Raw genomic sequence first — 144,179 nt, 5'->3', positions numbered from 1 at the left:
TAATGTTATTTTTAGTACTTTAATATGCGTTTTAGTATTTTTGGTCAGATTTTGTCTTTAAATATTACTAGTATTAGGTTTTATTTATATTATATTATATTATTAATATATATTAATTGTTATTATTATTTCAGTTTAGTTATTTATTTATTTATTTACGGTAATTTTAGTGCTTCAATTTGCAAAGGCAAATTTTAAGTTTTGTTAAAGTTTATCCTGTAATATATATATTTTTTTTTTCAGCTTCATTTTATTTAACAAAAATGTTTTGAATAGTATTATTTTTAGTTTAGTTAACTACATTGACCCTGTTCATGTCAAAACTCAAAAAATTTTGCATTTTGCACGGTACGTTTTACTAAAATGGAGAAATGTTGTACAAAATGTAGAAAAATTATTTATAGCTATACGGCTTTTCAATGTTGTGGTAAAACACCCATGTTTTTAAAACTAAGTTTTAACATATTTACCTTATTGCACTTCATCAATGACTGTCAAAATGATGGCTCTTCTAACTTTAACATTTTTTTTAAATAAATAAATTTTTAAGCCATTTAAAACCAAATATAATAAAATTCAGATGTAGAATAGCATCTTGAATAGCTGAAAAATGTTAAATTAGATATATTTTCTGCTATAATCGCCTAACCCTAGTTCTAACTTAAATGCACTAACCGATGAATTTGCATTTGTAGGTACTGCCCCTCCCCACACTTCTTGTTCTCTGGCATCAGCTGCTTCCTCCTCTGCCTCAGGGGCGGAGCCTTGCAGGCCACTCCCTCCCTCAGTTGCGTCGGTGAGCACAGTGCTAACTGGGACCAAGTGACGCCAGGTTCTGCGGGGAGAGAGCTGGGAGGCCACCGCCCTGTGAGCCCCACCCCTCAGCTCACTCCCCGCCCTGCTGTCCAATAAGGCAGAGGACTGACCCATCGCCATAGCAACCACCGAGAGGCTCACAACACTGCGCACACCTAACGCACTCCTGCCATTTAACCTCCAGGCCACTAGAGGGTGCAATGCATGCAGCGGCAGGAGACGGATATTTCCAGCAGAAGGCTTCCATTTTGAGAAGTGAATTTGTGTGGCTGGACATAACTGTGATGTCTTTTCTATGAATGTGCTACGAACCTCGCCAGCCATGAAAAAAACGAACGAAGAGCGCAGAGGTTTAGGTGCGAAAGCGTGTGCATGATCGTGTCCGCCCTTATAGGAGGACGGCGCCAATGTCAAATGATCCTTCTTACTATATCGTAACATGTCTAGCTCTTCCCTCTTTCCCCCTTTTCCCTGTTTACTTTCTCTATCTACTCACGATTTATTGTATTTCTTGTTAGCTACCATTTTGATCTTTCGGGGTTTTCCGCTGATGTGTCACACTGACCTGCAGAAGTGCTTTTAATAATCACGTTAGACTGTTTTGTGATATTTTTCGAGTCGAGACTTCTGTTTGCACATTTATACGCGAGAATAGGTAGCGCAATTGCTAGCGTTTTACGAGATGGGAGATTACCGATTTGCGACCTCGCCGTTGGGTTTTAGCGTCGCGAAGTTCACGATATCTGTTAAAACATGCAATATGTTTGATTGTTATCTTAATTAACTGGACTTTTTTTGTTTAAAAGCAGAGAGAAAAACAGCTTGATCCTGTTACTCTCTGCTTCAAATGTGACTTTAAATACACACAGACAGTCAGTGTTAATTATTGAATATAGTATAACTGTTAATACGCAACACAAATCTCCCGAAAAGCCATGGCAGCATCTTTCTACGCCCAGTGTACGAGTTCTCAGGGAATTCCGCAGCTGCACTGGGCAACATAGTGATAGTATCTTTAGTAACGCCTCCATGGTTTGAGATTGTCTCATCCAGCTGGAATAATGTCAAAAATGTCGATTAGGATGATGGACAGCTGTTTAACTCTCACAACGATTGTATGACAATTTGACCATGCGGGAAAACTGATATGTTATGCTATGTTCACGCCATTTCGGAATTAGCCTACCATGATTACAAACTCCGGATAGAGAGCAAAAGTCGGGTTCTGGAAGTAAATCCCATCAGTTTTCTCCATTGGAGATTTGATTTTTAACCATAACTTATAAGCCTTTAATCACCTACTGTTAGCTATGAGGTTGTTTATCGATGGTAAATTATTTTTTTACGTTTATCGAAAGCATTATTTAATAATTTTTTTAATAATAATGTTTAACAGTGGGAATCCTAGTGAAAAACTACATTGCCCATGATTCTGAAAAAGAACTACACTCCCACGAACCACTAATGCTAATGACTGATGTAATCTCCCTACAATTTCAAACTACTTAAATATTTGTATGTATATATATATATATATATATATATATATATATATATGCACACACACACATACACATCTTTAAATTAATAGTTTTATATTTATTTGATATTTTTATTTTGATTGTTGTTTGCAGTGCTTCATGGGATCGTAGTTCTTTCCCACATTAGATTGTTCTCCATTTTCAAATAATTTTTGCTTCAAATCAATGTTTATGATGTTGTGAGTCGCCTTGTCTCTGGTTGGTTTGGTTAATGGCTTATAACACTTAAACGGGGGAAATGAATGGAAAGAATACTTTCGGATCCAAGGCTGCTGATAAGGTGGGCAGCCACTATTGCACTCTATGACATGTTGGAAACAAGTTAAGGGCAGGACTTACCGTTTTATTCGTCCAATGGCAGATAGAGTAGAGTTTATGAAAACTGTTACTATTTCTGCAACATTTTGTGATGCTAGTGGCATAGAAACGTCACTTTAAAGGCTGTTTTGTATATATACTGCTAAATATTTCTATTTGATATGTCATTTTATTATAGCCAGCATATCATGGTGTGCTTTCTTCGCTCTTCCTGATTTTGCAAAAAAAGACTCTACGCGAACGCAGCATAACTTTCAGTTACTGTAAACATCTTTCCAGTATGACTCAAAGTTTCTGAATTTCTAGCATTGGTTTAAGGGCTAAGTAAAGGTTTTTACACTTCCTTATTGATGGGTGACTGGTCTTCTGTCCCCGAACGGCTCTGCTTATTATGTCCTGTCGGTTTTTTAAAGTGACGGATGTCTTCTTTGCCCTTTATGGTTTGTTAATATCACAGGAGGGAACCTCGTCTACGGACAAGATTTAGGAGTGTGTGACATTTTCCAAAGTGCCATCGAATATCTTCATGCATTTCCCATTAGTTTCATCCTGAATGTTTGTTTCGGTCAGGGTGGTGCTTTACCGTGAGGGGTTTGAGCTAATGGGTTTATTTTTCAGTCAGGTCATGCATACACCATTTTATCATCATATTTTCACACTCGAGAGGAGTTCGTAATCTCACAACGGAGATGCGCTGCAAAGCTTTTCACGAAACTGGGGCGACGTTATGATTTTGTATGTCACGAAAGCTGTTTTCTTTGAGAGTGAACCACACTGCACATTTCTGTTTCATTCAGAGCCGTTTACGCTGTAAGCATGAGGTGTTTGATAGGTAACAGTTGTTTAAATGAATGTTGAGCTCTTTTGATAGTATCTGTGGCATAATGTTGATTACCACTGGAAATCATTTCAATTTGTCTCTTAGTTTGTAAGAATAAAAGTCAACTGTCCAGAAAGGCATATAAAGGGTTTAATTTTTCTGTACAAATATGTTATTTGAGCTAGTTAATCACGGGACGACTGTCCTAGACTTGTAGTTTGTCATGTAAACAGTACCTTTGTGCATATTGTATGAAATTTACCATATTTTTTATTTTTGAAATTGAATGTAACTTTTCAAACAAGGTTAGTAAGAAATTTTTCCAACTAGTCTCATTCTTCGAAAACTGCATGAAAACTCAGAAAAATTACTAGTAAATTTCACAATAAATTGTAAAAAAATGGCATTGAATAAAAAAAATTGAAGTAGAAAGTGTGAAATTATTATTTTCTCTTTTTTGTAAAATTCCAGTAATCTTGAAAAAATAAAATAAAATGACAGTGTTAACATTTATTTAATTGCCGTTTCTTGCCCCTGTAGTCTTTCATGGTAAGTGCATTACTATAAATGTCATTTTTGCTTGTTTTTATAAACTTAGGGACAACTAGAAATGATTTTCTGTGGTAGCAGGGCATTACATTTTTGGCTTCAGTGTTCATGTAGTCTGTGCTTGTAAGTGTCACTTTCTTCTATGTGTATTTGTGGATGTAAAATGCAGGAAATTTGTCCGATATGCTGGTTTAGAATTTTTTTAAACCCTCATTAGGATGTGCAGAAAAAGTATAAACCAAAATGTGGGGGTGTTTTGAACGAAGATAAATAAACCTATAAATAGTTACTGCCACTGCAAGCCAAACATAAATGTATTTTAAATCTTACAATTAAATCTATGAACTCATTTGAACTTACTACAGTAATGAAATTCAGTACATACATGCACACACTCGTGCCATGGCTCACACACAAACACAAACACACCCTGATCAATCAGTGAGCGCAATGAAGGTCAGAGAGGAGCGATGTTTCAGTTCACTTCGATTACAGCTTCACTGTGGTCTGTCTGCGTCCAGAGCAAATCACTCCGTGTGTCCAAAGGCTTTGTAAATAGACTGTGATTGTCACGTGTTTATCATGTTGTCCCTGAGGAGATGTTAGTGTGTCCGTTGTGTGTCTCATCTCGTTCTCTAAACACTGCCTTTCTCTGCAGTTATTGGCCACACTTGACTGTAATACACACAGATGTATATGTCTCTCTCTCAGTGTCGTACGTTCCGAGAAAATCACGTTTCTAGTGTACAAACTTCACACGTGCAACATGGCGAATACTTAACGATGATCGGTTGTGATGCACCTTCTCCGGACGAATCGTTTCCTGACGTTTTTTCTTTTTTTTCTACAACTCAGGCGTCACTTTTGCCTCTTACGATGAAAAAGCTGTGACTGACAAGTGTCTGTGCTACCCAGTGACTGTGCAGTTTTAAACTTGTCCCTTGAATGTCGACTTCTTCGCAAATTAAGAAAGAAAAAACCTTGCAACCGCATCGAATGATTTTATAAAGAACTGCGAGCATGTTAAATGCGCTTTCCGATTCAACCGATTGTTTGCGTATTTTCAAAAGTCCTCACCATGTAACTATATGTATGAAGAAATATGTCTATATCTATATGAATATATATAAAAAAAAAATGCAACTCTGATAATGCAGGCCTTGTGATCTCTGCATCTCTGACACAACCTGTCCGAAATAAAAGTTGCCCAGTGAAATGTGAATTATATACTCATATGCATGTGACAATGATGATCATATTTTGGGAGTGGCATACGAATACTAACTTTACTGTGACGTGATCTTCTGTTGATATGGGGCTTGTATATCCAATGCCTTTGACAATCATCTGCACATATCAGAGTTTATATTCCATGCTGTAAAGCAATGGGGAATGAATGATTGTTTTTCTTTCCTTTCTTTTTCTTTCCTTTTTCCTTAAATAAATCCTGAATGATCATGATTTGTCTTTTATGGCTTGATAATGATCTCAGTATCTCTCTGACCCCTATTTAACTTTTGAACACTGTGTTTTCTGTTGTTCGTTTGGTTTGGATCCAGTGTATGTGGTCTTTCATTAGTGGTCAGTGGAGCTGGACGTTGCCGGTCTCCCACCAGCTCAGAGCTTCAGGCGATGCCTGCTGTTATGGACTCAAAACAGACTGGAAAGAGAGCATGTGAAAACCATCCAGCCATGCGTGACCGCGTACGACCCCGGGCATCTGTGCATGTGTCTGGCCAACATGTTAGACATTAGCCATTTCAAGGAGGCGACAGTGAAACTGCAGCTTGCTTGCCAAGTTACTCGATATTCAAAAAGTACAGGTTGTCTGCCGGCTTAGCAGACATTACACACACACACTTGTTTCACAATCCTTGTGGGGACTCGCATAGGCATAATGGTTTTTCTACTTCCACCGTGATACAAGTCCCCATGAGTCTTCAGGTTTAAGTCCCCACCGGTATATAAAAACACACACACACACGCGTCTGGTTTGCTATCCTTGTGGGGACTCTCCATAGGCGTAATGCTTTTTCTACTGTACAGACCATATTTTCTATCGCACTACACCAAACCTACCCCTTACAGGAAACTTTCTGCATTTTTACGTTCAAAAAACGACATTCTGTGTGATACACATACATACATATCTATATATATGCCTTGCCTGAGTAAACTAGCTTTTCCAGCAGAGAGAGAGGGAAAAATATGTGTATAGTACAAATGCAACATTTAAACTACCATATGCATGCCACATAAACTTCACTGTGTTTAGAATATTGAAAAAATAAAAAACACTCACCTTTGCAGTTTCCCTTACAATTGATTCACAGTTACAACTGGACCTTATGATAAACAATGACCAATAGGCTATACTGTATACATATTCTTGCCCAAGATATTTTTCTTGTTTTGATGTTCAACTGTCTTCTCCAAACTTTTACAACTGTACTTCAACATGGAATGATGTGAAAAGCTAAATTATTGTTACATTTAAGTTTATGCATTTAGCAGACGCTTTTATTCTCTCTCTGTCGAAGAGCCAACAATAGTCATAATATACAATGCCATATATATTAGACAACTAGATTAGGAAGCAAGCATATAGAAAATAAATCTCTTTCATATGTTTGTTCATATTTTTCTCTCTGCTCACCCTCACCAGATGCAGTCAAACCTTTAATGCTGCACTATAGGTTCTTCTGCAGACCTGACCGTGCAGAAACCCACTTTCATTTTACACGCCGACATCCGAAACATCTTAAAATAGATGCTGAGATTTCCCTGGAGGACAGCACACATTGTTTTCCCCTCATGTTGCCGCAGGGAGCAGCAGAGTTTCCCTGTCATTATCCTCTAAAGTAAATGACTTCTAACTGCATCGCCTCGAGAGCCAGTGTCAGCGTGCTCTGCATCATGTGACCCGCTCTCTATCCAACCTAACAGTGGGAAATTATGTCTATGCTAATGTTATAGTTTGCTAAGCCACAAAAATCTTCATCTTTTTGTTTGAATCATGCTGAAGGGCATTTCAGCGGATGCTGGGGTACAAATGAAGAGCTTTTCCAGAATAGTGGCACACATAACAGAAAACAGAGCATCACATACACACACCAGGCTATTAAGACATCTCAGAAATCCAGCAGGTCATAGAAATGAAAACCTGAGCCTTTAGATGGCATCTCTGGCTCTTTGTTTGACCCACATGAGTGCACAAACAAACCTACCTGGTCTTTCCATTTGATCTCAAATAGCTCACATTAACAGAACAACCAAACTAATCAACCAAAATGTTGGAAAATGACAATATTATGTGGTCAAAATCAAATCATCAACACCTCAAACAAACACAATATCTTACCGTTCAATTAGTATGAAAGCATCTTGACTTGAAATCAAGAGATGCTCGACAAGCTTTCTTTGTGCAAACTTAGGCCGGTTATTTTTCTTCTGAAATCTGCCAGTCTATGAATGAATTCATTTTCAATGAAAGCATGACAAGGGTGTTTAAAAGAACTCACTTGGCGGCCATCTTGGCAACACCCCCAATGCTCATTATTTTCTAGTACAACTGCTACCTGCTAGCTGTCTGAAATATCCAAAACTGTTGGCCTGGCATGTACCAAGCCAGAAATAAAAAGTATAAAGCATTTATTTTTTAGCATTTATACATGCACATGCATGATGTCCTCCACTTCAACCTTGATTTACACACAAATTTGAAAAGTTAATTTTTCTTGAATACAATTTTGCAAAAACAACAGAAAACACACACACACAAAAAATACAAGCCCAGGTAACAGAAATATGTTCTAAAACAATTCTATTAAGTTATGAAAACTGTATGCTCTCTAAATGTTCAAATCATCCTTTTTAAGTCATTTTAAAAATGTTTATTCTTGGGTAAACGTTAAATGATTTGAATGATTAAAACTCATGAAGTGAGTTCAGGATTAAAAATAAATAACTATCTGCCAATGGGCTTCAAAAAATCAAAAGGGTTTTCCATACTTTCCCACTTTTCATACAAGACCAAAATACTGAGGATGATTGCTCTGATTTAAGGCCTTTTTAAGGTGATTTGTAGAAGGGCAAATTAAGACTTTTAAAGACCTTCAGAAACCCTGCAAACATTGCTGGAACATTACTTCTGAATGTTCTCGGAACATTCTAAAACATGTTATAACATTTAAAAATGTTAAAAGAATGTCAGACTAAACTGTTTCAGAAAAAAATCCATGAATGGCGTATAAATAATGTATTTTTAATGATTTTTCAGATCACTTTGAATTAATATTTTGTTAACATTAATGGTTCATAACTTAGAATGTTAGCCACAGTTTTAAGAATGTTCCCTGTTTATTATTTTCTTAAAATCGAATTGATGTTGCCTTTATGCGACAGAATGTGATCTAACATAGAGATGCTCCCAGCCATTATCAAGTGACCAAAACCTTAAAATTGCATTTTTTTTTTGTCTATTTCTGTGGTTCTTAACTTCAGAGTCAGCGTCTATCATCAGCTCCTATCAGCCTCCAGCCTCTTAGTTCCTGCTGTTTGATCACATCTGCAGCTCAAAGACATTGATAACAGACTCAGACTGTGTTGAAAGTGGACAAACGTCAGTCTGGTATGCTTTTTTGTGGGATCAGCTGAGGTTAATGTTTATGAGAGGACTGGATAATGTTTGCTTGGGTTAAAGTGAGATTGAACAGTCTTAGATCTATACGCTCTGCATTGTCAACATGCTGATATGCCGTTGTGGTAATGTTTTGTGTGGAGCAGCGGTCCTGCAAAGTTCAATATTAGCTCACAGTGAGTCATTTTGGTTGCTTTAGAAAGCCTAGCTAACTGGTGAAATCAAAGCTACTGTCTCCATAAAAGAGAAGATGCAGACGCTCTAACATCACACATGTGATATGATTCTGCAGGGTCTCTGTCATATGGAATAAGAGAAATATTTGGGATGTTTTAACATTTCTTTCTGCTGCACGATGCCTGCAAAGTTTCATTACCAGAAGAACTGGGGGTGTGCAGATGAAAACTCCTGATGTTCCTCTGTGTGTTTGTACTTAGTAAGAAATCATGATCAAATCTTCACAAGAGCAGCTATTTATACACCTAATGGGAAATATTTTTGTCTCCTCTCATATGTGAAATATGACTGTTTTTGTTCATTAATAATCATACTGTCATTTTTTCAGATCATCTGTCGGTTTGACTTACCAGATGCTGCTGGATTGCTCAGCATCCTCATAACCTGAACTCCTAAAAACATTTGGGAAGATGAGTGAGGCCATCATTTCTCAGAACTTGACTGAGACACATATTAAACACATCCTCTCTCCCCTTCCTGCGCTCTTTATCGCGATCTGCTCAGCAGATGAAAGGAGACAACGAGTGAGGATTTGCTGAAAAAGCATCACTGGATTGTCTGCTTGATAAGTGAACCTATGATGCATTACTATCAGCTACACCAGAAAGGAAGAATCAGCTATCATGTAATTCAGTGTAATCATAGTACCTGAATGTATGTGTGTGTGTGTGTGTGTGTGTGTGTGTGTCCTTGCACTTACCTGATGTAACTGTGTGTGGCGTAATGTATATGTAAGTCCTTTATATTGGCTTTTAGTAGTTTTACATCTGAATATCATCTTTATATATAAAAATCAGGTTTATAAGTAATCTGATTTTGACTTGAAGACAAATTATTTTTTTTAAAGTTTACTTTAATCATTGTAAAAGCATCAAATTCTCTTTATAATTGAGCTCTGTCCCTTCTAAATACATTTGTATTGTTCTTTCACTCATAATATTATTCTGTTTACTCACTTCTTCCATCCGTCTGCACAAACTACTATCAGGTGTCGCAACATTTGCAGAAGTATGAGCTAATAGCATGTGTTCTGCCTAAACTTTGAATTTTGTATGAGTTTGACAATGTACAGTGGAACTAAAGACCAACTAAAATACTTTACAGACCAATCACAGTTCAGTATGCAAATATTACAATGACATCACTGCTTCCTGGTACATTATGATCCCTGATTATTGTAACACTTTTCAAACTTCCATCTTAATTTACTTTTGGAACCATAATTCGATTAATGCTTATATGACATTATCACTATCAGTTGATTTACGCATTTTGAATGCGTAAACAATCCATCAGTGTATGTCAAAGAGATACACTGATTTAAAAATTTAAAAGGACAGTACACCCAAAAATGCATGACTTTTTGCTTTGGTGGAACACAAAAGCAAAATGTTGGTAACTAAATAGTTTCTGTTCCCTTAGTATAGGGGGTGGGGGGGAACGGTTTGGCAATCAATATTCTTCAAAATATCTTCTTTTGTGTTCAGCAGAAGATAGAAATGATTTGGATCCTGATTATGGTGCGTAAACGTTGCCAGAATTTTAGGTGGACTATCCCTTTAAAAATTCAAAGTAATACACTTTAATGCAGGGGTGTCAAACTCAGTTCCTGGAGGGCCGCAACCCTGCAGAGTTTTGTTCCAACCCTGCTCCAGCACACAATCCATGTAGTTTTCAAATAAGCCTGAAGGACTTGATTAGCTGGATCAGGTGTGTTTAATAAGGGTTACATCTAAACTCTGCAGAGCTCCCGCCCTCCAGGAACTGAGTTTGACACCCCTGCTTCAATGTCTGAAAAATGCACTTCATGTGGTAACATCAAAATTAGTTTAATTCAAACTAAAAGTACGACATCAGCTTACACTAACAAGTCTTTTTTTAAGGGTCAAATTAGAAATAGCTCCATAAGTATTCACTTTACACTATAATCTTTTTAAGTTTAAGCTTACCTTATCAATATCAACATTAAAAGTATGTACAAAACAAGTTTACATCAAGCATTTGGAGCCTAATTAATGGCTAAAAACTATGGAAAGAACAAAAAAAAAGCAAATATATGGGATTTGAAGACTGCCCTGCAGTCTGTATGAGTCCATGTGAAGGTGTGAGTGTGTGTGTGTTGGAGCTCACAGTCCGTGTGTGTATCTGTGGCGGGGAGGGCTGTGTTGGGGTGAAATGGCATTGAGGTGATGTCCCACATGTCTCTCTGCCGTCTTCAGACGCTCTTGCAGCTCCAGTCGCTCCCGTTCTGCACGGCGGGACACTTTGCGGGCCTTCCTCAGAGAATGCCTCAGTTTCCCCACTCGTTCTTTTAACTGTTCGTTCTTCCTCTCCAGCTCGGCCACGCGCTCCTCAAGCTGTCCAACTCGCTCCTCCTCCTCAAACAACACCTTCTGCACGGAGGAACACAGCAGCTGAAAGATAAAATGAGAGAGATGGTCATTTATATACATTATAATCTGCATACACTGACAACCCAATCCTGTGGAATGAAGGTCAACATACAACAAGACATCATTTCCAGCCTCTGTCAGCCTTATTATTTCCTGTTGAGCGCTGCCTTTCTCTGGGCCCCTACATATGCCAGTGTGTGTGTGATGGAGGCAGTTCAAAAGTGACCCGCTGTCATGCCCAAGGTAGAGACAAGCTGAGGCAAGCTGTGTGTGTGTGCACATGTGGAGAGTGTGTGATCGCATGGCCGTGTTGGTGTGTATTTGAGCAACGGGAGGCCGCATGTTCTCCCTGAACAGCAAAAAGGTCTAAATCCCTCTTGTAAAGGGCCAAATCTGAGTGTTACATAAAGTCAAAGGTCGCCACATGAGCTAATTGCACAAAAAGTGAAACGCAAACATCATGAAAATGAATGGAGACAGTTTCTGTGGAGTTCAGTCATTTTTAGTCAATAATGATTAAAATGCCAGTCTATTTAAGCTGTAGCAGAAATGTAGCATAGGGACTAAATAAAATATTTGTTTATATTATGTATTATACTACATTACCATTCAAAAGTTTGGCGTTTGAAGGGTTTTTCAATGTTTTTTTTAAAGAAGTCTCTTATATTCACCAAGCCTGCATTTATTTGATAAAAATACAGCAAAAACAGCAATATTGTGAAATATTATTACAATTTAAAATAACACTTTATAATATGTTTTAAAATGTAATTTATTCCTGTGATGCAAAGCTGAATTTTCAGCATCATTACTCCAGTCTTCAGTGTCACACGATCCTTCAGAAATCTGTCAAATATGCTAGTCAAGAAACATTTATTAATAATATCAATCAGTATTTTTGTGGAAACTGTGATACATTTTTTAGGATTATTTGATAAATGGAAAGTTCAAAATAACTGCATTTTTGTTAAACTATCAATTTAATGCATAATTGCTGAATAAAATTATTAATTTCTTAAAATAATAAAAACATACAGACTCCAAATTTTTGAACAATGGTGCATAAGTTCATATATGTTTGCACAGCTTTTTAAACACTATCCTTGGACAGAAAACCACGCGTACTGTAGAATAATGACTGTTGTTGTATCCTACTGTCCAAACAAAACACCCACTGCTGTAACAACAACAGCACTCTCCAAACGACAGCTTCTCCAAACTACACGACACCCAGAGCAGACAGACAGGTGGACACAACACACCTAAAACAACACACACATGCTGGAATAAACATCTCTGCTCCTTAACTAGACCTTATAGTCATTCTTTTGCTTCTAAAAACATGTAAACAGCTATTTAGCAATGCTATTCAATATAATAAGATTTCCTCTTAATGTGGGTGTTGTGTATTTAAAACCACAAGAGCCAAACATAGCCTGCTTTGCTTTCAAACCCAAACCAGAACCAGACCCAGATGTGGTGGTACGTGAGTCATCCATAACAATAGATGCGAGTTTTTGAGAAAAGAAAGACAAGAATGCACAATGAGAGAAAGAATGAAGAAATGGAGAGAATTTGGGCACACATTTGGGTTTGGATGGATGGAGTTGAGCAAGTTTTGCCCAAGCTCTTCAGGATCCTACATGATATCTGATGAAAATGCATTATGCATCGAGACTGTGTAGCAAATGCAATGGTGTTTTTGCATTTGTGTGACTCTGATTAGAGTTCAATAAAGCATAATGGGTGTTTAAGGTGGATGGTATGGGAAGCAGGGGGCTACATAACTAACATACAGTCACAAGAACACAGAGTCCCTCAGGCGGCCTCAAACAATTATTTTCCCACAGGAAAGCTTCTGTGTAAAACAGCTCTCATTATCTCTCTGAGGTTCCCGGGCCTGATAATCACACCCACCTGTTCCTACAGCGCACACACCATCATTATCTTTATCTTCTCTCACAGCATCTGTCTGTCTTTCTGTGCAGATGTAATACTTGAATGATACTTGAATGATACTGTAATACTTGAATGAATTTAATAGTGTTGTTAAAGAAATGTTCAGGATTCAAAAAAGATGCTTTTAATAGGGCTTTAATTGTTTCGAAACCAGATAAAGCTTGTTTGCATCTAGACAGACCCACTGTCACATCTGTTTAGCGGAGTGGACACCTGTTAGAGGAATCCTGCACCTCCTCAGGTCACTGTGTCTAATCTCAACATGAATGGACACACACAAAAACACTTCTGGCAGCTTTTGATGCATACCGTTTTCTATAATTGCTTCTATAACTGAACCTCACATTCTCAGCGCATTTCTTTCCTTAATTACATCTACATTTCTGTTAAAAAATTTGGGGTCAGTAAAATTTTATTTGAATGAATGAAATGTATTTTTGAAATTAATACTTGTACCCAGCAAGAATGCATTAAGTTGATCAAAGTCAATCTGACAGTGTTGTAAAAGTATTGTGACATAAAAGACTGGAGTAATGGTTGCTAAAAATTCAGCTTTGCAATCACAGGAATACATTTTTAAATATGTTCAAATAGTTTGAATATATTAAGTAAAAAAAAAAGAAAAAAGAAGAATATTTAACAAAATTACTGTTTTTACTCTATTTGTGGTTGACATAAAAGCTTTTAATTTAAACATATCAAGATAAGATCTGACTTATTAAATACAATACTATTTCAATATAATAAAATGTAATAAAAAGTAAATATAATATAATTCAATATAATAAAAAAGTATCTGGACATTTAAATAACTCCGTATGAATGTAACTCTGTTAACAAAATACCAAACCATGTGGCATCTGCAAAAAAAAGAAAAAGAAAATTTCCTTGACTTTCCTTTGCAACTTTTACAATTGTTTTTACTACGTTTACTACTTTTTACTATACTATTTGTTTTTATTTTAGTGGATGAAGTCAGTTTTGTTCAAATTTGATAACCTGAAAGTATCCAATTTGAACAGTATATCTATTGTTTTATCACTTAAAGACAAAATATAATTAGTTTTGATATTTTTTATTTTCTAATGATTTTTTTTTACTGCAATTCTACTTCCTTGCCTTCCAGACAAACGTATGCAGTCAAACAAAAAAGCATTTGGCATTTGATGTTTGTCTGGAAGACAAGGGTGACTCCCACTGCTTCACACCCTGAACTTTTCTCTGTTGGTATATTACGCTCAATAAATCTGAAACTGTATCGCCCAAGCTGATGACTGTTTTCAGTTAACTGAAGTGGCTATTAGTCTGCACGTTCAGGCATCTCATTGTGTTTGTCTTCAAATAACCCCCCCCCCCCCCTCCGACAGCAGACCACAGTCCGACTAATGAGCGGCTCTGTGTTTGATGTGTGTGAATGTACAGCGGGCTAATCTCATCAAGGCAAACATATCTGCCTCCACTGTGTGTGTGTGTTACAACCACACATCCTTCAAAGCCCCTGCTATAACCTCTGAGGACCCCTGACATTCCTCCCATTCTGCCTCGAACCGTCCACATCAAACACATGATTTATTTTCCTTTCAAAACCCACCGCCATTTCCCCGAGAGGATGTCCACATGTCCAGCTGACATCTCCCTCACTCCTTCTCCATGTTCTTTCTCTCTCAGCTTTATTTTCAGTGGCAGATGTGTGTGTTTAGGTGGGACAGGCTGTCCATGAGAGTGTGTGTGTGTGTGTGTGTAAGGTAGAGCAGCTCTAGCTGGGAGGTCTTTAATCCGGCCTCTATCGAGCCGAATTAACTCTTGAATTACCTCAGCCTCCTACCGTGATGAACAGTCACAGTCGTCAGTACAAAGACCACCAAAGAAAGGGACTTGTGTGTCTAAGTATGTGCTGTATGACGGAGCTCCATTTGCCCATGAGAACCTGAACATGTTACTTTCGTATTATTCTCACTTTCTGTGTTACTTGCACCTTTTTGGCCATAGCCAATCAGATTTCTTGATTCTTTAGATGTTTTTCTCCAGACGCTGGTGCAGCACTAGTGGTTTGAAAATTGGCTGCTGTTTTACTGTTGAAGCACAGGTAAAAATAATGCATTTGTGCAAGCAGACACTCCTGTCTTCATAAAAAGCCATTTACGAGACTTTTGAATTTACAACAGAGTAAAACACTGAACGCGCTCTGAACGTCTGCCTGTAACGATGCAAACAAGCTTGCACAAACACGTACACATACTGATGTTCACCTTTCACAGATTTATGTCTTTCAATTTTCTTGTCTTGACAAAGATATATCGTTTTCATTTATGTCTGCCACTCTATAGTGCTTACTGAGCCCATCTGTGTGTGTGTTTATTGGTGTCGTACCCTGCTGTCTTCCTGGCTCTCCCAATCACTATTAAAGTTGTGAATCGTCTGTCCTCCAGAGCAGTTTGAGAACTGGAAGAGGCTGGAAAACAGTCGTCTGTTCTCCAGGGTGTCAGGGAATATGGCATCCTGGAAGTTGACTCCATGAGGGAGGATGTTGTAGTTTTCATCCATCCTGTAAGAGACACGTACATGTTTGTTTGCATATACTTCTGAGGATGTTTGACTTTATGACTTAAATTTATTTCAAATAAACTAGATTAAAAAAAAAAGTTATTTAAATAGTAAAAAATACCCAACTATTGTTTATTAAAGAATATTCAGTTCTTGAAAATCTATCAGACTGTATTGCCTTCAAAATATTATATTAAAACTACTTTAAAATTCGAACCATTTCAGAATGAAAGCTGTCAAACTTTTTCAACTTTTAAAAAATTGAAAAAAAAAACTTTTTGGCCAGGCTTTCTCAAGTTTGTCTTGATCTAATGATCTTGGTCTTTACATAGACGTGAACCCACCTGAGGAAGAATATGTAGGAGTTGTTTTCCATCACCGTGTGTGACTGACAGCTAAAGTACCCCAGTCCCGTGAGGTTGAGGCGCGACCCTGCAGGCACCTCCAGCATGCTGCCCCACGCCTGATCGCACAGCAGCTCCACCTCCGCCGCGTACAGCAGCGCGTCCTCCGCGCGCTCGTGCTTCAGGGACGGCAGGTAATTGTAAAGGCTGGATGCGTACGGCTCCTCGTGGATGGCCAGCACCTTGGCGTACACGATAATCTCGGCGAGTTGAGCTCGACAGCCCTCGCTCAGGGGTCGCCACTCGCTGGGCAGCTGACACGCAAACGCGAACCCGACACCCAGCGTCAGCAGAAGCGCAAGGTGCATGCTTCCCGTGCCAGTAAATAAACCCACGCGTAAAAGTACTCGTTCACGGGTTCAGTGGATAGGCGATGCAAGTGAAAGCACACATGCAGCGGCCCAGGGTCAGTTCACATATTCCCATCCTGCTCCTCCTCGATCCATCATCACTCCTGAAGTTCGTCTCAGGCCAATCGGCGCGCTGGAGTTTAAACAGCCAATAGACGCGCTGCGTCCTGCGGCAGTCCAGCAGCCTCACTGCTGCATTCCAGGACGGCATTTGGACTCATTTGTGGACTCATTCTTTATTGATTATACAGGCAGAAAACAGATCGCTGTTCATGGGAATTCACTTTCAACAAAAGTGCTTTTAGGGAAAATACATTAAATAGAATGTATGGACCCTTTACTTTTCAGTCATCCAAAAGTGTGTAAAGTTTAACAAGTTTAACAAGAACACAACAACCAATTAATCATATAAATAATAAGACAAAGAATATTATCCTTTTGTTTCATGCTGGTGATATATGTATTAAAACTAGTATTTTTAAATTTGAAAAGTACAGTTCAGAACTTCAGTCTCACCTTAATTTTTAGGTTACCAGGCAGAAAACTCACTTTCTACAAAAGCACTTGTAGGGAAAATACATTTATATAACGTATTTTATTTTATTTTATTTATTAAATAATATGAAGTAGCTTGTCTCTGTATTGTGCTGCCCATTTAAACTTATTTAAATTTAAAGACAGGTGCCTAAAAAAATTGTCTTCTTTAACTAGGATACCACATCTATAATATTTAGATGTGATTTATTTACTTTTTACTCTTTTTTTTATTTACGTGACGATTAGTAACAAGTCTGCAAAATGCAGAACAAAATAATCAATTAATCATATTAATAATACAACCAAAAAAAATTCCTTTAATTTCATCCTGATGATATAAGTGTTAAAAGTAATATTTTAAATGTACAAAAGTTGTATTCAATGGACTGTATCTTTTTTTCTGGGAAATTATTGATAGAAATGACAATTAGCTTCAGTCTCCCTTTAATTATTAGATCACCAGATGATACTTTCTCTTAGAACTATCTTTGAAACTAAAAATCTTGTTTGAAATTCTGTTTTAAGGTTTTGCAAGTAAAATCAAACACTCCTCAAGTTTTGAAAGCATGGATACAGTGTCTCAATGGCTCCATCTAGTGCATCAACAAAGTCCTTACATTAGAGGTAACCACTTTTTATTACACCGATATAGATCTATCGTTATTGTTGTTGTTGTTATAGCTTTATTGAAGCGTTTTATGACCCATAATAAAATCTAAATGTACCATATGGAAGGAAAGCGCAAAGCTGATTCTTCGCCCACTAGTGCTTGTCATCATATAAATAGGAAAGTATGACTGTCTGTTACACACTAAAATCATAAAGGGGGCAGAAAAGCCCCTCCGATTGCACCAGTTCTGGGTGCGTAACGCGGAAAGACGCAGGGAAACCCCGGCCGCGTCGTGATGTCTCCGTCAGCTGGTTCAGCGCTGGTCATGGAAACAGCTTCAGAGACTAGAGCCTTATGACATCGGATAGACATTTACTTGCATAACGCTTGCTGTAAATAGACCAATCCTTCTGGATCCCAGATCTGTGCGTTCTGCACGCTGCACTGACGTCTGGATCAGGAAACGCAGCATTTCCCAAAACAAGTTGGTGCACACAAGAAGTCAACGCTTGGTGAGTATCGCAGTGCTCTTAAATGTAGCTGAGTTATATCTTTAAAAAGTGTCTCCAGGTGTATTAACATGTTGCGCACTTATAAAACGAGTGTTGGTTAATTTCTACCGCAGATGTCCTTGTTAACTTTCGTTTTCTCGTGATTTGTATCGTGAAACGTCCTAGGTGGGATTTTAACAGTCACACGAGATCACTAAAGTAATTCACACTAATGTCATTCAATAGTCATTTCAAGCCATAAGATAGGTTTGCGTAAAGATACAGAACGAAAGTCATTATTACTTACCTACAATCTTCCAAACCATTGAATCACCAATCAGACAGAGTCTGGGTTTAACTCGATAACCTTATCAGAATGACTCAGATTTAGTGATTTGGATCAAATGAATAACTGATACTATTCTAACTGTGTTTTTTGATTGCATTTTGAACAAACTACTACTAGCACATACATTTTTTAGTTCATCCTAAGTTTCACTTTTCATTCTGTGCTGAAAATTGCATATTTGAGCGTAAACCATTCTTGAACTAAGAGTCATGTTGTGGTATTTCATAACTCCAGAAACATGGCATCTGGTTCATCGATGATGAATGGGGACATCAATCACCCACGCGGGTCCGGCTCGGGGAATCTGGGCAGTTTAGAAGAGACCCTTCAGCAAATGAACACCCTGATCAAAGAGAACAGAGAACTGAAGGGTGAGACTTCATTTCTATTTCAGTCATAATCACGGTACATAAACATGCTCCGTCACATACAACAACTCCATGTCCTTATGTGTATCCCACAGAGGCCCTGAAACAAACCAACTTATCCATGAAGGAGCGATTTGAGGGTCTGTCTGCATGGAAGGAGGAGCAAAAGGAGGAGAGAGGCTTCCTGGAGCAGCGATTAGAGGAGGCCAAAACCAGACTGAACGCTATGGATTCAGAGAACGAGGCGCTGAAGAAACGAGTAGAAGAGCTGGAGAAAAGTGGAGCTGAGGTGAGACAAGATAGAAACTGTGAAAAATCATGCCACTCAAAAATATCTAATCATAAAAAGACTAAAATGAAGTTAAATATCTGTCATAGTGTTTACACACCGAACTGGAGACGCTGAAGGGTCAGATTGCTCGTCTTCAGGCCGAGAAGAATGATCTGGTAGCATTAAACTCTGAACTCCAGCTCAAAATGGGTCAAGGTTCACCTAGAGATTCCTTCATTGAGATTAGAATAGCTGTAAGTATACACAAGTACACACACAAACACAATAAAGCGACACTGTGTTGCTCAATTTGTCACTCTCTGTGCTTCTTCCACAGGAAGATGAATTAAAAGTGACCAGAGATTTGCCCAATATGCCAAAGGACTCTTGTGCTTTCATCATGTAAGCACTGCAGAATTAGGCATGCAGTTTAGCAGATTTCCAATGAAATGCTTCTGATTCAGTAAATTTAACAGTCTTTGACCCCTTGCTTGTTTGTTTTATTTATTTGCTGTATGTAGCAATAGTTTGTGAGCTAGAAATGGCACTAGATCTGACAAAAACTCTTTATGTGTGTCTTAAGTTGGAAAACGTATTGAAATAGTTTCTAAAACATGCAAAATTTTCTTTATGTGTTAAAGTTAAGATGTGGGCCACGGTTAGTCCATAGTAACTGTAGAAACACAATAGGTCCTCAATTTGATAACTAAGCAAATATGTGTGTGTACGCAGGCCAAAGGCTGAGTCGGAGGAGCAGACGGTGAGGCAGCTGCTTCACTCCCTCAGAGCAGAGACTGATGAGAAGGAGAGACTGCAGCTAGCGCTCCAGGAGGCACGTGGGAGGTAGGACACAATTTCGCATACCCTCTCAGAGACAGAACTTAAGGTGTTTGAGCTTCTTTTATTGTATGCGCATATTGGGTATTTGCAGAATTGCTGAGTTGGAGAACAGACTGGAACACGCTGACAGCAGTGCACAGACATCTCTCCCCTGTACAACTGAAATCAATGTAGGATAATCAGACTTTTATAGCTATCCATGTAGCATTTTTTAACTAGTTATTTGATCAAAACATCCATGTGACTGTGGTCTTTGAGGACAGTCTTGTCTGACAGAAAATTGTTGGGAGTGCGGCAACAACTTTGAATTTACATTCACTATGAGGAAGCGACATTGCTTTCTATGTTTGTTTTCACCAGGCAAGCGCCGATATGAAGAATCTGGAGGATCAGTTGCTGAAGCTCTGTAATGAATTGAAACAGGCTCAGATCAAACTGGATGAGGCTGAGAACATGAAAAGAAACCTGCAGGACAGGTCAGAAACACCTGGCAACAGTTTTTTTTTTAGTATTAAAACAAATCCATATTTTTTAAATAATAAAAATACATTTATTTTTATGTTTATCATTATGTTTTACCTATAATATGTATTTTTCTAAATATTAAACTTATCATACACTGCTTTCAAACTAGATTTTGTTTCTTCTGGAAATGCAAATCTAGTTTCAATATATAAGGTCACCTAAAGTTTAATAGTCTGTTGTTATATGCAACAACACAATGGCACCACACCACCCATAGTCATTTAACCTAGAATTTTCGAGCACATTTTATAAGTAATAAATGTAGAAATCCAGTTCTTCTTTTTGGGTGTACATTTTCTTTTCTTTGGCAGGAAGGTCTACAAAGTCTGCAAAGTATCCTTTCTCTCCCATCTAATGTTCTCTCTGCAGGTGTAAAGATCTGGAGCAGGATCTAGGTACTCTGAAAACTCAGCTCGGAGAGAAACAGAAGGTTCAGGCTGAGAATGACATTCTGAGGGTTCAGATGGAAAGCCTTCAGGCTGCTGTTAAACTGGAACAGAAGAAAACTCAGGATGAGAAGTGAGTGCAACTTGTTACCCCCATCTGATGCCTACAAAAATGCACATTTTTAATTGCGTTGCATGGGGGAAATATAGACGTACGTTGTGTTTATGATGTTTTCATGATAATCCCATCTTCTCTTATCTTTCTCTGCCAGGAACAACCTGAATCAGCTGAAAGATGCCTATACCAAGCTGTTTGAAGACTACAATGAGCTCCAAGAGGACAATAAGAAGAACAGAGAGGTACAAATTCCCATTTACTTTAGAAAACTTCAGGCTTACATTTATTTCTTATTTTTTTGTATTCGGCCAGACGCTATTATTTAGGTACATCTGTGAACTACAAATATTCTCTTAATTTTTGAAGGAGAATTTAGCTTGCAGCAAAACATTTCTATAATTAAAAACAGTTTAAGGCAGTTAATTTTGTATTCGGAGTGTGTTGGTGGTTCATCCTTCATATGTACCTCATTGTGCATGATCAGGGTTGTGTATCACGGGAAAACTATGATGACCTCCAAACCAAGTTTGATATGGCTGAAAAGGCGCTGGCAGACAAACAGAAGAAGATCGATGAGATGAAGATGGAAATCTTCCAGAAGGAAAAGGAACTAGAAACCATCTCTGTTTTCCAGGCTCAGGTACGAACGATTGTGCGGTGGCATGGCTTGCCTGGGCATCTTCCCACTTTTTTAAGGTCCTTGCATCATCATTTTTTTATTCTGTGTTTTTCGTATATACATACAGGCAGAGATCTATTCCTCGGATTTCTACGCAGAACGAGCAGCTCGGGAGAAGATTCACGAGGAGAAAGAGCGTTTGGCTACTCAGCTGGAGTATGTGAAGAAACAGCACACCCAGCTTCAGGAAGAGATGGAGTCACTTGGAAGGTACGTCATAAACTTCAAACACTTACCCGCTCACATGTGACCTCTGTGATTTGAAAAGTGAATTTTTTTATGCTACAGGCATTCCATGAGTGAGATGCAAAGGAGACATGTGTCACGTGGGGCCAATCCACAAGGGCCAGCATCTCCACATCACCCGCAAGGAGGTAGAGGTCCTTACCATAAAGAGTCCATGTTGTGAACTTTTGTGCTACTGTACTTGTAACTGCATATCAGGATTACAAAGACCTCTTTATTCCACAGGTGATTGGCAGCAGCAGAATATTCCAGACCATGCTTGTCCCAAATGTGGGGAAGTCCTACCTGACCTGGACTCCCTGCAGATCCACATCATGGATTGCATCATCTGAGCCTGTTGCCAATTAACCATACCAGATCCCCCCTTATATGTGAACTAGTGGTTTGATAGCTTTACCTTCAAGCAGCCTGAAACATAATGCTTCAATAGCACAGCTCTATAAACCCTGCATCCAAACAATACTGTATATGATCAGTGTGGACAGTTTTGGTCGAGGGTGAGAATCAGGATTTAATGTGTAGCATTGGTTCTGGTTTTACTCTAAATATACCCTATAAAACAGCAACATTATTTAACTGCTTTAAGACAATTTATAACTGTCAACTATTAAGAAAAAAAAAATGTTGCAGGTGGGCAATCAGTGTGGCATACATTATCGATTAATCAGTTGTGGGTGAATTATGTTATTGGTAGCAAAAATGTTTTTGTTTAAAATTAATGTTTCTGAGAGAATTATATATTTGAAAGATTTGAAATCTCAGTTAGTTATATTTTCATTATACTTTCAATGCCCCACATTATACAGAAAAAGATCAACAGAATGTTTTTCTTGCTTTTGTTTATTGGATCTGTTAACTGTTAAAGCACTTTATTCTGTTTAATACAAGGTTAGTAAATTAGATTTGGGGCAAGTTACTCTGAATATATAACCGTGTCTGTAATACCTGCCTAGATCTTATAAATACTTTCCTGAAGTTCATATTGTTTTCGAAACATGGGCTCTATCATTAATGTGCTCTTGAGGTTATGGGTAATTACCCTGCAGCATGTAGCATTAAAATGCATTTTAAAGGACTTGTTCACCCCCAAAAAATGAAACTTTGTTGTCAAAGCATGTTGAAATCATTATGCCTTTCTCAGTGGAAGACTAAATTAAAGATTTAAAGCACTTTAAAATCATCTTAATCACGTGAATTTAAAGAAGTGAATGATGACTGGGTGCCGTCATGCTCCACAATGACAAAAATTCAACACAAAAGTATTAAAAAAGTGATCCAATACAACTCGTCCGTTGTCTTCCTATTATTAATAAGTTATATGATAGATATATGCAAAGAACAAAGTGAATTTAAAGTTTTTATTCATTGATAAAGTGTCACCTCCCGACAGCTGTTAACCGTTGAAGTCTGAATCGTGAGTGGTTCGCTTAAACCAGGGGTGTCCAAACTCGGTCCTGGAGGGCCGGTGTCCTGCAGAGTTTAGCTCCAACCTTAATTAAACACACCTGAAGCAGCTAATCAATCTCTTACTAGGCGTACTAGAAACTTCCACGCAGGTGTGTTTGATTAGGGTTGGAGCTAAACTCTGCAGGACACCGGCCCTCCAGGACCGAGTTTGGACAGCCCTGGCTTAAACAGATTCTGTGAACTAAAAACAATTCACTACATCATCGCGGGTCTCATGAACGCACCAAGGAGAGCTAAATTTCAGTTTTTCCTCACAAAGAAATAACCACCATATAACTACCGTACAATTGACTTGGCATAAGACTTGGCGTAATATATTAATACCGACTAAGCTTTTTCCCTCTACTTCTCAATTCACACTGAATCTGGTTTAAATAGGCTATTTGATTCATGACTAAGTATGGTAAGTGCACTTTTTTAAACTAAAAATCAAAGTTTCATAACTTTTGAACATACAAAACATACAGAGTGTGCAATGAAAACCATCCAACTTTATTGTTACTGATATTACAAAGGAGGTTTGTCTCAAAGCATCTTTACAAAGTGATGTTTTGGAACAGATTTATTTAGCATCAAACCTGTAAAACACAGTTCCTTTTTTCAGATAACAAGTAACGGTGAAAGACCCATATTGAACCTGTTTGCTACACGTGCCCAAGTGATCATCAAAATTCAGGTCTTTGTCCCACACCTCCAGCTTCAGGGTTTCATTTGCTTTGCAATTTGGGAAGTTGAACTCTGCAGACCATGTAGGGTGAGCAGTGTCCTTGTGAAATTCTGTCTGCCCCCCAAAAGTAGAGCCACACCAGACCTTGAGGTACGGATCAGGTTTGTTTCCAGCAGGATCACCGGTGAGGTCCCTGGCGTGCAAGCCAAACACCCGAACAGCAGCACTGGCAAAGTCCAGCTGAGACGCCAGCATCAACACGGCAAGAGACACCAGCCGAAGATGATCAAACAATGCCATGTCTGTCAGAAAGAATGCATGTTCAGTTATAGGGTGAAGTCAGCTAAATTGGGCTATCAGGTAAAATGGGCCAAATAAGTTTGTAGCGTCATATCTTTTTAAATTCTGATCTTGCATTGTTACTAAAACACTTGTTGACATGAAACAATAATTTAGATTGGTCTGAGATTTTCAAGGCAGGCAGTTACAAGGCACAGTGTTACATGAAGCTTGTCAGAGAAATTGTAAGGTGAGCCTGACTGTAAATTTCATTCATCATCACTAATAAGGGTACTAAAGCAATTTGAAGTAAGCTTACCAACGAAGCAAATGTTTATGAACAATGTTTTGACATGCTCTTTCAAATAATAATAATAAAAAAAAGTTTAATTTAAAAAAGAAATGTAATTTATGTGGAAAAAAAGGTAATTTTGGGTAGAAATGGCTGGTTAAGCTAAAATGGGCTACATACACACACACACTTTTACACAGAAATTGAGGGTGAAATTAGGTTTTTAGGCCTAGATATGGATCCATACAAAATCTTAACCGTCTTTCAAAAATAATTGCATTGCAACAGTATGGCAGGAGGACAAGCAAAGAAAGGAAACAGAGAGACAAGAAGAGAGAAGAGAAAGGAAAAGAAAGGAAGATGTCAGTAAAATGGGCTGCATACACACTTTTACACAGAAATGGAGGGTGAAAATTAGGTTTATAGGCCTAGATATGTATACATACAAAATCCCAACTGTCTTGTAAAAAAAAAAAAAAAAAAAAATATATATATATATATATATATATATATATATATATATATATATATATATATATATATATATATATATATATATATATATATAATACATAAATTATATCTGCAAAGACTTTGAAGGGAATGCAGCAAAAGATCTAATTGGCCTGATTAGGTACAATGTTAAGACCTAGAGTAGGAAATGTTAAAGTGTTTTTGTGTTTTGTTTGTTTTGTCAAAGATGTCCTAACCTTTAAAAAAATGTTTGACATGTATTTGACAAGCATACACGCATGCATGCACACAGAAGACACCAATGCACAGAAACACACACCTATACAACATGATCAGTACATTTTTAATTGCATCGTTCAATAAAATATTCGTTCAACTTTCTATTTAATTAAATACATTTATGGTGTTGTTGCAATGGCACAATAATGTCAATTTACTGTTAAAAATAAAATGATTTTTATCTGGTTAAATGATTACCTGGCCCATTTTACCTGAATGTTGTGCCGTGGCTCAAGAAGGTACCTGCTGATAGTCTCATAATTTTAAAACAATTATACTTTTTCACATTTAAAAAATACAAAAATTGTGGCCGATATGTATTAGAGATAAATATTTATTTCATAATGATATTTCCCCCCATTTTAAATTCTTATTATCCAATGAAAGGTTAGATTTTTGTAAATTTGTTAAATAAAAGATCAAAAGGATTAACAATGCAGATTAATTTTCACAGCCTTCTTTGATCATATTTACCAAGGGTGCCGATATTTTTGGCCATGACTATATACATATATATTTAAGAGAACGAGACCCATGCTGATTTACAAAATATCATTAGATTTTATGCATAGCTTATTTGATGGTATAAGTCATTTACCAAAATGTGGCCCATTTTAGTTGACTTCACCCTAATGAAGATTTAAAACACAAATACTGAAATAATATCTGAAGCTGAGGTGTGATGTAGTGTTAGAGATGACTTACCTTGCTTGTATTTAGGTGTTGTGTGCATGTTTTTTGATCCTAGCTCCCTTTATAATGCAACCGCCAATGGAAAATTATTCGTCAATCAACAGGTGGTTAGATCCCATGCATATGTTATCAGATTTGCTTAACTTTTTACTTACAACAAAGTTCAAAATTTAACATTCTTTTCAATTACAGAAAAATTCAAATATTAAAGATGGTCAGACGTGTCTGAAACAGATGTATGTCTTTAAGCACACCCCAGTGCTTTAGCGGACTAATTTTAATATCATGACATTTGTCTGCTTTTATGCCTTTTTTATGTGCTTTATTTAGGATCTTATTTACAACAACTGGACAGTCTTTCATATATTTTTTATAAAAAAAAAAAAAAAAAACCTAGACTGTCATATTTAGTTTAATTTGCTTGGTCAGTGCATTTGTCTTTTTCTGTTGCTGAGCTGTGAAGATTTGGAAAAGCACATGACAAACTGATATGGAATTGGTCCAATACAAAGTCCAATGTCTCCGATATGGTCTTGCTCAAGAACAGGACAAAGAGTACCTGTGCAGAAGCAGATTCTTTCTATAAAGTATTAGCTTTAAATACAACTGTGTCTGTATGGTAATTTACTTACTTAATAATACCTACTTTTCTGAATTTCATTAAAATATTTAAACCGTCTTTGACACAAGACTGTAGGGAGTCGGTGTCTTCTTGTGGTGCACTTTATGAATAACGATAATTAATTATAATTGAAAATTATTTGAAAAATTGCCCCAAAAATGATGCTCTGATTCCAGTGACATTAAACTAAATTATTATTATTTGTATTTGATGAATGTTGAATGAATGTAAGATAAATATAATCTCTCCAAAGCACGTTACTGTCCAAATTCGCTCACTGCGTTTTTAGCACCACCAAGCAGAGTTAAACTGAGTTGCTTGAGCACCTGCCCCTTTTCCCCTTGATGCCCAAAGTGCCCTTTTGTCAAGGCAATTTTTTATTTTTATGTGCCCTTTTGTGAAGGCCTGCCCAATCTAACTATTAGTAAAATTAATTAATAATAGTTTAGCCGTAAATTAAATTATCCACACGATGACCTTTCACCTGACGATCTCATCCCTCAATCATATGTCAATCAGTACTGCATTTTCCATATAGTTTATTACCTGAAGATAACTTGACAAACACACATAAACCATATATTTTCGCAATCGTGTGTTTATCGTCTTCACGTTTCATCAGTAAAAATGTTTCTGCTTTTTATTCAGCTCAGCTACAGCCATAGCTGTGTGAGTTTGTCCATATTAGGGATTTCCTGCACGTCTTAAGTTTCTGCGCGAGAGCGCCCTCTGACTTCGAGTATGAATGAAACATGCACTGCACGAGAGTGTTCAGCCCTCCTGATATTCACATCTCCTCATTTTGGATACGAATAAAACGTCAGGTCATGTCTCTTTTAATTTAAATCTAGATTTAAATCTAGAAACCTCTATGTAAAAACACCAGCTCGAATAAAGTGCGGGGGACAAATTTACATTTTATTAAAATGAATATTAAATATAAAAAATGCAGCTAACATAGTTCTACACACCGCAATAAGAGTTGAGTTTTCGCAACTTGTTGTTTTAAGTTTATACAACAAAACGTTGAGAATCTCCTACAAAAATAAGTGAAGAGAACTCAAAAATCTGCAAAAAGCTGGTTGCTTTAAAATTTTAAGTTTTTTTTTTTTTACAGTGAATGTCTGTTTGTGACAATGAGACAATCCATGGCAAAATAATATGGAACTGCAATGGCTTCATTTAATTAGTTACTGGTCCAATATGAAGTCCCTGTGTGACATCACATATTAATTTTGTTTGTATCCTAGTTTTGTTATCAGCAGTGCACATTGGGGTATTTTGTGTTGTATTTAGTTTTTGCATCATTTTAGTACCTGATAGTGTTTTGTCTTCGTGTGCATGACCTTGTGTACTGTCTTGTACCTTTGATACAGGGGTAGCTCTTTATCTTGTTTCGTAAGTATTATTTTAAAAACTAGATTTGGGGATGTGATATTGTGAATTGACCCGATAGGACTCGCCCACTATAGTCCAAGCCTTATGAAGTATATAATAACTTTATGTGACAGACAGACCTAAATAAAATTCGTTATTCACCAATGATCTTCAAGTCATGAGAGCTGTTAACCGTTGCGGTCCGGATATTGAATGGATCATTCAGAATCAAACTGATATGTGTGAGCTGGATCAGTCGATTCATTGAAAAGATTTGTGAGTGATTATAATTTGGGGGAAAAACACGAAATGAATATTATTTATTGGGTTATTAATAACTAAATGGTTATATATATTCATTGCATAAATAGTTATATAATATTGCATAAAATCATTTTGACTATTTCTTTTGTGTTTTTGGTTTTGAAGCTTGACGATTGCAGACATCATTCACTTCACCTTTAGTTTTCCGAGGATGAAAGTCATCTGTATTTTCCTCTTTTGGTGCAGAAGGCACCTACCTGTTCTAGCTGACTTATAATTTAGTATTTAAATGTACACAACCCTTTCTATAGCATATAGAAACTAGTGTAAAATGCATGTTTCCTATGGGTATCAGACGTGCTATATGGTGTTCAATGGGGAATTTATCACTTGCTGCAAGTGTGAAATACATTTGTCTGCAGAAAGAGGAGAAACAGATATGGCATAAATATTTGAGAATGAGAGATGATTGTGAGACTATACTTTGATTTGATTTTTATTGGTAGGATTACATTGTGATTACACATTCTTTGCTAACTAGAAGCATTTTGATGAACATCAATCAACAGTTATTACTCTTGAGCATTTTATGATGGAGGTTTGTCTCAAAGCAGCTTAACAAAGTGCTAAGAGATTTACTGAACAGTATAAGTGAAATACAGATTTCCTGCATTCAGAGGACAAATAGCATTGAAATCTCCTTTGGACAGCTTTTTGGTACACTTGCCCAAGTAATCATCATATATCAGGTCTTTGTCCCATACCTCTAGCTTCAGGTTTGCACCGACTGTGCAGTTTGGGAAGCTGAACACTGCAGACCACGAAGGATTAGCGTTATCCCTGTGAAATTCTGTCATCCCCCCAGAAATGGAGTCACACCAGACCTTGACGTATGGATCAGGTTCGTTTCCAGCAGGATCACCGGTGAGGCCCCTGGCATATAAGCCATACACCCGCACAGCAGCACTGGCAAAGTCCAGCTGAGACACCAGCATTAACATGGTCAGAGACACCAGCCCAAGCTTATAAAAGACTGCCATGGCTGTCAGAAAGAACATGTTCAGTTATAAAGATGTAAAACACAAATATTGAAATGTAAAACATAATATTGTGTCTTAAGTGTCAGTGTGATTCAGCGTTAAAGATACCTTACCTCGCTTGTATTAGATTGCGTATGAATGCCTGGTCATCCCCACCCCCTCTATAAAGCCAGTACCATCTTCCAGTAAGTGATCAGGTTGTGAAATATCTGTATTAACATTCTGTGTTTTCCCAGTTTACATGTCAAGCTGCCAACAGTGTATAAAATGTTATCACAAGAAATCACAGAAGCAGTGCATTAAAATAATCTTAGTAATTATATCCAGAGGCAACAAAAGCAAAAAATACTGGGGCATATAAGAGTGTATGTTAGAATGACAAACAAAATTGAGCTTTTAAATATCTAGTTTAAAACACATGCCAAATTCCTAGAAATGTAGTATTTATATGTTCACATCGGTTTCAGATTATTATTATTATTTTTAAACCTTTATGCCATTTTCAAGATGAGTGTAAGAATCATGAGGGGCAACGATCTAAAATAAAAAAAAGAAGAAGGGTGTTTTAGGAGACATATTGCATGTTCATTGGACCACATAATAAGCCTTTCGGATATTAATAAGCAGTGAAGAAGCTTTGTTAAGAGAATTGCTCATATAGTAAAAATAATACTACTACTAATAATTTACTTGGCCTTGAGGGTTTGCTTGTGTTTGTAAAAGCACGTCAAAAGAATATGGAAATGGGATGTTCTCAGTTGACTCATTGCTGGTCTGAATCAGAATCACCAATGTGAAAAATGGTTAAGACACATAATATACGTACACATTTAGGAGGACAGGGCAGAGTGCATGTGCACACGTAGAAGGACAGAGTGCGTGTCACTCACCTCCAAAATAGGATCACTGCCAGATAAAGATTTAGTGCCACAACCCATTCAACCAAAACTCCTCATTCTCTTTCTACATTGCATGCAGGTTGGCTAGTATGAACACAAATAATTATTGGACATACAGTATATGACACAAGGTGGGCACACATATCAAAGTGCAGTAGTAGAGACATAATGTATTGATATTAAATGCACTTAAGTATCATTCAGTCTCATCAACTCTATTGCTCTGAACTGCATTATAATGAATCCAGCATCCACTGTGAATTGAGAAGCGGAGGCAAGCTTAATTTATTTAAATGACTTTATTAAGTTTACAAATAGGGTAACAAATGCTGTTTTATTGGAGCGCAAAGCGCAGTTTTATATGAAGCTTGAACATCCTATACTTAGTGCAAAACATACAGTTAAACATTGCCGATGATTCCCTACATGTTTTTGTTTGGTTTTCATTTTAAGTAACTCCATTTTGTACAATGTTAAATATCATACGGAGAAAAACAAAACACTGAATGAAAGTCGCCAGAGGAAATCTAGAGACTCAAAAGAGCAAAACAAGCGGATCAGATAGTAGTACAAAACAAAATAACTTAATGACAGGTCAGTAGCATTAAGTAAACATTGTTCTGTTGTATTTCTTTCAACATGAGAGCGACTAGTAAGGAGGGATTCATTCAATAAGATAGTTTTGAGTGAGTCTGTGTGCATTTTTTCTGTGTAACTAAAGTCTCATGCAAAAAGAAAGAAAAAATACATTTTATTGTTTTTTTTTTCACCATAAACCGAATGTTTAGCGATACTCAGCACGCTACAACCATATTTTTTTGTTCAAAGCAAAGAAAAAAGACGTTTTATTTTTTTTTCATTTTCCAAGGTGCTGTATCATTTACATCAGAGGTCAGAGGTGAATCTTGTTTAATGTTGTACTTCCTGCACTGCAGTTACATTAGCGACCTGTTTCTTATAGCTAGAGCAAATGAACACTTGCGTCATATCTGGAACAGGGACATGGCACTCAGAAGGTAGCATTTCATTAGTCTGAACACTGAGCAGGTTGGACCTCTTTGTTAGACCTTTTGATGTGTTCACAGTTTGAACAAACCGAGCGACAAAGTGGGTAAAAACGAGCTGTCTACAGGTAAAGCGTTGTGTACAAAGCAAGAGATAAAGGTAAAACGATCAGATTTTGAATATAGAGAGCCAGTTGAGAATCTAAACTGTACAGCTGACGTAAAGTGAAGTTCCTGTACCAGACGTTTCACGCAGACGGCACACTAAGCAGTATGTAACGAGATGTAATCTAAGTCCTTTCAGTAGTTAAGGTGATGAGAGCATCTCCACTATGTTTTTGTACCCCAAATAAAATGCTCTAAGGATCTGTACATTTGTTTCTGGTGGATCAGGACTGTTCTCTATTCATCTGCACAGTCGAATGTGCTAAAAGGTAGTTTGACACTGCAGGTCTAGTATTTTGATTAAACCAAAGCATTTACAAGAGTGATTTGACTGATTACTACAAAAAGAGAGAGAGTGAGATCCTCCAAAAGAAGCTACTGATCTGCCATAAAACCGAAGGCCGTTGTCAGTACGGTGATGTGAGAACTTACACGGGCAGTGAGAGTTAAAAAGAAGCGAATTGCAGAGAAACCAGCGAGAAATAGTCTTCAACAGTGCTGTTTTGGCAGAGAGTGGCGTTTTTGTGTCGGTGAGGGTTGCTAACTGTCTTTTCCCACCTTCCTGGTCCTTTTCTCGACTTGCTGTCACATCTGTTGCTAAATGAGTCAAACGGGTCTCCCTATGCACACCGGAGAGGATTCGACACTGGATGGCGTCAAAACCGATTAAGCAGTGCTGGAAAAACATCTAAGCTATTGGTGGTTTTGAAATACTTACAACATACTGTCCCCATGCGTACTAACTTTCCTCGTCCTACGTTTCTATCTGAGCCGATCCCTCACCTTCACAAGAACCGTTCCCGCCGTTTAAGAATCCATCGGGAAAACAAAGACGCCGTGGTTTTCGAAAGAAGTTTAAATGACTCATCTATGTGCTGATGATAGGCACACTTCCACTTGCATACTAAGGTAGATTGATCAAAGCATCTAACTCAACCCTCAAGCACTTTCACAGCCTTTGAATGTGATATAATGGCTGGATTGTGTGTTTGCGCACCTTATATATGAAGCTTTTTGCGACTAGGACTGTGCCATCAAATGGTTTCAGTCGTAGCCAATTCAAAACAACACCTCGTTCCTGCAATATTTTAATAATCACCCTCTGTGAAGTCCAGCACTACAACCAGAGACTCTCCGCTGCCTTATATATCAAATCCCGAAGCAAAAAACGTAACACAAAAATAAAGCAAGGCACTAGAATCTTCAGAAAGCTCACCGGGCTTAGGGAAAGAGGGAAAGATTTGTTTCTTCAAGTATGTTAATTGAATCCATTTACATTCACATTTATCTAATAATATAAAGAAAGTACAAAGGGGAAAAAAGGGTTAAAGTGTCTCCAATAAGATGTGAATAATGAAATAGCTAGCCTTACAGCTCATGAACACTAATATCCAAACTCTCCAAAATTTCATGTTTTTTTTTGTTTTTTTGTCTATTTTCTTTTCATCTAATGTTGTCCAACAACATTTATAATAATCACAGTGTTTCAACATCAAAAACTGATGAGTAAATACAGGTCCATACAGAACACGACTCCTTATTTGAATGTCTCGATCAAACTATTGTAAGAGGCCCCTAATGCTGCCATGATTAGAAAAAGCTGATAATTAGCCATAGATCTAAAGCTTCTCGGGCCTCCAAGGCAACCAATCCTGTATCCAAACCTCAATCCAACTGATTTTATCCACTATTTTACAAGTCACCTTGTGGTGTGGCCCGAAGAGATAACCAGAAGAGGATGATAAGAGTGTGAATGTGCATGCTGGGATGCATGTAGGAACTTTGTAGTACAAATCTCGGGGGGCAGCTGAAAGGCCTCTGAACATGTGACAAAAAAAAAAAAAAAAAAAAGTACTGTCCCTAACATTCTGCTACACAAGGCCGGCTTGAAGGGCATAGGGAAGATAAACCAACCAACCACATGAATGAAATCAAACCCTCGTATCCCAATTTAAAAACAAAGGATATCTGTACATGGATTTTGTCATTTTATCTAATGAAGGCCACTTCCTGTGTTTTAAAATGGGCTTTTTTCTACCATTGTAATTATTGCATTGTTCCATGGCATTGCAGCAGAGGGTTTAGGGCAAGAGGGGAACTAGGTTCGTCTCTTCGCTGCTCACCGTCACCCACCCGACCTCTGTTTTTGTTGACATGCTTCATGTATGAATTTATCAGGAGGATATACAGATGGATGCCGGTGGCATTCATTCCATTTTAGGTCAGCAAACCTCTAATCGAACCCCTTGACAAATGTTTGGGGGCTGGGAGGTGAAGGATGCCATCACTACACACCTTAACAATGAAAATGGTCACACCTTCTTTGGCCACGTAACATTGCACACCATTGTCTGTTGTTTTATTTGCATCTTCTCTTATCCTTTGCACTGTTGTACATCATCCCCATGACGTATCTGTAAGCATGCATGCATGCAGATTCTGGCATCTTCTTTCTCAACCATCAAGTCGTGTGACAGAATCTCTACAATGCACTCAAAGCTTGCCCAGTCCGCCCCCCTTTCTTCCCCTCAACTCGAGAGTTATTTAGGCCTGGCGCGGCTAGGCCCTGCCCTACGTGGTCTTCAGGTTGGGTCCACCTGGGTGGCTGACTGACTTTTGCAAAGTGCTGATGTGGAAGGTCTGTAAAGGGGTGGGAACCTGGGGATACTGTCCCAGGGGTTGCGAGGTGGCCAGCAGACCGGCCTGGGTATGCGCGACCGAACCAGCCCACTGGGTGCTGTAAGGTGCAGAGGGGTAGCCATACTGCGGCGTGGGACACAAGGAGCCCTTCCGGGCTCCCAGAGAGGTAGCGGGAGTGTTGGGCATGGGCGGGTGGCCGCTCAGAGTTGAAGCGATGCTTGGGCACAGCTGGCCAGGAGCCGAGTACTTACGGCCCATGTTGGTAGGAGGAACCATCTGAGAAGAGGAGAAAGAAAAAACTTTTATCTAGAGCACAGATTCTCAACTCTGGCCCTCAAGGCTAGCTTTTCTTTAGCTCCAACCTTGATCAAAATCACCTGCCTGTAACATTCTAGAAGACCTTGATTAGCTTGTTCAGATGTATTTGATTAGGATCGGAGCTAAACTCTGCAGGAAAGTGGACTTTGAGGGCCTAAAAGTTGAGAAGTTGAGAAAGGTTGAGAACTGTGAAGGACAAAGTCTTACTTCGTAGCAATGGGCCTGAGGAGCCACTTGTTGTTGGTGCTTGGAGCCTCTCTTGCCCTGCGACAGGTTCATAGCGTCCCTGGCCCAGTTGTCCACTAATTTGTGCAGCTCGTCTGTGAACATGCCCTTGCAGCTCTGGGACTGAGAGATGGACGGCTGGTTTTGATTCTGAACGGTTCCCGCTACTGTGTTGGTGCTGCTCGTCCCTGAGTGGAGAAAAAGACAGGAAAAGAGAATACGATCGTAAAAAGGAAGTCAGTGCAACACACATCATATTGAAACAGCTGATACAATCTGAAGCCCCACAGACTATATTAATGTGTGTATATTTTTATATACAGTTCCTCACATTAGATTACATACACATTATATAATCTGAAAAATGTTTGATTTAAAAACTTTAATTTTTTTTATTTAGTTCTGCCCTAATTCAGATTTTTTGACAAAACAGATTTTACTTGACAAGTGAGAATCAAAAGCATGATATTTAAAATGCTGCATTCAAAATGACATTTTAACCTGGAAATAAAGAAATCTTTAGTTAAACCACTAAAAGCTTGATTCAAATAAATAGAGCTGCTGTCAGTAAAAGGAAGACATTTAAAATAAAGAGAATAGAGCAATATATTGATAACTAAAGGGTTTGAAAATGCTAACAATTATTAAATTTAAACTGTTATTTTGACTTATGATTTTATTAAAATATCTGTTATGCAGGTTCTTCAGGACAACACACAAAAAAATGCAATTTCTTCTAATTTAAATAAAAGCAAAACATACGGCAGATTATATAAAGGGTATGTAAACTTAAGAGCACAACTGTATAATATAATGTCATCATGTGTATACAAAAAGTCATGGCAGTGAGGCCCTATCGAGCACCTGGGCATCCGCTCTGAGGCTAAAGTGACACTTTTATCACTTTGACTCCAGCCTGCAAAACAGGTCACGAAGACAATATTAAAACACCATCTCTGCATCGGTGCATAAACCTAGTGCTTCGCATTACCATTACCATGCTCGCCATGGTTGTTTTTATTGCAAAACAAGAGGGAGCAAAAGGGTGGTGGAATGGAAATGGATTCACCATGAGCTCCAGTATTAGATTAAACTGAACTGCAATGTCTCAAAATTCATGGAGGCTAACAATATAAAACTTTCAACAGCTATTATTCAGAAGCATAATAAGATTGTTGATTAGTACCATTAGCTAAACTAGGACAAAAAACGGGTCTTAATCTTGTTAGCACATTAAAATTAGCAGTATGAGTAAATAAGCCTCTTTATGAAAAACAAAGCATTGCCGTGATTGTGGTACATTTTGTTTTTTTTTTACAAAAAAGCTCTGTTTACTGAGCAATTAATGTGAAGCAAGATGACAAATTGGCAAAATGAGTGGAAATGCCTCAGCTCCTTCGTAAGACTCATCACTGTCATGACTAAGAAACAACGGTCCTTCAACATGCACTGGTATAAGCTGATTGGTCCATTTATCTACACATATCTGTCGAGGAACAAAGAGCTGATGCATTTGAAGAATAGTTTGTAAGTCAAAAATAAAGCTGATGGGGAATTTTTTTTTTCTAAAATCAAATCTTGCACAGTTAAATAGAAACAGCACAAATATCTAGCTATCCAGACAGCCACCCGGTGACACAGATAAGACCTGTTAGGATGGCAAACACAGCCCCTCCAGAGTGCAGCAACAAAAAGACGACACATTGTGCCAAGACCGAAGCACCAAAAGGAATTCTGGGCGATGTAGTCCAGAGCAAGCCATGCTTTGATATATATAGCTACTCCTTTTCCACCATGCTGGTGCTGGCGCCAAAGCCAGTATCCAATCTGGCCCAATTTCATACATTTCCACTGAAGGAAAAGTGTTTTATACTGGCCTTTAAAATTTAATGAATATAAAAAAAAAAAAAGGGTATAGTTTGTGTATAGTTTATAAATTTATATTTTATATATAAATTAAAATGTATATACTTTATTAATTTATAATAAACATATTAATAGATTGCTATTTTTACACAAACACATTTTATTAATATATATATTTTTTTGCAACGGCATTATTTTAATATATCATAGTCAATATTGTGTAAAAACTATTCTGAATTATATTAATTCATATGATATTGATTTAAATAAAGAATTTATGCATCATGGTAGTATTTAATATATTTAATGAATTTAAGTTAAATTTGATTAATTATACATTTAATTAGAAATCTAAAGGATTATTTACATTTAATATTTTAATTTTATTTATTTATCTTTTTAAAAGAAATATTACTATTTTATTTGGCACAAAAGAGATAGTAAATACTTTGATAATGTTACAAAACATTTATACGGTATTTCAAATAAATTACATTCTTTTGAACTATTCATCAAATAATCCTGAAAAATATCAGGGGTTGCACAAGAATATTAATTAAGCAGCACAAAGGTTTTCAACATTGATAAGAATAAATGTTTCTTGAGTAGCAAATTAGCATATCAGAATGATTTCTAAAGGATCGTGTGACACTGAACAGTGGAGTAATGTTGCAGAAAATTCAGCTTTGATCATAGAAATAAATTCTATTTCAAATATACAAAATTAGAAAACAGTCATTTTAAAGTGTAATAATATTTCACAATAATATTTTATTTCTGATCAAATACATGTATCCACATAAAATATTGTGGATGTTACAATATTCATAAAACCTGAATATAGATTTGGCCAAAAAAAAAAAAGGTTTCAATAGCCAAGCACTAGCACCCCCTGGTGGAAAAGGGGTTAGGGAGAGGTGGAGGCTCCACACACAGCTTGACTTCAGCATTTACTGGATGACTTCCATTCACTTTGTTCATTACTGTAGGATCCCGGAATCCTCTTTGTAAAAACCTACCTTTCTGTGTGCAAAATGTGAGTTGTATTCCCTCAATAAGGTGGCTTGTGCACTGGATAGCGATTAAGCCTTGTGCACAGTGAGGGGGAAAACAGCCAGGCCACATTAGACCCTTGTAATGGGTGAGAAACGCCATCCAAACAGGATGAGGTCGATGTGCAGTAAGCGGGATGAGTCTTAAGGGGCTAAAGGAAGAGCGCAGAAGGGAGTCTGGGGCTTTAAACTGGCTTGTGCGTAAAGGGATGAGTGCTCAGACGGGTCCATTTAGAGTGCATTAGTCAGTCTGCTGCTGAGAGTGGCATCATTGCGTGGCGAGGCGTTTATCGAGAGTGATTTCCAGTTCGGTTTCAAATTTAGGGCAGTGCGACTTTAATTTGAGAGTGAAAACACACGTGGCATGCCACACTTATAAACACATGAATGGGTCATCACAGGAAAGAAATGCTCAAGTCAGCCTGAGAGCTTAGCGGGAATACCAGCTTCAACAGGCCACAGGACATGAAGCAAGAGGTGACGACAGGAAAGAGAGGGAAGGAGGAGTGGGAGGATGTAAAAAAAGAGAGATAATTACTACAGAGTTGGTTGCAGGGGCACACTTTTTTCACCATCTTCCCTGAAGCATGGAGAGAACGGTGGGATTGGAGAGAATCAGTGTTACAGTAACTCCACATCCGACACAGTGCATTATGGGAGTGTATCAGAACATGCTAGTCTAAAACCTGAAATCAAGCCCTGATGGCTGTTACGCTCATGCTCAGTGAAGGTGGGGTGAGCGAAGGAAGGTTCACGTGTGGTTGTGACTAAACTTTGTGAGGGCAGCTAAAAAAAGATAAGCTTGCAAAGAAAGACTGTGCTGATGTGAGAGGATGTGTGAAAGTACCTGCTCTGAGGGACTTGAATTTTTTTTTTTTTAAATAAAAGAAAAGAGACTAAGGAAAATTCATCAGATTGTAAGACATATGCACTGACTTGCCTAGTTTGGAGAAATATTAGTCACCGTTTCAGCTGTTTTCAGTTCACTCCTTTCAAGAGATTTAATTATAAAAATGTGTGTGAATTATTACATAAATAATATGAGGAAATGAGAGTAGTAAGTTGCAGATTCACACTGCATGTGTCAGAAAAGGAAGAGCCAAACAATACTGAAGAACATGAGCCATATAATTATATTATACCAACATATCATTATATGATAATACTATATGGCTAACAATTTACAATAGAGTACCGTTAGTACTTGCATTACAGTAGGTATCATGAACTAACAATCTTACTGTAAAATAAAACTATTAAAAATCATAAATTTTTGGTAATTGAAAGAAAAAAAAAAAAAACCCAAACAAAAAAAAAAGTTAAAATAAAATATCAAATTTAAATTAATATAAAAATATTACACTTAAAAAACAAACAGAATTTAGAAATGCCTTGGCAATTAACTGAACTTGAAGTAGAAAGATAAAGAAAAAATTATAGTAGTATATAAAATAACTAAAATAGAAATAAGAATAAATATTAAATATAATTGTATACCACAATATTGAAATATATTATATATTATAACTGTAAATTAAATGTTAAATATGTATAAATGAAAGTGACAAGTAAATACAATTAGTAAAACAAAACAAAAACTAATTCAAAATATTAATACATATTTTAATAGTATATCAATAATACTATAATAACACTAACAATAAACTACTATACACAATTTATTAATCTAGGTTTATTAGGCCCTTAATCTAGGCTTGTTCATTTTTTTGTTCATAATATATAAACTTTACTGATTTATACACCTTGAAATTATTATTTAGCATATGTAGAAATGAATATTTACCTACATTAATAAATGATGTTTATTATTAGTTCATGATACCTTTTTATTATTAATAATGATACGAAGTACCAGTATATGGACACGGCACATTTAAATTATTAGCTATAATGACAACAATTGGACAAAGTTGTTTATGGCATCCAGCAGTGATTTTTGGTGAAACTGATAAGTATTTTCCCGCTTTCAGTATAAATTTCTTAAACTACTTGGGAACTGTTAAAGTACAAGCCGTACTGTTTTGGGACACTGTCAAATGCAGCATGTTATTCATCTTTTAAATGATTAGTAATTATCTTTAGCAATTTGGACATTTTGTTATGATGTTAAACCAAAGCATAAATGAAGGAAAATATTAAAACTTGTAAGATGAACTACAAATGTCCAAGTGTCCATTGTGAACACAGCTGAATTAGAAATAATTAATCGGACCTCATAGGTTACACTAGTGCATTATGGGATATGAACGATAACTGTTAAGCAATGAGCACAAGTTGTTTTTAAGATTCATGACACAATGTCTGAGATGATCGGCCAACCAGAAGGCTTGGCAGAATCAAGAACTAATCACATGACATTGTAGGAAAGAGACAAAAGAAAAAGCGTTACACACAAAGAGCCAAGCAGGGCGTACTCAGAAAACGCGTCCTCCTGCCACCTGGTTTGAAGGTCACTCTCTCCGACCCACAGCTGAACTTTACACAGCCTGTGGTACAAAAAGAGGGAAAGAGAAAGGTGGAAAAGAGGAAGAGACAGTGAGAGAGAGAGAGAGAAAGAGATGGAGCAGATAGCAGAGAGAGAGAGAGAGAGAGAGAGAAAGGAAACGTACACAAATACACAGTGAGAATGGTAACAGAGGTCAGTAAGCCATGAATTCCTGACAGATAGAGAGAGTGAAGGAGGTGAAGGAGGGGAGGAGTGGCCCTGGGTGGGTGAGCGTCTAGCTGTATGGAAAAGAAGGGGAGGAAAAGCACCCCCTGGAGGCACAAGCATCAGCCCTGCAGATTCATCCAAACCAAAGCGTGCGCTTTCTCAGATAGGCAAAGCAAGTATTCCTAGGTTTAGAGTTGATTCACCTGCACTACCACAAATAGGGCCGATATATGATCCACCACAAAAATCATAGGAACATTAGAGGGGAAAATAACATTTTAATGACTGCTGGACAAGTTTCTTCCAACTGTGTCATCCTGAAGTTTTCTCCTCAAATTTGGAGGTCTCACAGGAAATAGGCCAAAGCTGCTTAATGTGACTAAAACATCCAAAAATGACAAAACCGAAATAGTAAACTAAGTTATTTAGGAGTGGGCGATATACAGAAATTAGTCATAAATACCATCATTTTGGCATAAATTTGCAAGGAAGAAGGTGAAGCACGAACAGTTGTCCCTTATTTTGAAATCAAAGCAATGCTTACCATTTTAAAATAAGAAGAGAGAAATCTAGACTTTTTAATACAAATAATTTAAGATTTTTTTTAATTAAATTTAAGATTGATTTATAAAAATATTTAAATGTTTAGAAATGCATTTAATTGTAATGACAACAGATGCATTTAATTTCAATGGTTCAAATATGATTTAAACGTTTTACTTTGCAATTCACATAACAAATTTGCACACTATTATGCACAATGTTTTTTCTGCTTTCTGCCCACCCCTACTGTCAATTTATCTTTGTTACTTTGTGTGTAGTAAAAAATAAAAAGCACAGGGTCAAGCTTAGGGCTGTGATGTGTTAGGTTTCTTTATTTTTACCTTGCGAGGTGACACACAAACTGGGCGCAGAGAGTGTGGCGTCACTGGTGTAAGCAGAGCACAGGTTCTCATTAGAAGGGGAGGGTTTGAAGGACTGGAGCAGAGGGCTGCTCCTCCCATCTATCATCCCACCAGGGGCCAGGAAGGCCTGCTGAGGCGGGTACACAGAGGGAGCGCTCTGTGCAGATAAAGTGCTCGTTGCTGTAAGACCACCAACAAAAACACACATACATATAGAAGCACTGATCAGAGCCAGGACAAAAACACAGATTTGAAGTTTCTGGGGCTGAATTCATACAAATCGTCTAATAAAAGTTGTTAAGAAATTTTGTTAATGCAGTTTTTGAAAAATTGTTGAAGGAAAAGTATACCCCAAGTTGAAAATTTGTTTACATCTTGCCATCCAAGATTTTTTTTTTAATCATCAGAACAAATTTGGAGAAATTTAGTACTGCATCATTTGCATATCAACGGATCCCTCTGTAGTGAATGGGTGCCGTCAGAATGAGAGTCCAAACAGCTGATAAAAACATCACAATAATCCACACTCCATTTTCTTACAAACATGCTGATTTTCACTTCGCAAGACATTAATCAATGTACTGGAGTGGTGTGGATTATTGTGATGTTTTATCAGCTGTTTGGACTCATTCTGACGGCACCCATTCACTGCAGAGGAACCACTGGAAAGCAAGTGATGTAATGCCAAATATTTACAAATCTTGGATGGACTGAGGGTACTATTTTTTTTTGCAAATTTTGTGGTGTACTATTTCTTTAAGACTTTATTAAATATTTTAAAATTTTTCCTTAAAAAAAAATTAAGATTTAAGACACACTAGTTTATATACAATGCTTTTAAACTAAATAATTTTTCAACATTTCCCTAAGTTTCGTCAATAGAACCAACTTGAGAAAAAAAGATGAGAACCTTCTTAAGAAATATTTTGTATCACAAAAAAACATTTCTTAACTTTACTCTATAGTTAGAAAATAAGACGACAAAACCAGTTAAGAATAATTAAATTCTTAAAAATGTTTTGTGAATTCAACCCCTGATTTGCACAAAAAGGCAAAGCAGAACAAGTGAATACCTGGCTGTACAGGACTCTTGCTGCCCTGTGAGCTACTGCGGCTGGATTTGCTGCTTTTGCTCTTGGTGGGACGTCGTCTGCGGCCAGCTGGGTTCACAACGGGAGGGTTAACCATGGTGGGAGGTGCTTTGCCCAAGCGAGCAAAAAGGGTGTCAATCTCTGCCTTCTGCCGGGTGTAAAGCGCCTGACTCTCCATCATGTGCCTAGGAGGACAATAAGGAAGTCACAATCATACTGCATATCTTTAAACTACGTTACACTTTCCTGTTACAGCATATTAAATCAAAACCAAACATACTTCTCCCTCAGCTTGCTGACTTCTCTCTTAAAGTCCTCGTCTTCAAACTCGGAGTCATTGTCGCTACTGAAGTAGGAGCTGACGGAGTTGTTGAGGCTCCCGGGGCTCTGAGCTGGACCGTTGCCTACAGCTGGATGGGCCTGGAGTGCCAGCTGGGGTTCTGGGGGTTGCAAGCTCACCACAGGAGCCTCGTCCTGTGCTCTGCTCACTGAGAAACGGCCCACCGTTGTGTCCGTCTTGGTGGTCACCTGGAAACGGCCAATGGTGGTGGGCTGGGTTGTTGTCCAGTTGGGGAGAGCAGGGAGGCCGTCTACCACATCTGCTTTCGTGTCTCTAAGGGGAGAGGAGGTTCGGTGCAGCGTGTTCTCGGGGCTAGAGAGAGTGGAGGAGGATGATGAAGAGGAGATGGTGGTGGTGGAGGAAGAAGATGTGGAGGATGAGTCATGGGAGGTGGTGGGAGCCTGTGAGGCGTTCTCATCAGGAGCCGCTGACACCTGAAACGAGAGTGAGAACAAGAGTGCCACCTGCTGTCATACTCAAACACTATGAACATACCGTTTCTTTTATCACATTGTGAATTCAAGGTACCTGGAAGCGTCCCAGTTTGTATCCTCCAGCTGCAGCTGCTGTCTCATCATCCAGAGAAAACGGAACTGAAAGAGAATCATCATTAATAAGCAGAGCTGATAATGAGCTCATGTAATATGAGAACAGGCTTAACCTTTTTTTTTTTTTTTTTTTTTAAGTAAAATGGCAGCACATACCTGGCTGTCCTCCAGGTGGCATCCCAGTGATAGATGACTACAGGAATGAAAAAGAATGAGAAACAGATTACAGACATTTATACATAAAGTGCAAAAAAAAAAATATATATATATAAAAATAGTAAAAATACAGATTTAAAAAAAAATGATAGATAGATAGATTTTTTGAACTGCATTAAATCAAATAAGACGGATCCTGCACTCAATCCACGTGTGCTGGTGTTTTCTGCCAGACCCCTGTCGGTGTTGCGTGTACCTGGTGCGTGACACTGTTGATTGGGACGGTCTCTGGACTCAGCGCCCGTCTCAGCTGGGCATCCAGATCCTCTAGGGGCTGCTGGGACTAAATAATCCATTTCGGCAATTAGTCAAGTTCACTTAGCGTCAAGAAACACACACATGCAGACTCGTACACTTATTACTCATGGCAAGTGCACACAAATACAGCAGGGGAACCGTGTATCTAATTAACTTCTGCATGAGATGATCTCTTACAGTAAGTACAGGGTCAGATGACCACTGCCTGGAAGAACTAAATGCTTTTAATCCAAGCTGAGGCTTCCTTTCATGTTCCACTACATATCTGTGAAATGGAGAGTAAATACTTTAATTGGTCCACGCACGGCAGTTCCTGAAATGTTTTGTATGGGTTGGCTTGCGGCTGAGTGCTATCACAGTAAGTTTTCTATTCACAAGTGATGGATGAAAAATATCAGATCAAATCTACAGGATTAGAGAAAGTCTCTTGCATTTGGTACAAATCGCCTTAAGCAGAAGGGAAGGATTTTCTCTGAGTATGACGTGAATGCAAGCAGGGTTCAATTTGGAGCAAGGAAGATTATATAATGTCTGAATGACTTTGATTAACTGAGAATTGAATGAAATCAAACTTCATCCACAACATGCTAAAAGATAACGACAAATCACTGATGTTTTACGGGTGAAAAATTACACTCAATAAGGGGAAGTCAAAGAGTCAGAGCAGAAGCAAAGCTCAAAACATAAAGCATATCAACACACTTAAAAATAAGAAAAATAAAATAAAGAAACAATGAAAAGGAAATGTAAACTATCTTGGCAAACTAGAATTATGGCTTTTGTAAAACAACTCTTAAATCAATTTAACAAGGGGACAGAAAAACACATTTATTCTTCCTTTTAACTATCATAAAATAATTATTAACAAATGAGTTTGAGGTTTTATTATAGTCCCAATAAGACCAGAACTTGAGACAAAACACTGCTTTATGTGTGATGTTGTTTTCTGAAATCACAACCTTCCTGTTCTCCACTCGTCAACGGCAGAGAAAAAGAGAAAGAGCAGCGAGTCTGAGTTAATGAGGGTCACAGGTCATGCTCCTAACCGGCCTCAAAGGAAAGCTACGCCATGCAGAGGTTTGATTCTTATGCGATTAAAAATCTTTACTCATGCTCTGCGTGTTTTACAGGAATGCAACTATATAAAAATAGAGTGAGACAGAGTGAGAAAGAAAAGGGCACCTGAGTTAAACAAGGTCCTGGGAAGGGTGGTAGGTGCTCTGTGGGCGGCGTGCCAGCCTGATCTGGGCCAACAGGCAACACCTAATGAATGAAGACGGAAGAGAAACTAAAGCAATGTAAAGATCGAGAGCTGGCAGAGGTGCCAATGAACCGCCACAAGCTACATGCAGCATAAGACTGAGCATTATGGTCAAAGCTGTACTCAAAATGAGACTAGAGCTTTCTTATACTAAGTGTCAGTTGAGTTATATGGCATTCATGTAGGATTACAATGCCATGCATTTTGTCAGTCATGACTCATGATTCTCAACAGCCATGCAGAAATTGGGCTTAAAAATAAGATTAAAATCAAACAGGTTTCAATACTGTTAGTGGTTTGAGAGAGGGAAGATAAAATGAGATGTTAAAGACAAGAACAGTGTTTACTTTAAGTGGCACCATGATGTCTAACTTATTTGCATTGTGACATTGTTTTCATGACAACTACGCCCCAAATGCGCATTACTGTATGTATACACACACTACACTGAATACTTGCTACCATTCAAAAGTTAGTTTTTTGTTTTTGTTTTGTTTTTTAGGAATCTTTGATGAATAGAAACTTCATTTATTTAACATTTTAAAATGTAACATTACATTTAAGTTTAAAATAGAAAGCAACAATACAGCTATATATATATATATATATATATATATATATATATATATATATATATATATATATATATATATATATATATATATATATATATATATATATATATATATATATATATACATACACACACACAGTGGTGTGAAAAAGTGTTGGCCCCCTTCCTGATTTTTTTTTTTTGCATGTTTGTCACACTTTAATGTTTCAAATCAAACAAATTTAAATATTAAATCAAAGATAACAAGTAAACACAACATGCAGTTTTTAAATGAAGGGTTTTTTTATGAAGGGAAAAACAAAAAACAAACCCACATGGCCCTGTGTGAAAAAGTGTTTTCAAAACCGCTGCTGAGCAAAAAGAACATAAAGGATCGTCTCAGTTTTGCCAGAAAACATCTTGATGATCCCCAAGACTTTTGGGAAAATACTCTGTGGGCTGACGAGACAAAAGTTGAACTTTTTGGAAGGTGTGTGTCCCATTACATCTGGCGTAAAAGTAACACTGCATTTCAGAAAAAGAACATCATACCAACAGTAAAATATGGTGGTGGTAGTGTGATGGTCTGAGGCTGTTTTGCTGCTTCAGGACCTGGAAGACTTGCTGTGATAAATGGAACCATGAATTCAGCTGTCTACCAAAAAATCCTGAAGGACTATGTCCGGCCATCTGTTCGTGACCTCAAGCTGAAGCAAACTTGGGTTCTGCAGCAGGACAATGATCCAAAACACACCAGCAAATCCACCTCTGAATGGCTGAAGAAAAACAAAATGAAGACTTTGGAGTGGCCTAGTCAAAGTCCTGACCTGAATCCTATTGAGATGATGTGGCATGACCTTAAAAAGGCGGTTCATGTTCGAAATCCCTCCAATGTGGCTGAATTATAGCGATTCTGCCAAGATGAGTGGGTCTAAATTCCTCCACAGCGCTGTAACAGACTCATTGCAAGTTATTGCAAACGCTTGATTGCAGTTGTTGCTGCTAAGGGTGGCCCAACCAGTTATTAGCTTTAGGGGGCAAGCACTTTTTCACACAGGGTCATGTGGGTTTGGATTTTGTTTTCCCTTCATAATAAAAAAACTTCATTCAAAAACTGCATGTTGTGTTTACTTGTGTTATCTTTGATTAATATTTAAATTTGTTTCATGTTCTGAAACATTAAAGTGTGACAAACATGCAAAATAAAAAAAAAAGAAAATCAGGAAGGGGGCCAACACTTTTTCACACCACTGTGTACATACATATACACACACACACACACACACACAAATTATAGTACTTGAGAATTTGTTTAGTTTTTTTGCATTATAGCACTTACATTTAAGGGACAGTTTACTTTTAATTTAAATGAAATTAAAAACTGTGCTAAAAATAGGCTTTATTTGCTTTGTAAAAATATAAAAAAAACATTTCTTTGATTTTGTAGTATGACCTATACATGTTGATAGGTTTCTTGAGAAACTTTAAATCAGCCTTCTGAATTTTTGAGAAATAGGTCACTCACTGGTAATCTTGATAATGGTGCTTTGGATGGAGTCGTCTGAGTGTAGCTGACCGGTGTGGAGGCATTACCCATGGATGTCATGGGAGAGCCTGTGGGCTGACCAGAGGAGTTAAGGGGTAAACTAGAGGGAGGAAGAGGGGTGCCGCTAGGGGTGGCGCAGGCAGTTGGAGAGGAGGTGCCAGGGACGCTTGCGGCCGCCATGGGGTCAGATGTGACATCAGACTGGGCAGAGAGCGGACCAGAGCCCAGGTCCATGAAGAGCGAGCGCAGCTTTTTATCCAGAGCCTGAATGTCATCAACACCCTTTCCCTGTGGGTCGCTGTCACATTCTACACAATGTGCATGGCTCTGATTGGGCACGGTGGAGGTTTGAGGTTGGCTGTGCATGGGTGTGGGTTGCACGTTGGGTATGTTGGTGGTAACCGGCTGGAGGGTGGGCACTTGTGACTGAGCAGACGAAGTGGAAATAATCGTGGTGGTGGATGGTGCGAGCGGCGGCATCTGGATGGCTGTGGTGGGGATGACCGGTGGTGTGAGCTGACCTGAAGTGGAGGGGATGGGCGGCTGTTCACTACTGCCACCAGAAACAGATCCCATAGGAGTCATGGGATGAGTGAGCGGGGCAGCAGTACAGGCAGGTGCGGGCATGGGGACTGAGGTTTGGGGGAAGGATGTAGTGGCAGGCACAGCTGGCACTGGCAGAGAGGAAGGAGTGGAAATAACACTGATGACGGCAGGTACAGCTTCACTTTGAGGCAGAGTGAGTTGTGAATGGGCTGGAGGGGAGGTCACGGAGGAGGCAGGAAAGGTAGGAGGAGGAGACGATGACCCTGGAGGGTTTATGGAGACAGAGGGTAGAGATGGTGAAGAGGTCCCTTCAGAAGTCACTAGGGGAGGGACCACCGGGGCGGCGCTAGAGGGCAAGGGTGCTGTGGCGGGAACCAGAGGGGGCATGGAGACATGGAGCATAGGCGGCGCAGTGCTGGGACCCGGGTCAAAATGTCCTTGACGCATTTCAGAGAACGCCTGCTGTAGACTAACTGCAGACGCAGACATAGAAAGCCCCAAGGCAGGCAGTGCAACTGACACAGCTGATAAAGAAGAAAAATTCAAGACAGAAATAAATATGCGTTTGCATAAGTTGTCTAACATTTTCTAGTCTAGGCTATTTGTACTAGGAGTGAGGATGGACATTAAAGTAAGAGACAAATACATTGGGTCCAAACTAGTTTAATGATGAATTCTTAATTCTTAGGAATTCAATGCATTTACACTCCCTCCAAAAAATATATATCTTAAAATGTATTTTTTGCATTTCTACTTCCTAATCTAGTTGCCAAACAAACCATGCATTGTATATTACAAATACTGTTGTCTCTGACTAATTGCTTTTGTACCGTCTGCTAAATGCATAAATCTATTATCGAACCCAAAACATTATTTCCCATAGTACACTCACAGGATGAAGGCTCTTCGATTGTGGGTTGGGGTGAGCTAAAGAACTGTTCCCTCAGTCTGGACTCAGGCACTGGACTCACGATAAACCTTCGGCCTGCAGAATGGACCACCTGGGCAGCTGAACTAGGCAGCACACCTGGGAGGGAATAAGACTTCAGTGCTGATGCATCATTACAAGGGGACATTAACTTGTTTTACATTGTGGGACTGTAAGATCTACCTTGTTCAAGAGGTGTAGATGAGGTGGGAATATGCTGCTCGTGAGCACTAACCATCTGGAATCATTGGTGAAACATTGTTAAATGTGATGTTCACAAGAATCATTTCAACACAAAGAGTACAAGAAGGCACGTACCTGGCTGCGCTCTCTCTCCACACCTTTCTCATCTGCTGTTTCTATGACCTCTCGAATCTGTTCGATGAAGTACTCGCGCTCGTTCTCTAGAATGAATTCACTTTGTACCTAAAACATGACATAATGCCTCTTCTTAATGAGTTTTGGCAGCTCAAAGTGTATTTTGGAAACAGAGATGTAATTTTATTCGACATCAGCTTTTTGTCACAGATCAAGATCAAAAGAAATCACAGGTTAATTGAGCATATCTGTTCAGTATTAAAAATGCGGGTGGTGTTTCAAGTTACCATTATCTGTGCAATTTCTTCTGGGTTATCGCCGTCGAGATCAAACTTGAAAGTCACCATTTTTCTGTTGTGTGTTTCTAACTGACACTCCGCAACTCTATCGCCCATTCTGGATATCTGAAACACACATCATGTTCTATTTAACATCTCGTGTTTTTTCACCACCATCAAAAACTACAAAAACTATAAAAATAAAAGGCCAATGTGTTGGACGTACATTCAGAACATTGAGCTTGGCCTTGGAGGTTTTTTCATGGCGTGAACGGCTGCGTACTGATCTGCGCTGGTGCCGTTTGGTAGAACGACCCTCATGCCTGCCACCCGTTATGCCCTCATTACCGTCGCTGAGCCCAGATGCCACATCAGAATGACAACTAATGGAAAAAAAGAAGTGAAAACACCATTACGACTTCAGTAGTACATCACATTGCATCTGCGTCCATTGTGTATGTTTTTGTATTGTTTTTCACTTACTGATAAACACATTGTGAATCTGCTAAATGGTGATTCTTACCTCTCCACAGCAGGAGTTTGGAGTTGTGACAGCTCTGTCGTCAAAATCTGAGAGACGCTATGAGATGTCTGGAAGAGCAAAGAACAAAAACAAAGGAATTGTAATAGAAAGAGATGCAAACTATCAGATCAAAGACGACAAAATAATGCATGTCTAAATAGAAAGTACAACTGCTTCAGGCAAAGCCTTAGTGCTTTCAAAAAAAAAAAAAAACTGATCTTATTTCACAGCTGAGAAAAGAAAGGACGCTGCGTAAGGACAGCTAAGCAGCTATGCTTCCCAGACAAACACATAAAAATAAGCATGACGTCAATACAATAGCTTTGCCCTATAAAGCAAACAAAAACTGTCTGCACTGATGCGTTTGGGGCCAGTTTGGTCCGTTCCAGGTACCTGCGCTGGGGTGTCTGCCGGCAAACATGGATGTTCGGTGGGGGAAGGGACTGTGGCCACATGGATGGTTGGCATAGGTGTCATTAGAGGCGGCACCAATTGGGGCAGATGGGGCAGAAGCGCTGATGGGGACGTGGCTGGAGCAGGCACAGCGTCAAGCCCTGTGTCAGCGCTTCAGGCACTAGCTGCTGCGGAAACGGGGCAACTGCTCTAGTTGACCAGATCAGTGTGGTTGGGAAGATGGAGGAGGAGGGAAATGTGTCTGCAAGCACCGACCAGGGGGGATGGAGACGGCAAGGCCAGTTTATGTGCAAAAGGAGCGATGTCTTAATAAACCGAAGGCAAAACAATCACGAGATCAGACCACATGACAGAGATAGCATGCCGTGGTGAACGGTGGATCACAACGACCGCAAGGAAAAAAAAAAACATATGTGAAAAACAAACTCCAATTTAAGTGCCAAATGCTTATTAGATTAAGTTAGGAGGAGCACCTTTCTCTAAGTGCCAATAAACGTTGTCACGGTCAACAACACACAAAATATAATCCAAATCCAACACCACATCAAACACAAATAACACAATTTATTTATTTGTGACAGAACCCACATCTGATAAATCACAAGTAAACAACTTTTCTGTGCCACTACCATCTACCTGTGCTTTCAGCTGAAGAGAAAACAATAGCTCTGCACTAAACATTGGAAACTGAACAGACAGGCTGATCTCATTACCACACAACTGACAACCATGCAACATACAGGCAGAAACATGCCAGAAAACACCAATCAAACAAGCACAGCCGAGGCACGTCAGAGAGACGGCCACAGATACACTGTACATTGTTTGAAACAGAAAAAGAGGGAAAGAAAAACATACAAAAAGAAGACAAAACTTCTACAAAGTAATTTACCAAGTTTACATGAAACTGCATTCACAACCTAATTTATTTCTATAATGTGTCTTCATAATCTTTCAAAGTACGATAAAAGTACCATATAAATTTATTATTTTTTTCAGCATTTTTGCTTTTAGCTTGATTTGCTTACATCACATTTGATATTTGTACCTGTGTGGGCTGGGGGCCGGGCTGGACCTGCATCTGGGAGCTGCTCTGAACCACAGTGCTGGGAGGCTGTTGGGGAGCTTGCTGTTGGGGTAACGAGACAGCTGCTTGGGAAGTTGGCCCCAGAGAAGCTTGTTGCGGAACAGCAGCCTAAAAAGAGAATAAGCATTTTGGCATGAAATACTCTCTTTATCCCAATGTCCAAGCCTTAGAAAATGACGACGTTTTAGGATCATATGCAGTTTGCACTCAACCACTTATCCTATTAGGCCTATGCAATAATAAAAAATAAAAAAAAGACTCTTCCTTTAGTTTGTAAAAACTAACAAAACATTTTCATTTACAGTAATGCCCTTAACGCGCAAGTCTATGGGGCAAGGCATTGCACAAGAGCATAATACCGTAACCCATAACAAGGAGTTTAACCGGACAGTGCTCCCACCACTAAAATAAGCATAAAATACTAGCTTCACTTTCTTGCTTTGAAACCCATTTGAATGTCTTGTCCCATAGACCTTCATTGTAAGTGCATTACTGCAAATCTGATTTTTGTTTTTACAAACCGAAGGACAAAACTATGGTGTGTGGTAATCATCAACAGCACGTCAGAGACGCTGTTCATGGTGCTAAACCTGGAACATTCCTTTATTAACAATTTAAATAACTTACCTTTGAAGAACAACTCAACATAGACATACTAAAACTTAATTTAATTTCTAATTTCTTCTTGATCTCGGTCTTCAAGACATTGTCAAGCTTTTCAAGCCTCATTCAAACAGAGCAACATTTTGTCACCTACAGTACCTCATTATGCAATAATGAAATGACAAAACTTAAGTTGGCAAGGCAAAGAGCTTCAAAGTAAAGGGCAGGTAAATGAGAAAAAGAGGAAGAGAGCGAAAGAGAGCAATGGGGTTTTTCTCTACCTGCGAAGGGAGTGCTTGGACGTAGTAACCTCCATACTATAAGAAACAAATACAACACAATGTAAGAGAAAGCCACCTCTGATGTCCACAGCTTTCACACGCAGGAGAGAATCCAGAGAGATTTAAACAAAAATAAAACTTAAAAAGTTCTTGGAGTGTTTGGAAAATGAGTGGTTTATTTGCCTTGGCCAATATTGGATATCCATTTATGCTAATGAATGGGGGAAAAGATGATTCTGGATGGTCAGACATATTGATCTTACCTGTTGAGAAGCAGAAGCGGCTAATGGGGTGCTGCAGGAAACCAGAGACACAGCACTTGTGGACTGAGGGATTGGAACCTGCACCTGTAACGAATATGAAGAGGAATATGGGGGCAGGCGAGAAAGAGAGAGAAAAAGAGAGAGAGAAAGAGATATGGCAGTGGTGGAGAGATGAAAAGAAAAAAAGACAAGTCAAAATATGTTGGTGGCTCCAGCGAAAAACAACAATGACTTTCAAATACTGATTATTCATACACAAAGTGTGAACACTGAGCAATGGACTCAGGTCACCATTCACGTTTTGTGTATGCCTCTCACATCTCACGATTAAACGACAAACAAACATCAGGTGTTAGCCGGGGAGTGAGTAGGCTTCATGCATGTGACTCTACATGATTCTGTAATTCGGGTGAACGTTATTAACAAATAAATAAAATAAAAAAAAAGCTCAGGGAAGCATGTGGATTTGTTTGTATAACCAAGAAAGTGTCTCCTAAAATAGACTCAACCACTAACATTGCTCAATTTGACCACTTTCCCCCGATATGGAGGGTTTCGACAATAGCAACCCTTAGAAAGCTACAAGTATACTTGTCCTTTAACTTCTTTTCTGCAAGGTACAGACAAGTATAGTTGCTCCAGATGCAGATCACCTTACCTTGGCATTATACTGAAGAATTTATTCATTATTAGCAAGAGGTTTAAGGAGCAGCAGGAAATAAAGTAGACTTGGCAGATAAGAGGATGAAAATAACAGTGGAACAAAAGATAAAGAGAGGCAGAAAATAGGAGCGGAGAATGAGACAGCAGGATGACATCGATAATGCCAGCCTTCTAAGGGTTAAAAGATGACTTCTCAGTTAATGAAGTTAACATCCTAAAAGTAGCCAACAAATGTTTCTCGTGCTGGCAGGCTGTTTCTCAACTGGTGTCCTCGACAAAGACAAAATTGAAAACTGAAAGTCAGTGAAAACCGTTTTAACCATTTCCAGCCAACTATGATGTAGCAGCAGATCTAAAAAGCAGCTGTTAAGGTAGAATACAACAAAAAAAACATGATTTTTTTGTAAGGAAGATTAGAGGAACCTTAAGAGACAAGCAAACCTGTCTAAACCCCCTCTTTGTGTTGTATGTGTCTGTGTGTTTGGTCATTCAAATCCTGCATTCAAGCCTCTTTTCAAGTCTCTTCAAATCCTTTAAAAACAGATATTTCGATTTTTGAACATTGGCCTTTATCGTTATAATAATTTGAAAGAGGCAATCTAAACTTCAGATTTGTATGCCATCTACAGATATGTAGCGTTACACAATATCTGTGCAAACACACAAGTCTCATATACACCATATGAACATACACACAAAATAATACTTACAAAGTCTGAAATTAAAAATCAAATGGAAATTAAACAAATCACACCGTCCGATGGAAGACACAGAAATGTCTTTGCACTAGGGGATTTAAAAAGCAGGTTTATGCATTAAGCTCAATGCACCTTGTGAACCTTTCTGAGCCCTAAATTATGGCTGGAGAGGGTTAAAACCACGACCACGGGACAAAAAAAAAACAAAAAATCGGGTAACTGAGATAGAGACAGGGAGTGTTGGGGAAAGGTGGACGATAACGAGTATTTCTAGGTACCAAGGTAGCGCCCTGATGGGACAAAGCAGGGTCGTGGTATGTGAGGTCCGGTGGAAGGGATGGTTGACGGGTCCAAGTACTGTGCAGAGCAGTGATGTGCGAGGATGAAACGGAGGACGATTCAGAAGGTGGAACGAACAGAAATGTCGTCTGACTGGGAGGATGCCCTTTGCTGATGTTACTCCGTCCGTCTGTTTTGTAGTAAGATGTTTGTGGGATGGATTGAGCAGCGGAACAGTCTTGAGGTTGGTACAACTGATGAGGTGGAGGCGAATGAAACTCCCCAGCATCGGAGGAGGTCATAGAGTCACTTGAAGGTTCAGGACTGAGTTCTTTAGGTCCATGGAGAAGCAGGCTGCCTGGGGGAAGTGGCAGCTCTGGGCTCACATAGCTGTATAGTTCTTCGGTGACGGGCTGTAGTCGACCACACACGCCCTGGTTGCCAGTCGGTTCCTCCAGGTTAAGGTCCATGGAGCCCCGGCGGGCTCGGTAGAGTCTGGATGCCAGCATGGCTGGGTCCGCCTGGAGGTTGTGCAAGTGGAATTCAAAGGTAGTGCTTGGCTCGGATGTATGAGCCAACACGGGTGGTGCGGAATGGGGAAACGAGTGGGGCAGATACCCTGGATCTGCAGCTGTGGTTTGCTGCGGTGCAGAAGCAGAGCTAGACACACTCATGGGAGGCAGTTGCGGGATCGGGCTGTGGGTCAAGCGCATGTGGCTCTGGACATGAGGGTGTAGGTAAGCTGGCCCAGGCTGTGATTGAGTCTCATAGGCCAAGCTAGCGGCAGCGGCGACCTGCATTTGCTGATGGAAGTTGATGTGGCTTAGCTGATGCGCAGTCATAGGGTAGCCACTATAGGCCATGGCTTCCAGATGGTCCATTAATGCAGCCTGGTTGAGGCTGAGTCTGCGTACAGTCTCCTCTTGCTCAGCCCTCACGTCCTTATATCCGTACAATGACTCCGCTGGGGGCTGTAGGTGCAGTGGTTCGGCCAATCTCTGAGGCACCATACCAGGCATCATGAACATGGAGGGTTCGACACCGGGGCCCAGAGCTTCCATGCCAGAAAACGGGTGCAGGCTGCTGCCGTAGCTACGATGGTAGGCGGGTTGGAAGTGACGCGTGTGGGCCTCCAGGATGGAGGTGCTCTTGCGGCGCTGCACGTTGAAAGCTTTAGGTGGGCAAGATGGCGGGGGGGAGAACGAGACGGGCCGTTCCGGGATGGTTGGGAAAAAGAGCGGGGGCTCGACCAGACCTGAGCCTCCTCCACCGTACGGCTGACTCACTGATTGGGGCTGCAGTGACAATAACATACAGCATCTTTGTGAGGAAGTAGAAAAAGCAGCATCACAAAATTCACAAAGCAAGAAAGAGAGAGAAAATAAAAATATGACATGAAAACACAGCAGATAATATTCATCCAATCAGGCAAAGATTACATAAGGAATAAGTTAAGAGATGTTTAACTGCTAAATGAGATGTAGAAACATGACAGTGACAAATTTGCAATTAAATACAGATGCTTCACAGGCAGTGGGGCCAAGGAAGCATTTTTAATGATTGCAGTTCATGCCAATCTGTATTTAATGTGAGCACAGGGTTCCAGCCGCATGGGCCAGGGTAACATGGGTATCTGAAAAGTATTATAATATGTCTTTATATTCTCAAAACTGACCTGTGGTCAAACCCCTCATATTCTCAAGATTTATAACCCACCAGAGCAATGATATAATCAGATTATTGGCTCAAGTGAAGGGGGGAAAAAGCAACTATGAACTTTTGACATACAAGAAAAGATATAAACGAGCTATTTATACTTGATATATTACAAACCGGCTAATTTGTGAAACTGCATTATTCATAACACGCCACTTTTTGCTAGCTTAACGCTAACATTCCTAAGAGACTAACATTAGCTGGGTATTAGACAGACTTAAAAAGAAATTACCACAAAGAAAGTCCAATAATGGTTTTAATGTTAACACTAAACACTTAGAGATTGTTAGGCTTAAATTTTATGTTTTTGGATTCTGAATAGCTCACTTTGACTTAATAATGTAGAAGGATGCCATTTCATTGTCAGATCACACCTTTGGCGTTTTACAGATATAAATATTGGACCTGAATACAATTAAATTTTATTGCATACATTTGGATTATATTTGTACTCCCAAAACTCTTTAAGTTTGTTTTATCTTCTGATTTTAATAAAAGTATTCTTCACAGATACCCATGTTGTACCCAAGTCCAGCACAGCAGGAGAACCCTGGTTCACTGGGTGACACTAACATACAGGACTGGCAAAGATTGCTGGGAGACTGGCACGACGACGGGGCGGGGCTGAGTGAAGGGGCAGGACACTCTCCAGTGCTTTGGACAGTCGGCCCGCAAACGTCTCCCCATCTGGCCTCCCCAGCCGGGGTGAGAGTGGGGCTGATACGACTGGAGGAGGGGTGGAAGGTGGCTTGGGAGGACACAACAGAGCAGTGGTGGTAGAAAAGCAGGGCACGCAAACAGACATGCTACGACGACGGGGAAGAGGTGGAGGAGGCTGCAGGTGAAGGAGGGGAATTGACTATTAACCACAATGGAACACAAATGACACAAAAAGCCAAATAACCAAAATAAAACTGCAAGAAACATTTGACACAAGATTAAATATCAACATTGCATTCTAACCTGCTACACAGAAAGAGAAAAGACATTGATCTACAATAAACTTTGACCTACAAACAAAGGTTACATTGTTGATTAAATCTAACATCGGCTGTCGAAAGAATGAGCCTGTTTCAATTGACGATTCACGATGTTTCAAAAGGAAAAAATAGTTTTACAATGACCAACATGTGTTATCAGTGACAGAAACATTTATGCTATGATATGATTGCATGTGACAATATCAATTCCTGATTCATGAATTGTGAGCAGATTTTGAGATTAAATTAATACTTGTCTAACCTGATCTGAGACTGATCAGGCTAAATGTTGTTACACAGAAATGTGGTGTGTTAATCACTGGAAAACATATGGCTAACAACTAAAGAAATTACACTAAAAATGACATTGTCACTGCTTAGGCAGCATCTAGACTCCAAGAAATCTATAGCACAGACAGTCTACAATGTAGACAAACGGATACAAATTGAGGTTAGCAAAGTCCATGAAAACATTGCAGAAAATCGCTCCTCTGAGATGTTTTATGATATAGAACAGCATAAAAAGTAGTATGTACAGAATATGGACAGCAAAAACAAAGACCATATACAGCACATTGGGTATAAAAACAGAAGAACAAAAATAAATGCACAATAACAGTCATCAGTGCCATGCAGACTTTGAGTTGGAACTAACCAGCCAGTCAGGTGAGACCGTATTTTTTAATAATAAAAGTAAATCATTAGAAGTCACACCTACAGACAATTGGAGTAATAGAGTATTTGACATCAATGTGTGTGCTTATGTCTAAAGTGTTTCAGGCTCTATGGAAAATGATGCAAAGTAATTCAAAACTAATAGGTAAGAAGAGATAAGAAACTTTTAAGATCCAGTCGATGCCCTCTATGAATGAAGTGACTCTGATGTACTGAAATGATCATGATGTAAGTGTCCAGGATGGTGAAAACAACCATCCAGGAAGTGATAAATGCCCACCAGTCTGCACAGCATGATACACTGCTACACGGCACAGCCTTTTTGGGAGGAATCAAAAATACTGACATGAAAAAAAATTTAAATATCAAGTTAAAGTAACCCAAAGAATGTATTAAAATGCAAAGAGGATGAAGAGGGAGCGGCAGCTCAAGTGCACGTGGGAAGTGGAAATTTACTTGGCAGTCAGAAAATTAAAAAAAAAGCGAGACAAAGAGAGAGAGAGAGAACTGAGAGCAGACTGTATGAAAAGAATCAAACCCATTTACAGTGTAGACGTTATGGCTTTGCTTTCCGTTCTCATGCATCATTCATTTAGTGTCTGATAATAACAAACCATCATCAAACTCCAAAGATAAATACATGCAACCACAAAGAGATCATATTCAAAAGTCAAACAACAATTGAACATTGATTCATTTGTTACTCAATCAAGGCTACACTAATTCTCTAAAGATCATATCTGTGTTGCTTCATTGGGTTCTTACCTTTACACAACATGAACTATTATGGGAACAGATGGATAATTTCAACTAAATAGATTCTAACTGAAGATAAACATGTGGCTACATGAATTTGTTGAATGTCAATAATACGGCCAAGCATACACTACCATATAGAAACATGTTTTCCTGAGTGCATTTAACAACTTGTGTGGAATTCGTCAATAGGCATCAGTTGCAAAAAAACTAAACAGATAAAGGATGCAACTATGTGATTGTTACACTGAACCTGCAATTAGGTGTTGAGTTCTTGACTTTGACCCTTCTTCTTCTGTGACTTACCATGGGCTGCTGGGGGTATGCTGTGTGCTGTTGGGGAGCTTGAGAGCTGGGAGGGTAGGCGGCTTGTCCAGGCACCTGCTGGGGTTGCGATGCGGCAGGAGAACTATACGACATGCTGAGCTGGATGAGGTGAGGTTCTGAGAACACGGATGAACCCTGACCACTATCAAGCGTGCCGTCAGCCACTTGGAAAAGATATGACATTCAGAATTAAATGGGAAATGACAGGTAGGTTGATGGACTGATAGGTTGTGTCTAACACTTACAGGTCATTCCACTTTGCATGTACTGAAGCTGCTGGTCTACATCAGGCTCCTCACACTCGGGCTGGACGAGGCCAGGAGTCGGAGGCTGGGAACCACACTGGCTCGGTGCAGAACCTTGAGAGCCGGGTACGTTCTTCAAAGACTCGCTGGACAACTGCTTCTGCTCCTCCTCCTGCTTGGCTCGCACCTGCTGTCTTTGCTCTCGTTTGCGGCAGATCAGGGACACACGGTCTCTGATGGCCTTGGCCATGGTTTTGTGGTCACCCTCGCAAACATAGCCCGACTCAACCTGTATTTAAACATAGCATATGTTACCATCTACATGTGCTATATCTGATTCAAAGAATCATTGATAAACCCACCATTTCTTGAGCCACATCTTCTGGCACGTCCCGATGGAGGTCGAAGGAAAACTCGATGGCTTCGTTGTCTTTGTATTTGCCTTTCAATTTTTTGACATCTTCAATGCGCAACCAGAGCTTGATGGCGATCATCTCCCCATCGTCCTCCTCAGCCAACTCCACCCGCACCCCAGTCTCCTCCTGGAAGAAGGCATGGTTCACAAGGTCCTTGATGGCATATCTGTTAAGAAAGAGGCAAAATGATAAGCAAACAAGGCAAAAGATGTTAAATAAGGATAGCCGATCAATAAAATAAATTTAGAAGCACGTGGCTGACAGAGATCAACCAAATCACATTTATTATTTAATTTGGAGGCACAAGGTGGAACAATGGGGTTGTCCAGGATGAATTAATAAAAGAGTCACTGAATGATTCAAGATAGGCGAAGCCAAGCAAAATAAACTAAAAATATCGAGGACCTGACTTGAATTTGAATGTCTCATGATCAAATTTATGTTTATTAGGTTTCAGATCTCTCCAGACATGAAGTTTGATAACTTGGCGCCATTCTGTGGTGATGTCGCATGAATGTCATGAAACAAACTTCATCATCCCTGCTTGTGTAGCGATAAATATTCTATCCAACATTCTATCCTGTTGCATTTGATTCCACGGAACAAACTCATTCTCTATTCACAACCCAACAAGAGGAGACATAAAAGGAAATCTATGAATATTTAACTTGAACTCCAAATAAAATGTGCATATATTAAATGAAACCACACAGGATGTACATACAGGGATTGACTAATTACAACACATTTAAAAAGAGCTGATCCATGACACCTGCATGGAATGATGGATATTAGGGTAAAAGATAAGACTGCACAATTTTTTTACCAAGTCAGACCTCAGGAAAAAAAAAATCTCAAGTGGGCTCTGTTGATTTGCTGGATATAGTAGTCATCAGCTTTTCCAATGCTTCATCAGCGGAACATCAGATGTCGTCTCACCTTACGCTCGACACGCTCTTTGCGATTTTCCATTCAATTTTTTTATGCATTGAAGCAAAACAGAGCATCAGCTTTATGACTTTCCACAAATTATTAGGAAAAATACTTCAGATGGTGATCAAAATCATTAAAAAACATAGCTAAAATTCAATATGCATGCAAAATACGAAATCAAGGTTTTTTTGGCTTGGGCATTTAGGTAGTTGGACTTGAACAGGAGACAGTTTGGTCAAGGCTTATGTTTTTTTCTGTGGCGTGAGGACAGATTTCACAGAGTGGCTTGTTACTGGAATTCCAAAGCAGCGTGTGGGAAACCACTTTTCTACTATTCACATTCCACATGGAGGACCATAAGCCTAAAGATTGCGATATACACTCACGAGTTCAGCGCATCTGTGGGCAGGCTCATGGCACACGTCGCTGAGAACTGAGGTATGACGACAGCATGGGTAGTAGGCACAGCCTTACCTTTCATCTTTGTTTTGGCGAATACATCCCTCGATGATCTCTTTCACCTCTGGAATGGCTACCTTGTCGAAACTGCCAGGTTTAACTCCCTGCGGGGTAAAAACACAAAGGAACATTAAATCAACATGTCTTTTGTGCTGTGAAAGAAATCTCTTTAGAGCTCCACAGGGTCTCAACAAGACTACATATGGTGCATGCTTTACGCGATTTAGTGCCTGCCAGGTGAAAATCATCTGATCAATTTTTCAACAAACTACACAATTTGAGATAGCAGAAGACGAGCCAAAGTTTAATACTTAGGGTTGAGAGTTTATTCAGATTCCTAACCGCAAGCATGAGCAATAGTGATGTCTGCCATTGTAAGCATTAATAATAAGTGTTTTTTGAAGGTATAAGTATAAATGTGGCTTGCATTATAGTGAAACCCGTGACCTTCCAGAGATAGCTGTTTATTTGACAGATTAATTCATTTTACTGAACAAAGTTACATTCTCAGTCATCAGGAAAGCTTACATCTATTAAGCCAGGAGTTTGGGGGGGGGGGGGGGGGGGGGGGGGGGGTTAGTTTTCTTTTCTTTTTTTAATTGCTAATATTATTTCCAAAAATATTTTAAAGATTCATTTTGGCTTTAGTACAATGACTACTAATTTATCCAATTATTTACATACATTAATTAATTATTTATTAAATTAATTATTCATTTTTTTATTAAAAAACATGAAGATACACAAAACACTAAAACAAAATTGCTTTATAGATTATAATTAAATTTAATATCTAACGGAAGATGAGGGTGCACAGAGTACTAGTACAAATTCTGCTCTAAAACAAATATTAAAATTAAATATTGTAAATTTATCATTTACTTCACTCTTAAAAATACAGGCAAAACTTTGGTCATCTCAGGGGTAAATGTTTAATTCATATTATTAAATTTCACTTCATCTCTACAAATCTAGCAACACAATCGCATTACCAGCCATCAGATTTAGCACTGGAAAACAACAAATTCCACCATGAGATAGAATCAACATTACAAATCAATCTTACGCAACAAAAAACTTCTGCTACTTTTCCTGCTTTGTATGTAATTTGTTTTTAAATTCTGAAATGACTCCTTTAAAATCATTACATTATCAAACATTAGCAAAGCCTACATAGAGCTAGAGCTGGCAAAACCACCCAAGACAAAAAGAGTGTAAGAAACTTACAAGTGAAATCCAGGAACACTGTGTAGCTTTACAGAGTGGTCTGCCTGAACTATTACTCCCCCCGTCTCAGCATTACCTCCTTATATAAGTCTGTAACCCCCCTCAAATTCCAGTGCCAAACAAAGTTAAGGATGACGGAGTATCTAACAGAATTAAGGCAGAACGGCAAAGTTTTTCGATAACAAGGTGATTTAAAAAGCTTGTTACGGACGCTGTGAATGGGTCCCCTAAAGCCAGATACATGCTGTTCCTCAGCTCTCCTACCGGTTAACAAAGGCGGAAAATTAGAAGCAATCATTTTGTATTTAACAAAGCAGAGAGAGAGGAAGGCTCCTGGAACAGCTGGGGGTGGATGCAGAAAAGGAACAAAAGCAATCTTCAACTTCTACATCTGTCCATCATTATATCCAAACTAGACTTTTGCACATTTTTTCATGCTCACCTCAAGTGTCTATGATATTCTGGTATGAAATGCAATCAAGGGCTTATTTTGGACAGCTTTATCATCTGGTAAGCATAAATTGTGAATGTTAAATTACATTCTGAAGTGTAATACTTGGCAAGAGCACATGTACACACAATACTCACATGACTTTACACCACAACTCTGATGCCATTGTTGCCGACAAACCAATTTTCCAGTGAATAAATACTCTGAACAGTGCTATTCATTTCAGCTCCACCTCTAAAGCCTTTGCTTTAATCACTATGAAAATAAAAGGGAAGATCTGCATTGCAGTCAAACCTGTGTGGCTCTAATTCCATGAACACTTCAGTAAAACGGTCAGACTGAAACCACTCCATGCTCACCGCTTTGAGATTACAGGCAGCGTTTGCAGATGTTTCGACAGAAAGAACAAATCTAAACCATTTCATTGTAATGAAAGCATTTACTCTAGGCCTAGATGGGACAAGTCCCACATCTGTCTGTGAGGGTAACCTCGGGTCCGCTGAGCTTAAAATGCTTTCTGATTGCGTAAAGCTTAAATTGCTTCTCTCAGTGAACTGTTGTGCCTGTGCGATTGGATTTCATGAGATTAAAAAGCCTTCGGGCAGGGTGGACGCCAGTTTTCCAGACAGGCGGATAGAACTGGTGAAATCTAGGATGTGCTCTGAACTTTCCAAAGCTAAGAGGTGGAAAAGGTAACACCTCTACACCTGACTCAAGAGTGAGGATGAAAAGAAACAGACAACCTTTTCTGTACCACAATGTTGACTCAACAAATGCACTCTAGAACCTTCTACAATCACTTTTTCAATGATTAGTTACAAAAATATTCAGTAAAATGGAAAGGACTGGTAAGCCCCTCATTGGCTTCTCACAGTCCCAGTTGTTTTCTGCCTCTGCTCATCATATTTTCAATTTCCAGCATCATATGATCGACCCTATTGACCTGAACGAGAATAAAAAAGCTCATGACTGCCTTATACCCCCCCCCCCCCCCCCCCCCCCCCCCCACTTCTCTGCCAATGATATTAAAGGACATCGATGAAGGGAAAGGCTGATTCAATTTGTAAACTGCAGCAACATGACTGGTCTTTTCCAGCCTTCTAACAATGGTCTTGGACTCATATATAGCCATACTCTCAGGGACATTCACCTCGATTGTTCTCAACGACAACATTGTATGTTCATAAATAGATGGACACTTTCAAGCACCTTCAATGACGATTACATCACAATGGCTTAAAGGAGATCTGAAATAAATAAATCCAAGAAAAACTGAAAAAAAAAGATTGCGTAATTTTTTGAGTTCAAATGAGACCAAGTCAGTCAAATACGAAACTACATTAAACTACATTGTTCGAGCCAGAGACTGACTTTATGGAAAGTCAACATGACGCACTACAAGCTGATATCAGTGACTGCTGTAAAGCTGATTTAATCAAAGCAAAATTGTTACTGGCAGGAAAAAAAGAACCTTACACATCCAGATATCCAAGTTTTAATTTTGGACAATTACTTCTTACTGGGTGGGTCTGGGATAAGGTTGGGCTTTATGAGGACCAGTAAACTGGTCAAAATGAGGAATCTTAAGGAGTTTTTTTTTCCCAATAGCTTTGAACGTGGCTCATCCAGTCAGAATTTAGTCACAACAATCAGTTTTATAATGTTAGCTGTACAGTTTTGAGTCTTTTGTTTTGTTTTGTACTGATGCCAGATGTTTTCAGTTGTTTCTGTTGCAAATAATTATATTTAATTCAATTAAATTCCATTTCAACAATTATAATAAGAAGGAATGTTTCTTGAGCAGCAAATCAGCATATTAGAAAGATTTCTGAAGGATCATGTGACACAGAAGACTGGAGTAATGATGCAGAAAATTAAGCTTATATATATTTATATTTATATTAATACACACACATACAAACACATGCATGTATATAGTTAAGAAATACAAATATGTTATGTTTATATATTAAATATATTTATATATAACATAAAATATAATAATATAAATATATAAATGTAATATATGTATGTATGTATGTATGTATGTATGTATGTATGTATATATATATATATATATATATATATATAAATATACACAGTACACACGCATATATTATGTAAACAAAACCTTTTATTTTGGATGTGATTAATTGCGATTAATCGTTTGACAGCACTAGTTAAAATATATTACAATAATAAAAAAAATAGTTTTTTATTTTTTTTTAATTGCAGTCATGTTTCACAACATTACAGTTTTTATTTTATTTTTGATCAAATAAACGCAGCATTGGTGAGCAAACCTTGAACATTAATGTATATTGTAACATATATACTGTTAAGATTACATAAAAGTAAAATTTTGGTCATACCAGCTACTCCTCGTCGCACAAAACCATTCATTTGAATGACACAGTTGTATGTTGCTTACATAATCTCATGTATAGTGTGATGCCTCCAGCTATGGGCAGGTTCCAGTGAGCGCATAACAAGCTTTTTTTATTGAATTATTTCATAAGCAGAATCCTGAGGAATGTGTGGGTGTAATACCAGAGCTGGCAAAGATTATAGCAGAAGGAGAGAGAACGAGGCGCCCAAAGTGAATGAAGATAAGAGAGCGAGCAGAGGTGTGTGAGGGTACTCACGCTGGTGACTCGGCGATAGATTTGAGCGGGGTTCTGACACTCGGAGTACGGGTACTCCGAGGTAGCCATCTCCAGCATGCACATTCCGAAGGCGTACACATCCACCGACTCGTCGTATTTTTCCTCGTACATCTCAGGTGCCATGAACTCAGGGGTACCTTAAATCAAAAGAACCATTCAGAACTCTCAGTGCCTGAGATCTCTACTCACCCCAGCAGGGCCGGGGAGAGGAAGGGAGAGAGGAGGAGGAGGACAACTGCACTGTTGCTCCGTACGGCCCTGAGAGGAGAGAAAGAGGGGGAGCAAAAGATATGGAGAAAAGGAAAAATAAAAATAAAAAAAAAGAGGAAGGGGGAAAACCGGCCTCAGTTATTTAGCAGTGAAAGAATCCAGTTTTTCTCTGCAAGGCCTTTAGATCTTAGAGATCTTAGATTTTTCTATTGCAGTACTTTAGACTAGTGCACAAAGCAGCCAAGCATCATCTCGCAAACAGGAAGTTGATTTAAGCCAGACGCACATGCGTTGGTGCAGGTTACTTTTAGAGCTGATTGATGGTCTTCAAAACCGTGTTTATCTTTACAACACGGCCGTGCCGCCAACACATTAAATGACGTACCGGACAGCGGTGGGCGACTAGCTATGGAACTTGATCTATGTCAACAACACAGTTATGGAAAACGCATGACCGACTCACCTTTCTACTACCCTGTAACGAGAGAAGGTTAAGCAGGTTAAAGCACAGAGCAAGCCCATAGCTAGTGAGCGAAGACTCTCGTGCACTAGCGCGTGTTAAAAGGCCTCGCACAGGAAAACGATCTAACATATAGATTCATATTTGAAATATTTCCGTTTTTGGATTAGGTTGCTTTGTTGACTTACCACTTACTCGCCATTTTTTTTAGAATACTTACTGTATGAACTGCAGGACATTAAATAACCCATACAGTGGAGTGAGACCAGCTGAGATTATAGCCCTACAGTTTAAAGGAAAAAATTCTCAAAAACCAGGAAAGAAACGAAAAAAATAAATGGAAACAAGTAAATTTTAGAGGAGACAGAGAAAAGGGATCCAGAAAGAAATGTATCACAATATCTAAACCATCTGAAAAGGAAGAGGGGGAAAAACCTCATGAGGCAATCAGGAAAACCTATGGAAAAAGATGTTAGACATTACTGGCAGCAAGAGAATTTCTAGGATTTTAATCATTATAGACCACAGGTTCCAAACCAAAGTGTTTATTCTGTTAATAATGATGCGAAAAATTCCCATAGCACACTTACCAACAAAGCGTTATCCACCATGCGGCTTTTGTTGCTATTCTTAAGGCATATATATTACCCGAAATACCCCAAAGTTTATGGAAATTTAGAGTGTTTTCATCTGTTGCATTTACAGGCCAATTAGTTTCAGGTGGGAAACAGCAGAATCTAAAAGGTGTTCCCCCAGTTTATAAGACGTTCTCCTCTGGTTTTCCCTCGTCTCCACCCCAAATTAAAACTTGTACCCTTGGCTGCCTGGAAAACTGTGGTCTAAGGTGAACAGTGTAGCTCCGAGCTACAGCATGCCTTACATATCTGAGCGTAACTGACAGCAAATGCCCCACCTTCCCAATTTCACCTTATCATAGAGAAGACAAGCAGTGACAGGATACATATTTTGGATTGTATACGCCATGGTGAACTGACTTGGGAGGTGGGGAAAGCAAGAAAGTTCTAGCACTGGGTCGTACCTATGACACTCTTAGCGAATGATGAGCGCTTGAGGGTGGCCAAGCCCAGATCACCAATCTTAACGGATCCAGTGGGACCGGTAATGAAGATGTTGTCGCACTTAAGGTCCCGGTGAATGATGGGAGGAGCCCTGGTGTGGAGGAAGTGCAGGCCCTTCAAGATTTGTCGGCACCAGCTCCGCAACACCTTTATCTTCATCACCTTGAAGCGCTTCAGATACCTGAGGAACAAAGAGTTGAGAATTATCACTATGTTCTTTTTAACTAGACCTTGACAGAGTAAAAACAAACAGCAGATGTATCAATACAAGATTATACAAGTTTCCAGATTTGGCCATCATGTCTTGGATTTCAACCAATGAAATGAAAATCAATGAGAAAACTCTACTCAACAGCTCAATAAGATCTCATTTCAGTCCATATGAGGATCAGGGAGAATTAAATGATTACATGATGATGGGTTTGGGTATTTGAAGCAGCCATATGGACTGTTGCATTCTCTTCTGAGTCCCACATAGAGAGGACAACAGCGTGTGAAGAAGGCGGTACAGCACTTTTGTTAGATTAGCTTGGCCTAATCAAATCTTGGAGCCAAGCCATAGCCAGGATTTGGCCTTGTAATCCTCATTACAACAATCTACTCAGTTCAGGCACCAATACAGGGGGAGCTGGGTACCCTTTATCTCATAATGCCCTAGGCGAAGACGGGCACAAGCTCACAAGCAAAACAGAACATATACAATAGCACAATAGACTCATTTGTTATGCGACGTGACTTTATTTTAATCTGACACACCGTTTCCGCTCCAACCTGTTTGTCTTGAGAAGAATCAGATAACTGTCTGAAGAAACATCGGTTTATGGATAACTGTAATTGTGATTCAGAAATCGAATCCTGTCCTCTTCCTTTTCCTCTTCTCATAGTAAAATAAAAATGGTTGAATAACATCGGATTAGATGAAACTGGTTTTGCAAGGCAGCGCGAGAAGAGATATTAGAAGAGCGTTTTTGTGTAAACAGATTATCTCTGTAATTTGCTTAGTAAGACTGAAGCGAGCAATAAGTAGTGCTTCGCCCAATGGCAGTAGATGGGTGGTGGTGCAGGGCGGCTTTGATGGAGTATGGCGGTTGACTGACAGGTGGGAACGGAGCCAAGGGTAAGTCCTGAGGCGATACTGGAGAGAGCAACAAAGCCTGATTCAAAACTGTCTCATCACTCAACACACCCAGCGGCTCCCAGAGGGCCCCAACAGGCTGTTTTCCAGCTACACCAACAACTCTCTCCGCACTTCTCGAAACATTAAATTACTTTAAAACATTCCGTCCTCAACTATATAAACCGTCAAAGGCCTGAAACCTTCAAGAAAATATTATGAATTTTGATTGTCAGATCTTAACTTACCGATCAACTACTGTCACAGAGCAGTAGTCTGAATAATCTGTTTATGTACAGTATGTTTCAATCCAAAATGTTGAACTAGAAAGCTTTAAAAGGTCTTTTATGTGAGCATACAGGAACAGGGTGAGGGACAAACCACCCCCTGAGCAGTTATGTCTCATTTTCTCCTTGTTCAGTAAAAATGAGAACAAAGATTAGTTTAGGCAAGGCCGTGTCTGTAGGACGCTCCGTTTCTACCTGACCTCTTGATCACAGTTTATCTTTGCGGTGGAGGAGCAGCCATGCAGAACGCCACACATTGCCGAGATGCCAGGGCTGATGAATACAAAGCAAGCCTGACATTGTTTCTAATTTTTCGCTCATCTCCCCATGTCTCCTCCTGGCAATAATAGTGGCGTTCCTGTTGTTGTGAGCTATGTGACATAACTAATTGTGCGTGACTGAGGCTCTGAGGATGACGGATCTTTGTGGAACTCCTTTTTATGTGTCCTGGAAACTCATAACAAATGATTACAATCAAAATTTTTAATCTGTTCCTATGTTAAAGGGCCAACCCAGTTCAATATGCCTGCATCATTTATTGATTTTCTTGGTGAGTCACCAGTTACCTTTTTATTTTTTTTCATTTCACGAAAGTCTAATAAGTCTCTATGCCACATTTCTATGAACTGGTGGGAAAAGCAAGAATGGTATCATAGTCAGGTACTTGTATTTAAGTGGGTGTATATGACTCTGTTTGTGTCTGAGCCCATACATCCACAGGAGGGGGCTGCTGGTCCAGTTTGTGGTTCGTCTCACTACAGCTCCAGCATCTGTTCAGTACCCACAATGCCTGTCTCACATGAAGGTGACATGCCACTCTTCGAGTGCGATCACTCTGGTAACAGTTCTAACTCAATTGCTCTATTGTGATTGTGTTTTGTAACAGAAAATCACAGCCTCTGTGGACGGTCCGCTAAGAGGCTGGTGAAAAGCATGTTTGAAAGGCCATCCTGTTGTTGCATTTGAATGCTGTACCACAATACAATATTAACTGCTGCGGACGCTGTGAATTGGAAAAGAAAAAAAAGTGACAGATGAAAAACCTTGGTAACACACTTTATGTAAGTGTTAACCATCACTTGCATAACACCATAATCCTAACAAATCAAAAGACACACTTTTGCATTTGATCATTCATTAAGCAATTTTATGTTGGACAGACAATATAATATATAAGTGACCAGACGCTTTTAACTCACGTTTTTAGGGTTCCTGATGTCATGAGCTCCGTCACCAGCACGATACACTTGCGGCCTTTGGAGGGCAACTCCCATGAATCGTAAAAACGCACGATGTTTGGGTGCTGCAGGCCTTTCAACATGCCGGCCTCTTCCTTGAAGCGCTGGCGCTCTGATTTCGACAGCTTCCGATCCTGCAAGGACAAGAACAGAAGACATATAAACCTTTTAGCCACTTGTTTTACTTAAATGTGATGGAAACCATACTTAACCATTTATTGTATGTTAATTATTTCTCACTGAGCGGAGAGTATTACAGATGTACTTTAAATCAAATGCCATGGCTTTATGTTAAACCACTATAGCTCACAGGGGGACTAGAAGGGGTCCACTCAACCTTAAATAACGTAACCCGACCCCAGATTCCTGCCAGAACTCCAAAAGAGCCTCTATAGACAAAGCATAAAGCACAGGAGGGGACAAGACTCAACCAGTTTAAACACAAAGTGGTCCTCTTATCCTGTGCTTAATCCCTGTACGGACCACACACAAAACGCACCTATAAGATAAAGAAACTACAAAAGCTCAGTGCAACTGGTTCAATGTGACCAGACACTACATCATCTCCCTTGACTCTCTAACCTACCCACTAAACATCTCTGAAATTCTATCCAGGGTAGCCTGACCTGCCCAACCACAACAGTGTCAGGGATTTTGGATGGAACGCACCTTCCTGCGCATGTGGGTATCCAAGCGTTGACATCAAAGTTCCTTTCCGGCCAAGCTGAGCTCTTATCAGCAGTTTAAACAGTGTGCACAAGCCTGATCATTAATCATTATTATGATTGCTCCAGCAACCGCCAGTGATGAATTAATCCAGTGGCACTTTGAGGAAAAAAGGGCCACTTTTCTGTGGCCTACTTTCACACAACCCCAGCGCTTAAATCATATGCATTACGTGATCACTAATTCCATTCTGCTAAAGACTTGCCCTGCATATCTGGTGGGAAAATTGCAACGTGCATCTTACAAAAGCTATACGTAAGAGTTCAGTGAGGACACCTATAGATTCTCCGGCTATCTGCAACCAGTCTATTCGGTGTCATTGATGTGCTGCCATTCCAGAATGCTGACAGTGGCATTCTTTCTCCACATTAATGCAGACAGAGTCATTCATTTCCCAAATGCACTGAACAATCGTACAAGCAGCAGGCATCTGCAACCCATTAAGTACCACTAATCCCAAAGGACAGTAGAGGGAGAGAGAGAAATAAAAGGGATTCAGCCTTAGATGGGGGAATGAAAGTGTAAACACTATTGACTAGGGTTCAGTGCAATGAGTGCAGAAAAAAAACGTGATGGAGAATGAGAAAATGCTGAAAATACATTCTTGTATGCAAACGCTTGGCCAGTGCATTGCAAACATGTACTCCTGTTGTGTATACATGCATACTGTGATGGTATTCAGGTAGTTGGGTATGAATATGCTGACATTTCAAATAACTTGCTCAGCAAGGTTCTTTTCAAACTCTTGCTCCAACAGCAGTTGATCTGAAAAAAAAAGCAACTGTAGAAGAAGATAGTTCATGTTAATGCCCCTTTTGATGCAAAATTGAGATTGAAAGCATTCATGTACAAAATACAGTTTGATTTTGGGTCCCTGGACCACATTTGGAGGCCAAACATTAAGGAAGGCAGTGCTCTGAGTCTCCCCTCTGCAAACAGAGGCCATCTTATTTCCCATCTCACTGCGTCTGTAGATAATCTAATCAATGGCTGATAACGCAGGACAAAGGAAGAGATCTTCTGCAGAATGCTGGGGGTTGTAGCTCTGCTAGTCTCTCTTCAGGTCTGGGGCAAAAAGACCTCATTGATTGCGACAAATGGAAATTCTTCACTCTTGCTGATAAGACACAGATAAACAAGTGTGAGTGAGTGAGTGGGCGAGCGCGCAAGAGAGAGTAAGGGAAGTGAACTCATGCAAACTTGTCTTGGCAAACCGCAAGTGTCACTTTTAGCACCCCACTTCTCAAAATAAAAACAGGTGCTTGTGCACTTCTCAATCATGTGATGCAAATAATTGAGGGTTTGGTTACAGGAGTAACTAAACACAGCTTTAACAGACAATACACTGTAAGTTAAACTACACAAAACAGACAAATTAGACAAGGAAACCCTTGCAAGTGGAGGCAACTACTGTAAAGAGAGAGAGAGAGAAATATATTTAAAATACCCAAGATACCAGTGTTTACTAGGGCTGTCGAAATTAATCGTTGCATCGATGCGGACGTGGACGATTCTGCATCGATGCAGTAATAGACTATACTCGATTATAGCCTATAACGTCATTCGCATACGCGCTATTTTAAAATCTGAGCTTGTCTTTGGCCAGCGTATGTCGCGTCCTGTGTGAACGCGGCGGGCTCCATTGCACAGAATATGCGCTGTGAGATGCGTGCGCATTGCTTGACAGTGCTTCCACTCGCTGTCATTTTTTATTTTTTTTTTCTTTAGATGCGTTTTAATTTCTGCCGTTTGGAATGGCGTAGATGCACGAAACTCACATACTACTGACAGACTTTCACGTGCGCTTTGTTTTTTTGTCCTGAAGCTCGCGGCTGTGGTTAAATGCCTTTGTATCTACTTTTATGATACTAAATTGATGTAAACAGTTATTTTTCAGAACAGGACAAAACATCTTAGGCTATGTGGAAATAGATCTGTGCATTAGTGTGAATGCAGTCTATTAAAGCTGCCAGTGTCTATGATCTCATCAGTAATAATCAAATAGCAATAATGCTGTAAACTTTCAATAAAAGCACTCCCAGATACTGAAAGTGCTTTTTCTCTATCACTTGTAATTGCCCCCCCCTTTATTACTTTATATTTGCTTGTATGGTTTGAAGCTATATTTATTTTGAATTCTTAACAATAATTAATTATATATTAATTAATTAGGTAACATAAATATTTAAAAAGTAGCCTGCTTATATAATTTAATAATGCACAAAATAAATTTGAAATAATCGTGATGCATCGTGATATCGAATTGAACCGAATCGTTGACATGATAATTGTAATCGAATTGAATCGTGAAACCAGTGCCGATTCACACCCCTAGTGTTTACAGATATTATTTCTTAGCAGACAGAATCAGAATTCTCGGCAGCTGAAAATGGGGCTTCAAAAGGTAAAACACTGAATTATTAAACGGCAATTTCAATAATTAGTAGGGTTTCTGACTCTTTCTATTGAGTAAATTCTGCCTTTGTGAAAATAACCATTAATTTGGTCCAAAACATTTGTAAACTTTTGAAGGTAGGGTGTGTGGGTGTAAAATAGCCCTTTTTATCTATTAACTAACTAACAGGCAAACAGATCAGCTTTTATCTCTAGTTCTGCTTAGCCAGTCACGTGAGCTTGTGCAGTTCAGCGAACAATCAGCTGTTTACTCGACTGTCGCACACAAAATATCTTTTCGTCTACACCTCTGGCTTGGCATGGAGATATAAACGCAGATGTGGTGCCCTCCTGTCTGTAAACAAGCCAAAAAATACCGCAGTAACCAGATACAACAGCGAGCCTTTCTAGAAAACTCACCCCTGCTCTTTTCTGAGAAAATAAGCCACATGATAATACAATAATGATAATGGATACGATGCCAACTCCTGAAATTGAATTAACACAGAGCTGCTCTGTTTTCCTCAAAAGGCTGAGTCTTTGTACTGCAGTGCTATTTCTACAGTGTAATGGGGCCGATAGTTTTCGGCCCGCCGAGCGGCATCAATGCAGGTGGGAGACTCTCACCTGATAGCATTTTGCAGAAGTTGTGTGGGTGCACAATAAGATTCAACAAGACGCTCGTGGATGTGCCGGGAACTGGATCAAAGCAGCTTCGACCACATCACAGAGCTGGACTAAATATGTAGTAAGAGCAAACCGAACGTCATTTCAATCAGTGGATCAAATCTGCAGAGCAGGCTGAGAAAGAGGCAGCTGTGAGAGCCGCCTCTGAATAACAGCGCACTTGAATAACCCCTGAGATTTGCATTTGTAAAAAGGCAAATAAAATGGATTGGCATGACTCATGCTAGCGGGTTGCATAGCATTCTCGTAGGCAATGCCAGTGGGGAATGGAGCAAACGTTAGATCAAAGCTCTGAGAGATAAGAGCTGGCTTCAGTAAACGGTGAACCTCAACAGTCATAGATAAAGCTAGAGGCTCCTGAACTCTGGGATGGTTACCATGTGCGCAACGGGTCAGGCGATGCTTGAGTTCAAACAGAGGTTGCGTGAACCAAACAAATTCTATCGTTTACCAAATTTCAAAACATTTACATTTAATTCAAATGCTTTCTGTCATTTTGACAAATATAAAGTATCTGGTCTTCTGCAAGAGAGAGAGACAGAGAGAGAGATTTTTTTTTTTTTTAAAGTTTAGCGAATTAATAAATATCTAAAAATACATAAATGTTTTAATTAGTCAAATAAGTCTATTTAAATAAAGAAATTTACATTAAATATTAATAAAAAAATACAATAAAAAAACATTAAAACAAAATTGTGTTTATAACATGAAGAAATTACTATAAGTAAATATTTTATACAAAGTATTTTATACAAGATTATTGGAGTATATTTTACAAAAAAAAATAATATTTAGCAATTTCTGTGTTATATAAATTTACTAGCAATTTCACCACCTTTTTTAGTTTGAGAGAATGAAAAAAAAGTATAACCCAATCTGTCAAAGTGACATGGCCAACTCGCTAACTAAATTATGCTAGGTAGACAACAAATGTATTAAAAGACCTTTTTTGGCAGAATACTTCATATCTACGCAGAATTAATTTGCAGTCCAGCTGGAACAAACTACTTGAGTTAAGAAAAGTTGTAGCTAAGAAAATAACTGTAGAGCTATTATCATTGAGGATTTTCTTAACAGAAGGGGTTTGTTGTAACCGGCTACAGGGCTCTGGCAAAACATACAGCCCTCCATAAGCTCATTTTCTCTGCCATAGGAGGAAGTGTTAGTCCTCCAAGTGCAGACAGCTGCTGAGTTCTCTGTGTCTGCCAGGCTACAGATGTAATGATTTGCATCAGGACGTGAACACATCTTTTAAAACCTGGCCTGACGGCCCATGCTAAAGTTCACTTCAGCAGGGAAACTTCCCAAACAGTTTACAGAACAAACAGCTGTTTTTCATATGCAGCTCATTCATTTCTCTATTTTATGTTCGTATAAAACAGTTGATCCTTATTCAGAGTATGCTAAACACCATCGTGGAGTGAAGACCACATCCTCGGTTACGCTTGCAATGTAATGCGTCACATCTGTCCAATCTCACGCCAAAAAAACAACGAAGGGGGGGGGGGGGGGGGGGGGACTGGCACCGGGCCCTGGTTTCTAAGAACACAAATCCATATCTGTGACAGTACGTTTCCACAATAATGGGATCCAAACTGCAGAACCTTGTTTTGGGCCTCTTGTTTTGCAGTTGGGCCAGATGCAGTGCAAAGCGAACAAGTGTGTGTGCTTTTGCATTGATGTGCGAAAGTTTAAGGTGGTAGAAAAGTGGTACTGTGAACAATAAAGAACAAAACATACTCTAGGGAAGTAGATTAAAGCTCAATTTCAATACAATACAACTTTAAGTATGGAGTTAAACATGTCCGTTCATCAGTAATGATTATTTTCACAGCTTTGATGCTATGCATATGTTATTATGAGACATTTTTATGTGTAACAAAATCCAAGCTCAATTTCTCCAACCAAGGGGTCAGTGGCCTGAAACAGGTAGAAGACCCCTGGTTTAACAAGATTGTCGGTGAGCAAGTTATTTAAACAGTTAGGAAATTGTGATTTAATGACATGATGTTTGAAATCTAACACTTCCCTTTGGGTTTTCTTACCACCGCAGGAATGCAAGAATTCATGTTAAGTATGTATGTGCACATGCATATGTTGGCCAAGCATCTGCATACTTCCATAGAGTATTTTTGTGGCCTTACTCTAGCAATCACAGAGTCATCAAGCTTCATTATTCACCGGTGTACTTCCTGAAGTGATTGTGGGCATGCAGAGCACTTAGTCTGAGTTAATGGAAAGACAAAGATTCTGTCCTCCAGGGGGACCTCATTCCCTCTGATCTTCTCCAGGATTCATATTTCACAAACACGGGCGCCAGTCAAACAGTGATTCTAAAAATACCTTCCACCACCCCTCCCCTGCTCGACCGTAGTGCGCTGGGCATCTAGTAGACAGTGGATATAAAATACCAAACCGAATCTATTCCCAAAATACACTAAGAAAGTCAGATGAGAGGAAACGACAACTATATACTCTCAAAGAGGTTAAAAATCTGAGTCCATTAATTGTGCACAGACTGAGTGAAGGAATAATCAGCTTAGCTGCTGTGATGTGCTTGATAACTGTATGAGCAACCCAGCTGATGGACAGACTCGATCACATGACTGCCTGAAAGCCTGTGCTCCATTTCCCAGCAGCACTTAGTAATGGCCATGACAGGAGTTTAATACATCAAAACAAGCATGAACCACATCCACTAGGCACATATGCAACATCTTTGTTTTGCATGTTGCCTTGATAAAGTGGTAAAAGGGAAGCGGTTCAACATGGAGCCTTTTGGGTGTTTCGGAGCCAAATGGATGACCGATCATAAGTAAAAAAAAAATCCCCACAGTTACAGAGGCTCAGCCAATGACTGCTGCACTCTTGCTGTTGCAAACCATTGTAAACATCATAAGACTTTCATTTGACATCTAAACGGTCCGAATCAGTGCATGCCCTGTTTTCTGTCTGCAGGTTGAAAGACACATAAAAAGCAGAAATCACAGTTCTATTCAATTCAACTCTTTATTTGTTTATTTGTACAGCGCTTTTCACAATACAAATTGTTGCAAAGCAGCTTTACAGAAAATTAAAGTTTCTACATTATATTTAGTAGTAGCTTATCAGTTCTGTGTGTTGCAGCTATTTAAGGAAAAGATCTAATAATATAAACGTTTCTGAAGGTGACAATCCAATAATAAAGTATTGTTTGTGTTGCAAATATGAAATTTTTTCAAACTCCCTTATTCAAAAAAAAGAGTGACCCAGTTTGTAAGATGTTGGCGATTTGTTTACGAGATGATAATGTTTACTGGATCTCTCACTCCGGTCACATGAAGTCCGGGCCATCGGTTCAAATTTCCCAACTGACGCAGCTCATGCCTTCTCATTAACCAAAGACAAGCATTTAGGACTGCTATGCGCCTTCCCTAATTTTTGTAAAAAAAAAAAAAAAATTGGCTTTATACATCAAAATGTATTGCAAAAAATGTTTTAGCTCTTGACCAACAAACTGAGAAACACTACATGGTGTTAAAAGTGAAAAAACAGGATTTTCTTGCTCTTAAGCCGCCTTTCCACTATCTCTGACGAACGACAAGCGACAGACCGGAAGTCATTCATTTCGAATGGAGGGTAGTGCGGGAGCTTCATGGAGTTCCGATCACATGTGTATGCGGGAAATTCGGATCCGATTTGAGCTGCGGATGCGTTAAAATATTTAAACTTCTGCGGCTAGAAAATGATTCATTTCACCATTGGTGAATACGCCAAGGTGACGGTTGCTGCACGACCAGTCTGAAAGTTCTGTGCGACTGCCACTAGGGGGAGAAATGCGACAGTCATGTCCGAATGTCGTGTGCAGTGGAAAGGCGGCTTTATGATATAAAAGTCATGTAATACTGTGTGTGGAAATGCATTAACAATCACAACTTTCCAATGCAAAAATTGGTTATTCATTAAAAAAATCATGAACACATTAGCATATGACTCCTTATATCTAACTATCAATAGCCATTCAGTATTCAGCATGAACATGAACTGGAGGTAAGCCAATCAGAGTCACGGTTATTTACATATTGAAGCCTAAAGCCCGGTAAACACCAAGCCGACAGTCGGCCGTCGGGCAGTTTTTGTTCTTCGGCCGACTAAGTTTTCTCAGTGTGTTTCGTGCCGTCGGCTGAAGTTGGTCCTCGTCAGCTTTTTTTAGGCCGATTCGACAGAATCGGCGTCGGAGCTCATCGGTCAGTTGGGCCATCTGATCATTCTGACTGGCTGTTCAGTTGGCGAAGCAGTGTTCGAGAAAGGTGCAGAACGGACGTGCTACTTGGCCGTAGGGTGTCGAGAGTTGGCTTGATGTGTCAGGGCAAATTTGGACCCAGACGATGCCGGCAACCTCACAGTCTGCTTTCGTCGCAGCTAGTTCGTCGGCATCGGCTTGGTGTGTACCGGGCTTTAAAGGTGCAGTAGAATAAAAAAAAAAAAGATGTTTCATTCTAAAGGTAACAAAGGATCGCACAAAAGTAAATCACAACCTTGACTAACATCAAAAGTGGACTTGAAGGGGGAAAATTAAATGTTAGAAGTAAAATATGGGTTCTTTAAGCAGAAAGTCCAGTCGATTGGGTAAAAACTGCTTGTGCACAACAGTGATTGCTTTGCCCTGCGAGCAGCATTTATGATAACCTCCTATAGAGTCTCAGTGCGAATCGAGTCGTCAAGCCGTAGAGGTCCTGAGGGGTTTACACAGAAGAGAAATGACAGAGGAAATGAAAAAGGGAAAAGTGCAAGTCAGGCATCTGCTTTGAATAAGACTGAACGGTTGTTCCTTCAAACAGCACTGAACTAGCTGCAAAAACCATGACAGCTTCATCTAGATCTGAAACAGGCAGAGAATGTTGGACTCCAATTAGGGAAGGAAAACTAAAACTTGATTTTCTTTTTCTCAAACCCAAAGATATGCCATCAATCAGCACTTAACAGACTGCTCAGAACCAGGGCCATGTGTTCAGTGTGGCCTACTTTTTGGAAACTGCAGTTCACCCCCCAGGGTGATTTGGTGGAGAGCATAATTCGGTTATCTTCTAATGAACATTTCAGTTGTCACTGTTAAGAGTAATGTTTGCTGGGAGGTAAACTGAGGTCAAGGTGTAGGTCTTGTGGGGAATTCCAGCTGTTATACCTCTGACAAATGTGCTTCTCTGGACAACTAGTTGACTAGAAAGACCTTTTTAATGAGGCTGTTTTAGGTTCACATGTGTATAGCTACTCAATGCAATTCTTCTATAAGTTTACTGACAAAAAGTGAACAACTATAACCCCCTATTGCATAAAACAAAGTCCTTGAAAAAGTGAATAATGTATTATAAAACGGGAACACTGCTCACAGAAGGCGATTTGAAATCTGACAGTAATTGTATTGAAACTGAATGTTCAATGCAGTGAATTTGTAAAAAGGCAGAAGGCACATGGCCTTTTCCAATTTCACCCATATACAGCATTTTGTGACAGACTAAGGTTTACATATGTATACAATGCTTCAATAGACATTAACCCTGAATCAAAGTGATGTAGATAATTATAACGGTTATTATAAAACGCAGTCTTAAGGATTAAAGCTACAATAAACAGCAGTGTTATTTTCATATTAATATACTATTAAGGTTTTTATTATATTTTGAATCAGTTTTTATTAGTATATATGCTTTTTATATTTTCAATTAAAGTTGCAGTACTTTTTTCATTTTTATTATTTTTTGTATTTAAGTATGTCAATATAGTTTTCATGCATTTTTATTTCAGTTGTAGCTTCATTTTTGTAAGTTGAACATGAAATGAAAATGAGAAATGTTGCCTTGGAAACTCGCCCAAATAAAATAAGTTAAGTTTTTCCTTGAAAGTTTATTTCATTTCAAGTAATGACTTTTTATGGTTTTAGTTTTGGTTAACTATATCAACCAAGGTTTACAGTTCTCAATGCTTCTCGGTTTGAAACCTTAAGGACTCAACTAACTCTATCTAAGAAGTCCTAGAAACATTCAAATCAATCATTTTCCCAATGAATCATTTATTAGGCTCATAGTCTGGGAAAATGGATTGGTTCCATGATGCCATTCACCTTTTAAGCACTTCTATTATCTAAATTCATTTGCATCGGGCGCTGTCCGAGTCAATAACAGCTTTCCTCCATGCTACAATTCAAACACAAATTGTCATCAGCATTAGAGAGAGCAACTTTATATACACAGAGCATTTACATTCTGACTCTTAAGGTGGAAACTTGCCCAATTCGATGCAGGATGGATTACCACATTCAGTACAACCTTGGGCTCATACAACACACCAAAAAGTAAGACTAAACTAGATCAGTACATAACTGGAGCTATAAATAAACTGAGAACAATACAGGAGGAAAAAGGAATGCTACTGAGAAAAAAAGACAGCAAGACAGATCAAGATGAGGAGAGCAGCAGTGCAAGCTAAAATAAGGCCCTTTCATGGTCTCACTTTGAACTAGATCCATGTGTTTCTGAGTGTTGTGTGTCAGAACGACAAGGCACATCTTCAGTACATCTCGCTGCCTGTCACAGGCTTTGGGCTGTGAGGTCAGGAGGTGATGAGCTCTCCGTCAGAGCCAAACACACAGCAGTCTAGTGTCACCCAGAGACAGGCACCATTGTTCTGCAGGCAGACCAGACGTTTACTGAAAACCTGCATGTCGTCTGCTGCAACAACAGCCCTTCTTGATTTCTGGACTCATTCCCCTCCCATTCCCCATGGCCCAATCCATCTTCCATTGAAATAAAACCAGGCTTTAGGCAGGAGTGCACGGTGTGAATGTCGGAGGGAGTTTGGAGTGACAGCCTCAAGGTCTGCACCCTCAATGTTTCCCTCGGTTGAAATGTTTGGTGTGACACCGCTAATAAATCACAACACAAGAAGCTGGGCGATAGGGCGGATCACGCCGCAGCTAGACCACAAGCATTAAAATCTACATTGTTAATAAGTCAAAAAAGTTGGGAACACTGAGATCTTAGGTCACACTTCTGCATTTCTACCATAATAAGATATCACAAATTAGACATTTCCGGAACTTTAGAGACATTTTAAATCCCATAATCCTATGATCGCAAGGGGAATGCGTTGGCTTATCTGCATATTGAACTCTAGCCTCTCTGATCCACAATAAAGCTCCTTTTAATCAATATAATGGCTTATTTTTTTATTTGTCACAAACTGAGCAGAGGCAAACAATCTCTGAATGTGACAATGGTCCACTTGTTGTAGCAATGAAACAAATCACCTTATGAAATGTAGCAAAGTTAAGGAAAGGTGTTCCTAAACAGGCTGGTATGTTGAAATAATGACTGTTGCTTAATAAATCCCTGAAATAAGTAATTTAGAGTAATCCAAGGCTAGACAGAATAATATGCAGGTTATGGTGACATTCACAACTGTCCTGCAAAGCACTATCAATCGTGCTATGAATTGAAATTTTGAAGTGTCATCACATTTAAAGATAGTTAGCCAAAAATGATCGCTGACTTTCATTGTATTGACACAAATGGTTAAAACGTCAAAATATCTATATAATAGAGAAAGTCATAGTCATACAGTTTTGGAACAATGTGAATGTGTGTACATTTTTAGAGATTTTAATTTCTGCATTTTCTCCAACTTAACCCCTTTAAAGGAAACAGAACAACCTAAAAGTACCAAATGCAACTGGTTATCGAGTATCAGATATCACAACCATACCCATAAAAACTGGCAAATACTGCCTCTTTATAAACAGTCAAATTCCAAATAAATCAAGGCCCACTCACATTTAACGCTCACAACCTAAAATGGTCCACAGAGCCAGTCATAATCCCCACCAACCCTGAGGGAGATATAAAAGGATAACGTAGGTCCTGGCTTTGTACCTCGCTCTGTACACCTCCACACTCTCAAAGCCTCTCTACAGCACAGCACACGCGCCCCCTCAATTATACAGGGATTAGATGCACTGCAAAATGGGAAAAAATGCTTTAGTGCATCGCATCCTCTGCACTTTAAATGCTGCAGCCTTGAGGAGCATACACATTTAATACAGACCAAGCAAATGAGGTCTTGAGTCACAAAGAGAGGGTGTAGTAACATGCAACTCGGAACAATAATGTCTTTCTCTGGAGTTTTATGAGGAGCTACATTTTGCACAGTTTAAATGACAGTCACCAAATTAAGGAGTAAAGCTAATTTGATGTTTAATGAAGCAAACCGATACCCATATTTACAATGGGTCAGTCTCTAACGTATAACACCATCGGACAATGTCTAATAAGCAGCAGCAGGCCCAAATTTGAAGATCTTTAGCAGAAGATTTGGTTTGGACCATGGTAACATGCTTCTGTTATATTCTGGCTACGGTTAAACTATTCCATATGAGCGTTCCTCAACGCCAAGTGGCTGTTCATGCAACACACTAACCCAGTTTCCACAGTGGCCCCTGATCCTAGAGTGGAAGGTTACGGCCAACAACAAAAATAAATGTATCATTGTCTCATGGCAAACATTAGAGCTGAGCAAATACACTAGGACTCATAGCACAAGTTGGCCATGTTCACCTCACCCGATGACAGCAAGCCATTGAGCAACAGCTTGTGTACATAGGAGCTTGAAAAATACCCTGCAATAACTCATCTCTCACCCTCATTCTTTCCACCTAATGTCCCATTGTCAAAGGCAGGGCAGGTACTTTGTCAAGGGCACACCACGGTGTTCTAATCTAAATGGCCCTTAAATAAAAGGGTGCGAGCTTAGCGTGCAACACTCTGTAAAACATGGAGATAGAAATCATATCCCATTTAGGGGCAGGTGTTAATGTGTGCCAACTTGCAAACAGCCGAAAGCTTTGGAACACCATGCCACACAGTTGTTGGAAACTTAGGATCAGTGTATATAGTTAATTTAGCCTATATATGGGTGTGTTTGCAAAATCTTGTTGACCCTATGCACTCAACTTGATTGACCTCATCCCATTGGGAGATGGAGTATCAAGGCACACAATCTAAAAAAAGTTATACTGTGTATTAAAATAGCTTGAATCATGGTTGGACAAGCTAAAACATGCGTAATAGAACGCCATCCATCCTTTCATGTTGGGAAAATCTGAAAACTCACTGTGAGAACTGTCAAATAGAAAGCAGGTTTGTATATAGGGGTCTTAAGTGGATTCATCTTCTGCCACAGGGGTATACAATAGGGTGAGAATGCCTATGGGACCGTCATTGCTGCATTCTGCAGGATTCATTCACATGCTGACTCTCCAGTCATATGAAAATGTAGGTCAAAGTGGAATAAAGCTTAATCACAATGAGAAATATGCTCAGTCAGAGATTTTAAACAGATTTGTTATCTGGCTGGCCAGTTAGTAAAATGAGTTCATAATGACTGTGATTCAGAATTATTACTAGTTCGGAAACCAGCAACCCTTATCTGGCTTTCAGATAATGAAAACACAAATTATTCCACATTTCTTCCAAAGCACTGAGAACTCAACAAATTATACACAAAGAAAACATCCAAGAGGAAACAACAGAAAATTACATAACATTTGGGTTTACTTCCCATTAAAAAGGGATTTAAATGGCAGAAGTCATGGTGAAAGGAGACCATGAGAATGGAAATGAGAGGCCAGCCTTTCAGAACAATGACACAAAGTCAGTATAGAGGAAATGACACGTCAGTCACTGACAAACGGGAAGGTCTGAATTCATCCATTTGAATAGTATACAAATGTTTTAGCATATATTAAATAGTAATAGGAATGCTAAAACTTACTGGCTAATTATATACTACATGAAAAGTTGAAAAGATGACCTACACTGAGCATGACTGATGCTTTTGAATAATCCCTCATGGCAACGCACGAGTCTTTTACATTCTCCTAGAAAGAAAGGTCTGCAATACATAGTCATTTTATGACAGCAACATTTATGAATAGCACCGTACAGTCATAAAACTTGGGTGTGAATTCCTAGGGAGGAGGAATGCTCGGGACCATACATCAGGAGACCCACACATATGTATGACTACATCAATAACAGATTTTACTTGTCTCCAAGTTATCATTGTGGCATGACGTGGTTCAAGAGAACGGAACAAGAATGCAGCTTTTTGCCAGGAGTAACATAACAGCCATGTTGGGATGACTCTTGTGGCGTAAATCAAATCCTGTGGAAAATTGTGCAATAGTCATCTAAACGGGCCATGTCAACACCATGCTGCTTTACATATGATTTTTTAAAACAAGGGTGCTTGTCACACTTCTGTCACTTCTGACTTCAGCTAATGAGGATGTTTCACTTCTGAGGAATATCTACTTACAACTAATAAAGTCTCAATGCCACAGTTGCCTCCTCCTGAAGCCATTAACAAGAGCAAGAGGCTGCGAAATGACAGTTAAGATAGAGATATGAATGCCTCATATACCCTCATCCAAAGCCTTGGGCATTATGATTATTATATAACCAAGATCTCACAACCTTTCCCAGCTTGAACCGGTCTCAATATCACAAATCTTCGCAGTCACCTCAGAATGAACTTCATTCAGTCTGTTTCAAATCAGCCACCTTAGATATGAAAACGATGTAGGGTTCAAAGGACTTGAGTTTTAAGCTGTGGGAGGTGGCGGACAATGTTAATAGGATGTGTGGTGAGGAACTTTTATGAGGAACGGGCTATTTGTAGATGAAAGGGAGAAAGGACGAGTACAGGCACAATTGTCTTGTCTGCCTGTGGCATTGACGCTAATATACACCTTTACTCTCTATAACAATGTGCCTGAATGAGGCAGGCTCACCTGTATGCTTTAATGGACAGTGCTAATCCTATTTTAATGGAGCAAATCACGAGCAATTAGCTTTACGAGGGCCTGTGCGAGGAGCATCAGCGATTAGAGACAAGTAAAATAAAGATTCTTTCATTAGCTCCAACTGTGGTTAATTCTGTAGCTCTATTAGAGGTAACGAAAATATTCAGGGTTCATAGGACAAGTGGTTTAAAGATACTTTCAATAGTGGTGGCTTGTGGTATAGGACATGATGGGCTGTCAGTGGCAACTGGCCACACTTAAAAAAGGAGCAACAAGTGGCGCAACAAGCCTCTTTTAAATTACCAACTGGTTCCAATGAGTGGAACTTGCCATGTAATGCAATGACATATATATTTAAATGTGGCTAAGTTTCCAAATACTTCTTAGGGCCACTGAAGTATGTGAATGTGAAGTACGTGAAGAAAAAAAAAGAAAAAAGTTGTCAGGTGACTCTTTAAATAAATCCAGGTGGTTTGTGCAGTTTGTGCTATGAATGACAGTGTGCATAGCTGAATTCAGAAGTGTTTGACATGCGTTGCCTTCTAGAAGCATGAGCAAACATTGCGCACGTAAGAAGGCGCATGAAAGACGTGCTCTGTGATATTCTGCTGAAGCACGCATTGTGAAGAGTTCTTTGGAATGCGTGTATGCTGTGGAATATTCAATGGAACTAATGGATATCATGAGCGGTGGTTTGATTTGTAGATTCACCTGCAGCAGGAATTAAGCAATTTTCAAATAATGAAAACCCCACTCCTTCAGGCTTCCATAACACAATGATTACATCAGTGGCAAGAGTTTACGAGGGGTCACAAAAACAAAAGACCTGAAAAACAAGCGAAAACAGGAGTGCACAAATAGAGCCTTATTTTACTGAGGCCTCTGGATCAGTAAAACAAAAATGGTATTTTGAGTTGAAGCCAGGTGAAACAAATAATATTTATAGCCACTCATCGAAAGGCAAATAAGCCAAATTTATCAGTGTAGACAACTTGAGGTCAAATGTACAGACAGCTCCTACAAAAAGCAAGGCTGTTTCTTGAGGGTGTTTCCTTCTAAAGCTACTGATAAACTATTGCTGCATGTCGACACTTTGTTGAGCCATATGTGTGGTGTGTGAACATCCTTGAATGAGGAATGGTGTGACGTAAAGATCATTCAGAAGTGCAAGATAGTGTGATAAACACTTCCATGAAAATAGTGACTCATTAAAAAGACCTTAATGTTCAGGCACAATTTCTTACAATGAGCTACACAGATACAATCAAAATGACTGAAACAATGATAAAGACATTTATGCCTTGTTAGAATTTTATCATTCTAAATGTAACATCAGTTTTCAAACAGCCCAAGGCGTGTGAGTCAACTGATGAGTGATCTGAGCCAATCCCACGTTTTCGTCAGGCTTGTTGCCACACGATTGGCGATGTGACACTGGCATGTTGTCGTTTTTGCAAACCCTCATGACACATAATAAACTTCCGATTTTACAAAAAGCCTGATCTGAATGTCAGTGCATTTAAAGTATGTGACGAGGCCATTTTCCTCACAGAAAAAAAGGGTTTTACAGCTTTCATAAGATTTTCCATGCATCTGGATTGTGCCCGATTACACCTGCTGTGCGGATAGTGAGCTTTACCTGAACAGGAAGCCCTTAAGAGATCCGCTGCCATGGTAACAAAGTCACCAGGTGATTAACAGCAATGATGATCATTCATCAGTGCTACTAAAGGTACCATAGTTCATTACCAGCTGTTAACTCGAATGATACAGCAGAATATTTTCCTCAGTGTAGCTTTCTCAGTGCGGCGCTCCCAAACTTAAGTGAGTCAAACCCAGCATGACCTTACCAACCAGTGGCAAGGCCAGATTCACATGGCAAAACTTGAGGATATGCGATTAGGCAAACACTCTCTGTCTTTGTGCAGCATACTAGCTGAACTTAATTGCAGAAGTGGAGCAAGCGGTCAGCTTGGACTGAATCAGCTCGTGTGCTGACAGTCAGAGGGAAGTTTGAGGCTCATAACGTGGTTGATCTGATAGTATAAAGCTTGCTTCCTACAGGATGTGACTCATGATTGTGAGAATGTTTGAGGTGCAGTTACAGATTCACATCCGGCAGTATGAGCAAATAACATTCTCACACAACAATGCAAAAAATGTGCAATTACTCCAAGAATCTCGGGTATACAGATTTTGTTTAATTAGCTGACAATAAAACTCCGTTGGTATCCAAATCAATCAAGTAAAAATGCAATTGATCATGAGTGTACTCACTAGGGCTGCAGCGATACGTCGATGTCATTGATTACGAAAATACATCAATTAGCATGGAATGCGGCGACGAGCCTCACCTTTATCCCATTGCGCAAGCCTGCAGTTATCCCTACTTAAGACCGTTTTTCTGCCATGTTTAAAGCAAAACAAGACTCTAGAGCAGAAGGTAAAGGCTAGTATGGCAATATCACTTCATAGAGTTGTGTTCATACTGCATATATATAGTTGAACTGATGCCTTTACATTGTCATTGCGCTGAATGAACAGAACAGCACGGGACATCAAGTTTGAAACTGTTGTGCTGCTTAATTTTTTGGAACCTGTGTTTCTTTTTTCTTTGATTCTTTGATTAATAAAAAGTTTAAAAGAACAGCATTTATTCAAAATAGAAATATTTTCTAACAATAGAAGTCTTTACCATCAATTTTATCCATTTAACACATCCTTGCTGAATAAAGCTTATTTAACTTTCTTTAAACTTAAAGTATTTTTAAAAAAAGAAAGAAAAAAACATTCTGACCCCAAACTTTTGAATACAAAAAAACTATTTTGACTAAACACTGTTCTTTTTAACTTTTTATTTTTAAAAAATATCACAGGTCCCAAAAGATACAGTATAATAAAAAAAAAAAAAAAAGCAGTACAACGGTTTCCAACATTGATTAAAAATCTGCATATTAGAATGACTTCTAAAGGATCATGTGACACTGAAAATACTGCTTTGCTTCACAGGAATTAATTACATTTTAAAGTATATTAAGATAGAAAACAATTATTTTAAATTGCAATAATATTTCACAATATTATTTTGTAAAATAATATTCAGTATTTTTTATCAAATAGATACAGCCTTGATGAGCATAAGAAACTTCTTTTAAAAAAAATTATTGATTTTTGAACTGCAGTGTATTGCCCAAAAGAGAAAAGTTTTGCTCAGCAAGAAAAAAAAATAGAGTGAACATTGCTCCCACGGGTCCTTAAATTTGATACAACTAAATTGAAGAGTTTAAGGTTTTTAAATGCGTTAAATGGTATAAGAAATTATTTTTCAAATTGCCTTAAATAGATTAAGAATTCTGCAGATACCTTGTAAATAGTAAAATAAAACTCTTTCCTTGACATTCGTTGATATTTGTGTATTGAAAATGTTTTTGATTGACATTTAAGTAAAGTCGTGACGTATTGTCTGAAATGGGCTGAAATTTATGGTCTTTATTTTATTTGGGCTAGTTAAATTAATGTTCGGGCTACCAAAATCTGAAGAGTACCTGCCCAAAGGGCTACCAGGGATTTAGAAATTTTGCGAGCTCTGGGCTCTACAGGAAATAGTGAATGATGCAACATTTAGCTTCCTGTAGTGAGCTTGATGAGGATAAAGATTTCACCTGAGAATGAAAGCAGCTGTGACTACATAACAGAGGTAACTACTGTCCGCAGGAAATAGCTACTGGAATCTAGCAGATTGCCAATTAAAAAATCCCTTGCATCGACTACGTATTCCATTAATTACAGTTTTAAAGACTATAAATCCCATTGACACGACCAAGAGGTTAAATAAGTGTAATCTGAGACGTCGGGTAATGAAGGACATCTGAGCTCCGATTACAGTTGCAGAAGTTGTCGAAAAATGCAAACACTGATATCAATCAGCTACAGTCAGTCAATCAGCTCACACAAAAAAAATATTCCATTCGAAGAAATAAACTTTTGGCATTCCACATGGGCTGAAAAGAGCAAAGGCCATTTGGCTGAAGCACGGGGTGAAAGCCCATGGGGTTCCCAGACCTGACCTTTTGTTGTCCTTTGCCTATCCATAGACATTTAGGCCTGACTCAGGGCTATCGCCATGAGGAACCTGATAGGCCCCTGAGCCTCCTTCTTTCTACCCCTCACCCATACGTTCAATCAGTCAAGGCAATATGCCATACATCTACACATGGTTCTGGTTAGGGCAGAGCCACCCCCAGGGATGGGGGCAACTAGAGGTATCAGACCCCTGACTAGTGTGTTGAGCTGTGGCTTTCAGGCACATTACAAGCTGTGCGATCACTCAAATTTAGAGAGAAGAAAACATGTGGTAAAGTTACTAGTGTGTCCTGGCTTTTATTAACAACACAGAAACCCCTACAGGTTTCTCATACACTGTGAAAAAAAGACTCTTTCTAGATGATCTGCATTCCACTAATCTTCTCTCTCAAGAGAGAGGGTTTTACGTAGTCAGAGCATGCATATAGAGTGGTTCTAGTTATATATTCATTGCTATGTAAAAGGCAGAGACCGTGTTCTCTGAAGAGTCTCACATTTTCTGGAGAAAGAATAATGACTGCAGTGATCTGACCAGCTCTCCTACTGTGCCTTTTATTGGAAGATTTGGTTGTAGGAGCCAGTGAGTTTGAGAAGCCCATTTTTCTTGGAGTAATTTGAAGATTACAGCCTGTGTATTTAGATGTATTTAGGCAGAACTCAAAGAAAAGGGTTTCTGAGATTATGGTCTGCATTTGTAATTGCGCTCTGTGTGGTTTGATCGGCTCCAGTGGTCCAGTTTTGCACCAGGCTATAGTTTAGCTGTCAGGACTGACCCTCAAAAGTAATAAACAACTAATAAATCCATTACATACAAAGATGAATAAAGGGAAATCAAAATGCACAGGTCTTTGCCTGTAACTTCTAAAGAAATTAACTAGGCCATCATGTTTGAAAGAGTTCCAAAAATGAAACTCATGACCTCTTACTGCAAACCTGCATGACTTTCTGTTGAACACAAAAGACTTTTAGCAACATGTCCCATGTGCATTTTCCTCATACAACCTACAGGGAAAGGGGACAGACAATGTCAAGATACCATAAAAAAAGAAGCTCACAACTTGTGCCCTATATTCAATCTTCGACAGAAAACACACGCTTGTTTATCATTGTTGGCAAAGAGGGTTGTGATACATTTGTAATAAGCAGGCAGCTGCAGTGAATGCTCACCATGTGTATCCCAGAGCACATTGTCAACATGTTGTGTTAACAAAAGATTTTTAAGTCTTTAAATCATTCGCAGAGAGGTCTACCTAGAGGTTTCCCAGCAGTAAATACAGGTACATCTCAAAAAATTTGAATATTGTGAAAAAGTTCATTTTTTCTTGTAACTTATTTCAAAAAGTGAAACTTTCATATATTTTAGATTCATTACATGTAAAGTAAAACATTTCAAAAGTTTTTTTTGTTTTAATTTTGATGATTAGAGCTTACAGCTCATGAAAGTCAAAAATCAGTATCTCAAAATATTAGAATATTTACATTTGAGTTTCAATTAATGACCATCCCTACAGAATAAATTACGGGTATCTCTTGTTCTTTGAAACCACAATAATGGGGAAGACTGCTGACTTGGCAATGATCCAGAAGACGAACATTGACACCCTCAACAAAGAGGGTAAGTCACAGAGGGTCATTACTGAAAGGTGTGGCTGTTCACAGAGTGCTGTATCAAAGCATATTAAATGCAAAGCTGACTGGAAGGAAGAATTTGAGTAGGAAAAGGTGCACAAGCAACCGGGATGACCGCAAGCTTGAGAATACTGTCAAGCAAAGCTGATTCAAACTCTCACAAGGAGTGGACTGAAGCTGGAGTCAGTGCCTCAAGAGTCACCACGCTCGGACGTCTTCAGGAAAAGGGCTACCAAGCCACTTCTGAACCAGAGACAACGTCAGAAGTGTCTTACCTGGGCTGTGAAGAAAAAGAACTGGACTGTTGCTCAGTGGTCCAAAGTCCTCTTTTCAGATTAAAGTAAATTTTGCATTTAATTTGGAAATCAATGTCTGGAGTCTGGAGGAAGAGTGGAGAGGCACAGAATCCATGTTGCTTGAAGTCCAGTGAGACGTTTCCACAGTCAGTGATGATTTGGGCTGCCATGTCATCTGCTGGTATTGGTCCACTGTGTTTTCTGAAGTCCACGGTCAACGCAGCCATCTACCAGGAAATTTTAGAGCACTTCATGCTTCCTTCTGCCGACAAGCTTTATGGAGATGCTGATTTCATTTTCCAGCAGGACTTGGCACCTGCCCACACTGCCAAAGGTACCAAAAGCTGGTTCAATGACCATGGTGTTACTGTGCTTGATTGGCCAGCAAACTCGCCTGACCTGAACCAGAACAAGAGGAAGATGAGAGACACCAGACCCAACAATACAGATGACCTGAAGGCCGCTATCAAAGCAACCTGGGCTTCAATTACACCTGAGCAGTGCCACAGGCTGATTGCCTCCATGCCACGCCGCATTGATGCAGTAATTCATGCAAAAGGAGGACCAACCAAGTATTGAGTGCATAGAAATGAACATACTTTTCAGAAGCCTGGCTTTCTTAAAATATCCTTTTTTATTGATCTTATGTAATATTCTAATTTTCTGAGACTGAATTTTGGGTTTTCATTATCTGTAAGCCATGATAATCAAAATGTCAAGAAATAAAGGCTTGAAATATTTCACTCTATGTGTAATGAATCTATATAATATATGGGTTTCACTTTCTGAAATGGGTGACAAAATATTTACCTTTTTCACGATATTCAAATTTTTTGAGATGTACCTGTACATTTCACATTTAGGGAACTGACCATAATTGTTATTACCCACCATATGATGCATTATATCTTTGCAGGAGAGTTTGTTCTCCTCTCTGAACAATGGGACTCTTGTGATGCTCACGAGATGGAGAACTTCACCTCTCGGGAACACAAGGGCAGCACATTTCCATCAACGGTGGAGTAATTTACACAGAAGAGGACGATCTCCGCAGCGATCTGACACATGAGATACACACATGCTAATATCTTGGCTCCGGAAACCACTACGAAAACTACACTTCCTCAATCAGAAAAGGGCATTACTGGTGACGCATTAACAGCTGTGGTGGGAGGACAAGTGGGGAGGGGTGGAGTGAAGTGGACAGGTTGGAGAGGGCTCAAGTTTCTGTCTCTCTGATTAGATGACAAGCATCCAAATGGGCGAAGGAGGCGGGCCAGGAGTGACCCCTCAGCTGGGGCGAGGTGTGTGTTGATGCAAGCAGCAGGTTTAATGTGACAGCGTAGCATTCCTCACGGCCACACAAGATATGTATTGCTCAGCAATGGGCCCAGATGCACAAAGTTCAGGCATCTGCCTGGCAGCCATGTTGTGGATCGCTTCATCTCTTGGGTACTGAATCTAAACTGATGACAAGTGTGTGACCGCATGAAAGTTAATATGCAGTGCCGATTCCTTTGATGAGAAAAGCAAGTCATGGGAGAGAAAAGCAAGTTTGTAAACTATGAACAAAAATATGAAGACAAATTTAAAAAAATTATATAAATGCTTCCTGATGATTATATAAACAATCCCTAACAATGATGATTAAAGTTGATGTCTGTTGCATCACCGGAAACCCAGTGTCAATAATTACAATGGCTAAACTTAATCCATAACAAAAAAAATATTCTCTGCCAGTGTGACTGAAATGTGTATATTCATAATCCCTAGGATCACACAAAGGAATTGATGAAAATCTGCTGCCCTTTGACAAGCCTTAGTAATCTCCTTAGATCCTTTTCATGTAATGACAGCTTTCCTACACAGCTGGGATGAGTCAAGACAGTAGCCTAGCATTTTCAGTTAAAGGGGTCATCAGATGCAAAATTCACTTTAGTGGTTTTTTAAATCCCTATTTTAAAATCCCCTTTCTCAAATCAAGCTGTTCTGAGATTCCTGTCAGAATGACGTAGTTCTGCACAGACCGCTCCCACGATAGTTGATTGACAAGGCTGTCTTACCTTAGACCCGCCCTGAGTGAGCTGAGAGCCGTCCGCCATTGTGTCAACTCTGGTGCATGGGAAGACAATATATCTCCGATTAAATGATTGAGGTGTTTTGTTGATGGATTTAATAATGAATATAGCAGTCGTCATTTACTCCCGACATCTGAGCAGATGAGAGAAGACGCAAAGGATTAACATTATTGTTATTTGCTAATATATCGTTAATATATTGTTATTTATTATTGTGCAGTTGCTTTGACACAATTTACATTGTTAAAAGCGCTATATAAATAAAGGTGACTTGACTTGACATTACTTTTGTTTTGAAGGGAAAGCGCCTATCCCGATCTGCCTAAATGCGTTTATGTTCGCGCGAATCATTTGTGATCCAGCTTCATTTACAGAAGAAGTGAGTATAAGGGTTTTTTTTATGAATCTTTGCAAATCGCCTTTCCTAATAATGTGCTAGTTAGCCAGTTTCGCAGCTGAAGTTTACGGTCTACTCGTCACCCCATGGAAGAGAGGGGCGGTGTCAGCAGAGCTCATTAACATTTAAAGCAACATGGACTAGAATGGCTTGCTGAACAGGGTAAAAAAGTTTTTTTTACACTTCCATTGAGAAATTTTAACCAAAGTATGTTATAGACTTTTCATCCAGACCCTAAAGAATCATATCAGCTTGTGGAAATTGGGCATCCAATGACCCCTTTTTAAAGTATTGTATTTTTTGTTTATCCATTTGATCTTATCAGTAAAAATTTACAAATAAAAAAGAGACACATCAAGAGTCTTCAAAATGTCATTGATTATGTATTGCCATTTATGCCAAGAAACCTCCATACTCAAGGGGGCGATAGAGTTCAATTTGTCTGTGCACGCCAACCAGATATTGTTATTATTCAAGCAAGTTACTAAAAATGTTTTCATTTTGTAATTCTTCAAACTGTGTCTTTGTCATGACAGTTGTTTCTCTGGAAAACTGCCTGTAAAAAAACTGTCAGAGTTTTCGCTAATGCACCATAGCACCCCTCACGTAATTTTCCCAGATTAGCTCGCTGGACTGAAGAGAATGCAGGAGAAAGGGTAAGAGTGGAGAGAAAGAAGAGTATTTTGGATTTCTGCCCGGAGTTAGCGCCCATTGCCCGGGGTGTTTATTAGGGCCCTGTAAAGGGAAAGCACCACTGAGCGCTCAGCAGAGCGGAGCACGGTTCAGCAGAGGTAAATAAGTGGCGCTCAAAATGTAAATCACGCGCTGCTGACACCTTTGTCCCACATGAGAGTTATTTATAGGAACGGGCGAGAGAGAGGTAGTGAGTGTTACAGAGATACAGTCAGGGATTGAGATGCTTTTTCTCAATTTCCCAGAAATATCTGAATAAATACAAAGCAGGAGTAAGAGAGGGAACAAAATCTTGCAGGGTGCATGATAAAGCAATGGGTAGACATCAGTGCCTCCTTTATCCTTGAACAGGAACATTGATAACCAATGACTGCTTCAAAGAACTTAAGATAAGCAAGCTGTTCGGACGCTTGCACGAGATAGGCCGAATCTGCAACTTCCAACCAGAATGCTTGGCCTGGATAATGTCTTCATCTTCTGCCTCTGAAATCAAAGAGGTTTATGAGTGTGAGTGAGGAACAGGAACAAAGTAAGAAGAGTCAGTGACTAATAAGGCTTCGATTCATCTTGATTTGCAAAAAACCTCCAGCAGATGGGAATATGCTACACCGCACGTACACTCAGAGGCGACAAACTCTCCTGTCATGAAGTGCAAGCCAAGGCACAGCAGGTGTAGGTGAGTAACTGAATTAATCGGCTCTCGTGAACACCTGTCTGTTGTCTGGATGAATCAGGCCTTTTTATCAGTCTAACTTTCTCAAAAGGCTGCAAATCACAACTCAACCACATCCTCCTCCATATCCCTATCAAACTGACTCACCATTTCGTCTACGGAAACCAGCAGAACGGAGAGCTAAAGCTCATTATATGTTGTTTGTCATTCTACCCTCTGGCATCACCTGAAAGGTCCTCCATGCTCAAAGACACAAGAGTTGGAGCCTTATCTATGACTGATTGTTCTCATTGTTTTCACAAAAGCCCTATTCGGACAGGACTAGTTTTCTAAGCTACGTTCGAGTTTTGATTCTTATCACCTGACGTCTGCGATTTTCATGTACCAATTCGGATGGGACTAACATCTCCGTGTTTATTACAGAGGTGGGAGGGTCTGTTTTGGACATCTGGTCGTCAGATCACACTCTCTGTATGCGTGCATTGCGTATCATTCGGATTGATTACCATAATCAGACAAATACTATGGTGAAGCTAAATGGCTAGTATAGCAAAACCATGTTAATGTGTGGTTACTTTACTTTTACTTTAGTTATATATTTGTAGTAAACCCGTGTTTAATTTTCATAAAGGTACATATGTAATTAAAACTATTTAATTGAGTGCAGAAATTAACGCGAATAATTTTACCTGACGCTGATATTACAATAGCCAGTTTTAACAGTTTACGTGATCTGGCTCTTGATTTTATTATTATTTTAATTTTTTTTTCTTCCTTTGCCGAGAGGCAAACATATCAAATGTGCGCACGGTAAGAGCGTCTACAGTAATTCACGTTGGCCAAAACACACAAGGAAACGCGTTGTGAAAAAGATAATTAACTGGCAATCACAGACATCGCATTCGGACGGGATTAGTTTTGTCAGAGGATTATTGAGTTTGCTGAAAAACAGTAGGCAATTTGCTCTGGAATTATTACAGAGGTTGTCTGAGAAAAACACAGACATGGCAGATTCGGATGGGATTAAAATCACCAAGTACGTCTGTGAAACACAAATTTCTCTAACGACCCTCTGTAAAACTAGTCCCGTCCGAATAGGGCTAAAGACTATGCACGAAGACCACACAAAGGAACAGCTTATTGTAATTATGAACCCCAGTGGTAGCATGCTAGTAGGTCATTGTTTGAAAAGGGGGAAGACCAGTTGTGATAACTAAGACATTTGGGCTCTTCTTTGATCCTCTTTGGTAAAGAAAACTTTTTCAAAACGGAGCAAGTAACAGTTAATCATCGATTTGACCTCAACCAGCCTACACATGTCTGCAACTCAGCAAGGAGGAGAAAACAAGGTGTTAATGTTGAAAATGTTATGCCCTCAATGGGCACAGCTTCCCTACATAGCTGAAGAAGAAGTACTAAATGAGCTACAGCTAGAGGCAATATCATTCGCATTTGAAATGACCCATTTGAGACGGTACTTTTGTCGAATGTGCTAGTCATAAGACCTTTTGGTGATGTGTCAAGCAGAGTTCAACTTTATGCAAATGCATAATGATGTGATTTGGGCAACTACCAATAAAGAGTGGAGCTCACATAATACACCTCCTAACACAGTTAGGTACGACAGTCGAGAAAGAACACCTAACAACCAAGTGAAACTTTGTGACTTCCAACAATTCAATCTTTGTCAGTCCTTTTCTCTAAGAGGTGGGATACATCTATGCACTTCAAGTTCAAATAAGTAAAGTTTGATTCATAGGACGAACAGAGTTTGAAAGTAAAGTGGAACAAGGAAGCAAGCATTGCTGACCCATCTAGGGCAAAAGCCACAGTGTTTGTAAGCACTGACAGCACAGAGTAAACTTCCTCATCAGATGTTTTACACACAGGAAGCTGAAAGCTTCCTTTTCCTTTTTGATGATACAAATGCAAAGGCAGAATAGACAGCAGCAAAACAAGAACATCAGACAGCGCAAGAGAGCTGCAGAGAAAATTGAGATGCTTCGTAAACTGAGGTCCAAATTCTTGGATGTTGATCAAAGTAGCACAGTTGGTCTATTAATAGGCATGCAGTTGACGATACAGAACTCTGTTAAAGTAAAACTTGTAGAATACCAGATAGTACAGTTAATAATGAAATCTTGGGAAACAAGGCTTTCAGTCAATGACGTAACAAGCTTTATGTTGTTAAGGGTGTTCACTGATCATCAGGGCTGCCTCAAATCCATTAAGCCTGAAAGTGGAGTGAATATGTTTGTTCTTGCCATCACAAGCCTCGGAGCAAAGCGTACCAGATTAGGGCATCAGGCCTGCATTTCTTCGGCTTGGGAGAATCACATGTGAAGCGTCACGGCACTGCCATTCTGACCGGCTCTGTCTGGAATCAGAAGAACTCGTAGCGATGAGGATGGCCCAACAAGAACAAAAGTGCAGGTCTTTTGCTGTCCGTTCCAATGGCGTACAGCAGACAATGAGAGCAGAGAGGATGTCACATGGACAAGAGCCCAGGAAGATTATTTTAGACAACAGATTTTAGGTAACACTGGAGCTCTAGTTAGGGATTTTTTTTTACACAATCCAAAACTGCTTTTTATGCAGAGTGAGCCTTTGAGCACTATACTCCAATATTTATGAAGCTGGAGGTGGACGAAATGTGCACTGAATGTTTTAGACTGTCTATCCTATTCACATTTATACACACAATGAAACCAAGAGTAGGATTATCTACATATGCGGAACATAATTTGGTCAGACGGATGGCCACTGGTGCTCATCTCTCCCTTAACCCCACTAACCTATGCAGGGCCACAGACAGGTCACCATCACGTGGGAACGTCCAGCAAGGCAGGAACCAGCCACCTGACTGTCACATTCCACACGGGAGAGGCAGAAGACAGAAAAACTGCTGCAAGGGAAGGAATGTTAAAGGGTCATTGGGGACTTAGTAGGAAGTAGTTTTATAAGGAAATGGATTCAGATTTTACACAATTGCAGGTGAAATACACAAGAATAGTATTCATAGAACAACAATCACTATCATTTCACACTAAGAATCAAGTGGATTTCTATAGAATTTACATATTTAGAAATTGCATAACTCAACCAATCAAAATAGAGCTTGCCAGATCGTCAAAGTCTATGTGCAATATCCACAAATCGTGGCTGTGCCATTCGAGACGCGATATACAATGACATGGGAGGGTCCCCGTGACCAACATAGAGCGTCAATGTACAGTTGGGTACAACAGCTGAACTGAGATTGTGCCACACTTCTTGTTTTTTTTAATTCCTGAAGCTCATATGAGAGCTAAAACATTCCCTCGGGCCAACTCTGCCCCACGTCATTACCCAAAACTGTCTGCTCCAGTTCTGACCATGGAGTGGAACGACAGCGGCAGATGAGGTGTGGCTATTTTTAGCTTGTAAATGGGGGAAGAAAATCAAGATTCTGGAATGAATGAATGCTTTTTATTTTTTGCATGGACAACCTCTCAACACTGAGAGGTGTCCAGAATGATGTATACTACTGCAGAAGATGACCTAAGCCTGAATTAAGTTAACCTCCGGCAGGAGAGGACGTCCTAGTTTTGCACCCACAACAGGGGGTTTAACACGTAATGACGTAACAGACCCTGACAACCCAATAAACTGCATTTCTAAAGGTGTGACAGTGCTAAAATATCCCTGACATTTAGCAGAAACAGCCTGCCGCAGCTCCAATTAAACAAGACGCATTCCTTTGGATTGAGTGGAACACTATCACATACTTGTAATGAGATTTGGAAGAGAGGGAAAAACAGCATTTTCTGTAAATTCCAGACTTTCTTGGGAAAATTAGCATGCTATGCACTCACATTGGTCTGATGAAAGAACAAACTCAGTTATAGCCAGGTCTGCTACATATCCTGACTTGCTTTACTTTTACAGACAACCTATGATATGATCTGCACATGAAACTGATCTATACACTTCATAAGTCTGAGCTCTTACTTAAAGAGAGAGAAGTAGACTTGGCCCAAAATGTACTTGAAATCTGTAAATGCAAATGCTTCAAGCTATGCAAGCTCAATTTCACACATCTATTTTACACTGCACTAAAAGGTCTTCAGGACTTTCTGTTAACCATTTCAGCCAAGCACTTCTGAAAAAGTAACCTACTTTTAGGGTTGCAAAGGGGTGGAAAATTTCCAGTAAATTTCTGGAAACTTTAAAAATAAAAATAAAAATCCTGGAAGATTCCAAAAAACCCTAGAAAGTTTCCAAAATTTCTGGAATGTTTCCTAAATTTATTGGAAATTTTCTAACTTTTTGCAACCCTACTTCTTATACTTATCAAACTCCAAAATATCTTGCATCCGTACAGCTATTCTGAGCTTTCAGCTTGGTTTGTGGTTGGGTGAGGCAGACAATACTAGAGGGAGCCTCATTCAATCGAATGTCCCCATCCTTCACATTTTTTTTTGTCCTCTTTTAAAGCTGACGTTCTGCCACAAGAATCCAGAGAATGTGAACACGAAACAGCCACTGAAATCTGGGAGGAGTTGCGGGTCCAACCATCCCACTCTGCAAAAAAACACTTCAAGAGCAGCCTCTAAGATGCTCGTCATACAGGATACAAGGCTTACATGCTTCAAAATGTAGGGTATGCTACGTCATTGGAATGAAATCACAGAATGAAAAACTGAACCCCCTTCTGAACAGTCAGAATCAATCTGACAATAACTGCAATCCATTTGATTAACTAATCAGCATATTATACATGTAATTGGACTAACGATTTTAACTGATCAGCACCCCTATTAGAATATGTGCATTAAATGGTGATGACGCACAGCTGACAACAAACTAGAACAAATGGGGTCAGTAGGGTGAAGGTAATTGAGGGTGAGACTGAATGGTAAAAGCACTATGTGTGTGTGCAAACAGCATCTTAAGAGGCTTATTGAATAAAATGAGGGGCAGTTAGGACAAGGGGGTGAGGTAAGCAATGAAACGTGAGGAATTTATTGCCCTCCCATTGTGACCTTTAACACACTTACGCTACCTACAAAACTACCAGCACAGAGAGACAATGATGTATGCAACGCGAGAGATCAAACTGGATTTTGAAACTGTCTTGAAACTTGAATTACAGCATTCCATATCACAAGCTATAGATCAGGATCTCAAAGAGGAGATGAGCACAGTGTTGCAGGACAGGGCTCCAACAAGCCTCAGCAGGCAAAAAAACTTCCATGTCAGAGACAGACAAGCAGCTGTATGAGATTATGCATTCTTTTGGAAGGAGTACAACCTGCTTTATGTTACCTGTGAAGTATTTACAGTGGACCTGTCCTTTAGAGAGTTACTATGCAGGCATACACTAACTTGCTTGTTACGATACACTACTCAAACCATTTGTTGAAATTAAGCTGCATTCAAAATGTCATGGTACTGACATCACAGCCATTAACAGAGTAAAAAATAAAATGCTACAAAAGTTTAAAATGCTTTACAGAGCAAATATCAAGTTATCACATGGAGCGAGGCTGAGGGGAACTGACAGACTCAGTAGTAGGAAATAGATTTATTATGAATCTAGTGAGAAGTGAAACCGCAACAGCCTCCAAACTTGGGTGGAAGGCGAGAAAGACAAGAGAATCTCTTTAAGGAAAGAGCTGTCCAAGTAAGTGTTGAATGCACACATTTACTGCTTTGCATACACTTTTCTGTCATTGTGCAACTGTAGAGGTTTAAAAAAAGATTACCTTGGAAAAAACATCAGATTCACAAGTGGAGATAAAACAGCACAAGTGAAACTTAATGCCAATCAGATAGCATCTAACAATGGCACGGCCCTCAGTATATTTCCATTTATAATGACATCTTTTTTTCCTTCCAGCCCATGTAAGACACAATGGATAAACACACATACACGCGGGCCAGTACTGTAAATGAGGAAGGAGATCAGCGCTTGCAAATGAAGGAAGCGTTGCTCCTGTCTTTGTCTTTCTCACTCCTTTGGAAAAAAAATGGATTTCAACAATGAAAAGGGAAACGGCTATGGCTAGGATCCATGGGATTGGATTTCTTCCTCAACTGTTCCCCTAACATCCTCTGCATTATTCACAGATGACGACATTCTCTCTGGGGCATGTCTCTTTTAAACCAACCCGGTGTTTAGGCACCTCCTGCACAAATTCCTGCACTGTGCAATCTCACAGCTAGCATATGGTGATAAGGCTGATGGCGCGACAGCCGCATGGTTTTAAATAGTTTAGGGTCAAAACCTCAGTCAACAACTTGCATCTGAATGGGAGTATACATTTGTGAAGCGCATAAATGTATGGACATAGGACCCCGTGTGAGTGTGTGCGCATGTGTTTAGACAACTAATTGCAAGTGGTTTCCATTCCTCACGTCTGCTGGAAAAGCTCATGAAGGAAAAAAAGCGTGTGATGTGTGGAGAAGTGGATGATAACCAGCTTACAGACCATTAGGGAACTAAAATCATATAAAAAAATCACGCACAACTTCACAATTTTTACCAAAAAATGGGTAAGAGAATGTTAGAGTGAAGATGAGAGAACAAACATACACAAATCAGAATTAAGAAAGTGGTATTTGCTTTTTTTCAATGGTTTCATCATCTGAAATTTATAAGCCAAATCACCAAATCTCTCATTTAACAGGCCACACAATTTGAAGCATCATCAATGTTTGTAGCACAAACTGTGCAGGACAAATTACACACCAACGTTTAATACTGAGGGTCAGGGGTTTGTTAACCAAACATGAGTAATACTATGTGGTGCTTGCTAAGTGAAGATTAACATCACATCTAAAATACTATGCACCATGCTTTGTTTCAGCTCTGTAACTATTTGGCATTTTAGAAAAACATTTGGCAGAGAGATAGATGGGAATGAAGTGAAAAGACGGAGGGGGGACTGAATTCTTCACAGTACATTTAGCTCTTGCTCGCCCTTTCATGTCTTTACTATTATAATTCAGCTGAATAGAAAAACAAAAGCGTAAAGGGATGCCTCGGCTCCCATTAGGACAGCCCTTGCTCGCATCTCCCTGAATCCATGAGGAATGAATTGGGGGGGGGGGGGTTGGCCTTTGTCATCCTACTAGCTCATCTATGATTCAACACATACCAAGGCTATGAGGACAAGAGAGACCCATTTTTAATCCAATAAAAATATTCAGAGTGATAAGGATTTACTGATGCATGCTGGGTAACTAAAGCCACTATTCAAACAACTGATAGCACAATTTTAAGTAACTTGCTACTAAATACGTAATAACTGCATCCTAATTGAGGAACTGGAGAACATTAGAATTTCAGACAAATAGGAGGAAACGTTTGAGTCAATCCATGGAAAGAAATTAATTCCCTAGTGATCTCAAATGCGAGAAAAACAAGCTTGGCAGATGAATCCGCTCTGGGAAATAAAGCAGTTTAGATGTCTCATTGACAAAGTTGACTAGATAATCTTCTTTCCTCTTCTGCATCCAAGAAAAGTTTATTTTACTGATGCCCAGTAAGACTTCAAATACTTTACAACTACTAAAGTGTCCTGAAAATGAAAGAGAGAGAGTGAGAAAGAGAGAGGGAGTGGGGGCGGACACAAAGCAACCCTCCCTGATGTACTAGCATTGCTCACCCCTTGATTCTTTTCCTGCGCCCTCCCTTTGTCAAAGCAATCTTGGGGTTTCCATTGGCTAGACCTCTGCTCCTGCTTGCCCTTTGACCCTTGAATTACTTAAGAGTTGGTCTAAAGACCTTGATCCATCTTTAAATGCAGAGCACATCCCCCTTTTAGCAAGTGTCCACACTTCATAATACTACTTTGCTTCCAATGCACATCGGTTCAAACCCCTCCTCCTGACGTCACTGGCACCATCCACTCTTACATTCCACAGTCTTCCACCCCACCCACACTGCATATTTTACACACTTTCATCCGTATGTGCATTGACATGTTTATGCAATGGTTTAAATCTATGAGCGCTTGTGATGAATTACTAAAACAGTCTGATATCAGTCTGCCCATTGTGCATAACGCTTCAGTTTATGCACAAGGACCTTCACCAGGCAACTAACAACAATCCATCTTTATCTGTGTGCAGTTATACTTGCTCCATGAAAGGTCCATACGGAGTAGAAACTAGATACCAGGACGAACACAGAGGGTCTTGTGATATTTAGAGGAAACACTCGAGCCTGTATGTAATGAGATCCAACTGAGTTTCACTTGCCAAGACCCAATTTGTCAGATTTAGATGTCAAGGTGTTATTAAAAAAAAGAAAAAAAAGAAAAGACAGCTCTGGCCTAATGCAACTCTACTCTTGGTTTGAATCTAAAATAGCTCTGTCAAGACAGTAACAGTCTAATCAATGCAAATAACATTTTGCAAGTAAATGAATGTAGATGTGAGCATGTGACCAACACAATGTCCAGTTGAACACTTGCAATGGTCTGGAAGTTACAAACCTCAGAATTCAAAGTGTCTGTGTCAATAAATCAGATGTGATATTACTTGGATAAGTTATTGTTAAAATATTGATGTTAACTAACATGCTCTGCCGTGACAGTATAAGCAAAAACTTCAAAAGCAAAAAAAAAAAACAAATAAATACAAATACAGTGGTTCTCAACAAGGCGGCCACAAAATTATTTAAATGAATAGATTATTATTAACACAATTTGTATTAATATTACAAAAAATTAGTTATTGAAACTTCTAGAATTTAAAAAAAAAGAATTGTTATTGAGGCTTTGAGTAAAAAAGATTGAGATCAATTGCGCTAACACTATACTGCCCCTTGTGGCAGCACTGAAAATGCAACATGTAGCCTACACGGTTTAAATTTGCGATCTGTCTAATTTTTTTATGCAAAAATGAACAATATAAATCAAGCTAACATCTGCATTCAAGAACAATATGAATTTAACCACTTCCTGATATGCAAGTTTGACTTTATCAGGAATCCATCCATATGACAATACAATGCTTTATTGGGCGGTTGCTCTGCACGTTTAATAAACGAACTCCAGCTGGTTCAAAATGCAGCAGCTAGAGTTCTTACTAGAACCAGGGAGTATGACCACATTAGCCCGGTTCTGTCAACACTGCACTGGCTCCCTATTAAACATTGTATACATTTTAAAGATATTGCCAATTACCTATAAGGCCCTGAATGATTTGGCACCTCAGTATTTGAGTAAGCTCTTATCACACTACAGTCCTTCACGTCCGCTGCGATCTCAAAACTCTGGCCATTTGATAATACCTAGAATATCTAAATCAACTGCGGGCGGGAGATCGTTTTCCTATTTAGCGCCCAAACTCTGGAACAATCTACCTAACACTGTTCGGGAAGCAGACAGACTCTGTCAGTTTAAATCTAGATTAAAGTATGCGTGAACCGGAAGTTGCTGCCAACTTTATTTCACTGCAGTGACGTATTTCCAGCAGAAACGGAATACTGAGTAGAGGGCAGGGTTTTATTTTAGCGCTCGTCCTCTCTATCTCTCACTCATAGCAACCTAACGGTCGGAGGGGTGTGTTTAAAGATATTCTGCCCAAGCCGTCAAACTGATGTCATCAGAAAAGGAACGCCATTCCAGAGCGGAAGTAAATGTTCAGATTTTGAATAAAGATAACCAAGACAATTTTTTTCAGCGGATTAACTTGCACGAATTAATTAATTGTTCACATCAAGACTAGTAATGTGCGATAGTAAAGTAAATAAAGTCAATTTTGATTACATGCAGACTTTAAAGACCCATCTCTTTAACTGGCTTACACATAATACACTATCGCATTTCTATAATTCAAATCAGTTAAAGGATTGTTAGGCTGCATTAATTAGGTCAACCGGAACAGGGAACACTTCCCAAAACACCTGATGTATTTGTTACATTGTTAGAAGAATGGCATCTACGCTAATATTAGTCTGTTTCTTTCTTTTTCCGAGGTCACCGTAGCCACCCAGATCCAGAGTGTATCCAGATCAGATGGTCACTGAAGCCACCCGGATCCAGTCCGTATCCAGATCAGATGGTGGATCAGCACCTAGAGATGACCTCTACAGCCCTGAACGTCAGCGAAGACCAGGACAACTAGATGAGCCCCAGAGACTGATCCCCAGTGAAGACCCTATCTCCTAGACGGCCATCGGGACAAGACCACAGGAACCAGATGAGTCCTTTGCACAATCTGACTCTGCTGCAGCCTAGATTTAAACTGCTGATTTTGTCTGGCCAGAGGTTTCCCCGTCTAAATACTGTAAAGCTGATATAAAGCCACCCAGCTTTATATCAAGCTGATGTAAAGCTGCTTTGACAAAATTTGCATTGTTAAAAGCACTATACAAATAATAGTGACTTGACTTGACTACAATTGTGCTTTGCATTCTCAGCATTGCTGCAGGCGGTGCTATAGGATGTATAAGCGTAAAATGTCTTCATTTTATCTTTCAGGTCAACTACTGTAATGGCAGAGCAACAGTCTGAAGAGAACTTTGCTGACTCATTTAGTTAACATGTTGGCATTTTTACAGCTAACTATCTGAATAAGCATGTACAACAAGACCATGCATGACAGGATCACTTACATAAACGTACAGTATGTTTTGGGCCTAACCTGCAACTTCACCAAAGTTGTTCTTCACCCTCATCCTGTAGGGGCACCATAAGAACCATGACCACAAAACTGCACAAACAAGTTACACCAACATGACTTCCTGTTGTAAGCCTAGCATTCATTTTTGAATTGATCGCTTTGTTGTGTTTCACAGGAGCACTTTGAAGAGTTCACATCAAACAACTTAGACATCATCTGCAATTAATGAAAGGTGAACATAGTTGATAGCATGGTAGCTTCTTACCTGAAGTTCACACCATGCTACTTCCACCGTAGTCTCCGTGTCCAAGCCCTTGTAGACGGTTTTGAACGAGCCGCGTCCAATCTCAATGTCAAATTTGAGGAAACGCCCATCGGGTGAGGTGCCCACAGCTTTGGTCTCCACTTCTTCATCCTCCTGAACCTTTTTCTCAGCCTCCCTCTGCTCAGCTTCAGCACGGGCCCTCGCCGCCCCTTTCTCCTCCTCTTCCTCCTCACGTTTGTCTGCTACTCTGCTCTCCTGCTCCTTGTCGCCCACATCGCTGGGCTCCTTCTCTGCCATACCAAGGGCCTCACTCTGCCTCACACCCACATCCTGCACAGATGGGCTCTGTACCTCCACAATCCCATCAACCCCAGCAGCTCTTGCATGTTCTTCCAATACAACACCCGAAACACCCACTTGGGTGTCGATGGTAACGTCAGGGGCCGAATGCAACACCGCAGGCACAATGAACTGCTCGCAGTCCGGAGGCGAGGTGAGGAAGCAGGCTTTGCTGGGCATGTCGAGGGCTGTGGCATTGGAGTCACAGATGACACTACGCCTAAAAAATCTGTGCTCAGCCGTCTTCAGATCTTTATCCATGGTGTGGCGTCGTTTTCTGACCTCCGTGTCTAGCTTCTCACCCACCAGTGAGTCCGAACCGGAGCCGTTCACATTCTTTGGAGGTGGAGGGGCCAAGAAGGTCACCACCTTGTTGGGATTTTCCAACGACATCTCTCCAGGCAAAAAAAAAAACTAACTTAAATGTATAAATAAATTATGATGAAAAAACTCAAATGTAAACCTTGACCTTTTGCGGAAATTTTCTCTTTCCGCTTTTGACTGTGGCACAAAAAGCCTATGAAAAAATAAAATAAAAGCTCACGTGAACCACAGTTTGCTGGAAGGCCCCCTCCGTGGGGTATTCCTTACTAACAGTTACTCTTACAGTGTAAAGGGCCAGAGCCCAAGAGAGGAGGTGTTCTTTTATAAACGTAAAAGAACAAGACACAGTCACTGAGAGGCAAGCACTGATGGTGACAGACAAAAACTGTCAAATCCACTTCATCCATCCTGCAGTGACCCGGAGACAGCTGTCATTGGGCATAAGGGACCGCAAGAGGGAAAAGGGCAAGAGCCTTAATATTCTTCAGACCTTCAGTGCAGGAAACCTGGCTCCGAAACCCAAAAACCAGGTCCAGGTTTACTACAAGAGACATATAAAGAACATATTAATTGCACACTCCTGGTTCAAAAGCACTAAAAGCTGTTCTCCATTCTAATAAGCATTTTAAATTTATAATAACAGCATCACTTATCTGAGAAATAATACACAATAGCTTATGTTTCAACTAAAGACATTTTTAAACAGCACTACATTTTCAGTATTACGTTTAAAGCAGCTACAAAAGTTGACATTACATGCAAACGTAAGCTACTTCGAAACCTTTTGCTAACTCGGGTTTCTGTGCGTGTGACTGCTGGGCTTTCACAGGTGTTCAGTTTCAATCGTATACATATAAAAAATAAAATGTTGTGCCTCAAAATGTCAACAAAACAAACCCGTGTAATGGATGAACACGTCTACTGCGCACGCGGGGGTCGCGAGACGGGTCGCCCTGGTTACGTGGGGTGGCCAGCTGAGATTTGGGGGATTTTTGTAATTCTCCAGCAAAAGACAAGAACAAAACTCAAACAATATCTGGCGTATTTTGCATTTTGGACGCATTTAAATGATTATAAGCTATCAGCGACGTTTTTGAAAAGTTGGCAAGTAACGGCGAACGTTGGTCTCGAGCTCGTTCTGAAAATAATGCCACGCGCGTTTAATAGCGTTTTTTGAACAGGAAGCGCTACAGACGCAAAATACCAGACTATAAAACACAATGGATATTTAATATTGTGTGCCTGTCAACCCATAATAAACAAGCAAAGGCTTATAAAATTTCTGCTGCAATGAAAGCGATTACCTTTCGTATCGTCATATCCATTCCCCTCTGATGTAGACAAAGCGACAGCTGCATTTGCTTGAGTTGACCGAGCGAGAAATTTAACAGAAATAATCGCCAAATATTTATAAAGACAAAAAGGAATCACGGCTGGAAACCAGAATGATCAGAAAATACAAATTCCATAGATTTAGCAGAGCTACGCGTTCATCGTGCTGTTTGCTCTACAGGCCAAGTTTAACACGGGTTGATGCAATGACTACTAAATTCGGTATCCAGCGTAATGATGTATCCCGTGATAAAACATTATGACAAATCAACAACAGAGTCCGGTTCCGGTCGACTCCACGCGGATCCGCTGCAAACCACCGATTTTCCTCCGTTCACGTGAACAATGCAACAACATCCACTGCGGTTCGCGTTCGCTGCTGTCGTTATCCTTATGAAGCAGTCGACAAATGACAACTGGTAGTCTCCATATGCCGCATTAGGGTTTCTCTGGAAGTGCTGCTCTTGGATCGGGTGGTGTTATTAAGACTCCAGTCTGTCACGTTGGGTTTAGCTCCGCTGCTGCTGCTGTCGTCTACCCTCCCACTGAATCCTGACAGCAGAGACGCCAGCCGACAGTGTCTCACAACGGCCTGAAGAGGTCGCTGTTTCATTCCTCAGTTTATTTACAAAATTGCTGTGCAAAAGTTGATTCCTTCCCTCAGCAGCAGGTTCAAATGAATGCAGTTTTCTTCACGTTGCCTATACTTTTGTTTGCAATGCTAATTCTTATTTTGTCCTAAAATGTGTAAGAAACTGACATTCTCAATATCAGTGTATCCTTATCTAATTGTTTGACAGGCGGTGTTGTGTAATGCATGTCAGTTGCACACTCTCTTATCTGAAGTGCTTATTAAGAGCTTGCTTCAAGTTGGACCACAGCAGAGATGCCAATGCATCTCGTTTGCCCTGGCATGGAATTCTGTTTTTCTCCCATGCGCTAATTAACAGTAAATCTGCGAGCAATCAGGCTGTTAAACTTAAACTTCTGGCACATGTGCTTTTTTTACTGTACAAATAAAAGGCTTTTCAAATTCCAGCACGTTCCATGCAACAAAAATATTGCAATTTATTACAGATGATGGGCATTAAATGATGCATGAAACTGTTAACAGTCCTTCGGGAAAAAAAGTGCATGCACATCTATTGGAAGATAGTAGATAATTAGTAATATGAAGCATGAAGCAAATTTAAAATGCTATTTGAAAAGATATCCAACAATGAAAGCAAAAACTAAAATACCATATTTACTGTAAGTGATTAGTGCTTTATTAAAAAGGATGAATGAGGAAGCATATACGGTAAGCATGATTTCAGTGGTTATTTTGCTCAAATTAATTTGTTTTTTTTTATTTAATTATGCATATGAAGCATATCTCCTTGGTTTGTGTTACACATTTTCACTTTATATTTTTACAAAACTTAACACATTTAGTTTTATATTTAAATAAAATATGAATTCTAATGTAGGAAATGGCAAACACAAGTTATGTTGAATTTTCATCTTGTAAAAAATGTTGCACATAACAACATGGGAAGTGTAAATTCAAATAAAGAAACATTATTGTTTTTTGTTCTCTTTTCCCCTGGCCAGACTGTTTCCTCAAAGCCTATTAATATGAAGCCCCTTATAACACATTTGTTTTTCTTTTTTGCATTCCCTTCCTCCACAGATGGCACACACGAGCAGGATCTTTCCTAACATTGCAGATTCTCTATGGAGGGCCTACTGCTACATAAAACCACCTGTGGGGTCCAAAGAGGTGACACAAGCATGTGCAAGATGTGCTAGTCGAGTAAGACAGTAAGGTGTTGAGGTCACGGTATGTGTCTTTGATTGCACCCTGAGAGGCTGTTTGTTTTGGATGCATTGACTGTGGGATGGATACAGTTTGTTCCCCTGCCCAAATGAAGGCAGTGATTGAGCCCTGGTGACGTACAGGTCAATTGAGAGCATGTGTAAATTTCACACTGGCAAGAATAACACTGGTAAGAAGACCGCATTAACATACATTAACAAACCTTTCACTATTTGGCTAATTAATTTGTGCAAACAGAATGTGTCAAATGAGTCCACACAGCTGTTAAAGCATGACTCCAGTCAGTCAATCAATTAACATCTTGTGAAGTGAAAAGCTGTGAATTGTACTCATAATTATGCCAGAGGCAGAGGTTTAAAGTTCAAACACTTAAACATTGAATTTGGACATTTGTGGATTACTTGTGGGTTATTGTGATGTTTTTATCAGCTGTTTGGACTCTCATTCTGACGGCACCCATTCACTACAGAGGATCCATTGGTGAGCAAGTGATGCGATGCTAATTTTCTCCAAATCTGTTTTGATGAAGAAACAAACTCATCTACATCTTGGATGGCCTGAGGGCGAGTAAATTTTCAGCAGATTTTCATTTTTGGGTGAACTATTTCTTTAAGTGAGTGTGAAAATTAGATTAGAGCAGTAACAAAATAAGTACTGAGAAAAAAAAAAACTCCAAGCTGTAAGTTTGCATGTACAGTAATATAATGTAGCTTCAGTAAATCAGTTTATCCACTAGGCGGTGGTAATGAGTGAATGAGAAAAACAGGCATTTTTTTTAGCACCCAAAATGCATATACTGCATTTGATTATTCATTGTGATAAAAAATAATTTGTATATTTTTAAACATTATGTTAGTCCTCTCACTCTGCATTACTGGGATAATGTATTTAGACTGGTCTTTAAGATAACTGCAACACTCCGGAAGGTAGATATTTACTCTGAGAATGAAACAATGCACAAGCTAATCTAAATGAGTGTAAGGAGGGTTATCTTAAAGTCACCATGTCAAATGCCTGCTGGAAAGTTTAACATTCCATTGTAAAGAGCCACAATCTTTCAGCACACTTGTATGCAAAGTCTGGTCACATACAGTATTTAATTCAGAGAATATGCAGACCCACTTCATTCAAATTCCAGTTCATGTACCAGGAAACATTCCAGCTCATGCAAACAGAAGAACATTTTGCCCAACTTTTTTTTTATTTTGTATTGTGTGAAAAAAAAGGTTGCTTTTTTATTTTACTGAGCTTAAAAAATCTAAATGTGACTCGTAGGAAACATATGCATTGCATAACTTGGTCATAAGACAAATGAACATGAGATCTGACATAAAACAGTGAAGCTTAGTATTTTGGCCTCTTTAGTTGTCAGAGTGAAGTGATGACGGATGACCTGTCAAATATCTGTGCTTTTGTTCAAACTTCTGAAGCAAGTCCTGTTTGATGGTATGGAGCAGAGGGTACACAATGTACAGCACCCACACTGGGTGGGTGGAGTCTATCTATTGTCTTACATATAGGAAAACAAACCCATTAAAAGCTATTTTGTTGATTAACTAAAATGAAATGTCTTGAATTTGTTCATTAGGTCTTCATCTCACAAAATTCTACTTCTCAGAAGAATTGTTGTCTCTGATAAAGTTTTTTTTTTAATTTTCATAAAATACCATTCAAAAGTACTTTTGGGGTCAATAAGATTTTTGTTTTGAAAGATATTAATACATTTATCCATCAAGGGTGCATACAATTGATCAAAAGTGACTGTAAACACATTTAAAATTAAGATTTCTGTTTCAAATAAATGCTTTTCTGTTGAACTTTCTATTCATAGAAGAAACCTGAAAAAAATGCATCATCGTTTACACAAAAATAGGTTTGACAGCAGAGAAATAAATTAAATTTTAAAAATAGATAAAAAAAAAAAAGTTACACTTCAAACTATAACAAAATTCCATGATATTGCTGTTTTTACTATATTTGTTATCAAATAAATGCAGCCTTGGTAAGCATGTATAGTGCATGCACAGCACATTAGCTCACACAGACAGAGTAAGGCAATGTATTGGCCACTTGGACCAGATTCCAACATGGATAGAAGTTCATTTTAATTCAGTCTATTTTAGGCCTCACAGTGGTCATCTGCTCTGGCTTAGTGTTTGAGGAGATGTTTTGGGCACTTGTGGAGCACAAAGAACCACAAATGCCGCGTGTCCACCACTATTGCAGCTGCGATGGCATTCAGCCCATAGACTGTGTCAGTGACTGTAGCTGCTAATGCCTCATTGTGTATTTTAGGAGAAGAGCGAGTGAGTGACCAGCACGAGCTGTCACTGTGGGAACAGTCAAAGAGAGCGAACATGCTGCTGTGTAGTTCTTGACAGATGAAAGAATTAGTTCACGCAAAAATTTAAATTAGCTGAAAATGTACTGACCCTTAGGTCATCCAAGATGAGTTTGTTTCTTCATCAGAACAGATTTGGTGAAATTTAGCATTAGCACTTGCTCACTTGCCTCTGCAGTGAATGGGTGCCGTCAGAATGAGAGTTCAAATAGCTGATAAAAACATTACAATAATCCACACCACTCCAACCCATCAATTAATGTTTTGTAAAGTGAAAAGTTGTATATTTAGAAGTAACAAATCCATAATTAAGATATTTTTTCACTTTAAACCATTGCTTCCGGCTAAAAGTTGAGTCCTCTATCCATAATACTGTGAAAAATTGTCTACTCTGAATCAAGAGAGAAATATGCATGCAGATCGAGCACTGTTTACAAGCAAAAATACACAGCTTTTCACTTCAGATGACATTACTGGAGTCGTGTGTATTTCTTTTGGACAGTTGTGATGTTTTTATCAGCTGTTTGGACTCTCATTCTGACGGCACCCATTCACTGCAGAGGATCCACTGGTGAGCATGTGATGTAATGCTACATTTCTCCAAATCTGTTCTGATGAAGAAACAAACTCCTCTACATCTTTGATGGCTTGAGTGCATTTTTAAGAAATTGTAATTTTGGGATGAACTATTGAAGTTCTGCACGATGGCACTGTTGAGTGAACCTTCGTTTCAAAGGGCAAAAATGTCTCTACATCCATCTATCACCTTCTCACAAGACATTCTATTTTTTGGCCCCTCCTTGCTCTTTTCTTTTTCTTTCATAGTGAGGCCCAGAACCTCAGCAAACACAGGCACGTTTAAAATACCTGCATCAGGGCAGTGCAGTTGAAAGAGCCCTCTGTCAATCCACACCCTTAATGGAGGCTGTTCTTCAGCTCTAGGCCTTTACCCTTTACATATATCAACTTCTTTTAATGCTTTTCTTTAGCCAATCCTCTCTGTGTCTGTAATTACAGCAATTATTATTCTCCCAAATCACTATTGTGACTGCATAATGGGACGTTATGTGCCTTGCTTGGATAATTGCTAACAAGAAAACAAGCAGGTCACTGCCGTTTGGATGACAATTGAAATTTCATGCTTTAATACTGGACACGCTTTATCCAAATGCTTGCTGTTATCTAATATGTGAGAGCATCCCAAGGCCACAGTGTCAGAAGAAAGTGTCTCGTAATACCACATGACTGCCACTGTGTAATGTGTGTCAGACCGCTGTGGTGTACTGGTTTGTGTATGGTGGCTTGAAATGCAATATGCATAATATTGTGTTTTAATCACAAAATATGTGGTCACACCTAAACGTCTGCAGCATTACGACATTGATGGCTGTAATAGATTCAGAAAAGCCAGTATAGTTTAAGTTTACTGAGTCAAACTTTGGTCTTTGTGGAGAGCCAGTCCCACCCTCCTATACTATAAATGTCAAGAACATGTGAAATGATTCTAAACTCTCTGATAGCTAAAAATAGTTATCCAGGCCCTAGATAAGATTTCCTCTTAAATTTTTGTATGAAATAAGGTATTTACTGTTACCAGGAGACATTGATTTAAACAAATAAATAAAAAATATCAATCTAATATGTAATGAGGATTATATGCTTATTTCTTGAAGGGATAGTTCACCAAAAAATTGCTCACTCTCATGTTGTTCCAGCCTCATGTGATGCTTTATATAATGAAAGTAAAAGAGTTGTGGAGATGTGAAGCTTCAAAATTATTTTTCAATATTCCAAGTTTTCTGAAGCCATTTTTTTTAATGAATTTAAGTCACTGTTTACAAAAACCTCTTGACATCCACCTTAGATCTCCTTGATGTGTTCATGAGAGAAGTAGCAGTGTCTAATTCATGAACGAATCATTCTTTTGAATCAGATCTTTTCAATGAATCAGTAAGTTTGCAAAAAAAAACAAACAGTCTGAATAATTGATTTAGTAATTAATTCATGTTTATCTGGTCCAGTATCCAATTCATATAATTTTAAAAAATATATATATTTTTTAATGAATTGGATGATTCAGTAGAAATGAGACTGATTCAACTCTTTAACTCAATGATTCACTGGATTCACTTGAAATTTGAAACTTGAAATTTGTCATAATCAAATTGCTTGTGTTAGAATATAACACAAACGTCTTATGAATTATATATATAATGTTGTTATGAAACTTTTATGGTTATTTTTGCCCTTTTTAAGACCTTCATTGTGATTGCATTAAAAAAAGAAAGTCATACAGGTTTGGAATGACAGGAGGGTGAGTGACAAAACTTGTATTTCTGGATAAACTATCCCTTTAAAGTCGAAGTGTACTCTTAAAAATAAAGGTCCTTCACGATGCCATAGAATAACTTTTTTGCCCATAAAGAACCTTTATCAATCTTTCTGTTTCACAAAAGGTTCTTCGTGGCGAAAGAAGGTTCTTCAGATTATAAAAAGGTAAGAAAGAGATGATTCTTTAAAGAACCTTTGACTGAATGGTTCTTTGTGGAACCAAAAATGGTTCTTCTATGGCATCACTGTGAAGAACCTTTCAAGCACCTTTATTTTTAAGAGTGTGTGTAATTTCTGCATGACTAATTGTAAAATTAACAGCTGTTTCCAACAAGTTTTTTTAAAACTGTCGGCCATTGTCCAGCCAAACAACCCCAATTTTATGCCAGTGGTTGAAGCAGAAGTTGACATGTTGGACCACTCAAACAGAGAGATATTGAAATAGCCAGTGTTTGCAATTTCTTGAAAAATCAGCCTAGCTTACTTAAAGTAGCCTCTGCATTTTAGCAGGAGAAGGTATTTTAACTCTGAAAATATCATTGAAGTTATCACTGTTTGCCTGTGTTCCCAGTTCAGTCTTTTTGTGTGCTTTATATTAAACCACTGACCACATATTGGCCACACATTTATAAAAATATCAAAATGTTGCATTTTAAGTGTTGGGTGAGTGGATGAGCTCTGAATGTAGCATTTTACTGGATGGGGGAATTTGAGTCTAATTATACTGCCTGGGCACTTGAACAAGCAACAGACAAAATCTAGTCTTTCTTCTCTTTGCAGACTGTGATTACATTGGCTATAGTGTATTTGACTGGTTTACTGTTTACAAAGGAGTGCTCAGTTTTGTTGTGACCCAGTCCAGTGAGTTGGAGTGGGCTGGAATTTTAAAAAAAGAATGAATAACACACTTGTTTGCCTGGACGGCTGTCCTTGCTGTGTGCCATGAATTTCTTCAAAAGCTTTACCAATTTTACTTTCCCTTTCTGAGGAACTCTGAGCGTATCTCGACTCGGATTCAGCCGTTTAGCACCAACGACAGTCGTCTGGGACTCAGCCATGCCAGCAGCAAGAGGACGTACAGATATGCAGGTATGCTGAGACGTCTAGAAGTTGGTGTTTCTTTGGGGGCTACGACATGGCATTGCTTATTTTCTTTCCCTTGCTCTCAGTCTTGCTCTGTACTCACATCGGGGTGCAGAATGTCCTGTGTATTTAGAGGAAGGTAATCATAGTTCTCTCTCTTCTGAAGCTGAGCATCACTCAAAGAATCCATCAAATATCAATTAGTGATAGACTGCAAAGACCGACTGAACCTTTAATGTACTTGATGATCAACACGACATGCACTTACCAGACTATTACTGGGGTCAGGAGGATTGTCGCAAATCTCTGACAGCCATGGCTTTTCAGGGAGAGAATTACAACACTGCATAAGCTGGGAATTGTTTATATATTCAGTAAAAATTAGTCTCTTGAAGCGCAATTCTGAAAAAGGTTCTATTTCTGGCGTCGTGATATTTTTAGATGGCTCATAATCTCAGATGACTGAAACAAGCAATTCTGAATTGTTTCTTATAGGATTTTTAGAAGGTTTTAGAACAAAATAAGTTAGGAATAAAATACAGTTTTTCCTTAAAAGGACAGTCCACCCAAAAATGAAAAATCTGTCATCTGTAATATACTTAACCATAAATCATTACAAACCTGTATGACTTTCTTTCTTCTGTGGAACACAAAAGAAAATATTGTGGAAAAAACTGTAATGTTTTTTTCATACAGTGAATATCGGCAGGTTCATATTCTTATAAATAAATAAAGTAGCTACACTAAAATTCAAAGGTTTGGGGTCAGTATGTTTTTTTTAAGTAAGATGTATCTTATGCTCATCAAGGCTGCATTTATTGGATGAAAAATACAGTTAAAGAGGTGCTATTTTTGAATATTATTACAATTTATAATAATTGTTTTCTATTGTAATATATTTTAAAATGTAATTTATTCCTGCAATGTCAAAGCTGCATTTTCATCTTCATTACTCTAGTTTTCAGTGTCAGATGATCCTTAAAAACATTATTATAATTATAATTATTATTATTATTATTCTTATAAAAACTGTTGTGCTGCTCCATATTTTTCTGGAAACTGTGATAAATGTTTTTTCAGGATTCTTTGATGAATGAGTTTATTCAATAATACAAATAGAAATGCCATAACTGTCACTTTTGAACAATTTAATGCATCCTTGCTCAATAAAAGTATTTATTTAATTATTTTTACATTACTGATCCAACTTTTGAACAATAGAGTATATTCTTTTGCGTTCTGCTGTGAACTTTCCCTCAAAGGTTTTATTCAAGGACTTTTTCAGACGTGCTTCTATTATTAGTGGCATATATTAAATTCCACTTCCTAGGGACAGATTCCGGCAGGATTTGTTTGTTCCAGGACTATCCTTGCTCTTCACATGCCTCACATCCGTCTTGCTATGTATGTGCCACTAAATGTCCAAATGTCATATCTGCTGACTTGTTAATTTTTTTAACAACTTAATGTTATTATCTTTAATAACCTGTGGCCAGAGCAGCCAAGACAGAAATTAGTTATGAAACTAGGGTCTCAGCGCAGTCACTTGCAGCAGAACGACACACCATCATGTGTCCAAGAAGCCCAGCTCGCTAGGTCTCCAACGTAATCCACAGCCCTGACACTGAGTCTAGGATCCCATTTCCTCAGGATTACACAGTGCTCACAGGCAGGGCAGTTGGAGTACTATATAATATTACAGAGCACGTTGATCCCTGTGAAAATGCACTGATTAAAACAGGGGCCATGGGGGGTTCAACTGATGTAAAATGGTTTAATGGGGTTCATCTGACCTCAGATATGTGCATTACTGGTATGAGATAACAGATATTACTCAGTTTTACCCTAGAGGTGAAAGGAAGTCGTGTCACTTACATCAAAACTTTCCATGGTTTTGAGATTTAGGCCTAACCTTTGGCTGTTTTTCTTTACCAGTGAAATTTATATATAATTCTTTCCTGAGATTCTCTCCAGTTTTTTCTTGTATTCTCCACTGAAACATTTGGAGTGTCTTTGTGAAGTACAGCATGATGACTGGCATTTCTGGGAATTGGCTACTACTCTTTGACCTGATGGCACCTTGGTGCCACTTCATCCAGGCTCTATAGTGGGCAGTAGCACCTGATCTGGCATCTCTCACACTAGTGTCACACATTTGATTGCAACACAGCCACGTGTTGAATGCATTTCCTTCAACTTTGTGTCATTTTGTGCTTTTTCCCTTAATGACTGGGTGTGTGAAATTCATATTGAATTTCCGTGGAAATCCAAGCAACTTACTGTCTGTCCTGCACGCCTGGATCATGTCCCATGATGCAGTGCTGCTGTTGTAGTAACAATAACAGCTAATACTCTAATGCACCCAGGAATGCTGGGAGATTTAAGTGTTTCCAGATGTGGGATGAAACACAGATTTGCACAATTATGCTGTCATCTATGAAGGGGTCCTGTAAAAATGTAAGTGCACTCGCATGATGAGACGTAAATGTGAATTTTGTTTTAAATTTTGCAGCAGCTTTGGTGATTTTGAAGTTTAGTATGAGGGCATGAGATCATGAGGTTTACACCGAAGGCCAAACATGTGTTATGTAAGTGCATTAAACAGGGTTATTGGTAATTAGGTTTGTTTGCTATAATAATAACACAGTGTTTAATGTTTAACTCTCCTCCTCTGGTTACAGTCGTCTGTTGGGTGGACGTTTGGTCACTGTGGTGACAGTTGGATGCAGATGTCTATAGTTTTCTCCTTTCAATTTCATGGTTTCCAAAAAAAGGCTTATTGAATAATATCTTTAAATAATACTTTACTTTATGTTATGATAAGCACAACGGATCTTGTATTAAAGTAAGAAATAGTTTGGGAATTATTCAATTCCCAGTCATAAAATGGACTGGAAAAGCCGCCCATGCAAAAATGAGGTCATTTGTGTCTGGACATAGTCATTCTAGGACATTTACTCAGAAAAACTCTTTATGGTTAGTTCCCCTAATATATGATGAAAAACTGTAATACAAAGAGACATTTCAAATCAGAGCTATCAGAATGAGATATGTGCATATCCCCTCACCTGTGGGACGGGGGAATGGGGCCTCTTTCATAGGGGCCTCTCGGTGAGAGATCTCACATGCAACATGTTGCACCGGCCCGTGAACACATGTGTGAGCCCCCCCCCCGCAGACACAATAAGCTTTTTGATAGAATGGTTAAAAAGTAACGACTGAAAGAAATTTGAAACTGGCACGGTTCCGCTGTTGCTGTGTCTTTAGAGAATGTTTGTTTAAAGTTATCGACTGACACTACAGCTGTATATGAGTGAATAATGTCTAACCAGAGGCTGCGATAGTGTCACGTCTGTGATGAAACACCTTGAAGTTTTTGATTTAGTGTCCCAGTGACAACATGATTATTGCTTTGTGGGTTTGACATTATACACAATTCAGCGGATCTATGCAAGAACTCTTATATGCAGTGACATTTTAATTTTTTACACTTAAAAATTTATAAATGTCAAAGCAAGATCAAAAGATCAAGGCAAGTGGCATTTTTCAAAATATTGAACAAAAATATGACTTTAAATACAATATAATAATATACAATTGTAATATAACATATTATATTAAATGTTAAACTGGACTACAAAACCAGTCATAAGTAGCACGGGTATATTTGTAGCAATAGCCAACAATACAATATATGGGTCATAATTATCAATTTTTATTTTATGCCAAAAATCAGGATATTAAGTAAAGATCATGTCCAATGAAAATATTTTGTAAATTTCCTACCGTAAATATATCAAAACTTAATTTTTGATTAGTAATATGTATTGCTAAGGACTTAATTTGGACAACTTTAAAGGCGATTTTCTCAGTATTTAAATTTTTTGGCACCCTCAGATTCCAGATTTTCAAATAGTTGTATCTCAGCCAAATATGGTCCTACCCCAACAAACCATACATAAATGGAAAGCTTATTTATTCAGCTTTCAGGTGATGTATTATACAAAATGAAATACAAAATGTATTTTTGGGGTGGTGATGGTGCAGTGGATAAGACACATGCCTTTGGTGTGAGAGACCCGGGTTCGAATCCACTGTGAGACACCAATGTGTCCCTGAGCAAGACACTTAACCCCTAGTTGCTCCAGAGGCGTGCAACCTCTGACATATATAGCAATTGTAAGTCGCTTTGGATAAAAGCGTCAGCTAAATGAATAAATGTAAATGTAAATGTATTTATTGAATTGGAAAAAAAAAATACAAATTTGACCCTTTGTGATTCAGGGTCACATTTTATAACTACTATTGAGCAGGGGCACATTAAATTGATCAAACATGACTTTTAATAATGCATATTAAACTCGTTACAAAAATATATTTCAAAATTAATTAATAAAAAATGTTGTTCTTTTGAACTTTCAGTTTAAAAATGTGAACTGCATCATAGTTTCCACAAAAATATTAAGTAGCTCAACTGTTTAATAAGAATAAGCACCCAGTTAGCATATTACAATGATTTCTGAAGGATCATGTGACACTGAACACTAGAGTATAAATTATGCTGCAAATTCAGCTTTGCATAAATGTAATTTTAAAATATATTTAAATAGAAAACTGTAATAATATTACAGATTTTTACTGTATTTTAAACCACAAAATATATATTTTTAAAACATTACAATGATTAAATCATGATAAAATGATTACAAAAATCAAAATGATTTATTTTGATACTTTATGGGTGTCAAACATTAGTGAAACATGTCTATAGTTAATATGATGAACATCTGTATGAACTTTTCAAACATGTGAAGCAGTTGATTTGTAAATGTAACTTAAGAGTCCAGATAGTTTCGGGACCACCAGATCTCATAACATCAGCAGTCACACTTTGTTCCAGTTGTTTTCATACAGCAGGCATGTGTAGCTGTTGTATTTCAGGCTTCGCTGGTGTAGGACACACACATGGCTTGTCATTGACAGTTTAAGTTACTTTATCTGGTCACATCTGTCTGCTTTTCTTCCTCGACAGTGCTTCTCAGAGAGAAGGAGGGAAGGAAATTCAGTTTTAGGTGGGCCAAACCAGTGGGTGCTCCTCAATGAAAGGCAGGAAAGCCCTGGAGGAAAGTCTCATGCTGAGATGTCACATGTGAAAGCAAAACACATGGGGTTTTCTGGGGTCGTGCCTTCTGCTTCCAAATGAGATTCTTTGGGAATCATGTGTGCCCCTCTGACATGAAGGATTAGAGTAGACAGTTGCCTTCTAAGATTCCTCAATTCGAAGAAAGCACTGTACGTGGCCTTCACAGAGAAGACAATCCCAGAATGCATTGCAACACACTCAGTGAAAATATTTGTCCAAGATGGCAGATGATTCGAGAGAAATATAGACCCTGCAAAAATAAAATAAAAAAGATAAAGTAGTATAAACTACATACATTATATAAATTTTCCCTCTTCCTACATACTCTCGGCCAATGTGTTTTCACTTTAGAATATGTGAGGCTGTGCATTAACCTGCGTCCTTCAGCCACAAAGAGGAACTCTTACTCTGGTATGAGAGGCATGTCTGTTAAACATGCTGTTGGACTGTTTCACACTAATATAATATGGGTGTGGATTTAATACCAGTCATTGGTTCGTCCCATACGACACCGACAGCGACCCAGCAGCCTGTTCGCCTAGAGTCCCGCTGCTTTAATGGTGTACTGATTGAATCTAGCTTTCTGTGTGCGTGTAAGGCACAGTGAGTCGTTTGTGGGTTTTTAAAGCAGCGAGAAAGGTGTGAAATCTTTTAATTGAGGATGTGTTGTGGTCAACAGGCAGCGCTTGGATGATCTGAGCCTCTGGACCACAAAGTAATGCTTTCTAAACCAATTCAAGTGTGTTTTCATGCTGAAACCTTGCATGTTACACCACCTTTTTTGTGGTATCAAGAAAGTAGATGTCATGACCTTGGGTTTCCATGCACTTTATCTGACTGGAACGAATTTCCCAGACGAATACACAAACAAATGTGAAACTCGGATGCTTATGTAATAAGAGCAGCCCAGAGTCAGTACACATGGTCTGTCACTGTTTGGCATCTGTCCATCCTGTTGTCAGTAGAAGAGATGCAAGTCGTTTGATATATTCTGAGATTATTTTTGTCGGCTTTTCGACTCGTTCAGAGACTTTCCTGTCTCTTTGATTGATGTGCGCATGCAAAAGCACAAAAACATTTCTGTTTTTCTTCACGTCTTTGAACTCCTTGTTTGCCATTCAAATTTTCTGGTTTTGACTTTCACAAAGGAATTGCTGCATTGTTGCATTTTCATAAACAGAATGTATTTTCCGCCTGCTAAGAATCACATTTTTTTTATATTTTTAAGACATACACGTGAAAAGTGCATTTCCAAACGACAACTTACATTCTCACGCTATATGCCCATTGGAAAAAATATATATGCCAAAAAATACAATACTTTTTTTTATGATAATATATACTGTATTAATATTAATATTGTTAGTGCAACTGTATTTTTAATTTTTTTTTACTGTATGACAGTTTTTTGTACAGCTATGTACAAAATATTAGGGTTGTTATATATAGTTATATATAAAAATGTCATTACTTGAAATAAAATTTATGTTACTGACTAAACTGAACTAAAAACAATCATTAAAAATGTATATATGACATATTTTTAACAAATGTAGGGTAGACATTTTAAAAAAAATGAATAAAAATTACAAAAACACAATAAAATTACTAAAACTAACTAAAATTAAAGTGAAAATAGAACATCTAAAAGTAAAATCTAACTTAAAATATTAAAAACTATAATAGTATGTCAATAAGACTTAACATTGATGTATATATTTATAATGTATATGTACGTGGCAAAATTAATATGGGAATAAAATAACAAAGAATAAAATTTCTCATCAATTTATATACATATACAATAAGAAATTATGTATTTAAAATTAATATACACATTTTTTAATAATAATAATAATACATTTCACTATTAATATTTTATGCCGTTTTCTTTTTTACTTTAAATATATCTATATATACATTTATAAAAAAAAAAAATCATTTTTAAAGCATCATCTGAAACTAAAATGTCACTTTAGTGAAACATAAATGAAAGGCCAACATCTGAGCAAAGCAATTTTGCTCTGAGGAGTTTCTTCCTCTCTGAACAGTTTTATTGAGCTGCTTGTTCCCCTGCAGGACAAACTTGGTCCTGCATGAGACCATGAACACCCCCGGTGGAAGTATCTCAGACACTACATGGCCTTCAGAACGGGAGAGTCATCACAGCCACATAAATCTGAAGTCAGCCTGCCCCAGAGATTCTTCTCAGCGCACACACACACACACCTACACACACATGCAGATAATAAAACCTAATGCGTTTTTCAGCCACTCCAGCAGTCATTTGACAAACTGGACGTTCCACTGTAATATGACACCAGTGCTTTGTGCTGTGGGCCATAACTCCCATGATGCTTCTACACACACACACACACAGAGAGAGAGAGAAAGGGCTGTCTCCCTCTAGCTGTTTGTTAACTCACTGACCAGCAGAGCAGGAATTTGCACTCGCGTTTCTAACAGTTTGAACTGTATTCAGTATGAAAGACATTCCAGCTCATGTAACTACAGCAGCCATGACTAAAACTGTCGGCCGTTTCGAAGCTTTCCAGAGCTGCAGCTGCCCAATCCAGGCCATTTCGATTCCCTGCCCTGCCCATACCAACACAACCCCAACCACACCCCTCCGTACACACACATATTCACACGTCCTCTATCTTTAGAGAATGTTAACCTAAAGACACAATTAAAGAGCACTGGTATAATCATACAGTAACAGAATGTATAAATCTGAGGGACTTCGAGGCCAGTCTGACAGAGCAAAATGCCTGCAGTATATTCATCTATCATTTTGAATGCGCTAAAAATTTCCTTGAAAATATCTGGTGCCCTCTTATGATTACAGGCCAGTGATGGTAATGGCTTGTTGCTAGGATGGGAATACAAATATGTATCATTGGATACAGTTCAAATCAAGATTTTGCATAGGGTAATAGAGGAATATGAGTTTATCAGAGAAATGTCAAATGTGTGGGCATGTGTTTGGACTACATCCAGTTACTGAACTACATTATTGCTAAACCATAAATACAGAAAAGTGCATGAAAAAGGTGTAAATAAAATAAAAAGAATTTTTTTTTTAATGATAAATCTAAATATATTTAATTAAGTGAAAATAAAAGTTATAAGTAAAGTAAAATAATAAAAATGTATATATTTAATTAATATTTAAATGTAATACGTCTGAATATTATAATTAAGAAATTAATACAATATATATATATATATATATATATATATATATATATAAAATATATCAACATATGAAAATATTAACAATAATATTAATAATAAAAATATATTAAATAAAATATGTATTTATATATTTAAGTGAAATTACAGTAATTTAAATTTAATATAATTTTTAAAAAATCTAATGAAACTCTTTAACATCTCTTTCTTTCACGCTCCATGCCACAACACACAGCCAAGCTTTGTGAGATGTTTCTGTGGGCACATTGAGTTTACATCATGCCAGAGCCTCGGTCTGCTGGAGTCCTGTTTGTATGAGGTCATGTTTTCATTGGGAGGGATAACAGAAAGAGAGAACTCAGGGGAGATATAGAATAAATGAGGGAGGACTAGAGAGAGAGTGAAACAGGGTGATAAGATGGTGCTGGAAAACACAGATCTCCACCCCAAGCTCAGGAACCTGCTCCACACATCCTCTGCTCCTACATTTACAGTTCTGGCTCCCCTATTCTCTCTTTATTATTGTTTCCAGGACAGACAGGGACAGAGAGCCCTGAGCCCAGCGCCGCAGATAAACTCTTTATCAAAGGAAAGAGGAGGACAGTGAGTGTGTGTGTGTGTGTGTGTGTGTGTGTGGCTATTTTGCCTTCTGCATGTAATTTTTGAAACAATTTTTGGAGACTATATGAGTGTGTGTTTCATTGCTGAGTTAACCCCGAACATCATGACCTAGTTAATAGAAGTGACACCCCAGTTGTCCAGCTCTGGTTCCAGCTGATGGAAAGGTGTCGCTGTATCCCAATAAAACCCAGCAGAACACTCAAATTCACTTCGGAAATGAGGACAAACTGACTTTTTTTGTTTCGTTTTAATATAAAAATGTTTTTATGCAAAGCTGCTGTGATAATAATGACAAAAAATAACTTACTGTATTATATAGTCGTAGCAAAAAAAAAACAAAACACTGTTTAAAAGTGAGTTTTCAATTGAGGACGTCCCTAAATGTCCCCAAAGGGAAGTTGGGTCAGATTTAGCTCACTTTTGGGGACAATGTTTGCCTGAAACTAGATGCAAGTTCACACACATTTGCATTTAAAAAAAAAAAAAAAGATTTAGCTCACTTTTAGAGACAATTTTGGCCTAAAACTATAGTTAACTGACTTTTTTAATCAGTTTTTTTTTTTTATTAATTATGTTTTTATGCAAAGCTGCTATGATTCTAATGACAAAAACTAACTTACTCCATTTTTTAGTGTTAGAAAAATAAATAACTATTTAATAAGTGAGTTTTTAATTTAGGATGTCCCTAAATGTCCCCAAAGGGAAGTTTGGTCAGTTTTGGGGATAATTTTGGCCTAAAACTACAGGCAAGTCCACATACACTTTCACAAAAAGCAAAAACCTTATTAAAAAAAAGATATGAATATTTTTTTATGTAAAGCTGCTATGCTTATTAAACAAACAAACAAAAAAAAACTTTTAGCATTTTTTATTGTTAGGAGGAAAAATGAAATAACTGACAAAAATGAATAAATAACTGTTTATAGCCCGATTCGGATGGTAATTGTTTCTCATATGGACGTCTATAAAAAGAAATTTACATATCACCATGGATTCGGATAGCGATTTATTCACAGTTGAGGAGTGAGTTCTGTGATCCTACGAACCATTTATGTAAAATGTATTCTTATTATTCCAAGCATATTTTATAATATGTAATCCTATTTATTATTTGACTATTTAAATCTCCTGTTTAAAAATAGACGCGCTATAGTTTTATATAATTATACACGATATATATCTGTTTATAATACACATCTTAAAATTATATTGCATACCTGCTTCTGCCACAATAAAGACCCATTTCGAATGTATACGTGCTCTTCTTCTCTTTCTGCTCCCAGTCGATGTGGTGGAGCAGTTAGGAAGTATTGTTGTTTTAAATAATTTCCAGTATTTCAGAAATAAATATGTATGCAAATTACACCGAAGTACAACGTTACTTTTTACGGTGTTCGGGAGTGCTCAAAAAGGGTTTAAACACTGAATTTTGAATTGATTTTTTTTTCTCGTAACCCAGAGATGTGGATTCGGACGGGCAAACAACATTAAATGACCAAATAACCTTGGTGTTTGTCAAAAAACAGTAGGTAATTCAACCAAGGATTTTTACGGGAGTGATGAGAGAAAAACACTGACATCCTGGATTCGGACGGCATTAAAATCACCAACTACCCCCTGTAAATGAAAATCACTTACGTCCCCCTGAGAAACAATTACCGTCCGAATAGAGCTTGTGAGTGAGTTTCAATTGAGGGACGTCCCTGAATGTCCCCAAAGAAAGGTTTAGTCATATTTAGCTCCTTTGGGGACAGTTTTGCCCCCAAACATCATGTGGTCACCACAGTGACAGCCCACCGGGGCACCGGATCTGATCATTTACTCGTCCTTGTGTCACTACAGGAAATATAAAGAATGTTTGGTGGGTTCATGGGAAAGCAAAGGTAGGAATTTTATCCTGAAGCTTAAACTGTCAAGTAAACATTTGCTGTTGTCTATCTCCTCACACACTGATATGACAGGGTCAGGGATGATATGAGTTTGAATTCTTTAAGAGCAGCGTCTCCCTTGGGCTCCATTATGACTTTGCACAGTCTTGTACTTTGCCAAACAGGGTGTGTGTGTTTTACCCAAAAAGATGAGTTTACGGCTCAGAGGTTTCTTTTCCATCTCATGGAGGTTTCATTTGTGTCTTTGCCTCAAATACATCTCCTAAAACTCTTAAAAGCAAAGGTTCTTTATTGGAGTCTATGGTTTCAAGAAGAACCTTTAACACCCATGGAATCTTTCTGTTCCACAAAGGTTCTTTATTGTGCAAAATGTTTTTTTTTTTTTTTTTCAGTGATAACATAGAACCAGTTTTGGTTCCCTATAGAACATTTTAGTGAACAGAACAGAAGTTTGTGTGAAGAACATTTTAAGAATCTAAAGAACCTTTCTCCACTATAAAGAAGCTTGAAAGGTTCCATGGATGTTCTTCAAAGTTTCTTACTAATGTCATTTATGCTAAAACATAAAAGTTAATCAAGCTGATATGCAAATTTAAAATTACAGTTCTTCTCATCTTTGGGGAAAAAAGCAGACCAGTACATCTATAACGCTATAATTTATTTCATGATGGCTAGAGGGACGATGTCACCAAAGGTTATGAGCGAAAACAAAGACTCACAGTCTAACAGAAAACACATCTCAGACCCCCTGCAGAAATGAAAAATTATGAAACTATTCAGTTTGTAGTCAGAGAGAGTGGGTGAGGGGTATTGTGGGTAGATAAACCCAATGTTTGCCTTCATGTGTGTGTGAACATATAGATAGAGAGAAGAGAAGCTGGGTCATGTGGTGTTTAACAGTGGATTTGTTGAGCCACCACCTCAAAGAAGAACCATGTTTTTTTTGCCATTTATGTATCTAAATCAGCTGTTTTCTCAGCCTCTATTTAGCCACATCCGCATGACAAATTCAAATGAAGTCAACCACACAGTTAATACACAAACTCCTTCCTCTGCCTGTGTGAAAACAGCACATTGGTTCCCAACCTCCCACATGAGCACAATAGCAGCAGCAGTGACACACTGAGAGTCACAGTGGCAGGAAGTCAGCGCAGGTGACAGTCTGTTTGTGAGCAAATTACTCAGTGAGTTTAAACAGTAAACTTTATTTAAACAGTAAGTTTATTACAGTTTCACGGTGTCATTTTAGAGACCTATACAGTGAGGGAAAAAATAAATTTGATCCCCTGCTGATTTTGTACGTTTACCCACTGACAAAGAAATTATCAGTCTATTATTTTAATGGTAGGTTTATTTGAACAGTGAGAGACACAATAACAACAACAAAATCCAGAAAAACACATTTTAAAAAAAGTTATAAATTGATTTGCATTTTAATGACTGAAATAAGTATTTGATCCTCTATCAATCAACAAGATTTCTGGCTCCCAGGTATCTTTTATACAGGTAAGGAGCTGAGATTAGGATCTCAGTTTGTTACCTGTATAAAAGACAATCTGTCCACAGAAGCAATCAATCAATCAGATTCCAAACTCTCCACCATGGCCAAGACCAAAGAGCTGTCCAAGGATGTCAGGGACAAGATTGTAGACCAGGGTTGTCCAAACTCGGTCCTGGAGCGCACCGGTGTCCTGCAGAGTTTAGCTCCAACCTTAATTAAACACACCTGAAGCAGCTAATCAAGCTCTTACTAGGCATACTAGAAACTTCCATGCAGGTGTATTGAGGCAAGTTGGAGCTAAACTCTGCAGGACACAGGCCCTCCAGGACCGAGTTTGGACAGCCCTGTTGTAGACCTACACAAGGCTGGAATGGGCTACAAGACCATCGCCAAGCAACTTGAGAAGGTGACAACAGTTGGTGCGATTATTCGCAAATGGAAGAAACACAAAATAACTGTCAATCTCCCTCGGTCTGGGGCTCCATGCAAGATCTCACCTCGTGGAGTTTCAATGATCATGAGAACGGTGAGGAATCAGCCCAGAACTACACGGGAGGATCTTGTCAATGATCTCAAGGCAGCTGGGACCATAGTCACCAAGAAAACAACTGGTAACACACTACGCTGTGAAGGACTGAAATCCTGCAGCGCCCGCAAGGTCCCTCTGCTCAAGAAAGCACATGTACAGGCCCATCTGAAGTCTGCCAATGATTCAGAGGAGAACTGCTAGACATTATTACAATAACTAGACATTATTACTAGTTTATTTATTTTTGCTCCACTATAAAAAACAGTTCTAAATGAAGACAAAGCAGAATGAAATGATATGCATCTCCAAACACATAGTAGTGATGGTTTTGTTCCTGAATGAATTCGTGAAAAAGTTGAGTGAATAATTCAATGACTCAATCATAAACGAGTCGATTCATTGTCTAATTTCATAGGCTGTGCCCTCTGGGGGTCACATTTGTTGACAACATAAAGCACATCATTGAGGCTGTCTTATTTTTACTTGTGAGGTGTAAATTACTGTCATTTCCTTCATCTTGTGTTTCATTCCTGAATGAATCAATGTGTTTAAATGAATCAGGTGATGATTCAAGAGCAAAAAACGAGTGATTCAAATGGCTCATTCATAAAAATAAGTCACATGTCGCCCCTACTGGTAACAAAGTAACTTGTAGCAAGATGCACCACTTTTTTTTTTTCATTTATTCAGCACTTTTCTCATCTTGAATTTTTCCAATGAAATAATTTGTCAAATAAGGCAAATACTTCAAAGGCTGCCTAAACAAACTTGAACAGGGCAATATAAATGTAAAATATTTACTTTCTCAGATTTTTATGAGACATCTTAAAATGTCTGTAATGCTTTAAGCAAATATGTTGTAATACTCCATGTGTTTTTTGTCCCCTACAGTTGCTAGGGAACTGAGGTTTACTGTATCTAAAATTCCCAGAATACTCTGGGCCTCTACTGACCTGTCAACACATTCCTAAAGCTCCATTCACTCTCTAATTGGCTAGGACGTCAATGCATCCTGGTCCTGATTGGCTCACCTCTGAAAGCTCTGAGGCAACATATAACTTTACCGGCTCTGTTTACACAGATCCCCGGTTGCTGTAGCAGCATTGATGGCGAATGTTGCAATGCAGTGAGTGCCTTAAAGTTCTGACATATTCTTATGTAACTGCATGTGTGTTTATTGATCTTGGCATTTTTTTACATTACTCAGATTAAGGGCCTAGAAATATGAGGTCAAAGGTCACGCTAAACAAAACCTCGTCAGGGTGTCCAACAGGAAAGAAGTCTGTGTTTTATAGATGTTTAAAGGCCGAATGGTAAAGTCAGCACTTTAAATTTTGCTCATTTTGCACCGTTGCCGCAGGTCAGTGAGTACAGTAGCTTTCATATCAACCGTAACATAGAAACCGGTTCTAAATCCTTCATCACGTTATCCCAGCATGTCAGAGCACGGAATGGCAAAAAAAGCCTTGTAGTCATAAAATCACACAATATTATCATCGTAACAAGAAACCCGTAGAGACAAAAAGACCTTTGTTTTACAGCACACCCCATACCACAATATAGAGGAAAGGGCTTTTATGAGAATCTTTCATAACTTATAATGCCTTTGGGGAAAACATCGTTCCAATGCTTCCATTGTTTTAAAAGTTTGAAATGAACAGGATTATGTCATTGTAAACAGAATTTACTCTCAGTTCATGGGATGTTGCTTCTGGTTTAAAAGGTGAGTGGCTCATAGCTTGAAAACTAATGGACGAAAGAAAGGAAGTAGAGGGCGAGATGGATCTGACCCAGCGGCCCGGCAATTCGACCACTTCCTGACTTCAAAATGATACTTAGTCACAGGCTAAACTAAGAATGACGAACGTTGGTCAGTTTCCCACAACATTATCTGCTGGTGTCCTCGTTCAGTTTTTTCTTTTTTAAGAGTTTCATGACAAATTATAAATAATAAAACTATATTTTTAATTTCTATGTGGTTGATAAGGTGCTTTTTGGCATGTTTCTATGTGGTTCCATTGCATAAGAGAAACCATTAAAAAGCATTTTCATTACTTGAAATAAAATAAAATTTAAAAATATATTTCATTTCAGCTACTTGCCAAGGCAATACTTCAAATTTTTATTCATTTTAGGTTAAAGTACTAAACTAAGCAAAACTAAATAAATTCAAACGAATAATAAAAATACAATATTACAATACAGATGCAGAAACATAATTGTTGTCTTTAAAAAACACTTTAAAACTAATACAAATGACAAAAATACAACAAAATTACTGAAATTTTAATTATAATTGAAGTGAAATTAATTAAATATTAAACTAAAACCTTATCTAATTGTTTTTTTATTACTTACAGATTTCAGCTGTTTTTTTTTTATGTGAGGGTCATATTAAAACATTTATTTGCCTTATTTTTTCAAATGCGTTCATATATATATATATATATATATATATATATATATATATATGTATATATTATTGTTTTACATTCAATTTTAACACATTGTAAATCCATCAATATTATTGTAAATTTTGTTTATTGTAGCTGTATTTTTTTATTTTATTTTATTTCCACAGTTTAACAGTGTCTAAGAAAAATGTTGTGGGATGTGGTTTGCCCAGAAAAGGGGAGTATAAAGAAAAAGGAGCAAAAACATTTTATTCATTTGAGTGAACCCTCCTCGCCCGTTCCCATTTGCTATTGGACGTGAGAGCAGCCAATGAGTGGGTGGGGAGGTGGACTTCCTGTGGGCCAGCTACACGGGCCCCACATGTAAAATATTCCTGACCTCTCCCATGGTGTTTATTTTAAAAAGAAAAAAGGAAAACGTTCCCCATCATTAAGGAAAACAGTGAGCCTGTGCGTGTGGTATCTGGACGCTTGCCTCTTAGTTTTACTGCGCCATGATTGGTGGAGAGGATTCAGGTTTTTTTGGGGTGGGGGTGGGGGACAGTGTGAATGACACTTTGTTCTGATGTTGATAAGACGTTTGCTGGTGTGGGTGAGTGTTGGGACGCATTCTTGAGCTCGATTGATCTTCAGTCTATAGGGTCACATGTATGTAGATGCGATCTCTCTCAACCTACATGTCTCTAACAGGTCCTGTAGACAGTGATGGGGGCATGTTAAGAGAACCAAGATCAAAAAGAAGAATCCTGAAACACATGAAGGGAAGCAAAAGTGTTGGATTGATTTTGAGATTTAGTAGAAAGTTTTCAAGGGCTCTGGATATATAAGAAATATGATATCAGCGAAAAAGGATTTGGATTCATTGGGGTTGAGAACTAAAAATGTTACATCACTGTTTATATATTTGGCACCAAGTAGGCTACGTATTAGTCTTATTCCTGTAATGTGCTAATTTTCAGGAGATGTATTGGAAAATATATATTTATTTTTTCATAATGTTACATTTTTCTTAATTTATTAACATTTAAAAAAAAAATTTAATTATTATTTTTATCGTTATTATTTTTTAGTACAAAAACACAACAGCATTAACAACAATAATCATTTAAAACCAGTACAAAGATGATGTAAAAGGATATCTAGCGCCCCCAGGTGGATACTATAAAAAGAAAGTTGCAGATTGAAAAATTAATAGTGAAATGCTGCCATCTGTTGGTAGATCTGAGTAACTTAGGTTGTCAGTTTCATTACTCAATTTTTACATTCTGTACGTTGGTGCATTAATTTATCATGACAAACTTCATCAAATATTCATATTGTTTTGTTGTGTATTTAAAAAAGAAGCCATATATTATGTTGGCAATTGCCAACATCAAACATTCATGTAGCTAGAAGACCTTTTTATACAGTTATATTTACGTGCATAATTAAATTACAATATTATGAATATAATTATATTCGTTTCAAAGTTTTTTATGTATGTATTTTATGTAAATGATATAAATAGGTATTTTATATGTTTTAATATTTTTGTGCATGAAATTATGTGGAAAATTTTAAAATGTGTGTGTGTTTTTTTTTTTTTATTAAATATTTGGCTAGAGTGTTTGTCCTGGTGGGAACAAAGTAGGATTAATTATAGAAAAAAATATTCTCAGTAGTTTTGACATTTAAATGCGTTCATTTATCTTTTTTTCCATTTGCACTGAGAACTTCTCTCTGGCTTTGAAGGATCTTATCTCACAGAGTACAGATGTTGCTGGAAACCACTGATATTTCTTCTAAAGATGAGAGCAGATGGCCTCTTGTTTTCCTCCACAGAAAATATTCTAGCACACTGTTGATGAATTAATGCATTTGAAATAAGTATCCTGAAAAGTCTGAAAGTATTCTTTTATATGTTAGACCCAACAGATGCATCACATTACTTTGTCACCTGTGCCAACAGAAGATATGTATACCATGAAAGGTGCATTTAATGCCATTTAATGCTAATTACCAAAAAATATTTAATTTAATTTAATTTAATTTAATTTAATTTAATTTAATTTAATTTAATTTAATTTAAGATTTGAAATTATTTCTCTCTTTCAGCCTGCAGAACCTCTCAACATTAATCATTATGCCACTAAGAAGAGTGTGGCAGAGAGCATGCTGGATGTGGCGCTGCTGATGGCAAATGCCTCTCAGCTGAAAGCCGTCCTGGAGCAGGGCCCCGAGTTCAAATACTACCTCACTGTCATCGTCCTCATCGCCGCGTCTCTCTTCCTCCAAGTGCTCGCGGGGGCTCTCTTTGTCCACATGGGTGAGAGTGAAATCCATCGTGCATTCAGCACAAAACCTGTAAGGATGTTTTATATTTAGTCATTTAATTTCATACCACCTTCCCTTCTCAGCACGCAAAAACCTAAATGATGTGGCCAATCAGAGGAAGCTGGACATAATAAACAATGTGGCCACTGTGCTGGTGTTTCTCACCGTCATCATCAACATCTTCATCACCGCTTTTGGAGTGCAGAAGACAGGTCTCTATCCTAAGCAGTAAAGTGTCTGTAAGATACAGGTGATACAGAAAATAAAAAGCAATGTTGAATATGCATGCCAGAGTATAATAAGCAAACTGACTGTTTCTTTTATGTTGTTTGGTTTTAGGGTCTCAATAATGGTCATTCTTCAGGCCGGACCATTCATGAAAGACTTCCTTCTGGCTTTGATATTTGTTATACTATAGAAGACACAGTTATTTTATGGTCTTTCTTATTTTATTTATTTCTACTGAGGGCATTATATTAAAGGGTCTACAACATACATTTATCATAGACTGTCTAATGATTTATATTACCTAGAGGCAAAACTATAATCAAATAACACAAATTCATCATCTAACATGTGCTCTACACTTCATACTGTCCCAACTATTAATAAACGTTTATTATAAAATACTCAACTGTTTACTATCCAGTTTAATGTATTTAACTGATCTCTGGCACTTTTTCTGTAAAAATGTCTTTGTTCCCATAAAACGTGTGTGTGTGTGTGTGTGTGTGTGAGAGAGAGAGAGAGAGTGTGTTAACCTCTAGTGGACTATGTAGGTGTCATAGAAACAGACAAATGGAAATAAGCAATGATAAAAAAAAAAAAAAGTTTTTTTTTTAATTAAATATAATCAAGTTAATCAAGTTTTAAATATAAATTAAATTTGACTTGTGGATTTATCTACAGTAACTAAAGCATTAATAATAATAATAACAGATCAACATCAGAAAATATATTTCAAGTATTAATGGGATGCAAATGGAATTGGTTTGAAAATGCTTTCAGTAAGAATGATGATGTCATTTCCATACAAAGCTGATCTGATAATCACAAAGTTATAGCAATGAGACTAGAGCCTAGTTTTATGAATGTTCTTGGTTAAGGGAACTGAACACCCTGAACCTGATCAATGCGGTTTGGGTCTGTGAGTTCTTTTCCTGCAGTCATGCTTCAGTTACACAAGCAAGAAATATCAGTCAAACCTCAAATTACACCCAGAAGACCACGTGTAGGTATACAGCTCCAGCCTCCAGTGCTGAACATATAGAGAACGTTTGAAGATGTGACGATGGGTAAATCTGAACAGAATGGATGTTGTTTAGTCTGTTTACATTTACATTTAATCATTACCAGATCCCTTTAATCCACAACAACTGTCAAATGAAAAGCATCAACAGCAATTCACTAATATAAATACTGTAACTGTTAAGGATTGAAAGGCTTAAAACAGTGAATGAGTTTAAAAGAAATCTTTAGCACTATCAAATTATTTGTAATATTGTTATATTTTTTATTAAATATATGCAGTTTGGCTGATGACTACACTACACTACAGGTCACTAATCAAACACACACACACACACACACACGCATATATATATATATATATATTGTATGTATATATGCAATTTGGCTGAAAATTAATTGGAAATAATTTATATTCTGTACTACATGTTAGTAATCAAACAAATATAAAAAAATTATATTTGTGAACTTGCATAAAAGATCAAATATTTATTGAAAAAAAACATGCAAGCCTAAATATTATATATATATATATATATATATATATACAGAGATGGGCACAAATACATCAAAATCTGCTTTGTACCGTGTCCAGTGCGGTTCGTTTAACCATGCCCTAGTCCACTTGAAGAGGTACACATAGTGTGTCTTGCTGGCACTGGAGTAGGAGGGAGGAGTTGAGCTGGGGGCCAGGAGGAGGTGGGCAGTGACTGGCCACCACTGCTGACCCGCCAACTGGAGGGTGTTGTGGTCCAGGGTCGAAACACCCTGTGAAAGTTGGACGCCACCTGACGACATCTCCTCTTGGCTGAAAGCTACAGTTATGCAGTACAGCCAATAACTGAGTTAGACAGCATCAGTATAGATGTATCCAATAGTGACCGCTAACCGCGCAGAAGCATGGAACAGTTAAAGGTGGGGTATGTCATTTTTCAAAAACGCGTTACAAAAGTGAGTCGGGCCGAGTACCAAAACAAACTTGTAGCCAATCAGCAGTAAGGGACGTGTCTGCTCATGATGTGGAGGAGCGTTCAGTGAACAGCCGAGCCGAGTGACAGAAAGAGACGGCGGATAAAAAAACTAAAGCGGAAAACGTCTGCAGAATGATAAGGCAAGAAGTGGCACCCGTGTAAATATCGGTTTGCCTGTAAAGCTGTAAATTCCACCATTATGCTCAGCTGCCTCTGTAATAATCCTGTAATATCTGTCTGTTAGCGAAAGGACAATCGCACTTGGGCTTTAGTACAAGGCAGCTGTGCCTAGTGTGAGTATGCCCTTAGAATAATAATGAAAAAATTCTTTATTATTAGCATTATAGCTATCTTTGTCTTGGGGTACACACACACAGAGAAAGCTGCTTATTACTAATTTATCCATGTTTATTTATCGCTCTGACGTGTCAATAGGTCCTGCCCTCTAGAAGCTCCACAGATATATTTGTATACCACGATATATAAACGATATAGAAAAAGTTCAATCGATTTACACTTTATATCATTGCCGACATTTATATTGTCATATCGCCATAGCAAGCAGTAATAATTAAAGTTTAATGAACACATTTGACTAGCTAGTTGATAAAACCAAAATCTGACCAAAAAAAATCCTAACAAGACTGACTAGTGCTAATGCTATCCCCTTGCTAGTTTTTTCTTTTACCTGCTGAGACAGGTATGCTTTTCCCCCACAAAAGCAAGATCACTTTGTTTTAATGTTAAAGTCATGCACATAGTGCAATAACCATTTCAAGCATTTTGTATGGTTTATACACAGCAAAACAGCATGTATTTAACTGAAAATCCAGAATCATCAACAAGCTAACTGTAAAGATAGCGCTGTGAATGATGATATAGTTGTCAACAAATGGGATGCTACATTTGATTCAAAATTAAATATCTTACATATCTACGATTTTGACTTTAATAAGATTTTCCCAGGAAAAGCATGAAAGTGGCATGTCTGAACTAGTTGATACAGGAAGTCTAATAAAGAGGTTGATTGGCAAAAAGTATTTTATGTATTTTGAAAATACAAAAATATTAAGATTAAATGTATTTAAATACAAAATACATTTGATTTTTTTCAAAGGTATTAAAATACAAAATAGTATTTTGTATTTCAAATACGTATTTTAAATACTATTACACAACTAATACTAATATATATATATATATATATATATATATATATATATATATATATATATATATATATATATATATATATATGCAATTTGGCTAAAAAATAATTAGAAAGAATTCATATTCTGGTCTACAGGTCACTAATCAAACAAATGTAACAAAATGTAAAAAATAAATATAAATATATGTGTCAACTTACTTGTATAAAAGATCAAAAAAGCAAAAAAATTGAAGCATAAATATAAAATATAAATATGATACATATATACAAATAATATATATTTTATATACAAATATGTGTATATATACACAAGAAGAAATAAAAAAGAAAAGAAAGAAAGAACAAGCTGCTACGCTTGAAGCCCACTGTATATATATATATATATATATATATATATATATATATACTCTATGTGGTGCCACCTCGGATAATAGGTGCAGAAGCGCTCGTGCACGTCACGGCGGTCATGGAGGCCAGTGTCGGGCGCGCGCATCCCGGTTCGTTACGTCACTTGAAGCGCCCTGGCTCGTAGCTCTGGCAAAGAGAGGAAGAAAACGACAGAAGTACTGTAAAACAGGGCTTTCCCCGCCGTTATCAGCTCTCAAAGTAGTAACGGGCCGTCTACAACAATAGATACAGGCACAGCCATCTCACCAAACCGGACTAACCTCTTGTGGAAGAAGGTAAGGAGCTTTTGGAAGTGATTTTCCTCAGATGAAGAGTCTGAACTGCTCGGACACAGCCCATTGATAGTGTGGGATTATGTGGAGCTATATCTGTTTATTGCACACTAATGTCTATATACGTTCGTATGCGCCCAGACAAACTAGAGGGAAGGTAAATAAAGCTGATATTTCGCAATATGCGCACTAGAGACTGTTCAAATGAAACGCTGTTGCGCCAGCAAGCAATGGAGGAACAGGAGGAGCAAAAAAAACAACAAAAAATACACACATATCGGAATAGTGGCGAGTTTATGATTCGACATAAACCGCTATAGTGAGACAATCTGGACACTACTGTGTGGTAAAAACCGCTGCGAATCCGTCCAAAGCGTCAGCCCAGGCGGTGTCAAGAGTCTTCAAGAGGAAGCCCTGTGACTACATGTGCATTTCAGACTTTCATTCCTGATTTCTTTGCTTATTTCCCACGTACAACTGATTTAAAGCGTCTGCGAGGCGGTTACTAAATATCCCAGAATTGTTACAAAGTATCTCCTCACTCTCTGTGACGTCAGCAGGAAAATATGTATCGGTTACAAAATATCTCTTCTTTAGAAAAGACACAAAGTAAAATATTTACCCGAACTCTAAACCAAGAAGTTGTGTTTATTACTGAATAAAACAAACCCTCAAACACAACAGTTTAGTTTAAAAGCAGATGATGTTGTAACAGGACCCCGCAGGTAGTTCAGTATTGTGTTGTTCCCGACTGATTCGCGTTGAGAATAATTTGATTGACTCCTGTGAAGCCCCTCCCTTATTTTTAACCATAGTGTTTAATATAACATAATATATATATATATATATATATATAGAATACTTATTTTTACTGTAATACTAAATATTGATGTTAAATGTAACTCTTATTCCTTCATAATGTGATGTTTTTATAATTCAGTTTTTATTTGCTCATATTAATTGCATGGAATATTTGCACTCATCTATCTGTCTGTCTGTATATGTGTGTATATATATATATATATATATATATATATATATATATATATATATATATATATATATATAATGTGTGTGTGTGTGTGTGTATATATTTAATTTTTTTTCTCTCTGAAAATGTGTACCTTTTTGTTGATGCTGGTTGTAAATTACAGTGCAAAATAAAACCATGTCTAATCACATGACACAATAAAACTCATGTCTAATCACATGACATATCACACGTTTTGCTGTGAATATTGTCAATAGAATAGCCCAACAGTGATTTGATAACCGTGCTGAGGAAGTGCTTTCTTGCTTTCTCGGTTGTGTGGATCTCAGCAGGTTTCTTCAGTTGCAACATTAGGTCTAAATGTTCTGTCTGCTGCATCAATCCTGTGTATCTGAGTTTGTCAGGGTTTGACTGGGCTGCTTGTGTCAGGAAGCTGGAATCAAGGTCTTTCTGATATATAAGGATTACTGTAATGTCAAGCCAACCTGCTGTGAACTCGTACACAAAAACATGTTTGACTAGCATTTTCTTTTTTAAAATAAACAAATACGGAAATCTATAGTCTTATCTATAGAGCAGGGTGTTATTTATTTTAATTGAAATCAGGTCAAGATATTGTATTAATCTATCACAAATTTTTAAGGGGTGCATATCTTATTCTTTAGCATGCAGGGAAATACTTCTGGCCTCCAGGGTTTGTGTCTGTATCTTCTTCGGTGATGAGGGTGACTGAATTACTACAAAGAAGATCTAAGCACAGCCTAAAACCTTTTGTTAGTTTTTTTTAGTAGAGAAAAATGTTAAGCAGCAAAAGTGTAGATGTTTGTTTGAATAAATTGAGACATATTATCAAGATAAACCGCTGAGATTAGGGTGTATATGATTGACCTATCTCTTCTTTTGTAAGATCTAGCCAGGTCTTCATTTTTATTTCATCTCTGGAGGGTGTAATGCATGAGAAATACAGGGAGGTGAGTGATGCTTAGACTCTGAGACATGCAGGAAAGTTTGTCTTGTGTCAGCGTGTACCAGCATGCTTTAATTTCTCAAAGGAAAGGTGTTCTGTTGGTGGTTTGAAGCCGATGAAAAATGTATTTTTACTTTTGGATATGTGGATGTGTTATGCAATCTGGTGTGTTAAGAGAAACACTTTTTGAAATGGTGAAGCCATGGTGGGATGCAGGATAGGTTTTAAGGGTGCATCTGGATTTTAAGTCCTAATAATGCTGTAATGCTTGTAACCAGTTTTTAGTTAAGATGTAAATGAACATTACATCTTTATTTATTCTAGATTCATTTTTTTGTTTATTTTACTTTTTTGATATATCAGTTGATATTAGATATTTATTAGATATTTCCTCTGTTTTTACATTTAGATTGGCATTTGTCATAGTCTATACCACTCATTTCAGTTAATCTTTATAAACACTAATAATTTAATAACGATCTTAAATTTAATCATCAAATCTGAAAAAAATAATATCTGTTTTTAATACTGCATATTATTGTTTTAATGTCTAAATTCACTTGTAGTTTTTAAAATAATTAGATTTTATTATTATCATTTTGTTTTATATATCGGTTAAGCATTAACAATTAAATATCTAATACCAAATGAAATATTTTGTAAAAAATCAGATCAATATTTTTAAATGCTACAAGTGATTTTAAGCATCACAGCATTATAATGTAAAATAAAATCTAATTTTAATAAAGATTTTATTTTATGGTGTAAAAATGTGAATGCTCATTTCCTATATTTTTACAATTAAGTATGGAACATAATTTCATATATTTTTACATTTTTAGATTGCTTTTGCCATCATCTAACACTCATTTGAAGTTAATGTTTATAAACGCTAATAATTAAATAACACTGTTAAATGTAATATCCAGTTTTAATAATTCACATTAGTGTCGTGATGCCTAAATGTACTTGAAGCATTTAAATGTATTTATTTATTTATTTGTCTGTGTGTGTGTGTTTGTTTGCTTTATTTTGAATTAATTTAGACAATTTAATAGAATTTCAATATTTGGCTTTTATTGATTATTGGCTAAAATAAAAGTAATTAGATACTTGTCGGTATCGGCCATAATCTGGGGCGTCCTTTTAATATGAAATATCTTTAGCAGTAGCACAGCATGCTAATTAAAGCAGTGGCATGATTTTCATGTGCGATGTCTTCTCAGTTGTGTGTCCTTTGCTGACCCTAGTAGTACACATCACAGCGAACACACATTCATGACGTCTTTCACAATTACACCTGCCTACAAATGCAATGGCAACTCAATGACTGTGCTGAGCAGGCCAGACTCAAGCTGTCCAGATAGAGAGAGCCCAGCAGGATTCTGATCCTCCTGAGTCCCTCGTGTGGTTTAGCCTGTCTGGTGCGGCTAGCCCATCTTTGACCTAATTAACTCTCGCAAACAGACGGACAGACAGGGGACGAGAACCTGTCAGACCCGAGAAGAAAAGCACATTCAACACCGGCTCTCTCGTTTCATGCTAGCAGGTCAGGACTGGAGATGAGAATTGATTAGTTGATCCGGAGTCTCAGAGAAATGATGTGTTTGCTGAAGAGTTTGTAACAACATCTTTGGCTTATAGCTCTAAAGCTGTGGGTTTGGGAGACAGTAATGTGTAATATGGGAATCACTTTAGTGGTTCTAGCTAAGATTCTGTTATGTAATTATTCTGTTATTTTACAGTGTATAAATATACAGTAAAACTTTAACTGAAATTAACATGAAAATATAAAATGCAGAAAAATAAAAACATATACAAAAGATTTAAAAAAAAACTTTAATAGTATTTCAGTGTTACTAAAATATCACTGGTTTATCATGCAGTTGATAACATAAAAACCAACATGATTCTGAGCCAAATGATGCAATGTGAAGGAGTCAAGGCAGGTGGAGGAAGGCGGAATCAAACTCTAGTTCAGATCAACAATCGAACAGTGTGAAAACAGCCTACAGCTACTTTGGACTTGCAGAGCTTCTGTTTAGATCTGGTTTCGGAGGAGGTTGGTGGATCTTCTACCCTTGGTGATTCTCTAAAGAAAATTTTGAAATGCTTCACCTCTTCTATTTCCTTCATCCTCCAGAAATCCTCTTAGCTGATTTACAGTGGTGTTACTCCTTGAATCACTTCCAAACTCTACTGACAGTCTTAGCAACAGATAAGAAACAATTAATTTTTTTCTGAACTGAATTTTGAGTAAATACAGCGTAAAAACTAGACTAAAAATAGTGTATATTCACTGATTAGTAAGTCATGGGAACTTTTTATGTTTTTACATTTCTTTACTTCATCAAAATAAGTTGTATGAAATTCATCTTGATTTAAGTGAGTTTAATGTATTTTAAGTGGAAATTGATTATACTTAAAACTTAAGACAGCCATTGAATTTGTTGAAATGCAACATAATGGTGCGTTTTTTTAAGTGATAGGATTTACTTTAAACCATTTTCACTCAGACACTGCTAGTAATATGCTAGTAGTTTCTTTATTTCATTGAAGTAATCATGACATTTTGAAGCAAAAAGACTGAAATAATGATTGTTTTATTTTTATTCAGTGTACAAACACTGCAATGTTGCAAGGTCTGTAAACAAATCTGAGCCAAATTTGGCAAGATAGTTATAATTGCTCTTTTCAGTGAGTTTAACATCTCATTTTCATTCATTTAATTATATTATGTAGGCTTAAATATCTGCTATATTGACAATCAACCACCGTTGGGTCTTTAGATATTAATATCTGAGCTGACATTCAGAAACAATGAAAACACTAAGAGAATATCCAGGTTTTACAGTAACATGTTTTCTTTGGCTTCTTATTGAGTTATGTCACCCGTCTCATACTTTTCCATATTAGAAACAAGATTCTCAAGTTGCGTATCTGTCAGATATCCTGATTCATGCTCTCACAGTTACCTGGATTTTGAAGGCAGAAGAGCAGTTTATGTGCGTGTGGATGTGGATTGAATGAAATGCGCTGTGGTTGTAGTTGTTTGAATGCTGATGAATCAGTGCTGCCGTCTAGATGATCAGTGATGTGAAGTGACAGGCCGTCAGGCATCAGGCAGAGCGTTTTAAGTGAGCTCAAAGCTGACCTCTGTTCCCGCCTATAAATACAGAGGCAGAGGCAGGCACACACTGTCCCATTGATGCCGTAACAGAGCCGGGGGCAGAACGATTCATAGGTTTATATATCTGAGAAAGAGACCTTTGCCAAAAAATACTGTAATATCAAGCATCTAGTTTAAATTGACACCGTATTGATTATTGTAGGCAGCTTTGCAGTTTGAAATGCGAGTTGCTGACTGTAATTTTGGGTGTGGGCTTGGAACGTTTGATCATGTTTTTTGACTCAGCACTCCAACCATTACTTTAAATGATTTGACTCATTTTAGCTGTATGTCGTGAGTCATGAGCAAAATAAAACGCATTATTTTGTGGTGTGTTTATCCTCTCTATAGAACTAGGCTAGGTCATATTTTGAATATTTACAATATAGTTGTTTTGATTTATTATAATTTGTTATTGTTTTGTCCTCATTAGTAAGTCGCTTTGGATAAAAGCATCTGCTAAATGAATAAATATCACACATATGGAATATCAGATTCACAGTGAGTTTAATGTGCATTTTAATTGGTTATTAATTTAATGAAACGTATTGTAATGAATGGTACAGTTTTATGAACTTAAATTTTTAACAGATTATTGGAGTAAGTTTTGCAATAAAATACTACTACTGCAGTTTTACTTTATAAAATTAATTTAATGTGTGACTTGGTAATTCTTTTTTCAATGTATAAATATATTCTGCATTAGAGCTATAAGCCAAAGATTGTATTTAAAGGAAAATGTATAATTCTATGTGTGTATTTTTAGTGAAAAACCTTAGTTATTATAATTTATTTATTTATTTAGGCTTTAAAATTGTGTCTGTTTGGCCACAATGGTTAATCTGATCACACTTTTGAAAGAAATTTCAGAATAATATATTTAAATAAAAAGATAGTTTTTTTGGTTTATGACTCATGAGCTCATTTCTGAGTAAGTTTGAGTCAGTCTTTCTGCTGTTTTCACTGTCCTCCATTCACATTAGTTTCCTCTCTTACATCCCTCTCACTTTGGAAGCACTGCCTTTCCAGAGGCTTAAACATTCATTTTTAGCATTTGGTGTAGGTTTTATTTATTCTTGTTTGTAAATAAAATACTTTTTATACATATATTAAAAATAAGTTACTACAGTACTTCTATAGTTTCCAGTTCTTCAAGCGATTGCATAGTAAACATTGGTTTTGGCCTATTTTTGAGTGTGAGGATTTAGGCCAAATGTAATGGAAACTTACTGTTCCATGAGGCAGCATTACATTGTGAAAATCCCTGTTGAAGAGCAGAGCAGATTGTGGTAATGGAAGGAGATATGGCTGGAAGGAGGGATTGAGAGATAAAGAAATGGAGGGAGGGTACCTTTTCTTGCTGTGTCCACTGTCCAGGTGTAATCCACCCGCCCGAGGCGAACCAGATGGCGAGTACTGCTGTAGTTCTTAAAGGAACAGTTCACCCCATAATAAACAGTGTGGTTATTTGCTTAGTTTATTTAACTTAAGCTTACGTATGCTTTTGGGCTGTAACTTTAAAACATTTCAGAATGAAAGTGTTCTAAGTTTGTAGGTAATAAGTAAAAATGTATTGATAATTCATGCACTGTGAAAGTGGTGTGCCGTACAAATGTCGTAGTGTGCTGTCCCCAAGCATCTGCCAACCCCAGTTTCAACTCTGCCCGCCTCTCACACATGTGATAAATGCATTCCCATTATTTCTGAATGACTCTCTCTGATCTCCTTGGATCTGCCCTGTTTAGCTGAAGCGTTGTGCCCTGTTCTGTCTTGTTTTCATCGCAATGAATATATGTTTTTGTCATGCTACACTTATGCTCTGCTGATTTGAGCAGTTAAAATGGCAAATATGCAGTTGTAGATTTGTGTATTGTGTAGAAGCTTGTTGTGTTTATGTAAATTAGGAGGTTTTGATTAGTGCTACTGTATTTTCATCTCACAATTTCTAGCCCTCTGTAACAATATTGATGCTACATGTGAAAAAACATGCTGGTCTTTCAAAGAGGGGAAGCTAATTTTCGGCCTACATCATAAAAATTGTCCATTTATTTATATGTAAATTATTTTCAAGAAAATGCTCTGTGACCCTGTCGTACCAACTAGGCGTCTTTTCCAGTGACTTGACCAGTGTCCTCTCAATGGCCAGCAGAGCTAGGCTGCTTAAACGGCTTTGGCCCATTGTGTTACGGGTGTAGGACTTGAGCCGCTTTAAACAGGAGAAGCTCCTTTCTACACCTGCAGATGTAGCTCCAATTGTTGCCACTAATGAGAACAGTTTGTAAAGAACACTGTCCAGTTCCATGTCTTTAACCCCCTGGGGTCTGAGGGTGTTTTGGGGGCCTGGAGAAGTTTTGACATGCCCTGACATTTGTGCTTTTTTCAGTTGCTTATAAATATATAAATGGCTAAAGTCTAATAACACTGTAAACAGCAAAAACAGTAAACCGGGATTCATCCTTGAAGAGAACATCTCTCCAAAGTGCCAGATGCCATCGAATGTGAGCATTTGCCCACTCAAGTCGGTTCCGATGACGAACTGCAGTCAGGTCGAGACCCCGATGAGGACGACGAGCATGCAGATGAGCTCTCCTGAGACGGTTTCTGACAGTTTGTGCAGAAATTCTTTGGTTTTGCAAACCGATTGTTGCAGCAGCTGTCCGGGTGGCTGGTCTCAGATGATCTTGGAGATGAAGATGCTGGATGTGGAGGTCCTGGGCTGGTGTGGTTACACGTGGTCTGCGGTTGTTAGGCCGGTTGGATGTACTGCCAAATTCTCTGAAACGCCTTTGGAGATGGCTTATGGTAGATGAATGAACATTCAATTCACGGGCAACAACTCTGGTGGACATTCCTGCAGTCAGCATGCCAATTGCACGCTCCCTCAAAACTTGTGGCATTGTGCTGTGTGATAAAACCACATTTTAGAATGGCCTTTTATTGTGGCCAGCCTAAGGCACACCTGTGCAATAATCATGCTGTCTAATCAGCATCTTGATATGCCACACCTGTGAGGTGGATGGATTATCTCGGCAAAGGAGAAGTGCTCACTAACACAGATTTGTGAACAATATTTGAGAGAAATGGGCCTTTTGTGTACATAGAAAAAGTCTTAGATCTTTTTATATATATATATATATATATATATATATATATATATATATATATATATATATATATATATATATAGTTGAAGTCAAAAGATTACATGCACCTTACAGAAATGATAATTATTTTAACAAAATAAGAGGAATCATACAACATGCATGTTATTGTTTTAGTACTGACCTAAATAAGATATTTCACATAAA

The 144,179-nt window shown here is 38.4% G+C and overlaps 8 protein-coding genes across 10 annotated transcripts in view; 4 read left to right on the top strand and 4 right to left on the bottom strand.

Moving 5' to 3' along the window:
• LOC306861264 (calcium/calmodulin-dependent protein kinase type 1D-like) overlaps window positions 1–826 on the top strand; it is a gene marked incomplete at both ends in the record, with an annotated part of 54,617 nt that extends 53,791 nt beyond the window's left edge. Inside the window, one exon of the mRNA XM_079403447.1 lies at window positions 696–826. Coding sequence (XP_079259573.1) covers window positions 696–826 — 131 coding nt within the window. The remainder of the gene's footprint in view (window positions 1–695) is intronic.
• A 9,908-nt stretch (window positions 827–10,734) lies between these two features.
• LOC306861265 (coiled-coil domain-containing protein 3-like) lies at window positions 10,735–16,664 on the bottom strand. Its single transcript, XM_079403448.1, has 3 exons — window positions 16,161–16,664; window positions 15,643–15,817; window positions 10,735–11,334 (listed from the first exon to the last, which is right to left on the bottom strand). The coding sequence occupies exons 1-3, from the start codon at window positions 16,526–16,528 to the stop codon at window positions 11,047–11,049; spliced, it is 831 nt and encodes a 276-aa protein (XP_079259574.1). The 5' UTR covers window positions 16,529–16,664; the 3' UTR covers window positions 10,735–11,046.
• A 1,249-nt stretch (window positions 16,665–17,913) lies between these two features.
• LOC306861118 (optineurin-like) lies at window positions 17,914–23,273 on the top strand. The gene is made up of 14 exons (XM_079403208.1): window positions 17,914–18,229; window positions 18,792–18,928; window positions 19,021–19,214; window positions 19,304–19,450; window positions 19,534–19,598; window positions 19,929–20,039; window positions 20,128–20,206; window positions 20,397–20,512; window positions 20,931–21,080; window positions 21,220–21,307; window positions 21,550–21,705; window positions 21,812–21,954; window positions 22,033–22,118; window positions 22,216–23,273. The coding sequence occupies exons 2-14, from the start codon at window positions 18,796–18,798 to the stop codon at window positions 22,320–22,322; spliced, it is 1,575 nt and encodes a 524-aa protein (XP_079259334.1). The 5' UTR covers window positions 17,914–18,229; window positions 18,792–18,795; the 3' UTR covers window positions 22,323–23,273.
• A 656-nt stretch (window positions 23,274–23,929) lies between these two features.
• On the bottom strand, window positions 23,930–26,317 carry LOC306861518 (perforin-1-like). The gene is made up of 2 exons (XM_079403816.1): window positions 26,154–26,317; window positions 23,930–24,426 (listed from the first exon to the last, which is right to left on the bottom strand). Exons 1-2 carry the CDS (start codon window positions 26,179–26,181, stop codon window positions 24,020–24,022), a joined length of 435 nt encoding a protein of 144 aa, XP_079259942.1. The 5' UTR covers window positions 26,182–26,317; the 3' UTR covers window positions 23,930–24,019.
• A 4,322-nt stretch (window positions 26,318–30,639) lies between these two features.
• LOC306861545 (serine/threonine-protein kinase WNK1-like) lies at window positions 30,640–107,055 on the bottom strand. Of its 2 annotated transcripts, none has more exons than XR_013783477.1 (28): window positions 106,468–107,055; window positions 104,501–105,704; window positions 69,087–69,259; window positions 66,447–66,667; window positions 64,717–64,874; window positions 60,409–60,497; window positions 58,948–59,167; window positions 58,586–58,874; window positions 58,320–58,504; window positions 52,247–52,330; window positions 51,984–52,019; window positions 51,061–51,207; window positions 49,599–49,666; window positions 49,302–49,458; window positions 49,085–49,201; window positions 48,798–48,905; window positions 48,663–48,717; window positions 48,444–48,578; window positions 46,985–48,075; window positions 44,828–44,908; window positions 43,584–43,670; window positions 43,328–43,364; window positions 43,152–43,216; window positions 42,564–43,057; window positions 42,266–42,468; window positions 41,172–41,349; window positions 34,678–34,883; window positions 30,640–34,428 (listed from the first exon to the last, which is right to left on the bottom strand). XR_013783477.1 is itself a non-coding variant. In XM_079403869.1 (28 exons), the coding sequence occupies exons 2-28, from the start codon at window positions 105,230–105,232 to the stop codon at window positions 34,084–34,086; spliced, it is 5,784 nt and encodes a 1,927-aa protein (XP_079259995.1). In that variant the 5' UTR covers window positions 105,233–105,704; window positions 106,468–107,055; the 3' UTR covers window positions 30,640–34,083. The 2 variants fall into 2 exon arrangements, 1 of the variants encoding a protein (XP_079259995.1); XM_079403869.1 differs by having other exon boundaries at window positions 41,172–41,372.
• Window positions 53,533–57,842, bottom strand: LOC306861431 (uncharacterized protein; the record flags this gene model as incomplete). The annotated part of the gene is made up of 5 exons (XM_079403679.1): window positions 53,533–53,559; window positions 53,886–55,181; window positions 56,180–56,461; window positions 56,566–56,568; window positions 57,804–57,842. 5 exons carry the CDS (start codon window positions 57,840–57,842, stop codon window positions 53,533–53,535), a joined length of 1,647 nt encoding a protein of 548 aa, XP_079259805.1.
• Window positions 107,056–113,720: 6,665 nt separating the features above from the next.
• On the top strand, window positions 113,721–132,306 carry LOC306861915 (ninjurin-2-like). The gene is made up of 4 exons (XM_079404401.1): window positions 113,721–114,075; window positions 131,456–131,666; window positions 131,758–131,924; window positions 132,014–132,306. The coding sequence occupies exons 1-3, from the start codon at window positions 114,043–114,045 to the stop codon at window positions 131,904–131,906; spliced, it is 393 nt and encodes a 130-aa protein (XP_079260527.1). The 5' UTR covers window positions 113,721–114,042; the 3' UTR covers window positions 131,907–131,924; window positions 132,014–132,306.
• Window positions 132,307–135,616: 3,310 nt separating this feature from the next.
• Window positions 135,617–144,179, top strand: part of LOC306861188 (ELKS/Rab6-interacting/CAST family member 1-like) — a 220,764-nt gene continuing 212,201 nt past the window's right edge. For both annotated transcript variants that reach the window (XM_079403325.1, XM_079403324.1), the window contains exon 1: window positions 135,617–135,747. The gene's annotated coding sequence lies outside the window, so the exon portion shown is untranslated. The remainder of the gene's footprint in view (window positions 135,748–144,179) is intronic.

This window comes from Barbus barbus (assembly GCF_936440315.1).
Source record: "Barbus barbus genome assembly, chromosome: 42".
In the NCBI taxonomy this organism is placed as follows: domain Eukaryota; kingdom Metazoa; phylum Chordata; class Actinopteri; order Cypriniformes; family Cyprinidae; genus Barbus; species Barbus barbus.
This window is presented reverse-complemented; position numbering and strand designations above follow the sequence as displayed.

Bases quoted from the DNA above. Each gene is read 5' to 3' on its own strand.
- LOC306861118 (XM_079403208.1), top strand. From the start codon at position 18,796: ATGGCATCTGGTTCATCGATGATGAATGGGGACATCAATCACCCACGC. The intron at 21,706-21,811 runs GTACGAACGATT...ATATACATACAG, and splicing joins TCTCTGTTTTCCAGGCTCAG to GCAGAGATCTATTCCTCGGA. The intron at 21,955-22,032 runs GTACGTCATAAA...TTTATGCTACAG, and splicing joins GAGATGGAGTCACTTGGAAG to GCATTCCATGAGTGAGATGC.
- LOC306861545 (XM_079403869.1), bottom strand. From the start codon at position 105,232: ATGTCGTTGGAAAATCCCAACAAGGTGGTGACCTTCTTGGCCCCTCCA. The intron at 58,875-58,947 runs GTGGGTTTATCA...GTTTAAATACAG, and splicing joins AAGATGTGGCTCAAGAAATG to GTTGAGTCGGGCTATGTTTG. The intron at 49,667-51,060 runs GTACAAATATCA...TTGCTCTTCCAG, and splicing joins CCGGCCCCCAGCCCACACAG to ACATCTCATAGCGTCTCTCA.
- LOC306861518 (XM_079403816.1), bottom strand. From the start codon at position 26,181: ATGCACACAACACCTAAATACAAGCAAG. The intron at 24,427-26,153 runs GTAAGTCATCTC...TCTTTCTGACAG, and splicing joins AACACCTAAATACAAGCAAG to ACATGGCATTGTTTGATCAT.
- LOC306861915 (XM_079404401.1), top strand. From the start codon at position 114,043: ATGCCAGCAGCAAGAGGACGTACAGATATGCAG. The intron at 114,076-131,455 runs GTATGCTGAGAC...TCTCTCTTTCAG, and splicing joins GAGGACGTACAGATATGCAG to CCTGCAGAACCTCTCAACAT. The intron at 131,667-131,757 runs GTGAGAGTGAAA...TTCCCTTCTCAG, and splicing joins GGCTCTCTTTGTCCACATGG to CACGCAAAAACCTAAATGAT.
- LOC306861265 (XM_079403448.1), bottom strand. From the start codon at position 16,528: ATGCACCTTGCGCTTCTGCTGACGCTGGGTGTCGGGTTCGCGTTTGCG. The intron at 15,818-16,160 runs GTGGGTTCACGT...TGTCTCTTACAG, and splicing joins TCCTACATATTCTTCCTCAG to GATGGATGAAAACTACAACA. The intron at 11,335-15,642 runs GTACGACACCAA...TTTATCTTTCAG, and splicing joins AGAGCCAGGAAGACAGCAGG to CTGCTGTGTTCCTCCGTGCA.